The sequence below is a fragment of the Macaca nemestrina genome, chromosome X (assembly GCF_043159975.1).
Source record: "Macaca nemestrina isolate mMacNem1 chromosome X, mMacNem.hap1, whole genome shotgun sequence".
Taxonomy (NCBI): Eukaryota; Metazoa; Chordata; class Mammalia; order Primates; family Cercopithecidae; genus Macaca; species Macaca nemestrina.
The window spans coordinates 156,934,426-157,078,604 of NC_092145.1; the positions used below are offsets into that span (position 1 = coordinate 156,934,426).

The 144,179-nt window shown below is 43.0% G+C and overlaps 1 pseudogene; it reads right to left on the reverse strand.

Annotated features, from left to right (window-relative positions):
• Positions 1-51,663: 51,663 nt before the first annotated feature.
• Positions 51,664-105,535, reverse strand: LOC105478076 (large ribosomal subunit protein eL24-like; annotated as a pseudogene).
• Positions 105,536-144,179: the final 38,644 nt, after the last annotated feature.

Here is a 144,179-nt window from a genome sequence, read left to right on the forward strand (position 1 = left end):
GCTGTGGAAACATAAAGAATGGAATGAACTCAAGAGAGATCAAGACTAACCCAACAGAAATTGGAGGCTAAATCAGATGTTTTGAGAGGTGAGAGGGAAAGAGAAATGTCAATTATGGCTCCTGTTTCTGGTTTGAGGTAAATGGTGGACATTTACTGAGTGTGCCCAGATAGAAATTACAGGGATATGCCTGTGCTTTTCCCCAGACAGCAGCATTAAAGGCAGTGGATGTGTACATACAAATCCATTATTAGGGGTTCAAACCCAGAGACAGGAGTAAGGAGCAAGAAGAGTAGGACAAAAAATGTGGTAGAGTCTATGAACTGATGGCCCTGGGTGCTGCTAGTTGGCCACCTACAGGAAAATGCCACTAAGATGCATACAACATGCATTGGCATTGCACCTTTGGAATGGAAGAAAGCAGCAATAAATTATTCACTTGCTTCTTCTATTAGTTAAAGATTAGTTCCATAAGGCATTAACTTCTTGGACTTCCTGGTAGCACATATCTAGACAAGGGCAGTACACCAGGCCCTCTGTGCAGTCACTTGGCACAGTGTCCTTCAACATCAGAACTGCAATAAACTTCCAAGAGCAGATGACTCCTATTGACCAAAAAAGACAACAAACAACAATTACAATGCATGTCAATACAAGCTTATCATTCACTGGACCATGAAGTTATCTCACCAATGGCCCGGTGATTAGTTGCACTAATTGATGAGCTGTTTTTTCAGTGCTGGGTACTCTGCTGATTATAAATGTTCAATTAATCAACATCGATGCTGTGTGTGGGAATCTGCTCCACAATCATTTTCTCTGGTCCATAGACCAGGCCCTGAAACTTTTTAAGGATAGTTAAAGCTCCCAGTGGATCCTCCAAGGTAGGACAGGTGTAGAAGGAGAAAAAGTAGGTGAATCTTTCACAGGTTTTGTTGTGTCATTGTGAACAGCAGGAGAAGCAAGTCATAACTTAGGGATCCTTTCTTAAACTTTGGAGAACACTTGAGAGAGACATTTATATTCAGGGTTAAATGGCACCCTTAAATGCAAATGACATTGAAGTGTAAATTACCTGCATCCATTATGGCCACTGTAGCAATCAGTCAAAACCAACTCCAGCTAATTTAAACTGAAAGGCATGGATGAAATAATAAGGAACAGGGTTCCTGAACGTCAACCCGATTGACATTTGGTCTACACAATTCTTTATTGTAAGAAGCTGTTCTATGCATTATAGGATATTTATCCAGAAGAGGACAGTAGAACACTTTTTCTTCCTACTCGACCAGTTGTGACGAACAAAAAAATGTCTTCAGATATTGTCAAATGTCCCCTCAGGAGAAAAATCATCCCAGTTGAGAAGTACTGATAGCTCAAAAAATTGTCATGAAAAGGGAGAGGAATTAAGATCAATAAATAGCTGAGCCACAGCCAAAATCAGTGCTAGAGTCATCTGGTTGGTAGAGTAGAACAGATACCAATATTTATTGCCAAATACCATGGACTACATCATTGCTAATACCCCCACAGTCTTATTATTGCCCTACTCTCACACTATCTCTGCATCTGTAGCTATCTCTGGTCACCTCCACCATGGTCTGTCAAGATTCTCCATCATCCCTTCATATTAAAGTCATCCTGTGAGGGAACAAAATGTTGGTGAATAGATGGTAGCAGAATGCTTAAGGAGTAGAGAGTTGGGGCATTTAATTTAATGTCTATAGGGTGTGTGAGTGTGTGTGTGTGTGTGTGTGTGTGTGTAGTGTTTGACATATGAAGATGCGTGAAGAAGCAAGAATGACCAGGGTGAAGATAACACTAAGGGAAGAAAGTCTGGAAACCTACTCGGATAACTTTGTATCTTAGAGCCATAAAATCGGACAATTTTAAGTTCAAAAGGCTCCAGCATGACTTCAGATGCAGGAATAACATTTTCTGGTAGATACTCATTGGTGGACATTCATGCATGATGCAAAGATCTGTACATTTTGTGGTATTCCTACATGTTTATACATATCTGTACTCCAGATACCCAGGTCTCTCTTAAGTATAAGTAAAGTCCCAATGCATCCTTTAATCTCTTTTCTTCCATGCTTCTCATGAGTCAGCCAGGTTATTCTCAGCTACCCCTGAGTCCATATATATTCCAACCTCAGGACTTCTCTCTACACTAGGTAGATGATCAGGTGATCTGCCTGAAGGCTCGCCAACTGGGAGAATCTTTTTTTCTCCTCTGCTGTTTTTTAAGGCCACTCTTGGGTAAGGATGTAGTGCAGCTATTGTACATTCTTACTTCCCACCAAAACCATCCATGCAAAAAAAATGAGTTTGAGCTTCTTCCTCTTTTTCAGTTGGTCATAGAGTGCTCCTACCCCAAACAGCCATTTGCTGTGAGTAGAGGGATGAGCATTTATGCCTTATTCGGGGAAAGTCACATGAAGATCTGGGCCACCTCCTCATGCAACTTACGTATGACATCTGGCCCTGATCATATCCAAGCTCAGGGGCACCACTTCCAGCTTCAAATGGATTGTTGCTGAATCAACATGACCTTGGGCATCAGCGTGTCTGACAGACCCCAGCTCTTGCTGAGTGGTCTGAACTCATGGCCACTTGACACTCGCCAGTGAAATGCCTGGTATCTACCAGAGTGCATTGCCACATCGGGAGATGAACCCTAAATTGTGTGCTGGACTGAATTGTGTCACACACCAAATTTATATGCTGAAGTTCCCTAATACCCAGGACTTCAGAATGTGACTGTGTTTGGAGATGGGGTCTTTACAGAGGTGGTGAAGGTAAAATTAGGTCATATGGGTGGACCCTAATCCAATGTGAGTAGTGTTTCCTTATAAGACAAGGTGATTAGGACACAGACACACACACATGACCATGGGAGGACACAGGAAGACGACGGCTGCCTTACAATAAAGGACAGAAGCCTTAGGAGGAGTAAACCCTGCTGACACCTTGGTCTTGGACTTCTGGTTTCCAGGACTGTGAGAAAATAAGTGTGTGTTCTTTGAGCCACTCATTCTGCTGTCCTCCATTAAGGAAGCTTGAACAAACTAATTCAAATAATGTGTATCTCTCCTGCGAATGGTGAGGCCTTGCTCAACAACCCTAGACACTTGTATTGTGACTCTCCCAACATGGATTGCCATAGACTCTACATAGCATCCTTTCCCTCCACTGACACCTCCAACACCATAGGGTTTGCCAGATTATTTTACCTAAGTGACAGGGTTATTTTCATCAAAGACTGGACAATTTCAGAGCTCTTATCTGCTGTGAGTCTCCATAAACTGGCCACCTACTTTGTCACCCAGTACACGGGTCAAGGCATAAGATTACAACCTCTGTTTCTGTGTTATTTCCAAAACCCAAAAAGGGCTACCAGGTGTTGTGCTGCCTTTTACATGGTGAGATATACAAGAAGCAACAGTTTGTTTTCTACCTCAGATAGGATGCCTGAAAGCCTAAAATTTTTTTCCTGGTATAGCAGACCCTTGAATCCTTACATACTCCACAAAACATATTTTACCAAGGTTCCCAGTATGCTGACCACCTCTTGCACATCCTGCCTGATCAATCTGCTGTTATCAATATAATAATTTGATGTGATCTTCCAATGGTCCAATTTCTTTTGTCTTTTTAATGGTAAGGTGTCTTCCCAGGGACCCCAGTATCTCTTCAACTATTAGGTTCCAGTCCTGAAAACAAGCTCAGACTTGGAAACAAAGAAAGGCCTGTGATTATCGTTGAAAAGAGTGCTTGTTCTCAGCCTCTTTGTTTTCTATCATGATTCCTTTTACTGGCACAGGCTGAAAAATTCTTGTTAGATGTCCACACAATTTGCTCCACACACATGTCCATGCCTGTCTGATCTTCATGCATGTGGCCCTCTGATCTGCATGATGTGTGCCCTGAAGATCAAAAGGAGAGGCAGAGACATAGCCTTAGGGGGCACCTGTTGCCTTGTGTGGAAGCAACCTCTACCTTGTCTTCTATCACAGAGGGACATCCAGCTCTTACTGGTGAAATTGGCTCCTTGTGCAGGTTCAGAAATTTCAGGCAAGTCTGGGCAGGCAATTCACCCAAATGTCTCTATCTCATGTGCCAGAGTCCCAAGTCTTCACAACCATTACCCTGACCTTGGTCTTAGAGATGGGCTTTGATTGGGGCATTTAACTTTCTTTGATGTTCAGCCAGTTGCACTGTTGGATCTTTGAGGTGGTCTTGGCTTTTCTGACTCCTCCTAGCAAAAAGGAGAACTTCTTTGTTTGCCACCAAAGAGCAGCTCTTTTTTTGTAGGTGGCTTCCAATTGACCATTAGTCTCTCAGCTGTTCCTTATTTTTCTGTAGCACATCATGGTATTTAATATTATTCATGCAACGTCATTATGGCCATAGCTACCATTTTCTCCATCCCTCTCAAACGTCAGTTGAATCATGGCCTGCTCATGCAGTCTCTTCCAACATTACACCATCAAAAGTTGCTACCAGTGGGTGTTTTGTCAAAACTGAACCATAACTTTGCACCAGGGACTACCTCTGCACCACCTACCATAGCAGTGGAGTTCTCCTTCCCACCAGGTGGTAAAGAATCCACCTTCTGAGCACCATCCTGTTGCTTTATTTCAGACATCTGCAGGTATCAACTCTCACAGGTGGGCTTCTCCAAAAGTCAATGCTGAGATAGATTTGGATGTGCAAGATAAGTACTAAGGATCATTCGTGTGAAAGGAAGCATGATTGGGCAGAGAAAGAAGTCAAATAGCATTGAATAGCATTGCAGATCCACCAAAATTTCTTCTAGCCTGTCATTAAACTCTGAAGTGTGTGACTATCAGAGTACCTTGGGTTGAACCAAACTGGCCAGTTCCCTGTAGCCTGGATCCTGTCACTTAATGCAGCTGTCCTGGGAAAAGCAGGACCTCAGAAAATGTAGCTCTCTGCAGCTGAAGTCAACCCTGAGTAGCAAGTCCTTCTGCAAAGTTAAATCCAGGTGATGGGTGATGCATCTCCATTCTGCTATGGCAGATATTGTGTTTTATTCAGTAGTAAAATCAATATACAGCCAAGTCCGCATTCGTGACCATTTCTTAAATGAATGAGTTAACATAGGAGCAAACAAAGTTATAAAAATTGTACAGGAGTGTTATTTTCACAGTGATAGTATTGTGTGAGCAATTGTTCTCCTTTGTTTCTGTAAGATTTTACAGGCAGTTAACCTAAGTATTGTTATGTGGTTTAATTTGTTCCACTATCTAGTCTCATTGTGATTTATTAAACATGGTGCATGGAGTACAACCACACATACCAAAGTATGTTAAAGTTTAACTTGGGGAAATGTCAGTTTAAAAAAACAATACTGCATTGTTAAGGCATTTTGCTTAACAAATACTCCTATCACCGAGGAATCACCCTTGTCATTTATCTTCTGTCTCACTGAGACAAAAATAACATCATAAAGTGCTAATCCTTTTCGATGTCACATGCCCTTGAGTATCTGTTGTTCATTAACTTCCTTTAGTTGTTTGAATAATCCACTCACTCCTGAAATCTTTATTAATCACATGAGCAATGAAAGTCATCATGCAAACAAATAAAATCTGTGCTTATCTTTCAAGTTTATTTTTCTTCCAGGGAGCCTCATTAGAGTGGCCTCTAAAATACTTGAAATTTGGTTTCTTAATTTACGAAGGGTGTGATTGTCAACAATTTATATCCACTCTGAGTTTAGCCAGGAGCCTTGCAATAAGAAATCAGCAGGACAGCCATTTGGTAAACAAAATCCTGCTCTCAGGAAATTGCCCTCATCCCAGGACATGAACAGACATTTCTCAAAAGAAGACAAGCAAGCGGCCAACAAATATATGAAAAATACTCAATATCACTAATCATCAAAGAAATGCAAATTAAAACCACAATGAGATACCATCGCACACCAGTCAGTATGGTTATTATTAAAAATTCAAAAAACAACCAATGTTAGAAAAGTGAACATTTATGCACTGCTGGTGGGAATATAAATTCATACTATCTCTGTGGAAAACAGTATGGAGATTTCTCAAAGAGCTAAAATAGTAATCCCACTACTGGGTATTTCTCTAAAGGAAGGGAAATCAGTATATCAAACAGATACCTGCACCCCATGTTCATCGCAGCACTATTCACAATGGCAAAGATATGGAATCAACCTAAGGGTCCATCAGCAGTGGATGGGGTATAGAAAATGTAGTACATCTACCACATGGAATACTATGCAGCCATAATAAAGAACAAAATCATGTCTTTTGCAACAACGTGAATGCAGCTGGAGGCTGTTATCCTAAGTGAACTAATTCAGAAACAGAAAGTCAAATATTGCATATTCTCACTCATGAGTAAGAGCTAAACATTGGGTACTCATGGACATAAAGACGATAGACACTGGGGACTCCAAAAGGGGGTAGGGTTAGAGGGGGGCAAGAGTTGAAAAATTACCTGTTAGGTACAATGTTCACTATTTGGGTAATGGGTACGCTAGAAGCCCAAATCCCCCATCATAAGGCAATATACCCATGTAACAAACCTACACATGTAGCCCCTGAATCTAAAATAAAATTACATTTTAAAAAAGAGATAGTCCTAATCCCTTCCTAAGGGTATGCTATAGGTCTATGTTCTGGAGGCTGCCTGATTTTATATAGATATCTATTTAAGGCTGATTTTATATAGATATCCATATAAATAATACAGACATTAAATATATATTATATATTAAAATATATATTAAATATACATACCACGTATTTTCATATGTAATATATATTTAAAATATATTATATATTAAATATACAAACTATGTTTTTAAATATATAATACATATTTAAAGTATATAAAGTATATATAAAACACATAATATAACAAAAATAATGTATATTATATAAAATATATATTAAAATATGTATAATGCATATTGTATATAAAATTTTATTTCATATGTAATATACATTATACATTATATATTATACGTTATACATGTATAATATATGGTAGGTTTTTTTTTTTTGAGACAGAGTCTCACTTTGTCACCCAGGCTGGAGTGCAATGGCGCGATCTTGGCTCACTGCAGCCTCCGCCTCCTGGGTTCAAGTAATTCTCCTGCCTCAGCCTCCTAAGTAGCTGGGACTACAGGTGCGTGCCATCACGCCTGGCTAATCTTTGTATTTTTCGTAAAGATGAGATTTCACCATGTTGGCCAGGCTGGTCTCGATCTCCTGACCTCGTGATCCTCCTACCTCAGCCTCCCAAAGTGTTGGGATTACAGGCATGAGCCACCATGCCCAGACAATATTTGTATACTTTATATACTTATTTTTATATATCAATATATAATAGAATACAATATGTGTTATGTAACATTCTAATAGAATATATTACATAATATTCTATATCCTACATAATATATAATATTCTAATATATTCTATCTAATAATATATTGTATTATACATAATATAACATATGCTAATATATTGTATTATACATAATATAATATATGCTAATATATTCTATTATATATATTTTCATATATATTCTATTCTAATAGAATTCTAATAGAGAATATATATACTATTCTCTATGTATTATAATATAGTCTATTCTATAGATTATCATATATTCTATTCTATATATTCTATATGTATTTCATACATTATATAATTATGTAAATATGTAATCATAATTAGTAAAATAATTATTGATTAATTAATAATATAATAAACAATATAAATATTATTTATCTTTATATAATAATAAATAATATAGATATTGCAAATATTTTCCCCACTGCATTGGTAGGAAATATGTAGCATGGTACAGAAAGCAAGAAAGGTCATCCTACCTAGGCACATACCTAATTTCTTCCCTCCACTGTGGCCTAGCAGATTACAACTGCTGTTTGAGATGTTTCCTTCACCACCTGGGGTAGGTGAGAGATCATTTTTATCCCATCCGAAGGTCTGCTTCCAAATACCATGTAGCTCTGTGCTGTTTATGGGCACGTTCAGTAGAGCATCATATTTTCAAGTATTGTGGAACATTACTGCTGGAATAGGTGTCTAAGCTCTTTTGCCTTTTTTTAATCTAGCGGAAACTTTCCGTTTGTTTTCTATTCATGATACAATCTGTTACTTCAACTCTTTTTAGTTCTGATTAAATGATTTGAGTGTGCAATGCTGGCATATAACTCTCTAAGTGACACGTTGTCTACATATTTCAAGTTATTGGAAAGGCAGAAACCAGAAAGGAAGTATCCTACAGAGGAGAACTCTGTCTTGGCCGGGTCTCTGATGTGATGTGGCACAACCAAATCCAGGCAAAGGACCAAACAAAGCAGTAGTGGTCCAAGCAATCTATCACAAGCCTATGACTTTTACCTTAGAGGAAATGGGGCTGTTAACCTCATACCTTTATCAGACAATAACACATAAAATCAGAACAAAGATGAACTATGGCGGGGAGGCTTGACAGTCGTGAAATTTAATGACTAAGAAAAGAATGAGGAGAAAGAGGGAACACAGTCATTCAAAAAATTATTAAAACAACAAGGTCTGAAAGCATTCATGTTTGCTGAAACAGCCCTTAGGTGCCACAAAGACTGTTGCTGTAATGACACCTACTTCAGTCTTCTCACTTTGTAATCACAGCCACAAAGAGAAACAGGTTAAGCAATGTTGTATTATTTTTATGAATGTAGAGAAGGTATTTTTTTTTTTTGCTTTTATTTTAAGTTCAGGGGTACCTGCACAGGTTTGTTATTACAGATAGACTCGTGTCGTGGGGATTTGTTACATGGATTATTTTATCACCCAAGTATTAAGCCTAGTACACATTAATTATTTTTCCTGACCCTCTCCCTCCTCCCAACCTTCACTCTCAAGTAGGCCCCAGTGTATATTGTTCTCCTCTATGTGTTGATGCGTTCTCATCTTTTAGCTCCCACTTATAAGTGACAACATGTGGTGTTTGGTTTTCTGTTCCTGTGTTAATTTGCTGAAGATAATGGCCTCCAGCTCCACCCATGACCCTACAAAGGACATGATATCATTTTTTGTGGCTGCATAATATTCCATGATGTATATGTACCACATTTTCATTATCCACTCCACCATTAATGGGAATTTGGCTTGACTCCATGTCTTTGCCATTGTGAATAGTGCTGCAATGAACACTCACGTGCATGTGTCTTTATGATAGAATGATTTAAATTATCACACGTATCCCCAAAATACATACATCAATTGTGTATCATTTTTAAATTATGTAAATTCAACCAGGTATAAATAACACTTATATTTATCTCATTTTTTTAAAAAGAATGTAGAGAAGGAAAATACATACATCAATTGTGTATCATTTTTTAATTGTGTAAATTCAACCAGGTATAAATAACACTTACATTTATCTCAGTTTTTTAAAAAGAATGTAGAGAAGGAAAGACACATTGGGAGCTTGGAAGCTGGGAAAACTGGAACAAGAAAATAAATAAATACTATTAGAAAATAAATACTAGCCGGGCGCGGTGGCTCACGCCTGTAATCCCAGCACTTTGGGAGGCCGAGGCGGGCGGATCACAAGGTCAGGAGATCGAGACCACGGTGAAACCCCGTCTCTACTAAAAATACAAAAAATTAGCCGGGCGCGGTGGCGGGCGCCTGTAGTCCCAGCTACTCAGGAGGCTGAGGCAGGAGAATGGCGTGAACCCGGGAGGCGGAGCTTGCAGTGAGCCGAGATCGAGCCACTGCACTCCAGCCTGGGCGACAGAGCGAGACTCCGTCTCAAAAAAAAAAAAAAAAAAAAATAAATAAATACTAATAGTTAGAAATTATACTCATTAAAAAGTGGTTATTCCTCAGTCCATGGTGATGCAAATAATTAATTGAATGTATAAATGAATAAGGAAGAACGTAAACCTCTCCATGAAAGTAGAGTTCCAGTGGATAAATACAGAAGGAATGGTGGAACCAGAAAATCATAATCTTTATTTCAGGCAAGAGTTGCCCACAGAGGCTAAACGAAACAGTTGGCTGTGTGAGGAGAAACAAAACACTTGCATAGTCTCAAAGTAACCACAGGGTACCTACTAGTTGCAAATGAGAAAATAGTAGCTTCAATGAAGCAGCCGAGCAGGTACCACATTTAACCAAATAAAGTTATCACCAATAATGAGACATATCAACATCATTGGTATGATGCTCTGAGAAGACCTCAACATCACCTCTGTGGTATTCCAGCCAAATAAGTGTAACCTCAACCTAATCTGATGGGTAAACATCAGACAAAGACAAATCGGAGGCTATTATGCAAAATAACTGGTCTGTATCCTTCCAAAAGTTCAAGGTCATCAGAGACAAAAACTAAGGACAAGGCCCGGATGGAAATCCACTGTGGATGCATGACAGTGAATGCAAGGTGGGTCATGGAAGGACATTAAAACAGAAAAACCACATTAGCGGGACAATCAGAGAAATCTGAACGCCTGTGGATTAGTTGTCAGTGTGACAACAGTGTTAATTTCCTAGTTTCAATAATTTTCCTGTAGTTATTTGAAACAGCAATGTTAGGGGAAGCTGTGCAAAGGGAATACTAGAATTCTCTGTACCATCTTTGTAACTTTTTTTGTAAATCTAAAGTGATTTAAAAACGAAAAAATTAAAAATAATTAAACAGAACACAAATGCATATGACAAAATAATAATAAGTAAAGAGAAGAAGTTAATGCATTTTAGAAATACTCATGGCATTTCCAATCAACAGTAAATATTCAAGAAACATTGCTGATATTTAAGAAGGGAAAAAATGTGAACTAAAGATGTTCTACTAATGATACTATATATATATGCCATTTTCTAAAACATAGGTATAATTTAACAGATCCTAACTTCATGTATTTCTTGCTTTGCCAAAAATGTATCTAATTTTTTATCAGTCAAAATTCTAGCCATCATTCTACAGAATGGGAGAACATATTCACAAACTATGCCTCCAACAAAGACCTAATATCCAAAATCTATAGGGAATTTAAATTAACAAGCACAAAACAAATAACTCCATTTAAAAATGTGCAAAGGACATGAACAGACACTTCTCCAAAGAAGACATACAAGTGGACAACAAACACACGAAAAAAATGCTTGGCATCACTAATCATTAGAGAAATGCAAATCAAAAACCACAATGAGATGCCATCTCACACCAGTCAGGATGGCTATTATCAAAAAGTCAAAAAACAACAGATGCTGGTGAGGCTATGGTGAAAAGGGAATGCTTATACAATGTTAGTGTGAATGTAGATTAGTTCAGCCACTGTGGAAAGCAGTTTGGAGATTTCTCAAAGATGTTAAAACAGAGCTACCATTCAACTAGGCAATTCCATTACTGGGTATCTACCCCAAAGAAAATAAATCATTCTACCAAAAACACACGTGCATTTGTATGTTCATTGCTGCAATATTCACAATAACAAAGACATGGAACCAACCCAGGTACCCATTGATGGTAGACTGGATTAAAAAATGTGGTACATATATGCCATGGAATACTACACAGCCATAAAAAAGAATGAAATCATGTCCTTTGCAGCAACATGGATACAGCTGGAAGCTATTTTCCTAAGCGAATTAATGCAGGAACACAAAACCCAATACTGCACGTTCTTTCTTATAAGTGGGAAGTAAGCATTGAGCACACATTGATATAACTATGGGAAAAATAAATATTGTGGAATACTAGAGTGTGACTGGGGGGCAGAAATGGAAAAACGACTTATCAGGTACCATGCTCACTACCAGGGTATCGGGATCCATACTCCAAACCTCAGCATCACTCAATATTCCCATGTAACAAATTTGCATATGTACTCCCTGCATCTAAAATAAAAGTTGAAATTTAAAACAAAAACAAAAAAGAATAGAATTTCTTAGAGAAGAGAAAGTGTTATTAACAAAAAAATAAAATCCTGGTGATACTTCTACACCCATTTCAAGCTTTGTGTACTTTGTAAAATCTTTCCAACTTTCCCCAACTAATAGGGCATTTGTGTCTTTCATCATGCTGTGTTGCACTCTGGGGACAAAACTATCTTATTCCATTTCAGTACCTTGGGATAGAAGGAAGATGTGAAGTCTTCCAAATGCCAGTCCACCTGTGGGCTTACAGGTGGAATCCCTCATGCCTTCTCTCCTATCCTAGGAATGTTTTGGAGCCCCGGGTGGGGTTTTTACAGTGGATGGAGAGTAGGACCTTGGACAGCTCCATGGTCTCAACCCTGGTTGATACCTATGCTACTCATGAACTATCAACAAATCCCTTACTCAATGAGCCATCATCTTTCTGAAGGGCACATCAACAGCAATGCCTTCAGTTGCTACCACCATCTCTCTCACGAATACAGAACAGGACTTTGGCTTACAACTTTCTTTCAGCAGAAACAGTAGCCAAGGTGACAGGCTATGACAAAAGGAGTGAACGAGGTATTCTAGGTGCTTCATGAGTCTATTTTAGGAAATGTTTTCTTCGGCGGGTGCAGTGGCTCATGCCTATAATCTCAGCACCTTGAGGCCGAGTCTGAGGATCACTTGAGGCCAGGAGTTCGAGATCAATCTGCCCCCCATCCACAGTCCCCCCACCCCCCACCCTGCCATCTCTACAGGAAAAAAAAAAATAGCCAGGCATAACGGTGCACACCTGTAATCCCAGCTACTCAAGAGGCTGAGATAGGAGGATCTCTTCAGCCTAGGAGATTGGGGCTGCAGTAAGCCATGATTGCACCACTGCACTCCGGCCTGGGTGACAAAGTAAGACCCTGACTCCAAAAACAAAAAAAAAAGGAAATGTTTTTCCCTTCGTGTTTATTTTCTACACACTGATGATATACTCAAGAGAACCCACAGAAAGAAAACTCCCTTTAGCCAACCGGCAAGTGATAAGGGGTGTTTTTCTTTCAAAGGGCTAGAGGACAGAGAACACTAGGCCCTACAAAGACAACCATCAATCCTCAAGCAGCAGTTCATCTTTATATTCCTTTATATTCTTACTTCTTCCACTGATGTTTTTATTGTTTCCACTTGGCCTGGGTTCATTGACATGATTGGGAATTGAAATAAGTAAGGGAAAAGAGAAGAACTGCTTCCTCAGCTAGATGATGAAAAGTAAGGGGGTGAGAGTGCAGGAGAAAACAACCACATTTGCCAAACGGTAATGCATCCTTCTGCAGGAAGGTAGCATCCAGATTTTCATGTCAGATGTACACCATGTTCAAGGGATTACACTCGATACCCCAAAATGCATCCAGCAAGGTCTCTGATGCTTTCACATTGTTGACACTGCTTCCATACAGGGGCAGGATGTGAATGGGTTTTACGGCATCCCACACGATTCCTCACTCCTTCCCCAGTGATCAGTCTAATTGTGATAAACACCCTCACACTCTGTGCAGAACGTGTGAATCAAGCACTGTATGTTTTATAGCACTGTGATTCCGTGTTGCTGTATGAAGACATAAACACTTCCATTCTGGGAGCAGGGGTAGCCAAAATTTGCTGTACTGCATTTTTCTACTTTAATCCTATTCCAAAAGCAGTACCATATCCCCTGGCAATGCTCTCCTCTAAGTTGGCAGCCTACCTGCTTGCCATTCGGAATTAAGATCTAAATGGTGCTGGAGGTTTTTACACTGTTGGTGGGAGCGTAAATTAGTTGAACCACTGTGGAAGAGAGTGTGGCAATTCCTTAAGGATCTAGAACCAGAAATACCATTTGACCTAGCAATTCCATTACTGGGTATATACTCAAAGGATTATAAATCACTTTGCTATAAATTTATTGCACCACTATCTACAATAGCAAAGACTTGGAACCAACCCAAATGCCCATCAATGATAGACTGGATAAAGAAAATGTGGCACATACACACCATGGAATACTATGCAGCCATAAAAAAGAATGAGTTTATGTCTTTTGCAGGGACATGGATGAATCTGGAAGCCATCATTCTCAGCAAACAAACACAGGAACAGAAAACCAAACACCGCATGTTCTCACTCATAAGTGGGAGTTGAACAATGAGAACGCATGGACGCAGGGAGGGGAACATCACACACCGAGGCCTGTCAGGGGGTGGGGGGGAAGGGGAGGGATAGCATTAGGACAAATAGCTAATGTATGTGGGGCTTAAAACCTAGATGATGGGTTGATAGGTGCAGCAAACCACCATGGCACGTGTATACCTGTGCAACAAATCTGCATGTTCTGCACATGTATCCCAGAACTTAAAGTAAAACATATCTATATTTTTCCCTAAAAAAGATTAAATTACAAATTGACACAGAGGTGATTTGTAAACATTTTAAAGATTTCTATGGATATTCATTTGTACTATTCTTATACTAGTGAGGCTGGTTTCCATTGTAGTGGATCAGAGGAAAAGCAGAGCAGAATTTATTGTCCATTTATTGCCTTTCCATCTTATTCCTTCGGACTTCTGTTGTTCATTGCCTCAAGTTCAACCATACCTGATGTATAGTCAGACCTTTGTATTCCAGGGTTCCATATCTGTGAATTCGACCAACCTGGGATCAAAAATATTCAGAAAAAAAAAAGGGGTCTGTACTGAACATGTATAGACTTTTCTTTTTCTTGTCACTAATCCCTAAACAATACAGTAGCTTTTACATTGTGTTTGGTATTTTAAGGAATCTAGAGATGACTTAAAGTATACAAGAGGATGTGCATAGGTTGTATGCAAATATCATGTCATTTTATAGAAGAAACTTGAGCATCTTCAAATTTTGATACGCATGAGGAGTCCTAGAACCAATTTTCCATGGAGACTGAGAAATGACGGTGTAAAAGAAATAGGACATAAATAAGTAAATTATGTTTCAACTGCATGACAAGATTGGAACATAGCCCGTAGATATGTGATATGGATAATGCTTTTTATTGCCATTGATAGTCATGATTGGCCCATAATACCAAAATATTTAGTTTCATACAAGCGAGTTTTATTTTCTCAGATATTTTTTAAGTTCTTTGATTTCTTAAATCTGTCTTCCACAATTCCCTGTAAAGTGTTGGTACACAAAAATACTGAATAGTCTGGGCACAATGGCTCACACCTGTAGTCCCAGCACTTTGGGTGCAAAGGTGGGAGAATTGCTTGAGGTTAGGAGTTCATGACCAGCCTGGTCAATATAGCAATACCTCATCTCTACTGAAAATTTAAAAATTAGCCGGCCGCGGTGCTGCATGCCTGTGGTCTCAGCTTCTTGGGAGGCTGAAGCAGGAGGATCGCTTGAGCCCAGGAATTTGAAGATGCAGTGAGCTATGATCACATCATTGCACTCCAGCCTGGGTGACAGAGCAAGACTTTGTCTCAAAAAAAAAAAAAAAAAAAAAAAAAAAAACACTGAACAAATACTTCCTGGATTCTACTGAACGTAGACTACTTAACAATATATGAGGTAGACCAAGTAAAACTGGGAAATAAGTTACTTGGATTCAAATTAAAAAGGAGTTAATTCTGCTATTTGTTTTGCCTATAAAACCACAATGTTGGGGTGTGTGGCTATTTTGAAAAGTAAATGACAGAATGTAATTAAAAACAAAGGAAGGTGTTGGGGGTTGGTTATCAAAAGGCAATATGAGAGACCCTCATAATGCAACTGCCCTGTTTCTTGATTGTAGTGGTAATTATATGAGTCTCTAAGTAGTAAAACTGTAAAGACATAAAGACACACAAACACATAAAAATTATTACCAGTGAAACTGATGGAATATGAATAAGGTCAATGGATTGTATCAGTGTCACTTTTCTGGTTGCGACACTGTACAACAGTTATGCAAAATGCCACCATTTGGGAATTAGGATGGAAGGTACAGGCAACCTCTATGTATCGTTTCCTACCACTGAATGTGAATGTACCATTCCCTCAAAATTAAAAAAAAAATTCATTTTTTATAAAAAGCAATGATTAAAACAAAGTAAAATGAAACAAATGAACCTAATTTTGCATGCAGGTCTTAACCACACAGAGGATAAATAATCCATGTGTCTTTAACACATCATCATTTGACTCTACAACCCTAATGAGATAGACCTAATGACCAAAACAACTTGAACAGTCAAAACAAGGAAGTAAAGCAGTCCTCAGGGGTAGAACTTAATGTCATTATCTCCATTGTGCCCAATTGATACTGTAGTTGTGATCTATAAGTTATTTTATAATATTACCTATTTATGTGGATGTTTTCAGAGGCAGGGTCTCACTCTGTCACCCAGGCTAGAGTGCAGTGCTGCAGTCATAGCTCACTGCACCCTTGTACTCCTGGGTTCAAGTGATCCTCCCACCTCAGCCTCCCAAATAGCTGGGACTAAAGACACATGCCACCACACCATGTGGCAGCTAAGGTTTTTAATTTTTTGTAGAGAGGTCTGGTTATGTTGCCCAGTCTGGTCTTGAACTGCTGGTCTCAAGCAATCCTCCTGCCTCGACCTCCCAAAGTATTGGGATTACAGGTGTAAGCCAAAACACTTGGCCCTCAGGTGGGCGTTATGCCTTTACACAGGAGGCATTGTTCATTCTCCCTGATGCAATTTAATTATCCCCAAAATCTAAAGCTTAGAATGCCTCAAACATCACTGTGTACCCTAGACACTCTGTCTGCTCTTTCCAAAGCACCCTAGGAGTGCTCACCCTAGGAGTGCTCACAGAGTCCTTCACTCTAGTCATTCCCACCACTTGGGAGGACCTACCTCCTAACATCCCATAAACAAATATCTTCTCTGCTAACAAGTAAGGGATTTCTATACGAAGTGATGAAAATGTTCTAAAATTAGATAGGGGTGATGAATGCACAACTGTGAATACACTAAAAACCATTCAACAGTATACTTTAACAGATGATTTTTATGGTATGATGATTAAATTTCAATAAAGCTATTATTTAACAGGAAGAAAGGAGGGAAGGAAGGAAGGAAGGAAGGAAGGAAGGAAGGAAGGAAGGAAGGAAGGAAGGAAGGAAGGAGAAGATGGAAAGAAAGAAGAGCAAGAAAGGAAGGAAGGGCAGAGAGAGCAGAAAGAGGGGAAGGAAGAAATAAAGAAGGAAAGAAAGGAGAAAAGAAACAAGAAAGAAAAAAGAGGGGTAGAAAAGAATAAAGAACAAAAGGAGGGAGAGAGGGAGGGAGGGAAGAAGCATGGAAGAAAAAAGAAAGAAATGAAGGAAAGAAATAGAGAGGAAGGGAGGAAAAAGGAAAGAAAAAAGGAAGAAAGAAAAAAGAAGACTGGAAAAGAAAGAAGGAAAGAAAGGAAGGAAGGAGGGAGGGAAGGTGGGAGAAAGAGAGGGAAGGAAGGAAGATGGAAGGAAAAGAAAGAAGAAAGAAAGAGAGAGAGAAAGAAAGAAAGAAAGAAAGAAAGAAAGAAAGAAAGAAAGAAAGAAAGAAAGAAAGAAAGAAAGAAAGAGAGAGAAAGAAAGAAAGGGAAAGTAAGGGAAAGAAAGAAGGAGGGAAATAGAGCAGAAGGAAAAAGGAGGAGGGAGGGAGAGAAGGACAGAAGGGAGAGAGGAAAGAGAAAGAGACAGAGTAGGTTGAAGAAGGCCAGCTGCAAAGCCATTTTGTTGAGAGTAACATTAAAATAGTGTAAACATAAGGAGAGTGCTTTTTAGTGCCCCTAAAACTGTTCCAAATTTCTTACCTTTGTCTTAACACTTGGTTAGACAAGGAATCCAAAGACCTGACTTCAGTTCTCGTTGTGTTCATCTGTATGTTCCTGGGCATCTAACACAACCTTCCATAACTCAGATGCCTCGTCTGTAAATGGGATCCAGGCACAGCCACCACACACATGTGTGGTCAGGATGAACCAGGAAGTGGGTGCCAGTGTCTGGTAATAGTTAAAGCATTCCACAGATACTGGCTATGACCATCAATCCCTCCCCAAGTGCAGCTAGACATTTCTTGTGCCGGTGTCATCCTTGTCCAATCACTGCATCCTATTAAGGGGTTGGGATGATGCCTATAGCCTTTGTATTCATTGCTCTGACCATACGTATGAGGTGTTATGCTGGAGTTGTCTGTGACCAACCCCTTCCAGGAAACCGCAACAATATTCCTCTTCAGAGGTCATTTCTCTTATGTGAATTACTTCAGCCTTAGAAAACTAGAGAAGACACGGAGGAGAGGGAAATTCTTCTACTCCAATCACAAAGTAATCTTTACCGCTCAAGAGTTAAGGAATATATGAAGACTTGAAAATATATTTTATTTCAAATACATTGTCTTTTGTTTCTCTGTTCATTGTTTGATGGGAAGACACCATAAACATACAGCTTAGTATCTTGAATTTCCTTCTAGGAGAACTTCATATTTTGAGCTGAACCTGTTTTTTACTGAGCAGTTTGCAAAGAAAACTATTCTTTGTGGCTCATGCCTGTAATCTCAGTGCTTTGGGAGGCTAAGGTGGGAGGATTGCTTGAAGCCAAGAGTTTGAGATCAGCCTGGGCAAGATCACAAGACCCTGTCTCTATAAAAACTGGGAAAATAAAATAACTTTTTAAACAAACAGCTATTTCTTTATCGCCAAAGAATTCCCCACTTCACGTTTCCAGGTGTAGGATACCTATGCCCCTCTCTTGTCTAATTAATAGCTGTTTCCTCAGAGGATGAAAACAATTATTACTTATAAAGTAAAATTAATTAAATTAAAGGGAAAATATTCCATGAGGAACAAATCATTAATTGAAGTATTAATAAAGATAAAATCAAAATAACGTTTAATTAACCATGCTGTAACATCTGCAGCTCCATTTCTCTTCATTAACATAAAGAATAGTTGTCTATATTTGAATATGTATTTTCATGTTGCAATTTTACCTACAGAGCCTGGGTGCCATGGCTCACACCTGTAATCCTAGCACTTTGAGAGGCTGAGACAGGCAGATGCTTGAGCCCAGGAGTTCAAAACCAACCTGGGCAACATATCGAGACCCCATCTCTACAAAAAATTAGCTGGACGTTGAAGTGTGCACCTATAATCCCAGCTACTCAGGAGGCTGAGTGGGGAGGATCGCTTGAGCCCAGGAGTTCAAGGCTGCAATGAGTTGTGATCACACCACTGCACTCCAGCCTGGATGACAGTAAGACCCTGCCAAGAAAGTAGGAAAGAAAGAAAGAAAGAAAGAAAGAAAGAAAGAAAGAAAGAAAGAAAGAAAGAAAGAAAGAAAGAAAGAAAGAAAGAAAGAAAGAAAGAAAGAAAGAAAGAGAGAGAGAGAGAGAGAGAGAGAGAAAGAAAGAAAGAAAGAAAGAAAGAAAGAAAGAGAAAGAGAGAAAGAAAGAAAGAAAGAAAGAGAGAAAGAGAGAGAAAGAGAGAGAGAAAGAGAGAGAGAAAGAGAGAGAGGGAGAGAGAGAGGGAGGGAAGGAAGGAAGGAAGGAAGGAAGGAAGGAAGGAAGGAAGGAAGGAAGGAAGGAAGGGGAAGGGAAGGGAAGGAGGAAGGAAGGAAGGAAGGAAGGAAGGGAAAGGAAAGGAAAGGAAAGGAAAGGAGGGAGGGAGGAAGAAAGGAAGGAAGGAAGAAAAAGAAGGAAAGGAAAGAAGGAAGAAAGGAAGGAAGGAAGAAAAAGAAGGAAAGGAAAGAAGGAAGAAAGGAAGGAAGGAAGGAAAAAAGGAAGGAAAGAGGGAAGGGGGGAGGAAGGAAGGAAGGAAGGAAGGAAGGAAGGAAGGAAGGAAGGAAGGAAGGAAGGAAAGAAGGAAGGAAGGAAGGGAAGGAAGGGAAAATTTACTCAAGGAAATTAGTGCCTTAACTTTTAAAATAATACTTTCAAATCATGTGAATGTATTAAATCTTCTAGACTATTAAATTAGCTGTTGCCATAAATTCATATAGAATTACCTGCATCTCTCTGTTCTATATTTAAATAGCCATCTCCTGCTGTGAATTTTTCCATCAAGCTATTTATTCAGAAAAATATTTAAAATAGAAATAAGAGGAGAAAAGAAAGAGTTGGTTTATTGGCTGCATTGGTGAAACAATTGGATGCAGTTTTGACAAATGAATTAAAGAAGAAATGGTGCCCCTACACTCTGTGACAAAGCGACCTCACAGAATACCAGCGTGACACTACCTGTGGCCACAATCCTTCTCCAGCGCCTTCAGGGTGGCAGATGCCATAAAAACTCAGATCTACCTTGTTTGTTCTTTTGAAGTTCAATTCCCCAGTGATCCTTTTCTGTATATATTTTTGACAAATAACAGAGATGGAGAAATATTTTGAGAGAGGAAACTAAACAATAAGCGTGCACCTGTAAAGGGAAACCCGCTCAGTTGTAGTAACATTTGATGCTGCTCAGCTCTGTTTGTTTTGAGACAGACCCAATTACAGAAGCAAGACCACGGGGCAACGCACTGTGCATTTTCAGCTTTGAGAAATGAAGCCAATGCAACTCATTGTCTTAAACCACAAAGTGTCTTTCTATTAAAAATTTAAAATGTAGAGAAATAGAATGCATTGGCTCTGCAGGATCTTGCACGGATTCTAAGTGGATTACAAGACCTCTCTAGCCTATGAGAGTATTGTCAGTAAGTGCACCTTCATGCAAGGCAAAGGGGAAGCCCATGGCCAATTAGGAAGGATTGCCTGTCTGCAATTCATCTCTCCACATGTATTCTTGTTATCCCCTTCGAATCCAACTCTGGTCACACATAATGGTCATCATTCATTATTAAAACAGAAGTCTAGGGCCAGGCACGGTGGCTCACGCCTGTAATCCCAGCACTTTGGGAGGCCAAGGTGGGTGAATCACCTGAGGTGAGGAGTTCGAGACCAGCCTGGCCAATGCAGTGAAACCCCGTCTCTACTAAAACTACAAAAAGTTAACCGGGCATGGTGGTGGCCACCTGGCCATCTGTAGTCCCAGCTACTCAAGAGGCTGAGGCAGGAGAATCACTCGAACCCGGGAGACGGAGGTTGCAGTGAACCAAGATTGTGCCACTGCACTCCAGCCTGAGCAACAGAGTAAGAAAGATTCCATCTCAATTAAAAAAAAAAAAAAAAAAAAAAAAAAAAAAACAGAAGTCTCCAAGTCACATGAAGGAGCATCACATACATGATTTTCCTGGTAAAAGTGGAAATTCCATTTCCAAGGGGCAACAGGAGTCCAAAGAGCAATGTGATTCAAAGGTTGCTTGGCATAATGGACGATTTTATTATTCATGTGTGCATTACTAGTTACACATTGAGGAAGCAAGGGAGGTCTTGACATTTATAAGTTTTACATACTGCAAATGAAAGTCAGTCCTAACTGGCCAATGCAAAGCTGCAATGCCAGTGATTTCATTAGGAGATAGCTCTTATGATAAAGGAAAAAAGTCATCAGTTCTGTGTGCAGAATTAGAGAGTGAGTGGGTAGAGTCAGCCACAAAAAGTCCAGCTTACCAAACATCCTATAAGACCATCATTCCCATCCTGAGTTGTGCAAAATAATAATAAAACAAGCAGAGTTTTTAAATTTTGATGAATAAAACTTATTCCAAAAACTTTTCCTCAAAATTAAGGGTCAGTAAACGATATCTATCTATTGTCTATCAATCTATCAATCTATTATCTATCAATTTATTAATCTATCTATTCCATCTATCTATCTGCCTGTCTGTCTATTCCACCTATCATCTATTGATGTATCTATCTATCTATCATCTATCCAGATATTCCATCTATCGTCTATCTAGTCCATCCATCTATCTATTTATCAACTATCTAGCTATTTTATATATCTATCTGTCATCTATCTATGTATCTATCTTTCAATCTATTCCATCTATCTATTGATCTATCATCTATATAGCTATTCTATCTGCCTATCATCTATCTATCTATTTCATTTATCTATCTATCTACCTACGTATGTATCCATCTGTACAGCCAAATATAGTCCCTGGTTTATTTTAAATTTAAAAATATTTAAATTTATTTTATGTACAACTATTGAAGGTCAACAAAAAAAAAGAAAATTACCAAATTACCCACAAGCTAAGAAAAGACTTACATTTCAAATGTTTTTTTTTAAACAGGGTCTTGCTCTGTTGCCCAGGCTGGAGTGCAGTGGCATGTTCATAACTTACTGCAACCTCTGCTTCCCTGGCTCAAGCTATCCTCCTGCCTCAGCCTCCTGAGCAGCTAGGACTACAGGTGCACTACCATGCCCAGCTAATTTTTTGTATTTTTCTTTTAGTAGAGATGGGGTTTCACCATGTTCCCAGCCTGGTCTCGAATTCCTGGGCTGAAGTGATCTTGCTGACTGGATCTCCCAAAGTACTGGAATTACAGGTGTAAGCCACCATGCCTGGCCTCAAATGGTTTTAAAAAAACAAAAGAAGAATAATGGTTCATGCACGTAAAAACTGTGTGAAATTCAACTTCCAGTGTCCCTACATAACATTTTATTAGCACACACCGATGCACATTTGTTTGTGTATAGTCTATGGCTACTTTCATGCTACAACATCAAAGTTAAGTAGTTGTGACAAAAACAGTGTGTCCCACAAAGCCCAAAAAGTTTACTACCTGACACTTTACAAAAAAAGACTGTTAGCCACTGAGCTGAAGTGTCTACCCTACGGTAAATTTATTTCAGCGCTTTAAAACATTTTCAAAACTATTTAAAATGTTTTCAAAAATTTGTTGAAGGCAGTTGTGGTGGCTCACGCCTCTAATCCCAGCACTTTGGGAGACCAAGGCAGGTGGATTGCTTGAGCCCAGGAGTTCAAAACCAGCCTGGGCAACATGGTGAGACCTCTATTTCAATTATATATATTTTTAATGTTAATTAAAATAATAAAAAGTAAAAAAAAACTTTTTTGAACTTTTAAATTTTGAAGTAAGTTCAAAAATTTAAAAGTTGCAAAGAATTGCGATACACTTTTTACCTAGATTAACCAATTTTTAACATTTTGCAGGAGTTGCTTTATCACTCTCTGATTGTATACACAAATATGTGCACGTAGACCTTTATTACGTTAATAATTCAATGTCTATTTCCTAAGAACAAGGATATTCTCCTAAACACAGGAAAATTATAGTTAGAAAAAATACAGTTAGAAGGAATAAGTTCTAGTGTTCAATAGTACAGTAGGGAAATTATGATTAATGATAATTTATTGTATTTTTCAAAATAGCTAGAAGAGAAAATTTGCAATGTTTCCAACACAAAAAGTGGTAAATACTTGAGATGATGAATACTCCAGTTATTCTGACTTGATCATTACACACTGTACACAGAAACCAAACCATCACATGTACCCTAAAAGATATGTATAACTATTGAAGGTCAACAAAAAAAAAGAAAATTACCAAATTCAAGAAATTGAATGTTCGTACAATATTTTATCTCTGTACAACCCATATCCTGATTTCATTCGTTGCCCAAATAACGTGTTCTGTAGCTTTTTTGTGTTTTTGTTTGTTTCTGGCCACAGGATCCAATCCAGAGCCAAAGACTGCATTTAGTGATCACAGGTCTTTATTCTTCCTTCATCTGGGACAGCACCTCAGCCTCACCTTGACATTCAGAATGTTCACCTTCTTTTGAAATTCTATCCACAGGCCTTTATCTTAGAGAATGTTGGGATTGCAACTTGCTTCCTTGTGATGAGATCCGGTTATGAAATCTGGGCTGGAAGACACACAAGGTAGGCTGAGTTCTTGCCCAGGTATCATTCATATACGGAGGCACCTGTTGTCCATCTTCTCTACATCAGTTACGCTAACTTTAGTCACTCGGTCAAAGCGTTGTCCCATTTCTCCCTGCATACTTACAAATTTCATTACGTAATTAATAACTTGCGCAAAATACTTTGAGCTTATGCAACTGTCCTGTTCCTCATCAAACTCCACTCATCTCCAGATTTTAGCATCCATTGATGAACCTTGCCAGAATCAACTTTGACCATGATAAATACAAAATAGTGATTTTCAATTCTGTCATTTTTCTACATTTTTTTCTACGGAGTCTTCACATTTACTTATGTGTTTGTGTAGGGATTGATCAATGTATGATCAGTATGGACTTGTGGGCTCTTATTGTATTCAATAGGCATAACTGTCCTTAGTAATTCTATTCCTCAACTTGTCCCATATTCGTGTGTTGAAAGCCCTTTCAAGGTGGCCCATGTATCTTTTCAATGTCTTGATCAGACATTTGAGCAGTTTCTTAATTTTTGGATTAAAAAGATATCTGCGACTATCTTGGGCCTTCCCTGACTCAGTCCTGTCTACATAGTTCTTTATCTTATAAAGGCATTAACTATAATATTAGGCATTTCTCTAAGAAGCCATGGTTCCTTTCAGCGGGAAATAATAATTAGAAACCAAGACATGACAGCAGGTGAACTCTTCAGTGCTGAGGTGTCATTGCTTCTAGTCTCTAAGAGACGAAACAGAAAAAAACTATCAATCCCTTCAGAGTCGCAAAAATGATACCATGCAATTCTAAATAAATTCACTTTCAGTTCTTTTTTGAATTGTAGTCGTAAACTGAACTACATTTAACTGATCAACACACTTTTATTAAAGTCAAACTCCAGGTTAGACACTGTGTTTAGTGCTGTGGTATGGAACAAATACAAATTACTCTTTTCTGAAAAGAGAACCAGCAAGAAAAAATACGTGTTGTACCAGAGGTGGAGAGGATGTGGTGAGTTGGAGAGTGACCACACAAAAATTCATGTCTTCCTGCAACCTGGGAATGTGATCTTGTTCGGAAATAGGGTTTTTGCAGATGTAATTAGTTAAGGATCTTGAGATGAGATCGTCTTGAATTTAGGGTGACTGCTGTCCTTATAAAAAGAGGATAGGACACAGAGGGGAGGAGGCCCTGTTGGAGATGGAGGCAGAGACTAGAGTGATGCAGCCACAAGCCCAGGGACGCCTGCAGTCCCCAGGAGCTGGGAGAAGCAGGAAGGACCCTCCTCTAGAGCCTCCGGAGGAAACTGGTTACAATTGAAGTGGATTGAACTATAGTCCCCTCAAAAGCTATATCTGCATCCTAGCCCCCAGAACCTGGGAATTGGACCTTATTTGGAAATGAGGTCTTTGCAGATGCCATTAAGGGAAAAATCTTGAGATGAGGTAGAGAGGCAGAGACTGGAGTGATGCGGCCACAAGCCCAGGGATGTCTGGAGCCCCCAGGAGCTAGGAGAGGCAGTAAGGAGCCTTCCCTAGAGCCTCCAGAAGGAACTGGGTACAACTGCAATGGGTTGAATGGTGACTCCAAAACATGTTCATGTCCTACAGTTCCGAACCTGTAAATGGTACCTTATACTTTTGAAACACAGTCTTCGCAGGTATAATTAGGAGAAGGCTCTTGAGATGAGATCATCCTAGATGAGGATGGGCCCTAAATGCCATGACAGGGATCCTTCTAAGAGACAGAAGAAGAGACCTAGACACAGAAGAGAAGACCATGTGGAGACGGAGGCAGAGACTGCATTCTCAGCTGTGACCAGAAATAGCAGAATAAAATGAAGGACCATGCTGGAAGTGCTGTAAATGCACCACTCAAAAGATGAACATTATGAATTTTATATATATATGTACATTATATATTATATTATAATTAATTATATTATATTAACCCTAGTGTGTTAATTAATTAGATATATTAATTAATTATATCATATAATTAATTATATTATAATTACTAATTATACCTTAGGCTGGGCAAAGTGACACACACCTGTAATCCCGACGCTTTGGTAGGACAAGGCAGGAGGACAATTTGAGGCCAGGAGTTCCAGACCAGTTTGGGGAATACAGTGAGTCTCCATCTCTAAAAATAATAATAAATAAGTAAACAAATAAATAAATCAATGAGGAAATGAATAAATAAGTGTATTGTTATGTTATAATTATATTATGTGTATATCAAAAATATATATGTTATTATAAACTATTATGTAAATAAAATATATAATAGTTTCATATGATATATTAAAGTATTACATAAATAAAACATATTTATATAATATATGAATTATTATATAAAATATAATATAGTATATAAATAAAATATATATTATATAAATAAAATATAATGTATTATATATTATATAAAATTATATAAATTATATAAAATGTAATGTACAAAATATGTATCCTATATTGTGAGATATAATTATAACATATATTATATATATCTTAATTAATAAGATAATATATAATTATATAATAGAATAACTTATATAAATAAAATATAATAAATTATATAATATATAATATATTATGTTATAATTAATATAATTAATATATCTCATAATATGTAAGTTATAAATACTATATTATTACATTGCAATTGTACTGTTATATTATATTGTGATTATACCATACATCATATAAAGATTACTATGTTATTACATGTTATATAATACATGATACAATATATTTTATTATAATGTTGCATATTATGTTATGTTATATAACTATTGCATTATTATAATTATATTACTATGATTTATCATATATAATATATAGTATATATTTTGGATATGATGCCAAAATACACATATAGTAGATATGTTATTAATATAAAAGTATATTGAATATATTTATAATATACTTAATACATAATGGAGTGACGTAAATCTATGAAATGTATATGTTGAAATATTTGAACCTATATTATGTATAGGGATACATATTTGCGAGCAATGAAACCCTCTCCCCATGTCTCAGTGCCTCTTCTTTTGCACCCATTCAACCTCATCGTGCCATCAAGACCTCCTTCCCTATGAAAGGGGAGGCTTCCTAGGGGCGAGAGCCCTTGGGAAGGAGATCTTTGGAAATAGTAGTCCAACAAGAAGAACTTCTCTGACCTTACATAATTACGAGAGTCACAGCTAAGCTTTATCCACTAGAATGCAAAGTCAGTTGGAATAAAGGCATGAAGAAAAGAGTCTGGGCTAGGGAAGCATCCCATGGAGACATGGCCCTGTGGCTATAGAATGCTCCTGCCCTGCTCCCCATGCCCTGCACATCCTCAACTCCACAGAAGCCCACAGCATTTTCACAGGAGAGGTCCCACGTTGCTTTTCGTCTTTCTAATACCCTCCTTTTCAATGTCATGGTCATCAAACCAATGAAAATATGGTGCACACACTTAAATCTTCTCCTGTTTGAAATCTCAGTATTTTGAAACTAGAAATGCTGCCTTTGAGAAATATTTCCCCGAGGAATGCTTATTGTAAATTCAGCTGCCAGCGCTCCTTTTCAAATAAAATCAATAATATCATGACTCATTTTGCACCAAAAGATGAATGTGCGGTCATATAAATCAACCAAAAGAGTGAGTCAACCAATTAACTCACAGGTGATTAATACTGGTTTGTAAACTGGCCTGATCACCAAATGTCATTGATTTGTGGTCATTTCACTTAAAACCCTCACTCCTCACAGACGTCTCTTTATCAGACAGTTTTTGATTCTTTGCAATTCCATAGAGCAGAAACGTTACCTCATTGTTTGACTTGCAATCCTGTGATACGTTGTGAATTTGAACATTTAATATTAAGAACATAATCACTGTTTTGGAATCTGTGATCCCACTCATGTGTGGCTTCTTTGAAGCTTTTGAAGTCCTTTGAAGCCAACAGAAAGATCTTCTTGTGGTAAGGGGAGCAAGGCACAGCTGAGTAAAAACTACAGATACCCTAAGCATCTTTCCTATTTGACTTCTGGAGAAGATTCATATTTCTCCTTAGGCACTGATGAGTTCAATAGTAAAGTTGTTTTCATGACCCTTCCATCAAGTCCTCCTGACAGCAGGTGGCAGCAGCCCTAATGCCTCATCCAGAACAGGCAGGAACCTGCACTCCATGTCAGCTTCGAAGTGAATAATCATCACATCATTGATGAACTTCTGACAACTACTCATTGATTATGGAATCATAAAACATCAGAAAGTAAAGGCTGCAGGAGACTTCCAATACATCTTTTTCAACTCTTTATTTTCCTTTATTTTATTTTATTTTATTTTAAGATGGAGTCTCGCTCTGTCATCAGGCAGGAGTGCAATGGTGCAATCTCGGCTCACTGCAACCTCTGCCTCCCGGGTTCAAGCGATTCTCCTGCCTCAGCCTCCTGAGTAGCTGGGAATACAGGTGCACACCACCACGCCCAGCTAATTTTTATATTTTTAGTAGAGACGGAGTTTCACCATGTTGGCCAGGATGGTCTTTATCTCTTGACCTCGTGATCCACCCGCCTGGGCCTCCCAAAATGCTGGGATTACAGGTGTGAGCCACCATGCCCAGCCCTATTTTCCTTTATTTTAAGAACTTTTTAAGTTTTCTATATTTAGGGGTACAAGTGCAGGTTACTTACATGCACATATTTTGTAGTAGTGAAGTCTGGGCTTTTAGTGAACCCATCAACCAAATAGTGAGCACTGTGCCCAGTAGGTAATTTCTCAGCCCCTACCCACTTCCACACTTCTGAGTCCCTAGTGTCCATTATTCCACTCTCTGTGTCCATACCTACACTTTGTTTAGCTCCCACTTATAAGTGAGAACGTGGAGTATTTGTCTTTCTGTTTCTGAGTTATTTCAATTAGGATAATGGCCTCCAGCTCCATCCGTGTTACTACAAGACAATATTTTACTCTTATTTTACTCTTTTTTATGACTGGATAGTATTCCATGGTGTAGCTATACCACATTTTCTTTATCCAGTCCTCTGTTGATGGACACTTAGGTTGATTCTATATTTTTGCTATTGTGAATAGTGCTGTGATAAACATACGAATGCAAGTGTCTTCTTTAAATTATTTTTCTTTTCCTTTGGGTAAATACCCAGAAGTGGGAACTTCTTGCAGATCAAGACATTTCCCCAAACTTCAAGTCAGAAATTTGTAGTACATATCCCACCATTCTGGATACTCAAAGACACATTCTACACACCCTCATCAACATGTAAGTTCTACCTTGGTGCTGACCAGCTGAAATTCCTTATCATGGTTTTGAAAAGGGAGGAAGAAAGAAGGAAGGATGAGAAGAGATGCCTTATAACCACAATCAACAATGTGCTATCAACAATGTTGGATAGGTAGATCACCCTTTTAGAGTGATAAAAATTTGCAAAATAATTTTTGCAAATTATACATGCCTACAGTCATAATTCTTCAACACAAGAAGAGGGAATTTGATACTCTCTGCCCAACTCATATTCATACACACCAAAATATCCTGCCAAAGAAATCTATCTCTATAACACGACTACCTACATGTGCTGCTCCATCTCCATTTATGCATCTGAGTAGATAAATTTGGCACAAACTGTTCAATTCCCTGGCCAGAATTATCCAGAGAAACAGAACCATTAAGAAAAATAGAGGTTGGGCGTGGTGGCTCACACCTGTAATCCCAGCACTTTGGGAGGCTGAGGCAGGGGGATCACTAGAGACTAGGAGTTTGAGACCAGCCTGGCCAACATAGTGAAACCCCATCTCTATTAAAAATACAAAAATTAGCTGGGCATGATGGTGTGCGCCTGCAATCCCAGCTCCTCGGGAGGCTGAGACAGGAGGATTACTTGAACCCAGGAGGTGAAGGCTGTAGTGAGCCAATATTGCACCACTGCATTCCAGCCTGGGAGACAGAGGGAGACGCTGTCTCAAAAAAAAAAAAGAAAAGAAAGAAAAGAAAAGAAAAATAATAGATAGATGATTGATAGATAGAAGATTGATAGATGTGACAGGTGATAGATATGATAGATGATGATTATGAATATAGATAGATAGATGATAGATACATGAGTGAGATAGATAGGTAGATAATGGACAGATGATGGATAGATAGTAGACAGATGATAAATAATAGAGATAGATAATAAACACATAGAGAGATAATAGACAGGATGGATAGATGGATGTGGTAGATGAAAGGATAGAGAGAGAGAGAGAGAGAGAGAGAGAGAGATTTATTATGGGAATTGACTGAAGTTATTACAGAGGTTGAGAGGTCCCAAGCCTTGCCATATGCAAGTCAGAGAAAGAGAGAAGCTGGTGTTGTAATTCCAGCTGTTTCTGAAGGCTGAGAACCAGGGAGCCCACAGTGTAACTCTCAGTCCAAGGTCAAGGGCCTTGGGAGGTTACACTATAATAATAATCTGGAGGTTATCCCCAGATTATTGGGAGGTTACTAGTGTCAGTTCCAGATGTGAAGGCTCTCTCTCCTGATAATCTGAAGTTCTGATGTCTGAGGGCAGGAGAAGATGGATGTCCCAGCTCCAGAGAGAGAGTAAATTCACCTTTCCTCTGTTGTTTTGTTCTACCTCGGGCCCTGTACTGACTGAATCATGCCCACCCACATTGCTGAGAGTGGGTCTGCCTTCCTCAGTCCACATATTCAAAGGCCAGTCTCTTCCAGAAACCCTCTCCCAGGTGCACAACTGGTAACAATGTCCTTCCCACCAGCCATCTGAGCATCCCTCAGAAAGCTAAAGTTGATGCCTAAAATTAATAATCACAACAGCATAGTCAAAAATCAAATGGACTGGGTCCAGCACAGTGTGTGTGTGCAGCACAAAGATCATCGACACCAAACCACATAGAGATGATGGCCAGGCATCAGCTTCAAGGAAGGGCCTGATAGAACAAAAATACCCTGATCCACCAAAGCAGGAGTTCTTCAGGCATAGACTCTCCTGCAGCCTACATGGCTGTCTACTAGTTTGAACATTATAACATCATGTATGTCCTATATCAAACTTCATAAAGGATTTGAGATGGCTGATAGTCTATCATCACAGATTAAAAATAAGTCTAGGCCAGGCGCAGTGGCTCACGTTTGTAATCCCAGCACTTTGGGAGGCTGAGGCAGATGGATGGCTTGAGGTCAGGAATTCTAGACCAGCCTGGGCAACATGGCGAGGCCCCCATCTTTAGAAAAAAAACTCAAACATCAGCCAGATGTGGTGGTGTGCACCTGTAGTCCCAGCTACTTGGAAGGCTGAGTTAGGAGGATCACCTGAACCCAAACCTGGTCAAGGCTGCAGTGAGCTGTGATGGCGCCACTGCACTCCAGCCTGGGTGACAGAGTGACACATTGTCTCAAATAATAATAATAATAAGTCAAGCAACATTTTGGTTCAAATTTTAAGTACTTCAAAAATACCAAGGCAAGGTTAAGAAGTAGCCAATGTAATACATGGAAGCTCTTCCTATTTATTTATTTATTTATTTATTTATTTTACTTTAAGTTCTGCACATGTGCAGAACGTGCAGTTTTGTTACATAGGTATACACATGTCATGGTGGTTTGCTGCACCCATCAACCCATCATCTGCCTTAGGTATTTCTCTTATTGCTCCTCCCCTAGCCCTCCACCTCCCGACAGGCCCCGGTGTGTGATGTTCCCCTCCTGTGTCCATGTGTTCTCATTGTTCAACTCCCACTCATGAATGAGAACATGCAGTGTTTGGTTTTCTGTTCTTGTGATAGTTTGCTAAGAATGATGGTTTCCAGCTTCATCCATGTCCCTGCAAAAGACATGAACTCATCTTTTTGTATGGCAGTATAGTATTCCACGGTGTACATGTGCCACATTTTCTTTAATCAGTCTATCATTGATGCACATTTGGGTTGGTTCCAAGTCTTTGCTACTGGGAATAGTGCCACAATAAACATACGTGTGCATGTGTCTTTACAGTAGAATGATTTATAATCCTTTGGGTATATACTCAGTAATGGGATTACTGGGTCAAATGTTATTTCTAATTCTAGATCCTTGAGAAATCGCCACGCTGTCTTCCACAATGGTTGGACTAATTTACACTCCCACCAACAATGTAAACACGTCCATATTTCTCTGCATCTTCTCCAGCATCTGGTGATTCCTGACTTTAGACATCCCTTAGACAGCAAAACCAATCCCTCCTCTTCCTTCTCCTCCTCAGCCTCCTCAACGTGAAGGCGACAAGATGAAGACATTTACGATGATTCACTTCTACTTGACGAATGGTAAATATATTTCCTCTTCTTTATTATTTTCTTAATAATATTTCCTTTTCTCTAGCTTACTTTATTGTGACAACACAGTATATAATACATATAACATATAAAATATGTGTTAGTTGACTGTTAATGTCATTGTAAGGCTTCTGGTCTTCAGCAGTTTATTAGCAGTTAAGTTTTGGGGGAGTTAAAAGTAATACATGGGTTTTTGACTGAGTGGGCGGGTCAGTGCCCCTAATCCCCACATTGTTCAAGGGTCATCCACATATTGAAAATATAGGGCCAGGCACAGTGGCTCATGCCTGTAATCCCAGCATTCTGGGAGGCCGAGGCTGGCAGATCACGAGGTCAGGAGATCGAGACTATCCTGGCTAACGCGGTGAAACCCCATCTCTACTAAAAATACAAAAAATTAGCTGGGCGTGGTGGCATGCGCCTGTAGTCCCAGCTACTCGGGAGGCTGAGACAGGAGAATCACTTGAACCCGGGAGTTGGAAGTTGCAGTGAGCCGAGATAGTGCCACTGCACTCCAGCCTAGGTGACAGAGTGAGACTCTGTCTCAAAAAAAAGAAAAAGAAAAAGAAAATATAAACTAGTCTTCTTGCCGATTAAAATCACTTTCAGGTACTAATGCAAGATGAATGTGTATTAACTATGTTTTACTCCTTAAACCAAAACATATATAGACTTGGAAATTGTCAGTATATGGTATTGCAACACCTAACCCAAAATATATTGGCTCTTACAAAAAATTTCTCCTGCCTGGCATGGTGGGCTGATGCCTGCAACTCCAACACTTTAGGAGACCCAGGTGGGAGTATCCTTTGAAGCCAGGAGTTTGAGACCAGCCTGGGCAACATACAGAGACCCCATCTCTACAAAAAGATTTAAAAATTAGCTAGGCTTGGTGGTGCACTCCTGTAGTCCCAGCTACTTGGGAGGCTGAAATGGGAGGATCTTGAGCCCAGGAGTTCAAGGCTGCAGTGAGCTATGATCACACCACTGCTCTCCAGCTTGGATGACAGTGTAAGACAAAAGAAAGAAGAAAAAGAAAGAAAGAAAAAGAAAGAGAGAAAGAAAGAAAGAAAAAGAAAGAAAGAGAGAGAAAGAAAGAAAGAAAGAAAAGAAAGAAAGAGAAGAGAGAGAGGGAGAGAAAGAGAAAACAGAGAAAGAGAGAAAAAGAAGAAAGAAAGAGAGAAAGAAAGAAAGAGAGAGAGAAAGAAAGAGAGAAAGAAAGAAAGAAGAAGAAAGAAAGAAAGAAAGAAAGAAAGAAAGAAAGAAAGAAAGAAAGAAAGAAAGAAAGAAAGAAAGAAAGAAAGAAAGAAAGAAAGAAAGAAAGAGAAAGAAAGAAAGAGGCCGGGCGTGGTGGCTCAAGCCTGTAATCCTAGCACTTTGGGAGGCCGAGACGGGCGGATCACGAGGTCAGGAGATCGAGACCATCCTGGCTAACATGGTGAAACCCCGTCTCTACTAAAAAATACAAAAAACTAGCCGGGCGAGGTGGCGGGCACCTGTAGTCCCAGCTACTCGGGAGGCTGAGACAGGAGAATGGCGTGAACCCGGGAGGCGGAGCTTGCAGTGAGCTGAGATCCGGCCACTGCACTCCAGCCTGGGCTACAGAGTGAGACTCCGTTTCAAAAAAAAAAGAAAGAAAGAAAAGAAAGAAAGAAAGAAAGAAAGAAAGAAAGAAAGAAAGAAAGAAAGAAAGAAAGAAAGAAAGAAAGAAAGAAAGAAAGAGAAAGAGAGAAAGGAAATTCTCTCCTGAATCATTATTTTTACTGTAGCCCAAATAGTGAAACCAACTATAAAGAGAAGACAGAAAATGGTGTCAAGACTTTTTCTCCCCTTTAGAGATAAAATACCCGTGTTGGTACAGCCTGTTCTTTGTTTAAGTGTGTTGTCATTTCGTATTAGAAAGAGAAATTTAATGTGTGGAGTTTCTCCTGGAAATTTCCTTTGACCTGGCCTCGCTTGGGTTCATTTGATAAATCCACATCTGTTTATTTTTTTATGCCTCTAAATATAGACACACAAATACCAATTTAAACCGTGGGTTCTATCTCCATGGCTGTCTGAGGCACCTCAAATCCTTATTTTTCACATGGATAGCTTTTGCTCTAGCCAATTTCCTACCTTTCCACAGTAAACAGCCGAGACACATGATCGGTCTTTGAAAGTTTTATCGTGTTTCTTTAATACTAAATGACACACTTTAACACCACCCAGGCCAGCAGCTCTCAAAAAATTGAATGTGATTTTGTTTGAAATGCAAGGATCCACCATTGCCTTCAGCAGCCTTCTATGTGTCCGAGGTCAGGAAGTCATCTTCAAGAAGATAAATCCCACCTAAGGGAAAAAAATAAAATAAACTTTTTTGAGTTTTAGATGTACACATCTGGGCTATCAAAGGGAAACATGAAGGATAAAAAGAAAAAAATCTACCAGCTTCTACGCACCAGATGATGAAAATCTGAGAAATTCTGAATATTCAGCTACTACAGGACAAAAATGAAGCTAAAATACAATGAAATGTGCTCCTTTTCATTTGAAAGACATAAAACCACTCTCATAAAATGTTAAGGCTTTACAACTATCTATTAATGTTCAAAGCTTTTAAATAGCATCTTGAGTTGTTGAAAAGCATGTCAAGGGATTTTTGCTTTCTACCACGATTTTTCCTTGCAAGGCCAAAAGCATGATCAGTCACTTCTTCCGAGTTGCTCAAGAGTGCATAAAACCATATTGTTAACTCTAGGCACTGTGACATACAGCAGATCTCTAGAACTTACTCATCTCAAGTAACTGAACTGTCGATCAGTATCTCCCTTTTCCCTCTCTTTGCCTTTCCTAGCAACGACCATTCTGTTTTCTGCTTCTCTAAGTTTGTTTTAGATACCTCATATGAATGGTAGATAGGCAAAAACTCACCTCAAACTGTGTCTTCCCTCTACTCTCACACCACAAAAAATCACCAACACAGAAGACTTCTGTGACCAAATGTGTGGGGGTTTTTCCCCCAAACACCAAGCAGTGGACACCAGCCAGGTGTCCTCCAGTTCTGTTCCAAAACCATCTACCCAGAGATAGAGAGCATCAGATCTCACAGGGTGAGGGCTCTGTTCCCAAGACTGCCCCCCTACACACATTAGTCACAAGTCTGGGCTTCTAGAACTTCTGGCTGACCACCTTAGAGTTGGGGTTCCTGCAAACCCCTCTTTGGGTTCAATTAATTTGCTGGAGCAGCTGACAGAACTCAAGGAAATGCTTAATTACACTTACTGGTTTATTATAAACGCTGTTGCAAATGATACAGAAGAGGACGTGTAGGGCAAGATTTGGGGGTGGGAACCAAAAATAAAATTCTGAGGCCCCCCAACCATCTGAATGGACTTTCTCCTGGGTCAGGGGACTCTGAAATGTAACCCAAAAGACTATTTGAAACCATGATGGGAAGTTGGGGTTGGACATGCCTAATTCTACCCCTCCAGCATGAACATCCACACAGACAGACCTTACATCTGATAAGAAACATTTACAATCTATTCTCTGAAGCCTGCTACCTGGAGGCTTCATCTGCGCAATAAAACCTTGGTCTCCACAGCCCCTTATTTTAACCCAGACATTCCTTTCTATTGATAATAACTCTTTCAACCAATTGCCAATCAGAAAAAATTTAAATCTACCTATGACCTGGAAGGTCCTCTCCCACTTTGAGCTGCCCTGCCCTTCCAGATGAAACCAATGTGTTTCTTAAACGTATTTGATTGAAGTCTCATGCCTCCCTAAAATGTATAAAATCAAGCTGTATCTCGATCACCTTGGGCACATGTTCTCTTGATATCCTGGGGCTGTGTCATAGGCCATGGTCACTCATATTTGGCTCAGAATAAATCTTTTCAAATATTTTACATATTTGGACTTTTCTTGATGGCAGGGGAACAGGCACAGAGCTTCCATGCCCTCCCTGTGGCACCACCCTCCAGGAACCTACACATGTTCAGCTCTCTGGAAGCTCCCTGAACCTTGTCATCTTGGGGTTTTATTGAAGCTTCATGACATCAGCATTTTCTCCCTCAAGGAATAGAGTGGGACTCTCTCATGAGAGTGAAATGGAGAGTTTCCTGACCCCCTTCACAGGACATGCGACAGGGATGTGGTTCATCTGTTTAATCGCTGCTGCTACTCAAACCCCTGACAAGAGAGGGAGCACACAGATGGACAGGTGCAGGGGCCCAAGTGGGCGTGTGTTACAGTGTGCTCTTTTAGCCTTGCCATCTGCGGATGGCTTAGGTTAACCTGTTAACCAGCTCAGTGGACCCTCTGCCTTTTTGCAAGGATGGAAGGCCAGTGTGACAGCTTTCTGTATCCCTGTAGCAGGACAAGCCGCAGACAAAACCCCTCAGGCACTGAGTTAAAGAAGGGCTTTATTCGACCGGGTGCTTTGGCAAGACTCACGTCTCCAACAACTGAGCTCCTTGAGTGAGTAATTCCTGTCCCTTTTAAGGGCTCACAACTCTAAGGGGGCCCGCATGAGAGAGATGAGAGGGTCGTCACTGACTGAGCAAGCAGGGGGTACGTGACTGGGGGCTGCATGCACCAGTAATTAGAATGGAACAGAACAGGACAGGGATTTTCACGGTGCTTTTCTATACAATGTCTGTAATCTATAGATAACATAACCAATTAGGTCAGGGGTAGATCTTTAACTACCAGGCCCACGGTGTGGCGCCGGGCTGTCTGCTTGTGGATTTCATTTCTGCCTTATAGTTTTTACTTCTTCTTTCTTTGGAGGCAGAAATTGGGCATAAGACAACATGAGGGATGTTATTATTCCCCCCCTTTGAGACTCTCACTCAATAGTGGGAGTTCTCACTTTCATTCTCACTACCCATGTCTTCTTGCAAGACAGATTGATAGTGATTCATATAGTACACTTGCACTGAAGCATTTTGGTAAACTAAGGTAGCGATGAAGCTTTTTATCATTTGAGGAAGTACAGATAGCAAACAAGGCAGCAGTAAGCAGGTTCTATTACTATCATAACTCCTATTATAAGAGTTTTAAATCCTCCTAGCACTGGGGACCATTTTCCAAACATGGCCCCAGGATCAAATCCATGCCACACATGCATGGGCACATGTGCCAGTTTTGTCATATCTCTATGTCTTCAACTACTTGCCCTTGATCATCTATGTGTAGACAGCAATTAGTAAGGTTAAATTTCCCACAGATCCCTCCTTCAGCTGCTAGCAAGTAGTTGAGAGCCAATCTATTTTGATAGACAGAATTTCTCATCTGAGTTTCTTGCCAGGCCAGAATAGTCAAGGCTCTGCCAGTTTTATTAGTGATGATTTCTAACACAGCTTATAACCGTATGATTTGGTTGATCATGCAAATGGGGGTCCAGTATCTCCATGAGCCACCTTGTGCCCAAGTAGCAGACCTGTAATATTGTATGATTCTCTCAGGGGGCCATTCATCATCTTTCCAATTTTCTATAGCTATGCTTCTCTTTTCATGGGAAGCATAGACAGGGAAGCCCAAGAGTTCGCCTGTCTTTATAGGCAGTGGGAAAAAAGATGGTTTAATAGTGTCAATAACACAACTACCTGCCCACTGGTCAGGTAATTTGGCGTAAGCTCTATGCCCACATATCCAGTATAATCCAGTGAGGGCTGTCCAGTCCCAGTGGGACTCCGGGTGGGTCCACACGGTTTGCAACTTTGGGAACTTACTAAATGGATTCCTCTCTGTGTGATTTGAACTCCACCAAGTGACTGTTTTTGTGGTACCATTATACAGTTTCTGTCCCAGACAACTAAGTCATCCTATGGGGTGAGTGAACTCTTTTCCTTCTCTAGCTATGCAATATTGTCCAATAATTGAGGCTTTTAGGACACAGAAATTATCAGGATGATTCTTTTGAGCCAGGAATTCATCAGGAACTGGGTCTGTAGGTACTAATTCTCGGGCTTCCTATGGCCATTGATCTCCTATTACAGTTCTGCCACATACATAACATGAAGTGACATTGAGAGACTGTGCTACTTGCTTGGCTAATTGCAAAAACAAATTTCTTGTTTTTCCTGGAATTTCTGGTACTGGTACATTTAGTTCATCATAGAAAATTTGAAACACTGGTTCAGGAGAGTGTTTGTGAACTTCTCCTCGAACCAAGATATTTACTCGAGGATCCAGTCCGGCCCCATCAATTCCTGATGTCACACGCTCCCTTTTTTTCCAGCGAGGATCAAGGGGATTGGTTATTACTAGCTCTAAGGGGTTACATTGTCCCTTAGTGCAGGAAGGGCCATTTTTTCCTTTCTGAAGGTGGACTGGACTCTTCTCACTTTTTATCCAAGTGACCCAAATGGCACAAGACCAGTATCCACATTCATTTCCACACAGTCTTAATTCATGACAAATGTACTTATTTTCAGTCATATAGCCTTTTCCCAACTGAAAGAGCCACATTCCCTTCCTAACTTATTGCTATTAATGACAGTACAAGCATCAGATTTCAAGATTATGTGTTTGGGCACCCCTTTTTCTTCTGTTCTGGCTAATACTTTACTTGTATCATGTATGAGTCCCTACCAGTCTTCAGTCCTAAATCTTATTTCAAAAACCATGGACATGGGAGGCTCAGAGAGGTCATAACACTCATCTGGTAGATCGTTTCCTGGGCTACATACCTTGTACTAAGTGTCATTATATAAACATGTTCCTTTTAAAATTCCTAGGCATTCATAGTAACTATAGAACAGAAAGATTGTTTTAACTTTTTGCCCTACTTCGGTAACCTGATGTATACACTGAGAGCAGTCCTCCATGCAGGGAAAATCAGTGGAAGTGTTTACAAGTCCAAATTATAAGGAAAATGAGTCCCACGACGATCCTCCTCACGCTTCGGCCATGCGTAGACCAGTCAGCTTCTGGGTGTGACTGGAGCAGGGCTTGTCGTCCTCCTCAGAGTCACTTTGCAGGGGTTGTCTGGGCTCCGTTTTGCCTCCCAGGTTTCCTCGGCTGCAGGTTTCACACGGCTGTGGTGGATCCAGGCTGGGATTCCTTCTACCTTTACAGCCGTGGGAGTGGTCAGGATGACGGTCTGAGGTCGTTTCCACCGTGGCCGCAAAGGTGCTACCTTCCAGTCCTTGATCCACACGCAATCACCTGGAGAGAAGGGGTGAACTGGGGAGAATAAGCTGATGGGACACCTCTCATTTACCTAAGTTGAGAATGTTTGTGTAATTTTTCCTAAAGCCTGTAGTTGTCGCTGTAATTCAATTTCACCTAACACTAAGGGAGTGCCTGGAAGCCCCCGCAGTATAGGAGGAGGCCTATGATACAGTATTTCATAAGGGGAGTATCCTGTTTCTTAGAAGGAGTGCATCTAATTTTAAACAATACTATAGGAAGGGCCTGTATCCACTTTAATCCTGTTTCCTGACATACTTTCCCTAAACGATTTGTGATAGTCCAATTCATTCGCTCCACCTTTCCGGAACTCTGAGGTCGGTAGGCGGCATGTAGCTTCCAAGTGATTCCTAATGCCTTTGCTGTCTTCTGTACCAAGTCAGCCACAAACGCCGGCCCGTTATCCGAGCTGATTCATAAGGGCAGTCCAAACCTAGGAATAAGATCTTGGAGAAGCATACTGGTTACCTCGTAGGCCTTTTCAGTTCATGTTGGATAAGCCTCCACCCACCCAGAGTAAGTACACACAAGAACCAGCAAATACTTGCTACCTCCACATTTTGGCATTTCTTTTTTTGTTGTTGTTGTTGTTTTTGAGACGGAGTCTCGCTCTGTTGCCCAGGCTGGAGTGCAGTGGCCGGATCTCAGCTCACTGCAAGCTCCGCCTCCCGGGTTTACGCCATTCTCCTGCCTCAGCCTCCGGAGTAGCTGGGACTACAGGCGCCCACCACCTCGCCCGGCTAGTTTTTTTGTATTTTTTTAGTAGAGACAGGGTTTCACCGCGTTAGCCAGGATGGTCTCGATCTCCTGACCTCGTGATCCGCCCATCTCGGCCTCCCAAAGTGCTGGGATTACAGGCTTGAGCCACCGCACCCGGCCTACATTTTGGCATTTCTGTGAAATCCACCTGAAGATCCTCAAAAGGAGCTGCTCCATAAGCTTGTATGCTGGGCAGAAAAGTGGGGCCTTGCCTCTCATTGTGCTGTCGGCAAGTAACGCACCATTGTGCTACTGCTTTGGTAAGGGCCGGCAAGTGTGAGATGTGGAAGTACCGGCCTAATTTTTCAAGTGATTCTTGCCCTTGATGAGTGATTTCATGCATGACCAATACAACTGTGGCTCCCAGCAACTGCGGCACAGCTACCCTCCCATCTGGCAGTCTGATCTATCCTTTTATTACTTGCCCCCCTTCTGCATGGAAGAAGTCTTTTTCTTCCTTAGAATAGGTAGGTACCAGGTCAGGTGTTTGAGAGAGTAAGGGGGCTGCTATCGATGCTGGGTAAGGGGTAGACGCTGCTTTTCCAGCTTCTGAATCAGCTCGAGAGTTTCCTAAGGCCACTGAGATGGAGGCTCACTGGTGTCCTCTGCAGTGCGTGACTGCCACCTTCTGAGGTTTCCACACTTCCTCTAGTAATTGTAGAATTTCTTGTTGATATTTTATGTCCTTTCCCCCAGAGTATAACAGACCCTTTTCCTTATATAATGCTCCATGCACTAGGAGGGTTAGAAAGGCATATCGAGAGTCAGTGTAGATGTTTACAGTCTTACCTTTACTGAGTTCTAGAGCATGAGTTAAAGCAATGAGCTCAGCCTTCTGGGCTCAAGTGCCCTGTGGCAACGGTTTGGCTTCAACGACAGCATCCAAAGTTACCACCGCATATCCTGCACATCCTTCTCCTTGTGGGCTAATGAAGTTGCTCCCGTCCACGTATAACTCCCAGTCTACTGATGCCCATGGCTGGTCCCGAAGGTCAGGTCTGCTAGAATAAACTGAGTCCAACACCTCTACACAGTTATGCTCGACCGGGCTCTCTGATACTGGGAGCAGGGTGGTGGGATTCAGGGTGTTACAGACTTCAATAGTTACGCAGGGATTTTCACATAGCAAGCTTTGGTAGTTGGTTAATCTAGCATTTGTTAGCCAATGATGTTCTTTGGTTACCACAGCACGGGGGGCCTTCGTATTAAGGTTTTGCCCAAGGGTTAGTTTATCTGCTTCTTGTGCTAACAGGGCTGTTGCTGCCAGGGCCTTCGACATGAGACTTCGTCTCAAAAAAAAAAAAACTCCTGTTGCTCCAATTATATCAATGGTTTTCTTGGATAAGGGGGTGACTGGGGTGGTCACTACTGAATGTTCAGCACCAGTATCGACCAAAAACTTCATATCCTTGCCCCCAATTGTAATCCTAACTGTGGGCTCCTTGGGGGTGCTTAAGCCCAGTACCCTTCAGTCCAATAGCCCTTCAGCCAGATTGAACAAAGCTCCCTCGTCTTTATCTGAGGTATTTTGTTCCGAACCACCTTGCTTTTCCTTCTATTGGGGACACTTATCTTTCCAATGTCCTATTTTCTTACAATAGGCGCATTGGTTACATTGCAAGCATGGGCAATTAGACTGGGTATTCTTCCCGGAACCCCCCTTTCCCTCTCCTTTCAGGGGAATTCCCCTAAGGGCCATGGCCAGTAAGTCAGCGTTTCGCCTGGCCTGGTGTTCGCCTTCCTTATGGCTTTCTCTGTGGCTTGTTGCATCTCTATTTACAAACACTTGATTGGCTATTTCCAGTAACTGTGAGGTATTCATACCCGCAAATCCAACCTGTTTCTGCAATTTTCTCCTGATATCTTCCATGCTTTGACTAACTAAGGCCATGTTAATCATGCGCTGATTTTCAGGGCTATCTGGATCAAAAGGAGTGTACATACAGTAAGCCTCACACAGACTTTCACAGAATTGTACTGGACTCTCCTCTTTTCCTTGGATGACCTCAGAAACTGTATTTATATTTGTAGCCTTTTGAGCCCCTTCCTTTAGACCTTCTATTAATGCCTCACAGTACCGTCTTAGCCTCTCCATGTCTGGTCCCTCATTTGCATCCCATTGGGGGTCTGTTCCTGGCAGCTGAATTCTTATATATTCTTGGGGGTTTTGGTAATCGGCTGGGACATGTTCCTCCAGCCACTCAGTTGCCGCCCAGAGCACCCTTCACCTTTCATCTGTATTAAAGAGGTACATGAGCAGCTGGTGGCAATCAGCCCAAGTAGGATTATGAGTCTGTATAATAGTTTGGAGCAAGTCAATTAAAGCTTGAGGCTTTTCGGTGTAAGATGGAGTGTTATTTTTCCAATTGAGGAGGTCAGCAGAGGTGAAAGGTTGATATACAAAGGCACGCCTTTCCACCACGTGTCCATCCTCATCTACCCCAGTATATTGCTGCTGTCTCAGGGGCATTTGGATTCCAGTCTTGGGCCGTAAGCAAGCTGCCAAGGGAGGAGTGTCTCCCGCAGCTTCACTTCCTCTTTTGTCTACTGTGGGTAGTCTAGGAGTGTGGCTATCTGGTGGAGGTGGAGGTGGAGGTGCTGTGGGCTCAGGAGTTGGGAGCCCTTCCTCTTGATAAGGAGACGGTATTGCTGGTACCAGTTCCTGCCATGATTCTTCTGATGTTGGGTCAGACAGGACTTTTGGTGCTGACTTCCCTCAGCAGGTGGAGCGAGGACCTTCCTTAACTAACTGTCCCTTTGCTACTAGTACTGCTGCTGCCTGTCCTCTTAACCACTGTGGGGGGTCCAAAACTAGCTGTAACCAAGGATCTATATATGGGAACTGATCTGGGTACCCTGACTCACAGGTTACCCTGTGCCATACCTTCGAGACAAGGGACCTGTCCAGGCTTCCTTCTGGTGGCCAACCCACCTCTAATGCTAGCCAGTCTATCTCACACAAAGTTCTAAGTTTTCCTGGTGTCATAGTAACTCCATAGTCTCCCTTAAATCCCTTTTTGAAATTCTTCAACATACTTCCTAGTGGAGTGGGCTTACTTTGTGCCTAACCCATGTTTCCTTGAGACAAAACACCATGCTCACACCACACACACCCCACAAAACAAAGAACAGGTAAAAAGGGCACACACACACTTTTTCAGTTTACACCAAACCAGAATCAGAACCAAAATCAGAGCATCAGGAAATCCAAGCCAGGTCAAAACCAAAACCAAAGTATCAAGCAATCCAAGTCATGTCAAAAACAAAAACCAAAGTGCCAGTATGGGCATGCTGTGAGTGATCAGGCTATGCTTCCACTCAAATGGAGTGGGCAAGTTCCAAAGACCAGTCTTACCAAGTTTCAGATGTCCAGACTGCAAGTGCCAGTTGCTTCCTGATGCTCAGCCCCTGCATTGATCCTCCATGGGAGGCTGCCACACACTGCTCTGGCAAGGAGTTCCACTGGGGCCATTGCCTACCTGGGAGTGCTCTCAGGATCTGTGTCACTCAAGCTGGCCGGAGTCCCCCACAGGGTTGCTCCACAGGGCAGGCCTAAGCCACCCAAGGGGCTGCCTTGACCATTCGTTAATTACCTCGCTTCCTGGTCAGGGAACCAAGAAATGTAGCAGGACAAGCCGCAGACAAAACCCCTCAGACACTGAGTTGAAGAAGGAAGTGCTTTATTCCACCAGGAGCTTCTGCAAGACTCATGTCTTCAACAACGGAGCTCCCCGATTGAGCAATTCCTGTCCCTTTTAAGGGCTCATAACTCTAAGGGTGGTCCATGTGAGATGGTCATGATCGATTGAGCAAGCAGAGGGTAAGTGACTAGGGGCTGTGTGCACCTGTAATTAGAACGCAACAGAACCAGACAGGGATCTTCACAGTGCTTTTCTTATTAAAATAACCGATTAGGTCAGGGGTCAATCTTTAACTACCAGGCCCAGGGTGTGGCACCGGGTTGTCTCTTGTGGATTTCATTTCTGCCTTTTAGTTTTTACATCTCCTTTCTTTGGAGGCAGAAATTAGGCATAAGACAATATGAGGGGTGGTCTCCTCCCTTATCCTGAGCTCTTGTTCAGCATCCCAGAACAATCAGGTCACACAAGGACTTAAAAGATGAGTGTGGGGGTTGTACTGAGTGGTGGAGGTGGTTCTCAGCAAGATGGATGGGGAGCTGGAAGGGGAGATGGAGTGGGAAGATGGTCTTCCCTGGAGTTTGGCTGCCCAGTGGCCTATCTCCTCTCCGACCATCCCCAGCTGAACTCCTCTCAGCTTTCAGATGCTTCTTTTCTTCTCTCTGCCGTACCGTTCTGCCACTCTTCTGCTCTTCTGTTTGTCTCTCATCTCCTTCTGGAACCAGGGGTTTGGGGTTTATATGGGTACAGGATAGATGGGTGTGGTGGGCCAAAAGACAACTTTTGGGTGCAAAAACGGGAATGCTTGTTCCCAGTTAGGGCCGCAGGTATCCAGGTTTGAGGGTGACGCCTTTGCCAGGGAGCAGCCCTCTTCTACCCAATATTTCCCTGTTTCCTGTCTGTATCAGGAGGGTCTTGAAACCCACACTCAGAAAGGCAGGGGAACATTAGAATGAAAGGAATGCAGGAGAAGGTGAAAGCCCTGCCCTTGAGGCCTGATACACCCAATATTATGACAAAAGGCTGTAACCAGGGTTATGGGAGTTATGGGCCAGGAACAATGAACAAAAGCCAACATATATTATAACACAACAAATGGAATCATGCAGTATTTTGTACACTTAAAAACTTGTTAAGAGGGGAGTAGATCTCATGTTGTGTGTTCTTCTCACACACATTGTCAGCAAAAAGAGTCAAACTCTGTAAAGTATTTGAAGGGATTTATTCTGAACCAAATATGAGTGACCATGGCCCATGACACAGCCCTCAGGAGGTCCTGAGAGCATGTGCCCAAGCTGGTTGGGGCACAGTTTGGTTTTATATATTTTAGGGAGGCATGAGACATCTATCAGATACATTTGAGAAATACATTGGTTTGGTCCAGAAAGGCAGGACAATTCAAAGTAGGGGGCTTCCAGGCTATAGGTAAATTTAAACATTTTCTGGTTGACAATTGGTTAAGTTTGTCTAAAGACCTGGGATCAATAGAAAGGAAATGTTCAGGTTAAGATAAAAGATTGTGAAGACCAAGGTTCTTTTGAAGTGTCATAGTGGCAGCCCTTAGAGATAATAGATGACAAACATTTCCTATTCAGACCCTTTAAAAGGTGCTAGACTCTCAGTTAATCTCTTCAGGATTAGGAGGGCCTGGAAGAAAAAGATCTAGCTATGTGAATAGAGATTCTTTACAGATGCACATTTTCCCCTACAAAGGATGGCTTTGCAAGGTCATTTCAAAATATGGCAAAGAAACATGTTTTGGGATAAAATATTTTTATTTTCTTCTTTGCCATGTTACATTATGCTAGAGTCAGATTGGAAGGTAAGTCACAATATATAGGGTTAAATAAAACTCATCTCATGAGAATTTATGGCTTTTAGGGCATGACTCCCAGACTCTTGAGATAGGAATTTGGGCAAGATAAGAAATCAGAGCTTAGTCCTCACATATATACACACACACTCAAGAAAAATCCAAAAAAGAAAAAGGGACAGAAAAAGCTTTTGGAGGTAATGGATATGTTTCTTATCTTGATAGTGATGATAGTATTAAAGAAAGTGACAGTGTCCTTGGGACACAGCAACTCTGGTGACTGTACAGTCAACACAATAAACCTCAGCATTTGCATTGTCATTGAGCTCATTCAAGCTAAGCTATCTTCAGTAGGGACTTTCCCTTCTAAAGACCGCGTGCATTTTTATTTTACCTGTACTCAAACTGACCCTTTTCTCATTTTAATAGTAAAAAGCACACCTGCGGGTAGAGATATAAGATGCTAATGAGACCTGCAGTCCATGAACAAGCATGTACGGCTACTGCGCATGTGCACCCAGAGGACCACCCAGAACATGCTTACTAGCAACACTTCTTTCCACCTCCTTATGAATCATCATGTAAGACTCCCATAAAGGGAGTTTCTCTATGAATAATCATTACTCTCTCACCCTTATGAGAATCCCACCCTGAAATTTCTCTCTCTCAGGGTGTACTGTCTATTCTGCACCAAACTTTCAAAATATTCTTTTTCCTTTGCAATAAATTATTCTATGCTGCATCTCCTTTGCTGTGTGTCTGTTATTTAAATTCTTTGAAACTAAGAAGACAAGAACCGAGGTTTCACAACAGCAGTCCCAACAGTAACACGGGTGCACACATATGTCCAAACTCATCAAATTGTATACAGTAAATATGTGCCTCTTTTGCAGATCAATTATACCTCAATAAAACTGGTTTGTGTTTTTTTTTTAAAAAAAAAAAAAAGCTACTCAAGAAAATTTCCCACCAGATGTAAGGATAAAAACACAAAGAACAAACAAAAACAGTGCATTTATATTCACTTGCTAGAGTTTTGAATACTTGGCTAGAACTAATCTTTTGTATCAAGCGTCTGACGGCAACGATGCCCTTTTCCCCAAAGTGCGGGGAAGACCATGCCTTCATTTTGACACACAGGTGCACACATTCTAGAATCTGATCAGCAAACGAATGTTGGTGCAGCGTGCAGAAAATTTGAATAGATAAGATGTATTGATTGGAAGGTGGTGAAACAGGTCTGCCAGGTTTGTTTTGCCTTTGATAATGGATGTCCAAGTTCTTTTCCTTCCTCATCTCTCTGACACATGCAGACCCATGCACTTACCCCTGTTTGCTCGGCCCTCATTTTGCCTCAGCGTGAACACACGCGTCCAGCTTCACCCTTGCAGCTAATGATTAAACCCAAAAGTCCCCACTGAGCCTGCGAGATTAATTAGGCTGCTGACTTGGGCAGCTCAGCCCTGCACTGCTTGCTCCCTGAACACTTACGGCTCCAGGAAAGCAAACCCACAGAGCCTTTGCCAACCTCAGCAGGGCAGGCTGTGATCATCCAGTTACTGAGAATAATAGTAGCTCTTATTTTCTAACTGTCGGGGGTTTTTTTCATTCTTATTTATTTATTTTTGTCCAAGTGGGAAAGAACCATGCAGGACTGCTTTGGTATCTGTCTTCCATAGGGCAAGAGCTCCCTCTATCGCTCCCAATTTTTTTTTCTTTTTATCGAAGGCAAACACTAATCAACCCTGTGAAATATTCGTTTGTTTTTCGGCTGTTTGTGAATGCACATGTATTAAAACAATCTGGAGATGCCACAGAGAGGGGTGGAGAGTTTCTAATTCACAGTTTTGCAGAATTGTTCTCTGTATCAAAGATTTTAACGCTCCATCTCAAGAGACTTTTTAAAACTGTATCTCCCTATTGAATTATCTCAACTATGAAGTTGCTGATACTTGAAGAACATCTCACATAGCTCACAATTTTCCCTCACCTTGATATCATTAATATGCCTATTAATCTCAACATCATAATGAGATCATTAATATACATATTAGAATTTTTTAGACTGCATTAGAATAATATAATATCCTAAGCATTTCAGCCATTGTGAATTACTTGAGAATTTAGTTTTCATGGCTCTTTCTTACATATTTGTTCCATCTCTTAAGTTTGTTATTTTTAGGGGCCCTTAATTTTTGCAGTCTCACCCTGCAAAATTGTCCAGTCGATGAACAAGTATTTGTGAGTTGTACACAATTTTACTGAGCTACATTTTAGTTTCTGTGATCTGCCAAAGAAACACAAGGAATGCTTCTACCCTCAAAGCAGCGAGGGAGAAAATCATACATGACTCAATTTATTGTGAAAAATAAAATTTTTAAAAATTGAAGCCAATGTAAGTTGGGGACTCAAGAACAACTTAGAGATAGAGGGTGACATCCTTTCAAGAAGAGTAAGAGGAGACTCCTGGGAGGATTGAAGGATGTGAATGCATTTTGTGTTTGGAAAGGATGTGTACCATTAGTGGTCAGAGGTGGGCAGTGGTCGGAAGAATTTTTAAGATGCTCCCCACGATTTCTACCTCCTGCTATGGATGCTAAGGATATAATGGGCTAGTCAATCCTTTGATTAAGGTATATTATATGGCAAAGGTAAAGAGATTTTATTGGGTTTTTTTGGTGGGGGATGCCACATGGTAAGAGCATGTTTGCTATTTTTTTAAACTTTTACTTTAGGTTCGGGGCATACGTGAGGGTTTGTTACGTAGGTAAACTTGTGTCATGGGGTTTGTTATACAGATTATTTCATCGCCCAGTTTCTAAGCCTACTACCCATTAGTTATTTGTCCTGATCCCGTTCTTCCTCCCACCCTCCAGCCTCAAGTAGGCCCCAGTGTGTGTGTTGTTCCTCACTATGCATCCACATGTTCTCATCATTTAGTTCCTACATATAAGTGAGAACATGCAGTATTTGTCTTTCTGTTCCTACATTAATTTGCTAAGGATAATGGCCTCCAGTTCCATTCATGTTCCTGCAAAAGCCATTAGCTCAGTCTTTTTTATGGCTGCATAGTATTCCATGGTGTATACATACCACATTTTCTTTCATCAGCCTACCATTGATGGGCAAATAAAGAGATTTTGAACGTGTAATTAAGGTCTCTAATCAACTAACTTTGAGTCATGACTTTAGGATGATTTTGAGTGCGCCACACCTAATCAGGTGAGTCTTTAAAAATAAACAGTTTCAAGCCTTCCCTGAGGGAGAGATTCAAATTAATTAAGATTCTCTTTCTGGCCTTTCTCTTGCTGACTTTGAAAGAGCAAACAGCCATGCTTAAAACTCCCTGTGAAGGGGTCCACAGGCCAAGGACCCGGGGTCAGCCTCTAGGAAGGAACTGAGTGTGGTCCCTGGCCAACAGTCAGCAAGAAAACAGAGACCTCAGTCTTGTGCTTTCTTGCTGACTGTCGGTGGGGGACTACACTAAGCTCCTAGAGTGGACTTTTCCCAGTAAATGGACTTTTCCGACTACCTAAGGGAGCTTGAATGCAATCCTTTCTTTAGTTGGGTTTCCAGAAAAGACATAGCCTGGCGGGGCATGGTGGCCCACACTTGTAATCCCAATACTTTGGGAGGCTGAAGTGGATGAATTGCTTGAGTCCAGGAGTTCGAGACCAGCCTGGGCAACTTGGCAAAACCCCATTTTTACAAGAAATACAAAAATTAGCCAGGCATGGTGCCACATGCCTGTAGTCCCAGCTACTTGGGAGGCTGGGGCAGGAAGATCACGTGAGTTCGGGAGGTCAAGGCTGCAGTGAGCTGTGATCTTGCCACTGCACTCCAGCCTAATTGACAGAGCAAGACCCTGTCTCAAAAAAAATAAGTTTGTACATTTCCAGATATTTGATACACAGTAACAGAAGAGTAGTACAATGTAAAGACATGACAGTAGAAGATAGAGGATGTATATTCCGAAGATGGTATTAGGGTGAGCAGTAAGAAGGGTGGGATGGCTCAGTAGGATTTCAGTTTACTGAAGGTTTTGAAAGACCAGAACGAAACTTTAATTTACATCTTCTGACTTTTCTAACCATTTAAACTAGCTCAAACCATCAGTGGTACTTGGTCTTCTCTGTTTATACAATAGCACCATTGTCTTTGAATGGAGAAAGTAACAGTACACATTTGTTTTTAGCTCTGTCTTGGCTACTATCACACATAAAAGGCTTCACATAAATGCCTCCCACTCCACAATAGGCATTTCTTTCCAAAAACATCTCATGTTCTATTTTATATTTTGGCAAATATCAAGATCTCATAGCACTATGTTAGCACCATGATTGCATTTGAATGGGAATAAGCCTAAATGCCTATCAACATGGACTAGATAAAGCAAATGTGGTACATAGACACCGTAGAATACTTTGCAGCCATAAACAAGAACAAGATCATGTCCTTTGCAGGAACATGGATGGGGCTGGAGGCCATTATCCTCAGCCAACTAATGCAGGAACAGCAAAACCAAAGATCACATGTTCCCACTGATAAGTGGGAGATCAATTATGAGAACACATGGACACATAGAAGGGAGCAACACACACTGGGGCCTTTCAGAGGGTGGAGGGAGGAGGGAGAGGATCAGGAAAAATAACTAATGGGTACTAAGCTTAGTACCTAGGTGATGAAATAATCTGGGCAGCAAACCCACATGACACAAGTTTACCTATGTCGCATTCACATGCACCCGTGAACTTCAAAGTTTTAAATAAAATAATTTTTTTTATTGCCACAGCAAATTATTTGATGTTCACCATTGCTGAGTTTATTGAATGTTGTGCTTTCTGTACTAGCTCTGAATTAAGTGGCCTTTTGAGGTTTCTTTTAGCCAAGCTTGGTTTGACATAGAAAATGAAACCCAATAACCCTTGTGTTCTGTAACATAAGGCTATTCTATTTACTAAAAAAAAAAAATTATTTGATATAAGCTCCTTGTCCATTCAGATTTGGGAATTTTTTTTTTTTTTGACAGGGTTTTGCTCTGTCTCTCAGGCTGGAGTGCAGTGGCGTGATCTCGGCTCAGTGCAACTTAGACCTCCTGAACTCTAGCTATCCTCCCACCTCAGCCTCCCGAGTAACTGGGACTACAAGTGTGTACCACCACACTTGGCTAATTTTTGTATTTTTCTTTAGAGACAAGGTCTCATTATGTTGCCAAGACTTTTCTCAAACTCCTGGGCTCAAACGATCCTCCTGCCTGGGCCTCCCGAAGTGCTGGGATTAAAGGTGTGTGCCATCGTGTTTGGCCTGGAGGTGAGATTTTTGAAGGCAGTGGATTGGTTCCATTTTAAAGAAGCTAGATTGAGATTTCCAATGTATTCTGTTGGAGCCCGGATACTAGCAGGACTGACATTGGCCACCTACCATATCTTGTAACAAGACTGAGAGAACGACTGCTGAACTTGATTTATTTATGGATGTGCATGTCGTGTGGGCCCAACCATCACCCCTGCTTGGTAATGTCTTCAGTGCCTTCCATTTGTGACTTCTGGACCATAGCTTTTATTCAATATTTCATCTGGTACCTACCAACCCACCCACTGATAACAAGCCTGCAGTCCAGTTTGCTCATGAAGTTAACCGCTCCAGTTTTTAGCTTTATTCAGTTGCTATTGTTGCTGTTGAACTGCTGAATTTTATAGTAAAGATGGAAAAATTAACATCATCTTCCAATTTTTGGTTAGCGAGTACCAAAGTTCTTATATATTTCATAACACCCAAGATCTACGTTTTGGAGATTTCAGGGGATGATAAGTCAAGGGGTCACATACGCACACACATACACACACACATATACACACATACACACACAAATACACCCACACACATACACTCACACACACACACACCAAAAAAAAAACCTAGACAGATCTAGACACATGAAGAAATGATTAATATCTCCTCACACCAAGAATGGGAAAACTTCTAGTGGAAATAATGCTAATCTATGTGTCAGGAGATTCAAGTTAATCCTGACTTAGACATTTTCTAGATATATGACCTTGAGCAAGTCAGTCACCCTTAATTATGTTAAGATTTTACATTTGTGGAAAAAAAAATTATAATATTAATATGACCAGGCATGGTGGCTCACACCTTTGATCCCAGCACCTTGGGAGGCCCAGGCAGGAGGATCTCTTGAGCCCAGAAGGTGGAGACCAGCCTGGGTAACATGGTGAAATACTGTCTCCACAAAAAACAAAAAAATAAAATGATGATGCACCTGTAGTTCCAGCCACTTGGAAGACTCTGGCAGGAGGATTACTTGAGCCCGAGAGGTAGAGGCTGAAGACAGCTATGAGTGCACCACTGCACTCCAGCCTGAGCAACAGAGCAAGACCCTGCCTCAAAAAATATATAGATAGTTAGATATGATGATGAAGAAGGAGCAAGTGGTCATGTGGACAAATTACATATCAATTAAATGGGTAAACAGATTCAACATGTCAACACATTTTGTACAATGCTAAGCCATATAAAAAACGTAAGATTGTGGCATCATTATTAAATAATGGCATTTTATTACCCACATTAAAGCACACAAAATGTTGCCAATCTGGAGAAAAGATGTACTACAATGTACTTCTCAGTTAAAATTTTAAGAGATTGAACGAAGGGATGTCTCAGTCATTCTCACAACAGAGTTTAGCCTTGTAATCTTTCCAAAGTAGAACATAATTTTCTGGTCTCATAAATTTCCCATGAAACTATTTTACTACTTACACTGAAAAACAACATATCCTCTAAATGTATTAGCAGGATCTGTTTTGAGTCATTTATTATGCTTCAAGCTAGAAATGATGTGTAGGTTGATCATTCAAATTTCTGGCAGTCTGTTCACCAATTAAGATGCTTAAATATAATTCCTTTCTACTTTGAGTAATGAAATATTTCAATTGCACAGAGTTTAGTCAATGTAATAAGAAATTTGTTTGAATGTCATCCTTAAAACAGTACATACTCTTTCAATTTTTTTTAATCTACTGAAATTTGCCTTTTTCCCCCTGCTATTCTAAGATGTTCAGTTTGTCTTTATCTGTTAGTTTTAACTCCCTGTTTGTATTTAATATTGTTCACTGGTCTCAGCGTTCTTATATTCTTGCTTAATCTTGCCAGACTTTTCTATTTCATTAGTAATTTTTTAAAACTGGCTTTTGGTTTAATTATCCACTCTATTTTTTCAAGTTTTAATTTCCTGTTACTTTTGTCTGTATATCTTTTTTTAAACTTTTATTTTAGGTTCGGGGATACAGATGCAGATTTGTTACATGGGTAAATGGCATGTCACTAAGGTCTGGAGTACAAATGATCCCATCACCCAGGAAGTGAGCATTGTACCCAATAGGTAGTTTTTCAACACCCCCTAGCCTCTTCCCCCCTAGTAGCCCTCAGTGTCTATAGTCCCCATCTTTGGGTCCCTGAGTACCCAATGTTTAGCTCCCACTTACAGGTGAGCCCATGTGGTATTTGGTTTTCTGTTCCTGTGTTATTAATTTTCTGTTTGTTGTGTTGTATTTTGTTCATTTCTGTTTTTATTAATTTGCTTTGTTGTGATATCTTTTGTGGATTTTCTTGTTCACTGCTTTAAAAATTCTTGAGTTGAATATTTAATTCATTAACTTTCAGTAGTTCTTATTTTCTAGAATATGCATTTAAAGTTATACATTCCCTCTCACTATCAAATTATCTATTTGGGTACAAGCTACTTTCACGTGATGCTATGATAAAAAGTTTGTCATTTTGTTTGTAGTTTTAAGTATTTAATGAGTGAATTATTTAGAATTTTGATTTTACTTTCCAAATGTGTGGGTGGAAAAGGCTACTTCTTATAAATTATTTCTGTTTTTGCATTTTAATTAAAGAATGCTATCTCAATCACATTTAATATTCATAAAAGAAAAACCCTATTTAACATAGTGTGGCAGTGACTTTAAGCAAATGTGCCATATATACTTGGAAAGATATATTCTCAATGCTGGGTAGCTTTAATTGTTCAAATCCTATACCATTTGTCTCTGTGCTTGGAAAGAACCTGATTATCTATGTATTGATATCAGTGTTATTCTTTTTTAAAAAATCTGTTTGACAGATTTCAAGAGAGCATTAAATTTTTTACACAGTCGTGACTTTTAATTTCTCTCTATAATTATGACAATTTGCTTTGTACTTTTAGGGCAATTTTATTAGATTCATATAGGTTAAAGATTATTATATTTTCCCAGTAAATTGTTCCTTTGTTTGAGCAATGAGTCCTGTAATCCCCAGTAATGATTTCTGCCTGGAAGTGGTTTTTCTCATACATTACTATCCCAGCTTTATTTGCGTCATTTTCTCTGTTTTTAATATTTATTTTCAAACTTTTATGTTTTTTATGCTTCACTTGTGTCTCTTTAAATTTTTATTTTTTTGTTCACTCTTAGAAAAAAATCTGTCTCTTAAGAGGTGAGTTTAATCCATTCACATTTATTTGTTTATATATATATTTATTTTTAAGGGGACATTTTAGTATCCAAAAGTTATCAAGTTGGGTATGATTTTATTTTCCCAGTAATTTCCTAAATATAACCTAATATTGTCTATACCAAAAAAGGGAGCTTTATCCCCAAGCAAAATCTTAACATTTTGCTTTTATGAGCAAAAGTCTGTATTACCTTACATTTTTTTTTTCTTTTTTTGACAGGGGGAGTGGGGGCATGGAGTCTCCCTTTGTTGCCCAGGCTGGAGTGCAGTGGCATGATCTCAGCTCACTGCAACCTTGACCTCCCGGGTTCAAGTGATTCTTCTGCCTCAGCCTCCCGAGTAGCTGGGATTAAGGCACGTGCCACCACATTCAGCTAATTTTTGTATTTTTAGTAGAGAAGAGGTTTCACCATGTTGGCCAGGCTGGGCTTAAACTTCTGACCTCAACTGATCCGCCTGCCTCAGCCTCCCAAAGTACTGGGATTACAGGCATGAGCCACTGCACCCAGCTTTACATATGTCTTATATTGATTTTACATATGGTTTCCATTTTCAGGTTCCCAAAGGGACTTACTCATTTTATCTGCAACACTTAACTGTCTGAATGTAACACGCACTAGAATGAAAAATTAATTCTATCACCTTGGAAAGAATGGGGATGGCGGAAAATGTTGACATTGACGATACCCTCACCTAGTGTTCTGATGTTTCCTAAAAGAGCACTGTGATTTGTCCACTGCTGTATCCTTGCAGCTTGGCACAGGCTGGCAGGTTAAAAACGATCTACTTTCTGTAGAAGGACAAGCCTATTCTTTACAGGTAAGTTTTGATTACTACTATTTTATCACATCTTCAATATACATATCTCTTGAATATCAGCAGTTTATTCAGATATTTTTGCAATGTAGCATGGCTCTGGCAAACCCCCAGCTCAACAAACTACTCTAGGAGTCTAGCTAAGGCTACTCTTTACTCAAGCAGGCGTGCTTTTCATTTAGGCATATTTTTGGTAAGCAAGAGCAGATTAATACAGCTGATAGTTTTAAGCACCTTTGACTCACCTATTAGCAAATGATAGGCAAGATATCAATAACTACAAGGCAAACTCAATATAAACTAAATTTGTCTATCATGGGAAAAGGTAATTTAACTAGAAAATAGTCTAAAAAGTACATCTTTTTTTTTTTTTTTTTTTTCATTTTTGAGACAGGGTCTCACTGTCACCCAGGCTGTAGTGCAGTGGTGCAATCTTGACTCACTGTAGCCTCTACCTCCTGGGCTCATGTGATCCTCCCACCTCTGCCTTCTAAATAGCTGAAACTACACGTGCATGCCACCATGCACCTGCAGTTCATTTTCATATTTTTTGTATTTTTTGTAGAAACAGGGCTTGTACTTTTTGTAGAGACAGGGTGTTGCCATGTTGCCCAGGCTGGTCTTGAACTCCTGAGGTCAGGCGATCTGCCTGCCTAGGTCTCCCAAATGTTGGGACTGCAGGCATTTGTCACCGAGCCAGGCAAATCCATGTAACATCCTAGTACTTACAGCCTTGTAAACAAAAAGTTAAGACAAAGAAGTTTTCAAAATGTGCTTGACACACCCCAGCTAAGCAAATAGACTTTTTAATAAAATACGTACCTCTTATATTCTTAACTTTATTAGTTCGCCTATGATCATGTGAGGCCCAACATGCCTATAATGAGAATAAAATCTCCAGCACAACCTAGAGTTATAGTCCAATCTTTACTTTAAAATCTGATCTGCTGGCTTAGCGTTTTCCACCAACTTGGGGAGCTGAAACTTCCACAGGCTTTGCAATCGTCTGCCCAGGTGCTGCCTTTGGCAAAAACGCAATTACTTTTGCACCAACCTAATAGGTGTCTTAGCAGCAGCCATTGCAGTCTTTTTAGCTGCTTGCTTAGTCTTTTTTGCTTCTTTATGAGCCCCGATAGCTTGTTCTCATTGAGCCTTTCTAACGTCAATTTTCTCATTCCTCTTGGCCATTATGTCAGCGAGAGATTGTAACAGTAAGGGCCCTCTGAAATTTGTTTGGCCAGCTCTTTTCTGTTGAATTTCTTCCAATTGTCCTTTTTTGTGCTTCCTTCTGTAGAGGAGAGTCCAGTTTACCTGCCAAGGATTCCTCTTGGAAAGGAACGCCAACTCGCATTTTGCTTTAAGACACTGGAAAACCTTCCCATCGTTGGTCCTGGCATAGCGCCTCCCGTGTCTGGGGTAGATCTTGTACCCTCTGAAACTGCAAACCTCCACATTCATGGCAGCATCTCCAAGGGAGGAGAAAAGATGGCAAAGAGAACTCCATTTATTCTTATATCTGATATATTGGATCTTATTTTCTCCTGCTTATTTTGTGTCTTCCATTTACCAAATGCTCTTCATTTTCTTCTTTGCTACCTACTCTTGAATTGATTGAGTTAAAATCTATTTCTATATTCCCCCTCTCCTTATATGAAAGCTACATGCTCTATTTTATTTCACTCTTTTCCCTTAAAAACATGAGTGTGCATTATTAAAGGGCTAGAGTTAAGTGATACTTTAGTGACACATCCGTATGGCTCTCAAAGTGCTTCTATTTGACAATCCCTACTATCTGTTCCTGGATTTAAATACTTTATATAATGAATAATGGAAGTGCACCATTAAAATAGCTGTACTGTGCTTTGTTAATTTCCAAGTTAATCCAATAGTTTTTTTAGTATCATCATAATCAATATGAAAACCTAAAAATCTAGCTATATGGTCTTTTCTAGAGAGATTTCAACACTTCTCTTAGATTGCTTTTTTTTTTTGAGATGAAATATAATATACTTTTAGAGAACTCAACAATAGTATATTTTACTATTTGTGGTTCATTGCAAACTGGCCACCTGCCATAGCCCCTCCCTATGTAAGATGACTTTGTTACTCCTCCCATTAACAAGTGAAGTGCATTAGCCCTCCCCGTGAATCTGCATTGTCTTTCTTTAGTCAACAACATGCAGCAGAAGGGATAGCATGCCAGTTTTAAACCTGGGCTTCACAAGATCTTGCATGTTTCAGCTCTTGGACCTCTGCCCGGGTCCTATGTGTACAAATCTGAACCAAACTACTGGAATTTGTTCAAACCACTAGAAGCTGAAATGAGTTGTCGCCTTGCCTGAGTCTGTCCTAGACCCTCCAGCCCCCAGCCAACCTGTGAACTGACCACAGATCATGAGGGAGTCCAGGCAAGACAAGAAAAGCCACCCAGCTGAGCCCAGTACAAATTACAAAACCAGACACTCTCGTGCTAACAACGAGTAGTTGTTTTTTTTAGCCACTAAGTTTCGGGGCAGTGTGTCACAGAGAAATAACTAGTGATTCCATGTTGGTGTATATTTGTAGACACAATTTTACCAAGGAATATGTAATGCTAATTTGATTTCCAAACATTTTAATTTCTCTGTTTCTGTGATTCCTATTTTGTCTTGGACAGGGAAACTGATTTCTGTGTTGGACATGCAGAGGTGCATTCACAAAACTTTATTTTTCTCTGTTGGGCAGATTTTATCAGCATTATAAAATTACAGTGACTTAGGAAACAAAGAATATAAACCACCTCTGTTATCAACAGCTTTCAAATCGATCTCCCATAGGACATTTGAGGTTTATGTATGTTTGGAAGTCAAATATAGACATGACTTCAACAAAACTAAAATAATTCTTTCTGATAACTCATTGCTTTAAGATCTGTTCAGAATGTCAGCTTTTATTTAACATGTAAACATATAAAACTAACTAAAACAGAGTATGCTTAAATCGATGATTAACACTAATCATTATAGATGCAAATTAAAACCACAATGAGACACCATTTTACACCAGTTAGAGCAGCTATGATTAAAAAGTCAAAAAATAGTAGAAGCTGGCGAGGATGCAGAGAAAAGGGAAGGCTTATACTCTGCTGGTGAGAATGTAAATTAGTTCAACCTCTATGGAAAACAGAACAGAGATTTCTAAAATAGAACTACCATTCCATCCAGCAATCCCACTACTGAGTATCCAATCCACTCAAAGGAAAAGAAATCATTACATCAAAGATACCTGCACTGCCATATTTATTGAAGCATTATTCACAATAGCAAAGATATGGAATCAACTTAGGTGTCCATTGGACTGGATAAAGAAAATGTTTTGTATATATTTACACGCACACAATGAAATACTACTCAGTCATAAAAAAGAATGAAATCATATCTTTTGCAGCAACATAGATGGAATTGGAGCCTATTAAGTGAAATTATTCAAAATCAGAAAGTCAAATACTGCATGTTCTCACGTAGAACTGGGAGCTAAATAATGTGTACACATGGGCATAAACAGTGGAGTAATGGACATTGGAAACTAGAAAAGGTGGGGGTGGGAGTGTATCTTGTACAGTATTCAGGTACATTAATCCTAGCTCCTCACTTAGTTCCAGAAATTACTTACTGCATACAATGTGCACTATTCTGCTGATGTCTACACTAAAAGCCCAGACTTCACCATGACACAATATATCCATGTAAAAAATCTGGCCAGGCATGGTGGCTCACGCCTGTAATACCAGCACTTTAGGTGGCCAAGGCGGGTGAATCACCTGAGGTTAGGACTTCAAGACCAGCCTGGCCAACATGGAGAAACCCCATCTCTACTAAAAATACAAAAATTAGCTGGGCGTGGCGGTGCATGCGTGTAATCCCAGTTACCCAGGAGGCTGAGGCAGGAGAATCACTTGAACCCAGGAGGCAGAGGTTGCAGTGAGCTGAGATCCCACCACTGCACTCCAGCCTGAGTGACAGAGCAAGACTCTGTCTCAAAAAAAAAAAAAAAAGAAAAAAAAGAATCTGCATTTGCACACATTAAATCCACAAAGAAATATTTTAAATTCATAACTAATGTGTAACTTCATTCTGCTGTTTAAGTTAATATTACAATTAATATTTTAAATATTGAATACTTAATATTTAACATGTAACATTACTTCATACTTAATAAATATTTAACACTTAATTTAAAAATTAATACCTGATAAAATCTTAACAACAAGAGTTAGGATGTTTATTAACTCCAATTCTTTTGTTTTGTCAAGGTGTGACTGTTGTAATAATAATTTGGAATTATAGTGAAATGTATTACACTGTACTTTGGGAAGAACTTAATCCCATCGTAAGCCGAGTTCAATCAAGTTTATTCCACATCCTGAGGGTAGGTCAAGAGAAAAATAAGTTGACATCAGATGCCTCAAATGTATTTTAATGAGCAGTATAAGAATATATTTGCTGTATTCCTGCAGAATGTTCAAAGTAGCTTACTTTTTTCTTATAAACTTTTAAACAGTTTTATTAGCATTGTTTGAAGTACTCAACTGCTTGTTTTTCCCACCATCTTTTTTTTTTTTTTTTTGAGACAGAGTCTCGCTCTGCCACCAAGGCTGGAGTGCAGTGGCAGGATGATGGCTCACTGCAGCCTCAACCTCCTGGGCTCAAGCAATCCTCCCACCTCAGCCTCCCAAGCAGCTGGGACTTCAGGCTTGCATCATACCACACCCAGCTAATTTTTTATATTTGTTGTAGAGACAGGGGCTCACTATGTTGCCCAGGCTGATCTCAAACTCCTGGGTTCAAGCGACCCCCACAACAGCTATCCAAAGTGTTGGGATTACAGGTGTGAGCCACCACACGGGGCCTCTCACCATCTTTAACCAATTTTTTTCTTCCAGTAACACTATTTTCATTCACAAAGCATTTACATGTAGTCATGAGGTCACCAGCTTTTGAACAAAAATTTCACGGTCAGAAGACGTATTAACAGCCATGAATTCTAGCGCCTCACCTAGTTCCAGAATCTCTCTCCTCACCCTGGAGGATGGGCCATGTAGCCTGAAAGCTCCCATGACAGCAGACAGACTATTCCACTCGGAAAGAGCACTTATTATTTGGAAGTTTTCTTCACATTATGTCCAAGTTAATGCTCACTGCCGCCCACCAAAACCAAAAAACATACCACAGCAGATACAAAAACCAACAGAGAAGGAAGTTGGGTCTAGTGCCATCTCCTTAAACTATTCTTCAAAGAAAATGTTTGTAGCCCAGCTGTGTTGCCCAAATCCACACAGAGAAAGCCAAATAATGGTTCGAGCTTCCCTAAGTCATCACACTGTGAAACCAAGCACACTGCGTTTTCTGTTGTCCATGATGCAGTCTCTGCACTCTTCGACACTCCATCAAAAAGCAGGGCGTATATGGAGGAATCTAAGATGTAAAGAGATGAAATGACCTTCACAAAGTTAATTGTCAGTCAGGGTGAGAAGGAAAGCCCTATTTTGACTGCCTGTCCAATGTACTTTCCAGCAGAGCCTGGCTGCACGAACGTTAGTTCACATAAGGATCACCCGAAGGACCTGACAACACATGGATTCTTGAACCCCACCCCAGAGGTTCTGATTTAGTAGGCAAATGGGAAAATCCAAGAATTTGCATCTTTTGGGCTCTCCAGTCCTGCTGGAGGTGCTACTTCATGGAACAGGCTTTGAGTACTGTTGGGCTAACCTGCACCAGAAAATGAGACCTTACCTCAGGGGTCTGACATACTTGTTTTGTTTCGTTTTGAGATGGGGTCTCATTCTGTCACCCAGGTTAGAGTGCAGTGGTGCAATCTCAGCTCACTGCAGCCTTGACCTCCTGGGTTCAAGCAATCATCCCACTTCAGCCTCCCGAGTAGCTGGGACTACAGGTACGCACCACCACACCCAGCTAATTTTTATATTTTGGGTAGAGACAGAGTTTCACCATGTTGCCCAGACTGGTCTTAATCTGTGGATCCTGAGCTCAGGGGATCCACTTGCCTTGACCTCTCAAAGTGCTGGGATTACAGGCATGAGCCACTGCGCCCAGCCATACATGTTAAAGACACACCACTGCTAAAGCTATAGTAAGTGGATTTTAAGGAGAGATGACCAGGTGGAGGGCAATAGTTCTAACACAATGAGAATTCTAGTAGTTAAGTCTCCTCTCCCAGCTCTAGGAGGAAGCAAAAATAAACATTAAGAAATCTATAATCCCAGTACTTTGGGAGGCCAAGGTGGGAAGACTGCTTGAGCTCAGGAGTTTGAGACCCACCTAAGCAACAAAGTGAGACCCTCATCTCTAAAAAAAAAAAAAAAAAAATTAAAATTAGCTGAGTGTGGTGGTGTGTGCCTATAGTCCTAGCTACTCAAGAGGCTGAGGTGGGAGGATTGCTTGAGTCCAGAAGGTTGAGGCTACAGTGAGCCATGATCACGCCATTGCGTTCCAGCCTGGGCAGCAGAGCGATACCCTGTCTCAAATAATTTTAAAAAATAAAGAAAGAGAGACAGACTCTTCTAGAATTAGAGCTTAGCCATTCAGTGGAGGCTGATTCAGCTAACTGAACAAAACTCATTCTTCAAATATTTGCTAAGAAACTTCTCTAATAATAATAATTCCCTCTCTCTCTCTCTCTCTCTCTCTCTCTCTCTTTCTCTGGTCTCTCTCTCTCTCTGTGTGTGTGTGTGTGTGTGTGTGTGTGTGTGTGTGTGTGTGTTTCACTTCCATTGTACTATTGAAGAAATGGCTCCCAGAAGATACTTCTTAGTTTACACAGCCCAAAATCATAGAGTTAGACTGTGAGCCCAGAATTTCCAAAACCCAGGCCTAGATTCTTTCCAGCACTCAGCACTGCCTCTCTGCAGAAGCAGAAGCTAAGAGCAGTTATAACTTTGCTGGGAGAATTTGTTTCCTGTAAGCTATTAGTCTGTGTTCTCTTTTACCTCAAGGCAGAACAACATGTTTGCACAAAATAGTCAACACAGCGTAGACCATGATGCACAGAAAATAAAGGTATTTTCTTCCTTAGGAAATCGCAGTTCTCCATGCTCACAGCGTAAGAAGAAGTTGTGTTTTGTGGCAGCCTGATTTAAAATTTCTCCTTTCAACTTATCCCTCTACTGTCTTTCTCTCTGTCCTTTGATTTGTTTCTAATTTTCTCCATCCTCTTAGCCACATCTTATCTTTCCTCTTTCATATTTTCATTTCTATTGCATCTCTGCTACCACTCAGGGCAGCACACAGGTGACTATGAGAGATACTGAACCCCACGTTTGACTCAAATTTGTTTTGGTCTAGCTCCTGGAAAGTTACAAGTCCTAATTATGAAATCGTCCTCATGTTCACTTGCTTTCATCATTGTGGCCTGAATTTTAAAAATTCATAAATGTGAAATAATCCCCATATCTCTTCCATTTAAATAACAAAAGATACACATGTAGAAAATCACACTTCTCTGTATTAGAAATTTCAATGAATTTCTCCATAATGAAGTATTATCCTAGAAAGTTGACAAAGCCCTCATCTATCTCATCTCAATTACAAATGTGTCCCCTTTCCTTCAAATAAATTGTTTTGGACCATAAAAATGGAAACTCCATTCTGCAAATGTATTTTGAATCATACTATGTTCATAGCCAGTTTTTGAGAGTCTACGCTGAAAAATGTTGTGACATTGCAAATTAATATCAAAAAAGGTCCATAAATAACAAATCTATGACTCTGAATTATGAAAGATGATCTGATTATTACTATAAGTTGAAAAACAGATGGAAAAGAAATGTAAAAGGCCCCAAAGTGATACATCATTGGTTTCATAGGAAAAAACAACAACAACATATTCTCAGTGTTTTGGCGTTTAACTTTTTTTGGTTGGGTTTGGGGTATTTTTGTTTTGTTTTTTTGTTTAGATAGAGTCTTGTTCTGTTGCCCAGGCTGGAGTGCAGTGGTGTGATCTCAGTTCACTGCAGTCTCTGCCTCCTGAGTTCAAATGATTCTCCTGCGTCAGCCTCCTGAGTAGCTAGGATTACAGGTGTCTGCCACCACCTCCAGCTAATTTTTGTGTTTTTAGTAGAGATGGGGTTTTACCATGTTGGCCAGGTTGGTCTTGAACTTCCGACCTCAAATGATCCTTCAGCCTCGGCCTCCCAAAGTGCTGGGATTACAGGTATGAGCCACCGCACCCGACTGTTTGACTTTGTATGGATTTCAAATTTCCAGAAATTTACAGTGTAGAACATTTGTCATCCATGTAACCACCTCTGATTTTTTTTCCCTGCTTACAGCATTTTTTTTAAACAAAATGTATGTTATATCATTAATTTCAATGTATTTCAAGAGCTTAATGAAATGGCATGTGAACACCACATTTCAAATCTGAACTTGGGCTGACAGGGTCTGGACTCACTCGAATTCACAATTTCAGCTTCCTAAGAAATTGTCCTGTCCCCACTCTTTGTATAAGTACTTGCACACACAATTACAGCAGCCACATCAAAATATTACAACATCATGCTTCCTTTAGAAAAGAGAATTGGCTTTAGTTTTGATGTCTTTTAAAGCACCATCTCTTTGGCTGTTCTGTAAGTATATTTATCATTTAAGCAATGAAATTTCCATCTCAGGAAAAGAAAGTGTCCATTTTCTTCTTTCTCTCTCTGACTGATAGTTCCTCATGCTGAACTCTTTATGAACCAGAAAAGGGGACGCATGTCCAGTATCTTTCCGTGAAACATTCTCTGCCAATAGATGTTATTGCCAAGGCAGCTGTCAGAAGGCTAGGACTCACTGTCAATGCCAAGCGTGCAGTCATCCATCATTTGGAACCAATTCTACCTTGCTAGTGCACCCACTTCTCTTCAGAGAAGTTCTATTGTTGGTAGAATGAGAAAACCCTCTTTGTTCTCCTGAAAAACTGGGATGTTTTTCAGAAAGGCCCAGGCAGGCTAGGCATGATGGCTCATGCCTGGTATCCCAGCACTTTGGGAGGCTGAGGCAGGAGGATCACTTGAGCCCAGAAGTTCAAGAGCAGCCTGGGCAACATAGCAAGACTCTATCTCTACAAAATATATATATATATTTAAATTAGCCGGGTGTGGTGGTGCATACTTGAGAGGCTGAGGCAGAAGGATCAATTCAGCCCAGGAGGTTGAGGCTGCAGTGAGCCATGCTAATGCCACTGCATTCAAGTCTGGGTGACAAAGAGAGACCCTGTCTCAAAACAAACAAACAAAAAATGCTCAAGTGCATTGATGTTTAATAATGGAAGAAAAAGATTAACTCTTAAAAGATTAAGCATATGTGGACTTTAAGTTTGCTGTGAGAAATAATTTAAAACATTAGACTTTCTCCCTTTAACAATAAATCATGTGTTAACTGCTTAAATTATGGCTTTTGGCTTCTTTTCATGCCAAGATTAAACACCAATGAATAAATACATTTGCTTCTCATAGCAAATAGTTGGAGTCTAATTATTGCCATATATCGTTAAATGCCTGGTAAAATATTCTAAGGGACAAACAGAAGAATCAGGTAATCAAAAGGCAAAATGATATGTTAATTTTTTTAATACATGGCTCTGGAATAAGGGAAAACAGAACTTTAAAATGAAGAAGGATTCCTCCCTGAAGGAACTTTGGATCTAACTTCTTCCAGGCAGGGTAAGGTGGCTCACGCCTGTAATCCCAGCACTGGGAGGCTGAGGTTAGAGGAGCACTTCAGCCTAGGAGTTTGAGACCAGTCTGGACAACATAGCAAGACCCCACCTCTACAAAAAGTAAAATAAAATAAAATAAATTAGCCGGGCATGGCAGCACAGTCTGTAGACCCAGCTACTCAGGAGGCTAAGGCAGGAGGATCATTTGAGCCCAGGAGGTGGAGGCTGCAGTGAGCTGTGATTGTGCTGCTGCACTCCAGCCTGAGCAACAGAGCAAGACCCTTTTGAAAACAAAAAACAAAAAACTTCTCCCTCATAAGGGCATCTTTAAAGGTCAATACAGTGCAAGTGTTTAACAAGTTGTTCTCAAGAAGTAGGAAAATGAGAAAATATTAAGGCCTTCTATTCATGCACTCTATCTAAATTTCTTTGAATGTCTTTTAAATGCAAAGAGAAAAATTATTGATCTATGACTATACGCCATGAAAGTGCTCATTCTACTTGGCAAAACAGTCAAAATATTGTTGGAGATAATATTGTATTGCCTAGTTATGCTTCTCACCCAGTTATTTATGTACTACAGATATACAGTTGCTCAAATTTGTGGAACGAGAAAGAAAGCCAGGTGTACAGGCTAAAAAATGAAAATTTTTAAAACATTGATTAAACATTCATAATTGGCTTTTTTCACTTAGTGACTTTTGATACTTTATAGATACAGCTCAATTTTGTCTTGTGTTGACTTCTCGTGCTATTTTCTCTGTAGAAAGTTTATGTGATCCTTGAACCTGAGTTATTATTTATTTATAAGTATATAACTTTATCTTCCCCAGGAGATCACCAGTTCCAAAGGGCGTTCATGTTATTTTCATAATCAAGAAAAAATAAAAATATTCTTAAAACTTTTGAATTTTTAGGAGGCCAGAAAAAATTATACTACCTAGCTTAGACCTATGCTCAACATATTTGTACATAAAAAAGCAAGTCATTAATTCAGAATAATTCAAGCAAATTCCATACATCAAATACTCTTGGGCAATGAGCATAGAGGGGCCAGAATGTTTTATTTATCCCCAATCAAAACTGACGAACACAAAGGCATCTGATTCTCCAGCGTGCTTTTATTGAAGGATTGAGTAAAGAAAATGAAGCATCTGCATTTGCCATTTGGTGGTATGAGATGAATAAAAAGAATGCAGAAATGTATTCGTTTAAACTTCCTTTTTTTGAGACAGGGCCTTGCTCTATCGCTTTGGCTGGGGGGCAGTGGTACGATCATGGCTCACTTCAGCCTCAACCTCCTGGACGCAAGCAGTCCTCCCATCTCAGCCTCCACATAGCTGTAGCTGAGACTACAGGTGTGCATCACCACATGCAGCTAATTTTTAAAAAATTTTTTTTGTAGAGACAGGATCTCCCTATATTGCCCAGGCTGGTCTCAAACTCCCGGACTCAAGTCATCCTCCTGCTTCAGCCTCCCAAAGTGCTGGGATTATGGGCGTGAGCCACTTGCACCCAGCCCCAAAACTTCCATTTTAAGACCTGTGTTTTCTGCACATAGAGCTGCAGAAACTACTAGTACTGGGGAGTACCAAGCATGACATTTAAGGGCAACACTGACGATTCTAAAATACACGTGTTTTATTTAAATCTGTGAAAGTACACAGATAAAGAATCTTGACTCTTTCAAGGTAATCTCCTTAGAGCTATCCGTATACTCATAGGTGCTGTTCTTGATCGAACACAGTTGTGACTTCCAGAAACGCTTTCAGAACCTAGAGTGTGTTCTTTCATGCCTGCATTCCTTTCCACGAGACTGTTGCTTCACTAAATGCATTATTGAGAACATCTCCACAGACACAAATCTTCACCCTTTCCAAACTGATCTGGGTTTTGGCAACATTTTGAGTGAGTTTTGTTGTTTGTTTTGTTTTGTGTTTTAGGTACAGGATCTCACTCTGTCACCCAGGCTGGAGTGCAGCAGTGCAATCACAGCTCACTGCAGCCCTGAACTCCTGGGCTCAAGGAATCCTCCCCCATCAGCCTCCTGAGTAGTTGGGACTAAAGGCACACAGCACCACATATGGCTAACTTTTTAAAAATTTTTGTAGAGATAGGATCTCACTATGTGGCCCAGGCTGCTCTTGAGCTCCTGAACTCAAGCCATCCTCCTGCCTCAGCCTCCCAAAGTGCTGGGATTACAGGCATCAGTCACCACGCCTGGACTTGAGCGGCTGTTATACAAGATATAGTAAGTAAGTAAGCTTTACAATTCTGGTAGGGAATTGAAAAACAATTTTCAAAAGATAATTTTTAGCCAATGGATCAGAAAGAATAAGAAAGTGAAGCGTTGACATTGTCCTTTTATATTCTTCCTCATAGCAACAAAAACTTCAGTAGATCATTTTCAAACTCCATCTGCATACTCTAAAAAGATACTCTCAAAAGGCAATTGAAAGAGTCAGCTGAATGACTTATATTTACACTTCACTAATCAATTGTCTGAGAAGACACTTGGCTAGGGCCAGGCCAGGAAAGAAGAAAAAGAGAAGACACTTAATCAGTTAACCCAATTGACAGGTGGCTTTGGGATGGTATACGGACAGCCTTCTGTGTTTTACAAAAGTTGAGTCGTTCCAAGAACAGAATAATAGCTGATCTCTCAAATGATAGATTGGCTAATAGCAGAGGAGTGATTTGCCTATTAAATTGCTGAGGGCTATTGTTTGATTTAATACTGGCCAGGCAGAAATAGGAAGTCTTCCTTGGAGTGGAGCCCCGTCTAAGGGTTGAAATCATTGGCTGTTTTTGCTGGTCGAAAAGCATAGGCCAGGCCGGGCAGTGGCTCACGCCTGTAATCCCAATACTTTGGGAGGCTGAGGCAGGTGGATCATCTGAGGTCAGGAATTTGAGACCAGCTTGGTCAACATGGTGAAACCCCCTCTCTGCTAAAAGTACAAAATTAGCCAGGCATGGTGACTCACGCCTGTAGTCTCAGCTATTCTGGAGACTGAGGCAGGAAGATCGCTTGAACCCAGGAGGCAGAGGTTGCAGTGAGCCGAGATCATGCCACTGCACTCCAGCCTGGGCAACAGAATGAGCCTTCATATCCAACAAAAATAATAATAATAAAATAAAATAAATAAAATCTATGAAAATAAAAAAATTGAAAAAGAAAATGCGGTATATCTACACAGTGGAATACTATCCAGCCCTAAAAGTAAATGAAATCATGTCTTTTGCAACAACATGGATGGAACTGAAGGCCATTATCTTAAGTAAAATAACTTGGAAAGTTAAATGCCAGATGTTCTCATTTGTAGTGGGAGCTAAAGAATGTGCACTCATGGACATAGAGAGTGGAAAAATAGACATTGGAGACTCCAAAGGGTGGGAGAGTGGGAGGGGGTGAGGGATGAGAAATTCTGTCATGAATACAATGTGCATTATTCAGGTGATGGATACACTGAAAGCCCAGAAGGCAGTAGGTAATATATCTATAACAAAATTGTACCCGTACCTCTTAAACTTATACAAATTAATAAAAAGCATAATGATACATCTCTTGACCACTTAAGGAAGCAGAAATGTTAAAAACTATCTGTACAAACTATAAATTGTTTTGTCACAACATCCAGAAACTTGAAAAACACACCCGCTTATTGAGAGACTGAATAAACATTGGCCAGACTATCTATAAAACAATGCTTAACCTCAATAATAATGAGAGAAATGCAAATTTTAAAAAAATTGCTTGCCAAGAGATGGCAAAAATTAATAGTCTGGCTGCACCAAGTATTGGTATGAATAGAAAGCAGTCAAGCTCTCATATACATTTTTTTTGGTGAGAATAAAATAGTCCCACAACCACCTTGGAATCAGTGAGAATTTTCTAGTAAACTTGAACACGCTCTTTCTCTAGGGTCCTGCAATTAAAAAAAAAAGGCCAAAGCCCATGAGCAAATATTCATACCCACATTGCCCATGACCAGAGAATACTGAAAACAACCTATGCACTCATCAACATTGGGCTCGATGAATAAAATAGGGTAGATTCACACAATAAAACTGCAATGAATATGAATAAACTCCGTGTACATGTATCGACATGAATGCATTTCAAAATCATGATAGTGAAAGAACCAAGTCAGACAAAACTATATGCCCTATGATACCATTTATGTGAAGTTCAAAAACAGGCAAAACTAAACAATGTATTGTTGAGGGATATTTACATAGACAATAAAATAATACAAAAGATAGAATGACTAAACATTTCATTATTGGTTTGGCATTTTTTGTTTTGTTTTTCAACCTGGGTAATGGAAGTTAATTTTATAAATTATTCTTTAAACTCAATCCATTATATGTTTTATGCATACTTCCCTATATGTATGTACAAAGATAGACAAGGGGTAGGGGAGAGAGAGAGAGAGGCATGGAGGGAGCAAGGAGGGGAGGGAGGGAGGAAGGAATGAAAAGGAGAGAGTGCAATAAGCAAAAACAGGAAGGAGAGAGTATTGGAAATACTGAAGAAATAAATAACATGTAAAAAACAAAGAAAATGCGTGACTCCATTTCACAGGTCCTTTTATTTTGATGGGCTTCCTGGGTATTGCATGCAAATCTGCATGGTCTGCAAGCAATCACACATCACATGTGTGTGTTACACACATCACCATTCATCCACTGCTGACTTTTCATTTGTCTGTCTGCCTGCTGTGTTCTTTAGTTTCGAAATCTCATGATGGAAGACTCTATTCAATTTTGCATCCTCGGCACCTCGCATGGTGCCTGGCAAACAGAAGAGCAAATATAATTAAATTTAAAAATGCATTAAAACCTTTAAAATGGACCAAAATAATGGGAGGAAATGTTGCCTTATTTTTAAACTCTAAATTAGTCCATGGGGAGTGTCCATGGGGAGCGTCCCACCCCACACCACCCACCGCACTCGCCACACACACTTACAATAGCCTCTCTTCAAGACGCAATCTGGATTTGTACATAACCAAACTGAAAGAAAACACAATTTTGAAAACTTGAAAAAACTGTGCCCCCTCTTCTAGGTCTTATTATGTTCTTTTCAATATCCAAACACAAATTGATTTGGCAACCCACGTTTTCTTAAAATTCCTAGGGGCGTTTATTTAACCGAAACACAATAGCATGCCACTTGCATATATTTGTATATTTGTATTCAGATAATGTTTTCCATTTACTTTTAAATGATCCCATATAATGTGCTATTATTCAACTGTACCCTCACTGAATATAAATAATTTAATATTCACATTTCTAATGCTTGCCAGCAGAAGCAATTTTTTCCCTCAAAATGTGTAAGACAGAGTAGGCTCTCATGCTTAATAAAAAGCAAAAATGGCCTGAAACTATTTATTTTTCATTTTAGAAATATTATTGCAATATAGACAGAACATAAACTCAGTACTTAACAGAAAATTAATATAATTTTAATGTCCTATTATGATGATTTCTATTCTCCATCGCTTTTGCATTTATGAATAGTTTGGAATAGACTTTCCATAAAATGTAAGTTCTCAATCTGAATCTAAAAACTATTCAAAGAACCGACCAGCAGTATATAATAGCACAGATGAGACAGTACAATTTTTTAAAGTTACAAAAAGAGACCAGAAATCACTGAAAAGAGGCAAAAATAATACTATTTTAGTTTTAAATCGCTGATTTTTCTTTTTTTTTTTTTTTGATTTAGACAAAGGTTCCCATTCCATAAATAGTTGATTTTTACTACAATTCAGGAAGAAAACTAGTTCTAAAATTCCTGATGGTTAAAATAGCTACATGTTATGCTTAAACATTAACATATATTACTAAAAGTTACAAAGAGCTGGTTAGCATATGAAATTCACAAATACAACCTTTCTGATTTTCTTCTTCTTCATCAAGAAACCCTCTTATGTCACCAAGTCAGCCCCATTACTAAATGGAAACAGTGTAAATCTTTTTACATCTTCACCCACTATTCCTAGCTGACTCAAGACCATGTTACTACAACGCTTATTTAAGAGAAATATTTCTGGTTAGAAATGGTGTAATAAAGTCCATCTTGAACTCTCCTCTACTTGGAAATCATTTCAAAAAACACAATAGAGGTGAAAAACAGAAACACTAACTTCCTTTTTATGAGAATAAGAGATAGAAGATATTCAGAATCACAAGCAGTGGAAGCCACACAGGGCTGTGAAAAAAGACAGAGAAAATAACCCTGGCTGCAAATTCTAATATCCAGGAAAAATCAGTTCTCTGTGGAAGGAGGAACCAGAAGTCCAAGACAAATATTTCTTGTTGGCAATAATGAGGAAAGTGTTCTATGGACTCATGGTAAGAGCTCCTCTGCAACCAGTCTAAATTCAACATTAAGAGAAAATGGTGTTGAATGAGAAATCACAGAGACAGCCATATTTGTAGGAAGCATTCATCACTGAGGCAGACCAAGGATGAAACACGAATGCAGGGTGCAGCTGCCTAGCTTTTTGGGTAAAACAAAAAGGTTAAAGATATTACTGGGAATCCTATTCAGTGGAAGGAAGGAAGGAAGGAAGGAAGGAAGGAAGGAAGGAAGGAAGGAAGGAAGGAAGGAAGGAAGGAAGGAAGGGCGGGCATGTATTGGAATGAAGTAAAATATTTGTATTCATAATGACATGATCTTGCAAGTAGAAAATTGTCTAGTATCTGCAGAAAAGCTACCAGAATAATAAGTGGATTTAGAAGGTCACAGAATACATTGCTCATTTTAAAAATTAAATTAGGCCAGGCATGGTGGCTCACGCCTGTAATCCCAGTGCTTTGGGAGGCCGAGGCAGGCAGATCACGAGGTCAGGAGATGGAGACCATTCTGGCTAACATGGTGAAAAAACTCCGTCTCTACTAAAACTACAAAAAATTAGCCGGGCATGGTGGCGGGCGCCTGTAATCCCAGCTACTTGGGAGTCTGAGGCAGGAGAATGGCGTGAACCTGGGAGGCGGAGCTTGCAGTGAGCCGAGATCGCACCACTGCACTCCAGCCTGGGCAACATGTTGAGCAAGACTCCATCTCAAAAAAAAAAAAAAGTTAAATTATACTAGTAACAAAAAGTTGGAAAACAAATTATGTTAAATGTCATTTACAATAGCAAGTAGTACTGAGAGACAGATTTAGCAAATCTATGCAACACCTGAACACTGAAATTTTTTAAATATATATGTTGATGAGAGAAATTTATGAAGACCAATACATAGACAGATATATCATCTTTATTATTTGAAAGTATTGGCATTGTTAAGGTGATAATTTCCTCTTACTTGATCTACTGATTCAACAAAATGCCAATCAGTGTTTCATTAGGATTTTTTTTATATTGACAAGCTAACTCCAAAATTTACCTGCAAATGCCAAGGACCGAGAATAGCAAAGTAATTTAGATAAAGAACAACAAAATTAGAGTACATATGCTTCTTAAGTTCAAGACTTACTAGAAGGCAACAGTATCAATATCATGTGTCACAGGCAGTAGGACAGACAGGGAAAACAATGATATAAAATAGAACCACACATCCATGGTCAATTGACTCAATGTGGAAAGAATAAGCTTTTCAAGAAATGGTGTAAGGATAACTGAGTATTCTTTTAGGAGTTAAAAAAAATACCTTTTTTCACACTATTTAGAAGGTTGTATCAAAATGTATCATAGGCCTAAATGAAAAAGCCGAACTATTAAGCATCTAGCTGAAAACACATGAACAACTCTTCTTGAATTTGGTATAGAAAAGATTGTTTAAGGCTCAGTGGTGGCTCATGCCTGTAATCCCAGCAATCTGGGAGGCTGAGGCGGGCAGATTACTTGAGGTCAGGAGTTTGAGAATAGCCTGGCAAACAATGATGAAACCCCGTCTCTACAAAAATAATGCAAAAAAAAAAAAAAAAAAAAAAATTAGCCTAATCCCAGCTCCTTGGGAGGCTGAGGCAGGAGAATTGCTTGAACCCGGGAGGTGGAGGTTGCCAAAAAAAAAAAAGAAAAGAAAAGATTGTTTAGATAGGACACAAAAAGCATGAACCATAATATTTTTAAAAATTGATGAAGTGGACTTTATCAAAATTCAAAATTCTCTTCAAACAACATCATTAATAAAAGAAAAGATAAGCCATACACTGGGAGAAAATATTACATAAAATATATTTATTATATATTCAGAATATATAAACAACTCGATTACAAAAGACAAGCAACCCAATAGACTACTGACAAAATATACAAAGTATATGAATACTTCACAGAACAATAATACACACACACACACACACACACACACACACACACACACACACACACACACGAAGCCAATAGGTATATAAACAAAGATCCCCACTATTATCAGTGATCAGAGCAATGCAAATTAAAGACGCATGACCACGAGCACAAATAACATTTTCAAGCTTGACAATAACAAGCAATGAATATAAAGCAGCTACAACCCTCCTACATTCTCAGGTGCAAAGTGAAACAACTTTTGAAAAACAGTGCAGCATATGAACCTAAACATGTAACCAGAAAAAAAAATAGAAATAGCCTGTAGACAAAGATGTGTTCACTGATACCATGCATTTTTATTCATAATAGCTCAGACAGGGATACCTCCATTGTAAAAAAATATTAAGCTATTCCACTATGATTATGAATTTTTTTTTAATTTGCACAGTCTCATTATCCCTGTGTATTTGATTTTCTTCTCTGGGAGCCTGCAGCATTTACCTTGGAAGTGCCCCAAGCAGGTGACTGAGCCAGTTTCACTCACCTTTGGTTGACCTCACCTGGAAATGATGGGGAAATTGTATTTTTCTCACATTCTAAGAACACCTGGTTGACCTATGATGCAATAATTACATAGATGAGTTCTCTGCACCAGATAGCTCCTTCCATTGCAAAAACATTGCCATTCATGCATTTTCACCCCCCAGCTAAACCTCACATGAAGGTCTAAGAAAGAACACTAGAATGTGTCAAAAATCACTGATTTCTGAGTTAAGTTTTTTTTTTAATGCTAGTGTTTGGTGCCATCTAGTGGGTTCAATTTACTATTTAAGCCACAAAAAAAAATCACCATAACAGGGAAGAGAAAGGATCCTTTTAAAATAAATGAAATAAAGAATTGCTTTTCAAAAATAAGAGTGGGCCGGGTGTGGTAGCTCATGCCTGTAATCTTAGCACTTTGGGAGGCTGAGGCGGGTGGATCACCTCAGATCAGGAGTTCAAGAACAGCCTAGTTAACATGATAAAACCCCATATCCACTGAAAATACAAAAATTAGCCGGGATGGTGGTGGGCGCCTGTAGTCCCAGCTACTCAGGAGGCTGAGGCACACGAATCGCTTGAACCCGGGAGGTGGAGGTTGGAGTGAGCCAAGATGGCGCCACTGCACCCCAGCCTGGATGAGAGAGCGACACTCTGTCTCAAAAAATAAAAAACAAAAAACAAACAAAACAAAAAGTGTGGACTAGGGCTCAAAATTCTGATGCCTGTCTTTTTTTTTAGTAATTAACTTTTGCTTGATGAATATGGGGGTGATATTCTTTTTTGAGGGTGATAAAAACGTTCAGGGACTAGATGGACATGATGGTTGTACAATATTATGCATGCTGTGTACTAAATGCCACCGAATTCTGTGCTTGGAAATAGTTAAATGTATGTTAGAATAATAACATTCTAAGAAAATATGAATTTAAAATGGGAGGCATGGTAGATAACATGACTGCCCACACAGAATAATCTTTAAATCTGCCCAGTATAGTCCAACATTGTTTCTTCAGATGGCTATGCTTTATTTTACCTTGTATTTTACCTGCTATGTCACTTTTCCCCCCACTTTCTCACCTCAGCTATTCAAACAGCCCCCTGCCCAGACTTCTAGCACCCAATCCTGCCTCCCGGGATAAACGGCATCCTTCCTAAGCCATCCAAGACATGGTGTCGCTGCACTTCTGAATGTTCCTGGGTTTTCCCCAACGTTTCCCAGTGGAAAGCCCTGTAAGGGTCTCGATGGAAGTTTAGTAGGGTTAGGGGCTGGCACCAGCTGTCCCCACTGTTGTAAGCCCTTTCATCTCTCCAGGCGACAATTGGTCTGTGGACCAGCTGTGGGGAGCTACCCCTGGAGTGCAGGACCCACGGATGCAGAGAAGAGGTACATCCTTCTTGTACGGAACGGGTGTGCAGGAATGCCTGAAATGGGGAGAAGGCAGAGTGCTGGGAAGGAAAGCCAGCGCTTTTATGGGGTACACTGTGGGGGTGGCAGGGAAGGAGGTGGGAAAGATTATTTCAGCAGGGAACAGGAGTTAGAGGGGGAGGGTGGCGCCCGTCCACGCTTTTGAGAGTGCACTCACACAGGCACATGCACTCACTCCCATGCACACACTCCCACTCATTCATGTACACACACACTTGCATTCTCATGCCCTTTACACTTGCCCTTGCACACTAGCACACTCAGGTCCACACACAATACACATACACAGTCATACACTGAAAAACACACCCACACTCACACTCATGCATCACAACCCTACACTTACACCATCACATGCACACGCATACACTTACACACATTCACACCCTCATACGGTTACACTCACACACTCAGCCTCACACATGCACACTCTCACTTATACACTCACACATACTCAACACTCACACATACACATGCATACTTCCACATGCTGTCATTCATAAACACTGACACACAGCCACACAATGTCACACTACACACACTGTCACACTACCCACACACTTTTCCACACTCTCACACTCACACCCATTGGCACACAGTCATGAACACGCCCACAAGCAGTCACACTAACTCACACGCTCACCCTCCCACACACATGCACTGCACACTCACACGCTCACCCTCCCACACACATGCACTGCACACTCACACGCTCACCCTCCCACACACATGCACTGCACACTCACACGCTCACCCTCCCACACACATGCACTGCACACTCACACGCTGACACATTACATGACTTCATAGTTTACACACACACTTCCATGCACATTCACTCCATACCTTTCTGCACACCCATACACTCATTCACACTCCCATCATCACAACACTGACACACTTCTGCCTGTCCTTACACACCTACACACTTGCCACACACACACTGACAGTGTTCCATGCACACTCACATATCCTGCGCATTTGGTCACTAACCCTCATGACCACACACACACACACGGGCTTTCAAATGCACTCATTCACAAACACATATTCTCATTTGCATACACACTTACACACACCCTCGCACGCTTGTTCACACTCCCTCACATGCAGTCACACTAGCCGTCACTCACGTGCTCACACGCATACATACACCCCTTGGCGCGCACGCGCACACACACCCCCGCTCACCCCAAGCCCACCTGACAGGTGACACACTTTACCTGTGCGGCTGGGATGGCTGGTCCTCTGCCTGCGCTTTGAGGTTCCTTGGGGCAGCGGCTCATGCTGGTTTTCCCACTGCGGTGTCTTCTGTGGCTTCAGCTTCGCCTAGTGCAGGCTGCCATTCAACAAACACATTGTCAACAGTCGATCAAAAGAAACCCATTGGCCACCGTACCCTGAGGACTAACCCTGAGGCAGCTGCCCTTCCAGATGCCCTCAATAGTCTAACTGATTCCATCCCCCAGCCTCGGGGGAGAAGAACTGCTGCCGATGCACTCCACTCACAGGTGAGACTGGGAGAGCTTTAGGGAGTGGCCAAGTCCCCTGCCTACACAGCTGCCTCCCAATCTATCTTCTCACCCTCCCCTTTCTCAGGCGAAAATCATACTCAGTGTTTCTGTGGGATCCTTTGATCTGGACATTGTCAAAGAAAACATTGCACCAGACAAGTTAACCCTTCAAGGACGGCCTCAGTCAGGACTACTGCAATACGGAAGAGAGAAGGAGCTTAACTTCGTTGAAACAAAAGGCTGGAGTTTTTAAGTGCTGGGGTGAGATGCTGAGAAGGAACTGGAGACATAAGGAAGAGGTTAGGAAATGCAGTAAAGCTATGTGTTGGCTTATTGGAATTTTTCAAAACTAGGAACCTGCCCTTCTGCAAAGACTGAGAGACAGATGTATCATCTTCAATAATTACATTTTAAAGGGATGGCTCTGAGGTCTTGAGAAAGACATTCCTGGGTTGCAAAACTAGCAAGAGGCTAGAAGAAAATTTGGGAGAAGATTTGCATCTCAAAGAGGTAGAGAAAGAACTCACAATTGCAAGTTTCCTAAAATAAATCCTCCGTGACAAAGGAGGCCTGATGGATGGAGCTGGAGGTCATTATGTTAAGTGAAATAAGCCAGGCACAGAAGAAAAATACTGCGTGTTCTCACAGGTGGGAGCTTAAAACCTGGATCTCATGGAGACAGAGAGTAGATTGGTGGCTACCAGAGGCTGGGAAGAGGGCAGAGAAGGGAGATAAAAATTGTTTGATTAATGGGTACAAATACCAGGTTTTTTGTTTTATTTTTTGGAGACAGGATTCTCTCTGGAGTACAGTGGTGTGATCATCGCTCACAGTAACCTGGAACTTCTGGACTCGAGTAATCCTCCTACCTCAGCCTCCCCAGTAGCTAGGACTACAGGTGTGTGCCACCATACCAGGCTGGCTTTTCTTTTTTTTGTAGAGACAGGGTCTCACTAGGTTGCCCAGGCTGGTCTCGAGCTCCTGGGCTCAAAAAATCCTCCCACTTTGCAAATATACACTTCGATAAAAGAAAAAAGACATAGTGTTCAATAGATCAGCAAGTGACTGTAGTTTACAATAATCTATTGTACATTTCTTTTTTTCTTTTCTTTCTTTCTTTCTTTTTTTTTTTTTTTTTTTTTTTTTTTTTTTTTGAGACAGAGTCTCGCTCAGTCAACCAGGCTGGAGTGCAATGGCACGATCTCCACTTACTGCAGCCTTGACTTCCCCGGCTCCAGAGATCACCCACCTTAGTCTCTTGAGTGTGGGACCACAGGCACGCACCACCACACCTGGCTAATTTTTGTATTTTTTGTAGAGACAGTGTTTCGCCATGTTGGCCAGGCTAGTCTCAAACTCCTGGACTCAAGTGATCCACCCATCTCGGCCTCCCAAAGTGCTGGGATTACAGGTGTGAGCCACCGCACCCAGCTATCTTGGTGTTCTTAACCTTAATAACGACCAAGTGCATCCTTGATATGGTCTCATCCTCCTTGCTGTAAGCACATTAAAATGCTGTTATGACATGCATTCAAGTGATAAAACAGTGCTAACATCAATGCCTTTGCCTGCAGAATTAATTCAGGGGTTTATTTGAAACTCAATATAAAGGCCTAATGTAACATTCAGCAGACAAGAAGCCATATGCAGATACATTCTTTTAAAATAACAGGTCATTATTTGGTTCTTTCTCATGTGAGAGTCGGATGACTCAGAGTCAACATAAATTCCAAGTGGTATGCAGAAAACCAATGCATAGCTGGAGAGGGAAATGAAGGTTAGTATCTGCAGTAAGGCTGAGGTGATGCAAACGGCCACACAGTCATGGATTCACAATGATCTGAGTCTCCATCATGCTGCAACCCAACACCTTGCACAGCCTTCAAACACCAGCTGGGAAATCAAAAGTGTCCTGTGCAGTAGCAGGAGATCTGTTCACCCTCTATTTCCTCTCATCCCCATGCAGCAATCTGTGAACAGAGAGAAGCCTTTAAGCTCTGGGATCTTGGCCGGGCGTGGTGGCTCAAGCCTGTAATCCCAGCACTTTGGGAGGCTGAGACAGGCGGATCACAAGGTCAGGAGATCGAGACCATCCTGGCTAACACGGTGAAACCCCGTCTCTACTAAAAAATACAAAAAACTAGCCGGGCACGGTGGCGGGCGCCTGTAGTCCCAGCTACTTGGGAGGCTGAGGCAGGAGAATGGCATAAACCTGGGAGGCGGAGCTTGCAGTGAGCTGAGATCCGGCCACTGCACTCCAGCCTGGGTGACAGAGCGAGACTCCGTCTCAAAAAAAAAAAAAAAAAAAAAAAAGCTCTGGGATCTGCTGCTCTACAGAGACAATTTGCATTTCTCTCACCACTGAAAGGACACAAAGATAGATGTGTACCCGCCCCCCACCCGCTACACCCTTGTTCTGCTCTCTAATCTTTGCACATACCAGAGATTTTGTAAGTTCTGTGAGTACCTGGTTTTCTGCACGTACCAGAGATTTTGTTTTGCACATACCAGAGATTTTGTAAGTTCTGAGGCAAGGTCACAAGACGTGTTTAAGTAAGATAAACTCTTGCTGCCATAAACCTGCTCTCCCGCCTCAAAGTTTGAACCAAAATATCAGAAATGGCAGGAACCAATCATAGTTAGCCAAATCGCCTTGTTCAAACACTAGCCAATCATATATCTGATTTGTATAATAACTCTATGCCCACTTTTCTTAGACTATATAACATTGTTCGGAGCTGAGTGGGGGAGCTCTCCTGCCCGTCTCGTTTCACGAGCGAGGGAGAGTTCCAGTTTCGAACCTGTAATAAAGATCCTTGCTGCTTAGCTTTGACTCTGGACTCTGGTGGTCTTCTTCGGGGAATAAACGGTCTGGGCATAACACCACCCCCGAAATTCTCACTGGGAAACCCAGGGTACCCGGGAGCTCAGGCCATCCTTTGTCCTTTGGGATGTTAGGAGGAAGCAGAACAGCCAGCTCCCAAATGGAACACTGCAGAATGCTCACTTCTCAAGGGTCTGTTTTGGGTTTGTTTTTCTGTTTTGTTTTTGTTTTTGTTTTTTGTTTGTTTTGTTTTGTTTTGTTGAGACAGGGTCTCTGTCACACAGGCTGGAGTGCAGTGGCGCGATCTCGGCTCACTGTAACCTCCACCTCCCAGGTTCAAGGGATTCTCCCACTTCAACCTCCTGAGTAGCTGGGACTACAGGCACGCACCATCACACTCAGTTAATTTTTGTATTTTGTTTTTTGGGGCTTTTTTTGGTAGAGACAGAGTTTTATCATGTTAGCCAGGCTGGTCTCAAACTCCTGACCTCAAGTGATCTGCCCACCTCAGCCTCCCAAAGTGCTGGGATTACAGGCATAAGCCACCACGCCAGGCCTCCTTCAAGCGTCTGAATCCAGCCAGTGAGCTTGTCCTGCGTGATGCCTGCTTCATCCTATGCAATGGAGAGAGGCTGAGATTTTATTTTAGTAGGAAAATATATTGAATTGCATTACATCAAACTAAAAGGGAGAGACGCAAACATAAAAAGTAAAATAAAAATCCAGAAATTGCAATAGCAAGCAACCCTCCAAAATGTGGCAAAGCTTTGTGTATATTAAAAATGTACTGAGGTCAGGCGCGGTGGCTCACACCTATAATCTCAGCACTTTGGGAGGCCGAGGCAGGTGGATTGCCTGAGCTCAGGGGTTCAAGACTAGCCTGGGCAACACGGTGAAACCCCATCTTTAACTGAAGTACAAAAAATTAGCTGGGCGTGGCAGCGTGCACCTGTAATCTCAGCTACTCAGGAGGCTGAGACAGGAGAATCGCTTGAACCCAGGAGGCGGAGGTTGCAGTGAGCTGAGATGGCGCCATTGTACTCCAACCTGGGCAACAGAGCGAGAGTCTGTCTCAAAAACAAACAAACAAAAGTACTGAAACATGCAACATCCACCTTTTCGTAGTAGTTCCCACAGCCTACACAAATGAGTATAAAATGCTTAATATTTTGCTTGCCCTACATTCTCTTTTGCTGGAAGGATGGTTCTGAATAAAAATTTTTTATTTTCCCATTCTTTGTTTTTTCATTAATGCTATTTTCTTTGCCGCAAAGTTATAGAGTGGAAAAACTCTCAATCTCTTTTTCTTCTCTCGTGTATTTTCAGGTAGATGCATTCTATTACTATATTCTATCTATCCGTTCATTCCATCTATAATCTATCATCTATTCCATACATCTATCCATCATCTATCTATTCCACCTATCATCTATCTGCCTACCTATTATTGTCTATCTATCTTTCTATCATCTATTCATTATCTATCTATTCTATCTACCTATCATTACTCTGTCATCTATTCCATCTAACATCTATCTACCTATTATCTATCTTTCTATCATCTATCATCTATCTACATTTACCTATATTGTTCTGTCAATCGTCTATCTATGTATATATGTATTTATGAATGTATGTGTGTAATTTTCTATCTTCTAGTTATCCATCTGTCTATCTATCCATCTGTCCATCTATTTCTCTTATGTTTATAGATACATATATAATCTATATATTTTACATCTGTAACATATTTATTTTTACTTTTATACAACAGTGACATTAATTAAATCCCACCTAATAAAAACTGTATTCTAAAACCTGGTGTAGTAGAAGGCTGAATAACCTGACCCCAGATCAAGGTACACATTGTGTGGCTGAAAATCACTTGGCTTTGTTAGACTTCATCTTTCTCCTACATAGGACCAGGTCGCCAGCCTAGAAAATCTCAAAGGTGCCTTACAACCTTTGAATGCATTGGTTCCATGGAAGCAGGAGGCTTAAGCTCTAGACCCATGGCTGCTGTAATTACACATAACTCGGGCATTGCCATAAGGGAGCCTTAGGATGGCAGTACGACACTGGTTCCTCAGAACATCCTACATGCAAATTTGCTCTCCCAAGAGCCGTATTTTACAAAGTGATAATCTTGGGAACATGGTCCACCCAAATGCCTCTGCCTGCAGTGGATTTCTGCAGACTTCAGAGAATCTGGGCACCATCAAAGCCAAGCAGTCCCTGGTGTAGTGTCTAATAGGGACTGTGTAATTAGGGCATGTTTTATGTGAGATTCTGTTCAACAGATGTAAGTACAAGAAAAAGACAGCTTTTCACGGCAGAGATAAGATAATTGAGCTGTCTGGCATAGTGACTCAAAGCCATTGAAGGTTCTAGTCAACTGATTCCTCTGTTTTTGACTTTTTAAATGGCTCTTTCACTGTTATTGCCTCTGGCAACTGCCATTATAATGGAGGAAATTTTGTTCCACTAAAAGGCTACTCCATTTATGGACTCAAGCCATACCAAAATAACAAAGCTCTCTTATAATCCCAGTATGTTTGCTGACCATTCCCATTTCCCTCTCTGGCTGTCCAGAAATAGCCTCTCTTCCAAGGTATCACTTTTATTTATTGCCAATATGAAGGTCTTGTAGAAAAACATTGACTTCCAAAAACAACAGATGAATGTTATAGCAAGAGTGCAGAGAGAAGGGAACGCTTATACACTGTTGCTAAGAAGTAAATTGTACAACCTCTGTAGGAAACAGTATGTAGATTTCCCAAAGAACTAAAAATAGATCTACTCCTTTGACCCAGCAACTCCACTAATGATTATCTATGCAAAGGAAAATAAGTTATCAAAAAAGATGCCTATACTTACATGTTTATTGCACCTCAATTCACAATAGCAAAATCATGGAATGAATCTAAGTGTTCATTGGATGAAGAAAATGTGGTATACACACACCAAGGAGTACTATGCATCTATGAAAAAGAATGAAACTATATCTTTTGCAGCAACATAAATGGAGCTGCAGGTCAATATCCGAAGTGAGATAACTTAGAAACAGAAAATCAAATACCACATGTTCTCACTTATAAGTGGGAGCTAAAAGAAATGGGTACACATGGACCTATAGAATGGAATAACAGACACTGGACACCTTTAAAAGGGGGAAGGTGGGAGTGGACGAGGGTTGAGAAATTACCTATCTGGTATTATGTTCACTGTTTTCGGGAGAGAAGGCCAATCCCCACCACTGGGCAATATATCCGTGTAACAAACCTGCACCCTTATGCCCTGAATCTATTTGTTTTTTCAACATTGACTTCCACGGTCACTATTTGTCTGTGAAATCACTCCTTATCAACCAGGACTTGCATGTCTTTTTGTTTCTCAGGTGAACTGTCACCCCTACAAGTCAGCTTGCAACCGGCCCTGGCCACCACCAGTTTCCCCACACTGAGCTGAATATTGGACATGCCCATCTTAGACATTCCAGCCCATTCTGAAATTCCACATGGATTTACCCGACAAAGTCTGAAGTTCCAGGGCAATTTATCTGGAAAAGCTCACCTGGAATCACGTGTCATTTCAACCAACAACTATGGAAGAGGACGTGGCATCAAAACCAAGGGTATCAATTATTTATAAGGGTTGTGTGGTGGTTGGTCCAGGTATCTCTCCTTCACGCCATCACTCCTTTCAAGAGCTGCCACTATTTTCTAATTTAGCACAGGAATTTAGATGCCCCTAAATAAGTAGGCATCCAATATCTGCCCACACCACTTTTTGTGAGAGTCCGTATGGAGACACTACCACCACTGCTGCTCTCCTACTGCATACCCCACCATGCCAAAGAATGGTGACTCACACCTGTAATCCCAGTGCTTTGGGAGGCCAAAGAGAAGGAACACTTGAGGCCAGAAGTATGAGACCAGCCTGGGCAACATAGCGAGACCTCATTTCTACAAATAAGTAAAAAAAAAAAAAAAAAAAAAAAAGGGCATAATGGCACACGTGTGTGGTCCCATTTACTTAGCAGGTTGAGGCCGGAAGATCACTTGAGCCCAGGAGTTTGAGGTTGCAGTGAGCTAGGATTATGCCACTGCACTCTAGCCTGGGCAACAGAGAGAGACTCCATCTCTAAAAAGAGGGAGAAGAAGGAAGGAGGAGGAAGAAGAGGAAGAGGAAGACGAGGGGAAATACTGCTCTTTCTCAGACCCAAGGTAAAAAGGTTTTTGGTCTCATGTTGACCAGAAAGACACTGATATTTAATTAAGCAATATAAAAAGGCTCATTGTTAGGATTAAGGAGTAAGTAAAATCAATATTGAGATAGGAGGATGGAGGACATCAACTGAGTTCCAATCCCAATGAAGAGGAGAAAAAGCTACAGCTATCTAGGTGAAATATCTACTTATCCTAGAAGAAGCCTTTTGACAGCAACATAAAATTCATACCTATAGGTTTTAATTCTTATGGATGCTGTAGCAAATAACAACAATTTGGATGGCTTAAAGTAACAGATGTTTATTTTTTTCCAGTATTGGAGACCAGGAATCTGAGATCAAGGTGTGGGCAGGGGTTTGCTCCCCCTGGAGGCTCTAAGAGAGGATCCTTCCTGCCCCTTTCAGCTCCTGGTGGCTCCAGGTGTCCCTGGGCTTGTGGCCACATCACTACAGTCTCTGCCTCTGTCTCCACGTGACCTTTTCCTCTGTGTCTGTGTCTCCTCTTCTGTCTCTTAGAAGGACACTCACTGGTCATTGGATTTAAAGGCCACCTGGGTAATTTAGAGTGATCTAATCTCAATAATCTTACCTTAATTACATGCAAATCCTCTTTATCCAAATTAGTGTGCATTCACAAATTCTGGAGCTTAGTACTTGGGCATATATTTTCGGGGGTTGGTGGTTGGAGGGGCTTTTATTCAACTCAGTACATCTTAATAAGGAACGAATGCTCCCCAACTTGCCTTACAAGTCATATATTAAAAACAGTGTTGGTGGCTGGGTGCGGTGGCTCAAGCCTGTAATCCCAGCACTTTGGGAGGCCGAGACGGGTGGATCACGAGGTCAGGAGATCGAGACCATCCTGGCTAACACGGTGAAACCCTGTCTCTACTAAAAAATACAAAAAAACTAGCCGGGCGAGGTGGTGGGCGTCTGTGGTCCCAGCTACTCGGGAGGCTGAGGCAGGAGAATGGCATAAACCCGGGAGGCAGAGCTTGCAGTGGAGCTGAGATCTGGCCACTGCACTACTCCAGCCTGGGTGACAGAGCGAGACTCCGTCTCAAAAAAAAAACAAAAACAAACCAACAAAAAAACCCACAGTGTTGGCCTAACACAGTGGCTCATGCCTGTAATCTCAACATTTTGGGAAGCCAAGGCAGGAGGATCACTTGAGCCCAGGAGTTGGAGACCAGCCTGGGTAACATAGGGAGACCCAGTTTCTACAGAATATTTAAAAATTAGCCAGGCATGATGGTGCATGCCTGTGGTCCTAGCTATTCAGGAAACTGAGGTGAGAGGATCACTTGAGCCTGGGGGTTCAAGATGGCAGTGAGCTATGCTCACACCACTACACTCCATCCTGGGCAACAGAGCTGGACTCTGTCTCAAAAAAAAAACAAGACTAAAACATCAAAATAAAAAAGCAATAAAAAAAACTAATTACTCTTTCTTGAAAATATTACACTTTTTTTCTTCTATATCTCTACTCATAGCTCTCAACACCTTTCTTAAGCCCACATCATAACCTGTCTTGCATAACTTTGTGAGTGCCCGACTTTTCACTGGACTAGATTGTAGAGCTACATCCTTCTTAAGAATAAATCCGGCAGGGCGCGGTGGTTCACGCCTGTAATTCCAGCACTCTGGGAGGCTGAGGCGGGCGGATCATGAGGTCAGGAGATCGAGACCATCCTGGCTGACACGCTGAAACCCCGTCTCTACTAAAAATACAAAAAATTAGCCAGGTGTATTGGCGGGCGCCTGTAGTCCCAGCTACTGGGGAGGCTGAGGCAGGAGAATGGCATGAACCTGGGAGGCGGAGTTTGCAGTGAGCCGAGATCTCGCCACTGCACTCCAGCCTGGGCCTCAAAGCGAGACTCCATCTCAAAAAAATAAAATAAAATAAAACAAAAAAAAGGAATAAATCTACACTTTAGGTACCAGTAAATCCATGCAATGCCTCAGACATTATAACCACATAATGCCTGGAAAATCGACATGAATTTATGTGAAGCATAAGCCTTTAATTTTTTTAAAGAAAAGTAGATTGTTGTTTTTCCACATCATTTCAGAGTTGTTCTCTAGTTATGCATGCCCTTTATTGCAGAACCATACAGATTTTGCTCTCCATTTCATACATCATTTGTTGAAATGCCCTTTAAAATGTAATGGAATATAGAGCTTTATGGGAAAAAAATGCTGTAGAAAATAAATTATCTTCCCTCTTTGCATTGGGAACCAAAAGGTCTCACCTTATTAATGACCACAGAGACTCTCCTAAAGCAATTCTGGAAGTCAAAGACAGCCGGAGTCTAGTTTAATGGGAACCCTCATTTATTAGACAAGAGCACCAAGGCTATGACCACAGCAGCTGGTAGCAGCAGCCCTGCAGTGAAGTTGACTCTCAGAGGACACAAGGAAAGAGTGTGTTGATAAGAAATGTACAGCAAAGGTGTAGCACATCATCATTTGATCTTGATGCACTTGACTGTGGGCAAAGTACCTGTTATGTAAAACACGCTTTGTTAGTTAGGGCCATGCTAAGCTGCTTAAACTGATGAATGAACACCAAATCTCAGTTTTTGTTTTGTTTTGTTTTGTTTTGTTTAACAAATAGCTGGTGTTAAGCCCAAAGTGTGTGCTCCTGGTTGGCTGGTGATGCTCTTTCAAGTCCTGAATCAGGGACCCAGTAACTTTCAACATTGTGGCTCAGCTCTCTTCAACAGCTGCCTCCCAGTTCTCTTGAGATATTGGTATTTATCAGAGGAGAGGGGATGGAGAAGGTATATGCATTTGCTAGAGTTGCCATAACAAAGAACCATAGACTGAGGGGCTTAAACAACAGAAATTTATTTCCTTACAATCCTGGAGGTTGGAAGTCTGAGATCAAGGTGTGGGCAGGGCTAGTTCCTCCTGAGGCCACTCTCCTTGGCTTGTAGACTCGGTGTTCTCCCTTTGTCCTTACACAGTCGTCTCTCTGTGTGTGTCTGTGTCCTCATCTCTTCTTATGAGGTGTCTTAGTCCATTTCAAGCTGCTATAACAGAATACCATAGGCCAGGGGGCTTAAACAACAGACATTTATTCTCCCACTGTCCTGGAGGCTATCTATCTACCTATGTATCATCTATCTACCCATCTATCTATCATCTATGTATAATCTACCTATCATCCATCTATCTACTTGTCATCTACCTATCATCTTTCTATTTATCTATCATCTATCTACCATCTATGTATCTATCTACCTACCTATCATCTAGCCATCTATCATCTATCATCTATCTATCTACCTATCATCTATCACCTATCTATCATCTATCTGTCTCACCTATCATTTATCTATGTATTTTTGTATCGTCATCACCTATCTATGACCTATCTATCATCTATGATGTATCTATCATCTGTGTATCTACCTATCTGTCTGTTATCTTGGTCAAATATACATAATATAAAACTCACCATTTTAACCATTTTTTTTTTTTTTTTTTGAGACGGAGTTTCGCTCTGCCGCCCAGGCTGGAGTGCAGTGGCCGGATCTCAGCTCACTGCAAGCTCCGCCTCCCGGGTTCCCGCCATTCTCCTGCCTCAGCCTCCCGAGTAGCTGGGACTACAGGCGCCGCCACCACGCCCGGCTAGTTTTTTGTATTTTTTAAAGTAGAGACGGGGTTTCACCGTGTCAGCCAGGATGGTCTCGATCTCCTGACCTCGTGATCCGCCCGTCTCGGCCTCCCAAAGTGCTGGGATTACAGGCTTGAGCCACCGCGCCCGGCCCATTTTAACCATTTTTAAGTGCACGGTTCAATGGCATTAAGTGGATTCACACTGTTATGCAACCATCACCACCACCTATCTCCGGAACTTTTTAAATATCTTCAGTGAAATTCTGTCTCCATTAAACACTAACTCCTCATGTTCCTTTCCCCCAGTGCCCAGTACCCACCATTCTGCTTTCTGTCTCTATGTATTGGATGACTCTAGGGACCTCATATGAATGGACTCATAGAGTATTAGCCTTTCTGAGCCTGGCTTATTTTGCTTAGCATAATGTCCTCAAGGTTGATCTATGTTGTAGCATGTGTCAGAATTTCCTCCTTTTTTAAGGCTGAACAGTGTCTCACTGTGTGGATGGACCACACTTCGTTTATCCGTTCCTCTGCTGACAGACACTTGGGTTGCTCCCACCTCCTGGCTACAGTGAATAATGCTGTTACGGACATAGGTTTACAAGTATCTCTTTGAGACCCTGCTTTCAATTCTTTTGAGTATATACCCAGAAGTAGAATTGCTGGATCCTATGCTAACTCTGTGTTTAATTACTGGAGAAACCACCACACTGTTTTGCACAGGGGCTGCACCCTTGGGCATTTTCACCAACAGTGCACAGAGATTCCCATTTCTCTACATCCTGGCTGACACCTGCTATTTTCTGGATTTTGTGAATCGTAGCCATCCTAGTGGGTATGAAGTGGTAGAGCTTTTATTTAACACTGAAGGACACAGCGCAGCAAGAGAGAGAAAAAGTGTGCGTGCAGGCCAGCATTGGGGTACAGAGACACCCTTGTGCAAGCTCCCAGGGTTCGTATTGATGCATGAATTGAACCACCTAGATCTGTATGCAGAATCTTGGCTTCTTCAGGAGGGCTCAAAAGCAGACCTTTCCAGATTGTTGGACAAATAGTGAAACTATACTGACTTCACAAGTGGTTAGGCCAGTTGCAAGCCATAAGTAAAGAAATTGACCCTCAAAGGATTTCTTTTTTTTTTTTTTTTTTTTTTTTGAGATGGAGTTTCCCAGGCTGTAGTGCTGTGGCATGATCTCGGCTCACTGTAACCTCTGCCTCCTGGGTTCAAGCAATTCTCCTGCCTCAGCCTCCTACTGAGTAGCTGGGACAACAGGTGCATGCAACAACGTCCGACTAATTTTTTGTATTTTTAGTAGAGATGGAGTTTCACCATGTTGGCCAGGCTGGTCTTGATATCCTGACCTCAGGTGATCTGCTAGCCTTGGCCTCCCAAAGTGCTGGTATTACAGACCTGAGCCACCCAGCCTGACCAAGGGATTTCTTAATTGTACATTTTAAAAGAACTTAAAGAATGTCACTGAATTGTTTGTAGCTCAAAGGATAAATGCTTCAGGGGATGGATACCCCATTCCCCATGATGTGCTTCTTTCACATTGCATGCCTGTATCGAAACATCTCATGTAAGGCTGCGCACGGTGACCCATGCATGTAATTCCAGCACTTTGGGAGGCCAAAGCCAGCGGATCACTTGAGGCCAGGAGTTCGAGACCAGCCTGGCCAACATGGCGAAACCTCATTTCTACTAAAAATACAAGAATTAGCCTGGCATGATGGTGCACACCTGTAGTCCCGGCTACTCAGGAGGCGGTAGGAGAATCGCTGGAACCCAGGAGTCAGTGGTTGTAGTGAGCTAAGGCCACATTATTGCACTCCAGCCTGGGTGATGGAGCCAGACTCTGTTTCAAAAAAAAACCAAAAAAACAAAACAAAAACAACTCATGTACCCCATAAATATATACACCTACTATGTATCTGCAAAGATTAAAAATTAAAATTAAAAATTTAGAGAAAGAAATCTTATCCCACCATGCAAAGCATGGAACCACTCTATTCTACAATTACCAAGCCCAGTATGAGACTTTAAGCAACATCTCATAAAACCCACTGACCAGGGGTCAAAGACCATACCTCTAGCATTTCCAAGAGATAGATAGAGCTTGTCCAGTTCAGCTATAAATCAACTTTATTTCCACAGAGGGTCACATAGCCCTTTCAAAAACAGCCATATTGGATCAAACACAAAATCCGTAAAAAATATTCTTCCTGTTCCCCCAACCTCAAAATACATGTTGGAGGTCATATGGCCAGGGGCAATGCAGATTCAAAGCCACTATTGTGAGCCGCATTGACTATACCACCATGTGATTCATGTGTTGAAAATCAGACGCTCATGATAAATGATCATTGATTAGGGCCCCTAGTCGTGAGTGTACCTATGTTTTTTCATTTTATAAAAGCAAATATTAAATCAACATGAAGAGTAAATAATTACCCTTTATATTGACAGGCAGAAATTGGTTTATATTCCATTTAAAGTTCAATTGACCATTATTTTCATCCTTGACACTTGGGCTTATCCATTCTCCAAACCACCACTTTGGAAGAGCAAGTTAATATACAATTACTGCTAAAGAAGGTACATACCTCCAATTTTGTGTTGTGTTGAAAATTCACTTGTTTGTTCTGTCCTTCTGATTGGGAGTATTATTTTCCTAGGTCTGTTTTAACAAAGTACCATAAATCGAGATGCTGAATGGGTCTCAATAAATGTGTGTTCTCACATTTCTAGAGACCAGAAGTCTGAAATCAATGTGCGGGCTGAGACACACTCCCTCTGAAGGCTCAGCCTGGCCAACATAGTGAAACCCCATCTCTACTAAACATACAAAATTTATCTGGGCATGGTGGTGCACACCTGTGGTCCAAGCTACTTGGGAGGCTGAGACAGGAGGATCGCTTGAACCCGGGAGGCAGAGGTTGCAGTGAACAGAGATTGTGCCACTGCATTCCAGCCTGGATGACTGAGCAAGACTCTGTCTCAAAAAACAAAAAACAAAAAACAAAAAACAAAACAAACAAAAAAACCAGACACTGACACTCACAGATTATGTATTTCAGACCGCCAAGTTAATTCAGCATTGGCAGTGACATCATGTTCTTCCAAACAGCATCCCCTTTCTCCTTCTGGGTAGCGAATTTTTGTAAATGGCAAATGAATTCCTTCATTAAGCCACAAACAGTGACATGACAGCTGCGAATTCAGCAATCTATAAGGTTTCCAGATAAAAGACACAATACCAATTAAATGTGAATTTCAGATAAATACTGAATAATTTTTTAGTATCCATATGCCCCCAGTATGACATGGGGCATACTGATACTTAAAAATGTGTTACTTGGCCAAGTGCAGTGGCTCACACCTGGAATCCTAGGACTTTGGGAGGCTGAGGTTGGGGGATTGTTGATCCCAGGAGTACAAGACCAGCCTAGGCAACATGGTGAAACCCTGTCTTTACAAAAATACAAAAATTAGCTGAGTGAAATGGTGCACACCTGTAGTCCAACTACTCAGGAGGCTGAGGTGTGGGGATCGTCTGAACCCGAAGAGGTAGAGGCTGCAGTGAGCTGTGATCACACCCACCGTACTCCAGCCTGGGCAACAGAGTGAGACCCTGTCTCAAAAAATAAAAATGAAAAAGTAGAATAAATAGAATAAAAATTCAAAACTTTTAAAAATGTGTTATTTATCTGAAATTTAAATTGATTACAATTTTTATTTGCTCAATGTGGCCACTCCAAGTGCATGGAGTATTTATTTTACCAGGCAGTTTTTAACACTTGCATCTCTGCATCTGCTTCTGTTCCAGGACAGAGAAAAATTGACACCCTTCTGCTGTATCTAAGAATAGGTAGATACACCTGTGTTTTGATTCTTTCTGAGTTTAGTACTAGACATTCCTCATTATCATTCTCAGGGAAAAGATGAATGTAGAATCTCCACTGAGCTAATATTTCCTGACACCCTGTTTATGCACCTTGTGAATTATGGGCATTGCCTTGTGGGTTATTTCATTTTATCTTCACAATCACCCTCCAAAAGCAAAAAACAAAAACTGCCTCACTCAAATGTCCACTGCCATCAGTGCCCCATGAGTATACATATGGTGCCAAGCTCTGCCATGAGCTCTCCAGAGAAGAGGAGTAAAACCAAAGAAGGGAAGATGTGTCTGCCTGGAAGGGAACATCTGTGACACCTTCTTTTCCAAATGTTCTTAAAGTTTCAGCAGATTATTGTAAAGGAAATATGAAGAAGTTAGTACTTAAAAAAAACCTCCTTGTATCAAAATGTCCCATTCCCAGCCTCTATTCAATTTCAATCCTTTAAATGTTTGTTTTCATATTTCCAGTCATGGTCCTATGTAATATTCTTATACTACAGTTTCAAGATTTGTCAATTTTATGTCTTATGGTTATTGAGGATTTGGTCTTGACACTGAGATTGCAGAATTATAAGAAATGTGAGAAATCTTGGCCAGGCGCGGTGGCTCACGCCTGTGATCCTAGCACTTTGGGAGGCTGAGGCGGGCAGATCACTTGAGGTCAGAGTTCAAAACCAGCTGGCCAACATGGTGCAACCCTGTCTCTATTAAAAAAAAAAGAAAAAAATAATTAGCCGGGCATGGTGGCAGGTGCCTGTAATCCCAGCTACTCGGGAGGCTGAGGCAGGAGTATCACTTAAACCCAGGAGGCGGAGGTTGCAATGAGCTGAGATCACGCCATTGCACTCCAGTCTGGGCAACAATAGCAAAACTCCATCTAAAAAAAAAAAAAAGAAATGTGAGAAATCTAACGTGACTGACTCTATTTTCCTTCAAACCTCACATGCTACATTGTTTTGTTTTGTTTTTGCTTATTCTAGTGTGGCAGCCAAGATAACTGTGTAAGGAAGTTAGTTTATAGTTAAACTTTGAAGCCAGGTGTGGTGCCACCCAGCACCTTGGGAGACCGAGGTAGGAGAGGATTGCTTGAGCCCAGGAGTTGGAGACCAGCCTCAGGAACATAGTGAAACCCCTTCTCAACAAAAAATTTACAAAAATTAGCCAGGCATGGTGGTGTGTACCTGTAGTCCCAGCTACTCAGGAGGCTGAGGTGAGAGGATCACTTGAGCCCAGGAAGTTGAGGCTGCAGTGAACCGAGATCACACCACTGCACTCCAACCCGGACAACAGAGCAAGATCATGTCTCAAAAAATAATAATAAATAAATAAATAAATGTGTATATATTTATATACACACACACAGAGAGAGAGAGAGAGAGAGAGAGAGAGAGACAGAGAGAGTTAAACTTTGAGGCAAGGAAACCGACCCCACTCCTTGACTGCAGATTAAAGCCACATTCAGAAAACAAGGTTAGAATTACTGTAGGGTCTTGAACTTTGCTAAAGAATAGGCATAATCAATGACCTGCCATCACTTAGTGTGTTTTCCTGTAAGTTTTCCACCGCACCAGAGTCATGTAACCAGTGATCACAAGATGTATAACTTCCCAAACTACTCCTGTAGATAACATTACTATTGTAAAGCCTAAACAATGGTCTTTGAAATAGTTTTCAGATTTAGCATTTTGGCAGACCAAGAGATGCCACCTGGTCCTGAGATACCCTCTCCTGGGAGCTAACTCACCTGCACAAAGACAGTTTTAGACACCCCTGACATTTCATCCCTAGCCAATCAATTGTTGCAGTTCCCCAGCCTTCTGCCCACAAAAGTACCTTGAAAAACCATAGTTTCCAACTTTTCAGGGAGACGGATTTGAGAAAGCTCTCCTATTCTCCTCAATTAGCTGTCCCTGCAATTACTAACCTCCCTCTTTGCTGCAACATCTGCTGTTCTCAGTGCATTGGGTTTTTGGGGGGCTGCAGGAAAGTAGAACCCCTCAGACTGTGACACTCTCCTGCCTGCCTTTCCATCCAATCACAAATGTCCTTTCCCTCCTACCACATTCCTTAAACATTTAGGTCACAATATTTGGTTTAAGAAATCATCAGTGTTTCCATTATAATGACCATTGCTGTCAGGCCTCTGAGCCCAAGCCAAGCCATCGCTTCCCCTGTGACTTGCACTTATACGCCCAGATGGCCTGAAGTAACTGAAGAATCACAAAAGAAGTGCAAATGCCCTGCCTGCCTTAACTGATGACATTCCACCACAAAAGAAGTGAAAATGGCCGGTCCTTGCCTTAAGCGATGATATTATCTTGTGAAATTCCTCTTCCTGGCTCATCCTGGCTCAAAAAGCCCCCCTACTGAGCACCTTGTAACCCCCACTCCTGCCGCCAGAGAACAACCCCCCTTTGACTGTAGTTTTCCTTTACCTACCCAAATCCTATAAAACGGCCCCACCCTTATTTCCCTTCGTTGACTCTTTTCCGACTCAGCCCGCCTGCGCCCAGGTGAAATAAGCAGCCATGTTGCTCACACGAAGCCTGTTTGGTGGTCTCTTCAACGGACGCGCATGACAATTGCAATGATATTCAAAGATGAACCAGTGACTATAATGATTATGTCTTCTTTCTTTCCTTTTTCCTGGAGTTAGTGGGTTTTTTTTTTGTTTTTTTTTTTTGTTTGTTTTGTTTTTTGATACAGGGTCTGTCACCCAAGTTAGAAGGCTGGAATGCAGTGGTGCAATTATAGCTCACTGCAGCCTCAAACTGCTGAGCTCAAGTGATCCTCCCAACTCAGCCTCTGGAGTTGCTGAGATTACAGGCATTAGCCACTGCACTGGGCTGCCTTCTTTTTATATACAAATTACTTAGTGCCTGAAATTATTTTATCCCAGTGCTCCAAAAGGCCTGCCATGTGCCCCTCAATTCATCAGTTTTTCTAACTCGCACACTTTTTGTCCATTCATTCCTGCTCTTTCTTCCTGGATGGCTCCCCCTAGCATCTTTTGAACCCCATCTCCAACATGAACTGTTTGCCTACAGAACCTGGTGAATGGCTGTCACCCTGGCCACCAACTGCACTTCTCTCCTCCACTGGATCTCCTAATTTTCTGCATCCACGTCTTACTTGTTCTCAGTTTGCGCCATCCTTTTTCTGAAGAACATATTGTAGTAGCTGTCTAAGAAAAGGTGTGAACAAAAAGAGTCAAACTCTGTAAAATATTTGAAGAAATTTATTCTGAGCCAAATACGAGTGACCATGGCCCATGACACAGCCCTCAGCAGGTCCTGAGAACATGTGTCCAAGGTGGTTGGGGTGCAGCTTGGTTTTATACATTTTAGGGAGGCATGAGACAGCAATCAAATACATTTGAGAAATACATTGGTTTGGTCCAGAAAAGAGACAAGTAGAAGTGGTGCGCCGGGCCGGGGGCAGGGGGGAGGGATGTGGGTGAAGGGGGGGTTCCAGGCTGTGGGTGAATTTAAACATTTTCTGGTTGACAATTGGTTGAGTTTATCTAAAGATCTGGGATAACAGAAAGGAATGTCTGGGTTGTGATAAGAGGTGGTGGAGACCAAAGTTTTACCATGCAGATGAAGCTTTTAGCTAGCAGGCTTCAAAGACAAGAGAGAATAGGTTGTAAAATGTTTTCTCCCTCCTGAGTAGCCGGGTGTGGACCTGTGCGCCTCTGCGCCTAAGAGGGTCGGGGCGCTCGGTCGCGGTCAGAGGTCGTCCTGGGTACCACCCGAGGGGCGCCTCGGGCGCGGAAGGGGCGTGAGCACCTCCCCAGCGCCGCGCCTGCCCACGATGGCGGGGCACGCCCAGGTCTCCGGCTCCTGGGCTGGGTCGCGGCAGGGGCGGAGCGGGTGCGAAGGCGACGCCCCCAGCCCCTAGGCCTCTCCCAGGCGGCTTCCGCTCGCCTCTTCAACGCGCCCGCGGCTACCGAGCTGGAGGAGGCAGCGGGCGCGAGACTGGGAATGCGCAGGGCCCCTGCCTCGCTCTACAAGCCCGGGCCGCGGCCTCCGCCTTCCCCGCCGCCAGCTGGCGCTCGGTGCCCGCCCCCCGAGGCGTGCGGCTGCTCCCACGTGGGGCCGTTGCTGCTCGTGCCCTGAGCGCCGCACCGCCATTGTCCCCGCCGCGCCGTCAGCCGCGCCGGGCCGCGGGCGTAACGGAAGGCGCTTCGGCGTCTTGGGGGCTCCGGGCCGCGTGGGCCGAGTCCTGGCCTCCACAAGCCGCATGGCGCGCATAGGGAGCCTCAGTTGATGCCGCCGCGCCGCCCTCCTAGGCTGCGTCCCCAGAAGCCCGGCTCCCCGAGCCCTCCGGCCCGGCTCGGTGCCATGAACCTGAGTGCGTCCCCATGGAGGCGCCCGGGCTGGCCCAGGCGGCGGTGGCGGAGGAGACCCCCGACTAGGCGCCCGCGCTCTGCCCCAGCCCCGAGGCGCGGTCGCCGGAGCCGCCTGCCTACCGCCTGCAGGACTTTACACGCTGTTCACCGTGGGTGAGTGAGTGTGCGCGGGGACTCGGCCCATACGGGTGCGCGGCGCGGCCGGGACGCTGTCGTAGGACAAAGGGCCCCGGGTGCCGGCCTCCTGGGGAGGGCCCTGCCCCGCCGCTCCGGCTGGGGATCCCAGCGCGGGGCTGCCCCTGTGCCCTGGGTCTCCCTGGGGGGCGCTCGGGGAAGTGGAGCGCACCCCCCAGCCCCGGCGAGTACCCCTGACCGACCGGGTGCCTTCCCTGGAACGCCGACGGCTCCTCTCGCAGACCACCCTCCACCCCCAGCACACACAGCACTCTGGGACCTGGGCCGTCCGACGTCACCAGATTTCCTGTGGGTCACCTCGCCTGGGCTACCTCGTGCGCCCTCCCAGGCAGCGGCCCCAGGGACACGGGCGCGGGATCCGAAGATCCCTGCGGGCCTCCCCCAGGCCAGCCTCCCCGAGTGCCCAGCGGCAGGGTCCTCGGCGGGAAATGTACAGATTCCTCCAGGGGCTGCAGGAGCAGCTGGGCTCCGGGGCATAGGTGTTCCGTGGCTTTGTGGGGATGAAGACGGCGGAGTTGGGGACGCATCCTAACATGTCCTGACACCGCCTGTGCTCTTCGTCTTGTGCGTCTGAAATGGGTAATTCTTGTATTGGACGCTTTATCCGTGTCCTTTGTCCTCTGCCTTTGAACTTAATCCCGAATGGGCAGCTTGACAGGTTTCGAGTTCTCGGTGCGCTGGGATCCGGACACGCGCTGGCTTATGGGGCAGCCCTGAGTGGGTCAGAATATCCCAACCGGACATGGGCGCTGGATTTAAACAGTTGTCAGTGGTCAGCCTGTGCCTTCTTAGGGCAGGGGCGGTGTTGCTGGAACAGGACTTCTCAGACCCTCTAACTCCTGTTTGTCCTCTCGTTCTGGACAAGAGGAAGCTGGGCTGGGAAGCCCAGTGGCTCAGGGTCATAGCTTCTGGCTTAGGAAGACCAGCGGGCATAGCCCAGGAACCTTCAGGCCTGCTGAGGAAGAGGAGACTCTGCTTCCTTCAGTGACCTCTTTGGCACCTAGGCCTTGAGGAAGGGGTCGCGAGGAAACCCTGATTTTGGAAGGATAGTGGGAAGAGTGCCCTCTCTTTTTCTCCTCTCCCTCCCTTCCTCCTTCTATCTCATTCTCTCTGTCTCCCTCTCTGTGTTTCTCTTTTTGTCTTTCCCTCTTTCTGTGTCTCTGTGCATTACTCTCTGTATTAGTCATTTTTATGCTGCTGACAAAGACATACCCTAGACTTGGAAGAAAAGGAGGTTGAATTTCTTTTTTTTTTTTTTTTTGAGACGGAATCTTGCTCCTGTCACCCAGGCTGAAGTGCAGTGGCATGATCTAGGCTCACTGCAACCTTCACCTCCCGGGTTCAAGCAATTCTCCTGCCTCAGCCTCCTGAGTAGCTGGGATTACAGGTGCGTGCCCCAACGCCTGGCTAATTTTTGTACTGTTGGTAGAGACGGGGTTTCACCATGTTGGCCAGGCTGGTCTGGAACTCCTGACCTCAGGTGATCCACCCGCCTCATCCTCCCAAAGTGTTGAGATTACAGGCATAAGCCACCATGCTGGGCCAGGAGGTTTAATTTGACTTACAGTTCCACATGGCTGGGTAAGTCCCATAATCATGGCGGAGGGTGAAGGGTACTTCTTACATGGCAGCAGCAAGAGAGAATGAGGAGAAAGTAACAGCGGAAACCCCTGAAAACCCATCAGATCTCGTGAGACTTACTCACTATCATGAGAATAACACGGGAAAGACTGGCCCCTATGATTCAATTACCTCCCCCTGAGTCCCTCCCGCAACACGTGGGTATTCTGGGAGATACAACTCAAGTTGACATTTCGGTGGGGACACAGCCAAACCATATAATTCCACCCCGGCCCCTCCAAATCTCATGTCCTCACATTTCAAAACCAATTGTGCCTTCCCAACAGTCCCGCCAAAGACTTAACTCATTTCAGCATTAACCCAAAAGTCCACAGTCAGACAAGGCAAGTCCCTTCCACCTATGAGCCTGTAAAATCAAAAGCAAGCCAGTTACTTCTTAGATACGATAGGGATACAGGTATTGGGTCAATACAGCCGTTCCAAATGGGAGAAATAGGCCAAAACAAAGGGGTTACAGGGCCCATGCAAGTCCAAAGTCCAGCAGGGCAGTCAGATCTTAAAGCTCCAACATGATCTCCTTTGACTCCAGGTCTCAAATCAGGTGCAAGAGGTGGATTCCTATGGTCTTGGGCAGCTCCGCCCCTGTGGTTTTGCAGGTTACAACCTCCCTCCCAGCTGCTTTCATGGGCTGACATTGAGTGTCTGTTGTGTTTCCAGGCCTAAGGTGCAAGCTGTTGGTGGATCTACTTTTCTGGGATTTGGAAGACAGTGGTCCTCTTCTCACAGCTCTATTAGGCAGTGCCCCAGTAGGGACTCTGTGTGGGGCCTCCGACCCCACATTTCCCTTCTGCACTGCGCTAGCAGAGGTTCTCCATGAGGGCCTCGCCCCGCCACAGACTTTTGCCTGGACATCCAGGCATTTCCATACATCTTCTGAAATCTAGGCAGAGGTTCTCAAACCTCAGTTCTTGACTTCTGTGCATCTGCAGGCTCAACACCACATGGAAGCTGCCCAGACTTGGGGCTTCCACCCTCTGAAGCCACAGCCCGAGCTCTACATTGGCTCCTTTCAGTCACAGATGGAGCAGCTGGGACACAGGGCACCAAGTTCCTAGGCTGCACACAGCGTAGAGACCCTGGGCCTAGCCCACAAAACCACTTTTTCCTCCTGGACCTCTGGGCCTGTGATGGGAGGGGCTGCTGTGAAGGTCTGTGACAGGGCCTGGAGATATTTACCCCATGGTCTTGGGGAGTGACATTAGGCTCTTTGCTACTTATGCAAATTTCTGCAGCTGGCTTGAATTTCTCCCCAGAAAATGGATTTTTCTTTTCTACTGCATCATCAGGCTGCACATTTTCTGAACTTTTATGCTTGTATCCCTTTTAAAACAGAATACTTTCAACAGCACCCAAGGCACATTTTGAATACTTTGCTGCTTAGAAATTTCTTCCGCTAGATATCCTAAGTCATCTCTCTCAAGTTCAAAGTTCCACAAATCTCTAGGGCAGAGGCAAAATGCCGCCAGTCTCTTCGCTAAAACATAACAAGAGTCACCTTTGCTCTAGTTCCCAAGAAGTTGCTCATCTCTATCTGAGACCACCTCAGCCTGGACCTTATTGTCATATCGCTATCAGCGTTTTGGCCAAAGCCGTTCAGTAAGTCTCTAGGAAGTTCCAAACATTTCCACATTTTCCTGCCTTATTCTAAGCCCTCCAAACTGTTCCAACCTCTGCCTATTACCCGTTTCCAAAGTTGCTGCCACATTGTTGGGTATCTTTTCAGCGATGCCCCACTCCCGGTACCAATTAACTGTATTAGTCTGTTTTTACGCTGCTGATACAAAAAAGACTGGGAAGAAAAGGAGGTTTAATTTGACTTACAGTTCCACATGGCTGAGGAAGTCTCGTAATCATGGCAGCGGGTGAAAGGCGCTTCTTACATGGTGACAGCATGAGAGAATGAGGAGAAAGCAAAAGCGGAAACCCCTGATAAACCCATCAGATCTCGTAAGACTTACTATCACCAGAATAGCACATGAAAGACTGGCCACCATGATTCAATTACCTATCCTGGACCCCTCTCACAGCACGAGGGATTCTGGGAGATACAATTCAAGTTGAGATTTCAGTGGGGACATGGCCAAACCATATCATTTTCTGTTTCTCTATTTCTGTCTTTCCTTGTCTCTATTTTTTTTTCTTTTCTTTCTTTACTTTTTTTTTTTGATACGGAGTCTTGCTCTTGTTGCCCAGGCTGGAGTGCAATGCGCGATCTCGGCTCACTGCAACCTCTGCCTCCCGAGTTCAAGCAGTTCTTCCACCTCAGCCTCCTGAGTTGCTGGGATTACAGGCGCCTGCCAGCATGCCCATTTAATTTTTGGACTTTCAGTAGGCTTTCGCCATGTTGTCCAGGCTGGTCTTCAACTCCTGACCTCAGATGATCCGCCTGCCTAGGCCTCCCAAAGTGCTGGGATTACAGGTGTTAGACACCGTGTCCAGCCTCCCCGGTCTCTATTTCTTCCTGTTTTGTTTTTGAAACGGTGTCTGGCTCTGTTGCCCAGGCTGGAGTGCAGTGGCGTGATCTTGACTCACTGCATCCTCTGCCTCCCATATTCAAGCAATTCTCATGCAATTCTCCTGCCTCAGCCTCCCAAGTAGCTGGGAATACAGGCGCCTGCCACCAGGCAGCTAATTTTTTTTGTATTTTTACTAGAGACGGGGTTTCACCATATTGGCCAAGCTGGTCTCAAACTTTTGACCTTGTGATCTGTCGACCTCGGCCTCCAAAACTGCTGGGATTTCAGGCGTGAGCCACCGCGCTGGTCCTAAGGTGGTTGCTAATGTGGTGTGGTGGACTCGGTTCCCGCATCAGCCACACACATAGCCTTTTTTTTTTTTTTTTTTTTAATTCCATGAGCTCTTTATGCAACTATTTGTGAAAATGCGCCCGCAGCCCAGGCTAAGAACATGGTTAAGCACAATATACTAGTTCACTGCAGGACTTACCACCCTGAGTGGTGATGACTGATTTGTAACCACAATGGCCAGCACAGTGCCTGAATACACACTGAATGTTTGGGATATGTGAAAGCACCCTGTGTACACACAATACATCCTTTCTCAGTAGGTTTACTTCCTGGGCCACACAGCTTTCAGCTGCTGGGGGACTTGGAACTACAGCATGGTCTCCCAAGTCCAGAGGGTGTAGCATAGCACCTGAAGCCACAGGTCCTACATGGCATCTGTAAAATTCCGTGTCATTTCAGTGCTGGGGTTGTAAATAAAATTAGTCTCATCCCAAAACTGCCAAAAGAAGAGAGCTTTTTCCACTAGAAGCGATGCATTAGAGAAGAGAATCGGCCATCTTCACTCCTGAGGTTTTTTGACTTCACTCGTGCTTTTAGCTGCCTGGGGTGGTTGTATCCAGTTGATCATCAAGAGTGGAGAGTTGTCTTACTAAGGTTTAGGAAGACGCGTATGATTCTGCCCAGATGCCACACTCTCTAGAGGTGTGACCTTGGGTAACTCGACCTTCTTGGACTTTGGTCTGGGTCAGAAGGCTGCAAGTTGCCATCCCGGGACAGCCATCTGCAGAGCCTCTGCTCTGTGCCGGGCACCGTGCTGCCTTGCTTAGCTCGCAGCAGTGTTTCCGTGCCAGCATTTTGCAGGTGGGAAACAAGCTCAGGGAGGTTGAGTGGCTTTGCCCAAGGTCCCTCAGGTGTGGCTGCTCTCCAGAGCCCTTGTTCTCCCCAGCACACCCTGCTGAATGTGACCACAGCTTTTTGGGTTTGGAATGGAGTCAAAAAATGACATATTTTTCATAAAGTAAGAGCAAACTTAGTCAGGGTTAGGCAGCACGATGGGACTTATTCTGTAGCTCATCTGATGGAGATGATATCAGTTCTACCTCCAATAATGTACCTTTGTAGCACATTCTGCTAATACTTTTTCAGCCCCAGCTGTGTCATGGAGGCCACGAAGGCAAACTGGATGTGTACTTTGCCCCTCAGTAGCTTATGAACGAACAGGAGATAAAACACGACCCAGATACCTTCTAATCAAGGCCAGAAAGCTAAAGATAGTGATGAAGAAGTAAATGTAGTTAGCGGAAGGGAGATTGTTTCTGGCTGAGGCGATCAGCAGCAGCTTTGCTGAAGAAGCGGTATTGGAACTAGATTGGAAAGGGTGAGTCTGAGTTGAAAATGCAGAAGAGGAGAGACAGGCTCTGGGGCAGGTGGTGGGGTGCATTCCAACCGCCACAGCAGAAGGCCCAGTGGCCTGCTGTGGATCAGAAGCACGGACCAGTGTACACACTTGGGTCAGATGGAGGCCCGTGTCTCTCCCCATCCTCCCTCTTCCCACCCCCTAAAAATGTCCAGTTCCATCCAACATGCCTGCCCCTTTTCATGCATCCATGCATTTACATGTTTTTCTTTATACTCAGAATGCCCTACCTGGCAACAATTCCCAGCCTTCAAAATGCCTCTCAGAGATCACTGCTTCTGGGCAGCGCACCACCTCTGGGCCACTCTGCCTCTTTATTGCACCTGTTGTACCATGATGACATTTTTCCTGGCTGCCTCACCTGTCTGCATTCCATAGGGAACCTTGTCTGCCTTCAGAATCAGTGGAGCTTTTGAAAGGCAGATGGGGTCTCCGCCCCGGGAGATCTGATTCAGCAGGACTAAGGCATGGCAGGGAAACTTCCCACCGTCTCAAGGGTGAGGCTAGGTCTTGGCTGGTGTATACGTATTTATCCAGAAATATGTAGTAAACGTTCGCTGAATGAAATAAACACACAAGCAAGCACGAAGCATAATACCCACAGGGTAAGCCAGTCAGGATAGAGGATGAATATTAGGCCAGCTTTGCTGCTGTGGTTATCCTAAAACAATAGGGTTTAGGTTGTCTGTGTGTATATGTATTTTGTTGTTTTGTAGTTTTGTTGAGACAAAGTCTTGCCTTCTCACCCAGGCTGGACTGATCATACCTCACTACGGCACAGCCTCAAACTCCCAGACTGAAACGATCCTTCCCCCTCAGCCTCCGGAGCAGCTGGGGCTACAGGCATGTACCATGAAGACTAATTTTAAAATGTTTTGTAGGTGGGGCACGGTGGCTGACGCCTGTAATCCCAGCTGTAATCCCAGCACTTTGGGAGGCTGAGGCGCGTGCATCACCTGAGATCAGGAATTTGAGGCCAGTCTGGCCAACATGGTGAAACCCTGTCTCTACTTAAAAATACAAAAATTAGCCAGTCGTGGTGGCGCATGTCTGCAAGCCTAGCTACCAGCAAGGCCAAGTCAGGAAAATCACTGGAACTCGGGAGGTGGAGGTTTCAGTGAGCCAAGAATTTCGTGCCACTGCAGTCCAGCCGAGGCAACAGAGCGAGAGTTTGTTTTTTGCGGGTTGTTTTTTTTTTTTTGGGTTTTGGTTTTTAATGTTTTGTAGGGACAGGGTCTTGCTCTGTTGCCCAGGCTGGCCCTGAACTCCTGGCCTCAAGCAATCCTCCCGCCTCAGCATCCCAAAGCACTGCTATTACAGGTGTGATATGTGTTTGGCCCAGAGAGAGAGATTCTATGTGACTTAGTAAAATCAAACAGACATTATGTACAATCTAGTTGTCATTTGATTCACAAGTAGCCCAGAAATGGGGACTCCCAGGGCTGTGGTGCCAGCTCGGTACACTTGACCTCTGTTATTTGTACTAGTGTATAACAAGAGACAGACGAGAGACACACTCCAGCCTGATCTCAGCGAGGGTCTTTATTCTGTCCTGTTTGACATTTTTATTGACTTTCTACTGTTTTAGGGTCACACCAGAAGGCTGAGTCCAAAGAGAGCCAGTTGGTGGTCCCAAATAAGTGGTTCTCAACCGAGGGCAGTTTTGCCCCACAAAGGATACTTGGCAATATCTTGTCAGGACTTGGGATCACTACTGGCATCTAGTGGGGTAGAGGCAGAGATGCTGCTGGGCATCCTCCAGCCACTCATGTCAAAGGATTATGTTCTGAAATGTTGGTTGGGAAATCGTGCTCTGGATGATGAGGTTTGCCTCTTTTTCTCTGTGGAGGAAAATGCTCATTATTTCTGCTCTGTGAGGGCAGGAGCCTTGTTCCTTTTGCTTCCCGACCTTCTCCCCTGAGCTGTATGAGAGCTGTTTCCCTGACACCTGTAGCAGTGTCTCATGCACATGGTCAGTACTCAATAAATATTTGTGGGATGTTGTTGAAGGTAGCTCTCCCCTTTGGTAGGTGTTTTGCTATTACAGACAGTGCTGCCTGGATCCTCGTAGAACATAACATCTTTATGGCTGAGTTTTTTTTAAATTTTGGAATCCAGGAAGTGGAATTACTGGGTCAAAAAGCACATGTATTTGAAATTTTGTTAGATATATTTGTAAAAAGTTGTTGAAGATATTCAGCCCGGCCAGGCACGGTGGCTCATGCCTGTAATTCCAACACTTCGGGAGGCTGAGTGGGGCAAATCAGTTGAGGTCAGGAGTTTGAGACCAGCCTGGACAACATAGTGAAACCCCATCTCTACTAAAAATACAAAAATTAGCCAGGCGTAGTAGCATGTGTCTGTAATCCCAGCTACCCAGGAGGCTGCGGAAGGAGAATCACTTGTACCTGGGAGGCGGAGGTTGCAGTGAGCTGAGATCATGCCATTGCACTCCAGCCTGGACAACAGAGGAAGACCCTCTCTCAAAACAAGAAAAGATATTCAGCCCTACTCCTAGATACGTGCCCCTGGAGAAACTGACACATGTCCACACATACATCCATGGAGATTCAGAGCAGACTTTAGAGCAGAAAAAGTCTGTTGGAAAGTACCTGTCCATCAATAGGAGATTGGTGTACTCATACTGCAGAGAAAATCAACCCAAGAGCTACACATGTCAATGAGGATAAAATTCACAAAGCAAAATGGAGTAAAGAAACCTGAAAAAGCCCTATCAAGTTGCAGGAGATGATATCATTTCTATAAAGTTTTAAAGCATTTCAGAACTGAACTATATATTTTTAGAAATATCTGCATATGCCATGTAAATATTTAAAAAGCGTAAGAATGCTGAACAGCACGTTCAGGACAGGGTGAAGAATCGGGCATGCACGTTGGGCAGGAGGATCCTGGGTAACATTGTTCTTTATGGCTTTCTTGTGGCTTCTAGAATTTCATTAGAAACTTTTTTAAAAACATGGGGCCACATTATGAATTACATCTGATTTTAGAGTACTGAAAACTCCAAGCAAAAACATATGGGTAAAACTGTTAAGAAGGCTTTTATTATCTCTTAATTCATCATGAAACCAACTTAGTGGATTATGACTAACATTTTTTTAAAAGTGATGTAGATTAGGGCCAAGTGCAGTGGCTCACACCTGTAATCCCAGCACTTTGGGAGGCCGAGGCGGGTGGATCACTTGAGGTCAGAAGTTTGACACCAGCCCGTCCAACATGATGAAACCCCTATCTCTACTAAGAATATAAAAATTAGCCAGGCACAGTGGCGTGTACCTGTAATCCCAGCTACTCAGGAGGCAGAGGCAGGAGAATCACTTGAACCTGGGAGGCGGAGGTTGCCATGAGCTGAGATCACGCCACTGCACTCCAGTCTGGGCGACAGAGTATGAGACCCTATCTCAAAAAAAAAAAAAAAAGAAAAAAAAGTGATGTAGAATAGATACAATCAGCAGGCATTTACATAGGAATGCTAAGTAGTTCCATCAACTTCTCACTTCGTTTATGTATGCAAATATTTATATTCATGTGTACTAGGTCGTAATGTAAAATGTGTCACTGTGGTCTGTTTTTGGTTTTTTGTTTTTGAGACTGAGCTTAGCTCTATCGCCCAGGCTGGAGTGCAGTGGCACGATCTCAGCTCACTGCAGCCTCTCCGCCTCCCAGGCTCAAGCAATTATCCTGCCTCAGCCTCCCAAGTAGCTGGGAGTACAGGAATATGCCACCACACCTGGCTAACTTTTGTATTTTTAGTAGAAATGGGGTTTCATCTTGTTGGCCAGGCTGGTCTCGAACTCCTGGCCTCAAGTGATCCACCCTCCTAGGCCTCCCAAAGTGTTGGGATAACGGGCGTGAGCCACCATGCCTGGACTTTTTATTTGTTTTCTGAGATGGAGTCTTGCTCTGTCACCCAGGCTGGAGAGCAATGGTGCGCTCTTGGCTCACTGCAACCTCCGCCTCGAGGTTCAAGCGATTCTCATGCCTCAGCCTCCAAATTAGCTGGGATTACAGGCGTGCACCACCACACTTGGCTAATTTTTGTATCCTTAATAGAGAAAGGGTTTCACCACGTTGGCCTCAAACTCCTGACCTCAAGTGATCTGCCCACCTTGGCCTCCCGAAGTGCTGGGATTACAGGCATGAGCCACTGCACCCAGCCTGTATCACTGTGGTTTCTGGTCAGAAAGGTCTGAAAAACACTTAATACAAAATTACATTACATAAATTGTATATGTTAAGATGTAATTTAGAAAAAAATGTCAATAATGGATTTACTATGAGAGCAAAATTGCAGACATGTTGATAAGCACAATGCTTCTTTTCCCTTACTTGTCTTTCTGTAGGAAAGCAACTAGACGCCATTTGTGTCAAGGTAACGTCTGGAGAAACAAAAGGTCAGGAACAGCCAACGTCCCTACTGGCCACAATCCAGCCCCAATCTGCAAGACAGCCAGCCGCCCTGGGGGAATTCCCACCTGGTGGGGCTCCACATCACCAGCCTTCAGCTGCTCAGGGTACGGCCCCCCGTGAGAACCGAGCTACAGTCATGTTTCCTAAGTGACCTACATCAGCCTCCTGCTCAGGGGTTTGTATAGAGACCACTGCCAGCCTTCCAGGTGGTCCCTGCAAAGAGAGTCCCAGCCCTCAAGGCTCCAAATGGACAGGGCTCCATGTTGACCCCTTTGTCGGCCTCCAATCGGCCGGCTGTAACATGTTTAATCCAGTTCAGCACATTTATTTATTTCCAACTTGCATATAAAACATACTGAGAAACTAAAACCATCGTTAAAAGTGAAGACACATTGAGACGGGTATCTCGACCTGCCAAGTATAAAGCTAAGTTCATAAAAAGGGATGATTTGGCGGACGGTCATCTGTCAGATTCTGATGATGATTCAGAACTCAGCGTGGAAGAAGATCAGAGGGAGAGGCAGGTGCTCTTTGACTTATCAAGCTGCTCCCTGAGGTCCCAAAGCTTTAAGTGTCAGACTTGTAAAAAGTCATATGTAGGGAGGTGGGGACTGGCGCGGCATTTTAAACTTAATCCAGGCCGTGGCCAGCTGGACCCTGAGATGGTGCTGTCTGAGAAAGCCAATGAGAGCACCGTCCAGGGGTGCACGGCGGAAAGGACGCTCGGCCTGAGCTCCCCGGGGCTGTCCATGCCAGCGGCTCCGCATGAGGGAGGGGCCGGCTCCTGCTTGGTGACAGCATGCGGTGGCCTGCAGGTAATGTTTGCGTCTGAGTGGTGTTTCCGGCCATTCTCACACTGTTATAAAGAAATACCTGAGACCGGGTATTTTATAAAGAAAAGAGGTTTAGTTGGCTCACAGTTGCACAGGCTGTACAGGAAGCATGGTGCTGGCATCTGCTCAGCTTCTGGGGATGCTTCACAAACAGTCACGGTGAAGGCAGAGTGGGAGCAGGCACATCACATGGCCACAGCAGGGACAAGGGGTTGGGGTAGGTACCACACACTTTTAAACCACCAGCTCTCATGAGAACAGCACCAAGGGGATGGTGCTAAACCAATGTGAGATTGGGTGGGGATGGATTCAAACCGTATCAGTCCTTATTCCTGCCTCTGCCTGCCCATCATCCTTAAGTTGACCTTTACAATGTGTGATGGGGACTCAGGCGAAGGCTCAAGCAGGACCAGAATCATTCTAGTGGAGGATCTGAGACCCCCCATGTTTGCACTGCTGCCGAACAGGCTGGAAGCTGCGTGTCTGTGTGTCGGCATGATTTAGTGAGCACATCTGATGGGAACGCAGCTGTTTCTTGAGGTTTGGTCAGGAAAACCAATGGCAGTGCGCTCTTGGCTGGCACTGCCATTCCAGAGGGTGATGTTGAGAAAGGCAGTCCCTGGGGGTGCTTCTGGAGTGTCAGTAGCCCCTGGCTGCTTAGCTTGTCCTCTCCCTCCTGCCCCTTCTGAAACTCCCAATAAAGCAGGTATGAGTCGCTGTAAGTTTGCATTATCACATCAAAATGTTTTTTCCAAAATATTGTAATAAAATACACATAACATTTACCATCTTAGCCATATTGAAGTGTGTGGTTCAGGGGTATTAAATACATTCACAATGTTGTACAGCCATCACCCCCACACATTTCCAGAACTCTTTTCATCTACAGCTAAAACTCTGAGCTTCAAGGTGGGGTAAGGGGGGAAAAAACAAAAGAAAACTAAAACTGTCCCCATAAACACCAACTCTCCATTCCCTTTTTCCGCAACCCCGGCAGCCACTATTCTACTTTCTGTCTCTATGATTTTCACTATGCTACTTTCCTCACAGAAGTGGAATCACAGAATATTTGTCTTTCTGTGACTGGCTTATTTCACTTAGCACAATATCCTCAAGGTTCATGTTGCAGGAAGTGTCTGCATGTCCTTCCTCTGCAAGGCTGAGTAAAATCTCGCTGTTGTGCGTATACCACATTTTGCGTATTCATTCATCTATCAATGGACACTTAGGTTCTTCCACCTTTTGGCTATTCGGAATAATGCTGCTATGAACATGGGTGTTCAACTACCTCCCTGAAACCCTCCTTTCAGTTTTTGGGAGTATATATCCAGAAGTGGAATTGCTAGATTTTAAGTGGAATTTTCATTTTCTTTAGTTCCTTTTCAGACTATTCATTGTTAGTATTTAGAGATGCAGCTGATTTTTGTGTATTGATTTTTTTTTTTTTCCAGTCTCACTCTGTCGCCCAGTCTGAGTTCACTGCAACCTCCGCCTCCCAGGTTCAAGTGATTCTCCTGCCTCAGCCTCCCGAGTAGCTAAGACTACAGTCACACACCATCAGTAACTTTTTATATTTTTAGTAGAAACAGAATTTCACCATGTTGGCCAGGCTGGTCTTGAACTCCTGACCTCAAGTGATCCGTTCACCTCGGCCTCCCAAAGTACTGGGATTACAGGTGTGAGCCACCACACCTGACCTGTGTATTTACTTTGTATGCTACTACATTGCTGATTTCATTTATTAGGTTTTTTTTTAATTACTATTATTTTTTCTTTTTTAAAAGAGACAGAGTCTCACTCTCTTGCTGTGTCACCCAGGCTGGAGGGCAGTGGCACAATCTTGGCTCACTGCAACCTCTGCCTCCAGGGTTCAAGTGATTCTTGTGCCTCAGCCTCCCAAGTAGCTGGGACCACAGGCTCCCACCACCATGCCTGGCTAATTTTTGTATTTTTTATAGAGATGGAGTTTTGCCATGTTGACCAGGCTGGTCTCGAACTCCTGACCTCAAGTGATCCGCCCACCTCTGCCTCCCAAAGTGCTAGGATTATAGGCATGAGCCACCGTGCCTGGCCTCGTTTATTAGTTCCTGAGTGTGAGTGTCAGTGTGTGTGTGTGCGTGCACGCACTCTTCAGGCATTTCTACTTATAAAATCCTATCTGCAAATAGAGATAATTTTACTTCTTTCTTTTCAATTTTGATGCCTTTTATTTCTTTTTCTTGACTAAGTGTGCCGGCTAGAACTTCCAGCATTGTGTTGAATAGAAGTAATGAGTGCAGGCATCCTTGTCTTGTTCCTGATTTTAGAGGAAAAGCTTTCAGTTTTTCACCATTGAGTGTGATGTGGGTTTTTCATATATACTTTTATTATGTTGAGGTAGTTTTCTCTATTCTTTGTTGAGTGTTTTTAATCATGAAAGGGTGTTGAATTTTGTCAGTGCTTTTTCTCCGTTAACTGAAATAATCATACTTTTTTGGAAATGGAAATGGCAGCCACAAATAATGGCCAGCCTGAGCTCTCCTGGTGCCCACTCGCCCCAGCTGGCCTCTTCCACCCCAGGTTCTGCTCCGCTCTGAGGCTGCAGTCCAGGCTGCCTGTGCCTCACACTTCCCATGGATGCAGGCTCAGTGCGCCCCTCGGGAGCTGACAGCCCAGCCCGTGCCCAGGGCCTTTCTGCCTTCCCTTCCCGCCCTGTCCTGAGAGCTCACTGTGCCCTCTGTGGCCCTGACCCAAGGCTTGTTTCTTGGCCTGCTCCTCCCTGCCCTGCGCCATACAGAGCACACAGTAGGTGCTCACTGGGGACTGAAGGAAACGCCCACCAAGTGGCTGCTCAGGGGCTGAGAACTGAAACTTTGTTTAGGTTTTCTTTATTTTCCTTATCAGTGCCTCGGGTTTAAACTTTTTTCTTAATCTTTATCTTCACAAAGGCTGAAAAAGATCATCTAGCAAAGCCTTTTTTCCCAGCCACATATAAGGAATTTGAAAGTCGCATAAAATGGTTAAGAAAATGTGCCAAGATTACCTCAGTAATTCTGGTCTGTGTTCTCAGGAGACCCTGGAAATAAACAATGGTAAGGTACAATCTCCCATGGCAGAAAGAGTTTCACTCATAGAGTTAGCCAAAACAAGGGCCAGGTGCAGGGGCTTACACTTGTAATCCCAGCACTCTGGGAGGCTGAGGCTGGTGGATCACTCGAGGTCAGGAGTCCGAGACCAGCCTGGCCAACATGACAAAACCCTAATACAAAAATTAGCCGGGCGTGGTGGTGCATGCCTCTAATCCCAGTTATACAGGAGGCTGAGGCACAAGAATTCATTTGAACCTGGGAGGCGAAGGTTGCAGTGAGCTGAGATTGTACCACTGTACTCCAGCGTATGCAACAGAACGAGACTCTGTCTCAAAAAAAAAAAAAAAAAAAAAAAACAAACCATGAAAGAAGAAGAATGTTTTTAGTAATGATACTTTTCTAGGCAACCTCATTTTAGCTTTTTTCCATCAAGTGAAATTTTTTTTTCTTAAAGCAATAAATGTGGCCGGGCACAGTCGTTCATGCCTATAATCCCAGCACTTTGGGAGGCCAAGGCATGTGGATCACGAGGTCAGGAGATCAAGACCATCCTGGCTAACACAGTATGAAACTCTGTCTCTACTAAAAATGATACAAAAAATTAGCCAGGCGAAGTGGCATGCGCCTGTAGTCCCAACTACTCAGGAGGCTGAGGCAGGAAAACTGGTTGAACCCGGGAGGTGGAGGCTGCAGTGAGCCGAGATCACGCCACTGCACTCCAGCCTGGGCAACACAGTGAGACTCCATCTCAAAAAAAAAGCAATAAATGCTCTTCCAGAAAACTCAAAATGAAGATAAGCTAAAAGAAAATGGAAAACACCAGAATACCAGAATCTTTGCACTCAGTGATGATCAGAGTTAGTAACTCAGGTATCCTTTTCTTCTTTTTGTTTTTGAGACAAGGTTTCACTCTGACTCCCAGGCTGAAGTACAGTGGGGCAAATACAGCTCACTGTACCTTGATTTCCCAGGCTCAAGCAATCCTTCCTTCTGGGCCTCTCAAAGTGCGGGAATTACAGGCATGAACCACCACGCCCAGCCCTGTCTTCTTCTCTACCGTGGGTTTTGGGGGATGGGTTATAGAGGAGCCATTTCATTATTGTTTTTGGTTTTTCTGACACAATTCTCATGTCGATGCCATTGTTATTATCAAATTGCCTTTAGCTACATTGGATTTTTTGGAGTTTTTTTGCATAGAGTCTCGCTCTGTTGCCCAGGCTGGAGTGCAGTGGTGCAATCTCGGCTCACTGCAACCTCCGCCTCCTGAGCTCAAGTGATTATCCAGCCTCAGCCTCCCCATTAGCTGGGATTTACAGACACCCACTACCATGCCCAGCTAGTTTTTGTATTTTTAGTAGAGATGGGGTTTCACCATGTTGTCCAGCCTGGTCTTGAACTCCTGATCTCAAGTGATCCACTTGCCTCGGCCTCCCTAAGTGCTGGGATTACAGGTGTGAGCCACTGCGCCCAGCCCCCTGCTGCGCTTTAAACAGAGAAAAACACTGCAGTATTAAGACGTATTAATATTTAAGACGTATTAAATACAGTACATAATCTTAAAACATTGTTGAAACACAGAAAACACATCCTCTTTTGACCACAGGAGTTAGTAGGGGAGGCTTGCACCCATCCATGCTTTTGAGCGTGCACTCACACATGCATGCACATGACCACTCATTCACATACCCTCACACACTTGCACTCATGCCCTTTATACTTGCCCTTGCACACTTGTACACACATGCCCTTTACACTGTGCACACTCAGATCCACACCACGTGCACTCATACACTGGCACTCACACCCACACATGCATCACACCCCTACACTTCCACTGTCACATGCACATACACTTACACACATTCACACACTCACACGCACAGCCTCACATATGCACACTCATACATTCATTCAACACTCATTTACATGCTCTCACATTTATACACACACATCCACACACACCATCATATGGCACACTCTTACATGCTTTCACATATACCCACTGGCACACACATGGACACACCCACAAGTGCTCATTCCCACACACGCACACACACTGACACATTACATGCCTTCATAGGTAACACACATTCCTATACACTCATTGACTCCACACCCTTGTGCACACATTCACACTCCCATCACAACACTGACACACTTCTGCCTGTCCTCACATGCCTACACACTTGCCACACACACACTGACAGTGTTCCATGCACACACACATATCCTGCGCATTTGGTCACTAACCCTCATGACCACACACACACACGGGCTTTCAAATGCACTTATCCACACATATTCTCATATGCATACACACTTGCACACACGTTTGCATGCTTGTTCACACTCCCTCACATGCAGTCACACTAGCCGTCACTCACGTGCTCACACGCATACATACACCCCTTGGCGCGCACGCGCACACACACACCCACTCACCCCAAGCCCACCTGACAGGTGACACACTTTACCTGTGCGGCTGGGATGGCTGGTCCTCTGCCTGCGCTTTGAGGTTCCTTGGGGCAGCGGCTCATGCTGGTTTTCCCACTGCGGTGTCTTCTGTGGCTTCAGCTTCGCCTAGTGCAGGCTGCCATTCAACAAACACATTGTCAACAGTCGATCAAAAGAAACCCATTGGCCACCGTACCCTGAGGACTAACCCTGAGGCAGCTGCCCTTCCAGATGCCCTCAATAGTCTAACTGATTCCATCCCCCAGCCTCGGGGGAGAAGAACTGCTGCCGATGCACTCCACTCACAGGTGAGACTGGGAGAGCTTTAGGGAGTGGCCAAGTCCCCTGCCTACACAGCTGCCTCCCAATCTATCTTCTCACCCTCCCCTTTCTCAGGCGAAAATCATACTCAGTGTTTCTGTGGGATCCTTTGATCTGGACATTGTCAAAGAAAACATTGCACCAGACAAGTTAACCCTTCAAGGAAGGCCTCAGTCAGGACTACTGCAATACGGAAGAGAGAAGGAGCTTAACTTCGTTGAAACAAAAGGCTGGAGTTTTTAAGTGCTGGGGTGAGATGCTGAGAAGGAACTGGAGACATAAGGAAGAGGTTAGGAAATGCAGTAAAGCTATGTGTTGGCTTATTGGAATTTTTCAAAACTAGGAACCTGCCCTTCTGCAAAGACTGAGAGACAGATGTATCATCTTCAATAATTACATTTTAAAGGGATGGCTCTGAGGTCTTGAGAAAGACATTCCTGGGTTGCAAAACTAGCAAGAGGCTAGAAGAAAATTTGGGAGAAGATTTGCATCTCAAAGAGGTAGAGAAAGAACTCACAATTGCAAGTTTCCTAAAATAAATCCTCCGTGACAAAGGAGGCCTGATGGATGGAGCTGGAGGTCATTATGTTAAGTGAAATAAGCCAGGCACAGAAGAAAAATACTGCCTGTTCTCACAGGTGGGAGCTTAAAACCTGGATCTCACGGAGACAGAGTAGATTGGTGGCTACCAGAGGCTGGGAAGGGGGCAGAGAAGAGAGATAAAAAATAGTTTGATTAATGGGTACAAATAAGTAGGAGTTGTTTTGTTTTTTTGGAGACAGGATTCTGTTCTGTTGCCCAGACTGTAGTACAGTGATACGTATGATCGTAGCTCACAGTAACCTGGAACTCCTGAGCTCAAGTGATCCTCCTACCTCAGCCTCCCCAGTAGCTGGGACTTCAGGTGCGTGCCACCATGCCAGGCCAATTTTTGTATTTTTTGTAGAGACAGGGTCTCACTAGGTTGCCCAGGCTGATTCTCGAACTCCTGGGCTCAAGCAATCTTCCTGCCTTGCAAATAGAATTTTTGATAAAAGAAATAAGACCCACCGTTCAATAAATCAGCAGGGTAAGTGACTGTGGTTTACAGTAATCTATTGTACATTTCAGAATAGCTAAAGATAAGAATTTAAATGTTTCTAGCTAAACAAAAAGGCAAATATGCAGTGATGAATATCTTGATCACAATGATGTAATCTTTACAAATTATGAGTGTATTTAGTAATCACATGTACCCCCAACATATGTGCATCTATTATATATCAAAAAAATTAAAACTGAAAAATAGACAAGGAGGTCGGGAGGAAAACTGTAACACTCAAGCCGAGGGAAACATGAAGGCTGTCTTAGTCAACAGATTAGCCCTTTTCCCTTTAATCTGCTAATTATCAATTGATATGGTTTGGCTCTGTCTCAACCGAGATCTCACCTTGAATTGTAATAATCCTCACATGTGGTGGAAGGGAACTGGTGGGAGCTAATTGAATTATGGGTGTGGGTTTTTCCCATGCTGTTCTCGTGATAGTGAATGAGTCTCAGAAGATCTAATGATTTTATAAAGGGCAGTTCCCCTGCACACCGTCTCCTGCCTACCACCATGTAAGATGTGACTTTGCTCCTCCTTTGCCTTCCGCCATGATTGTGAGGCCTCCGCAGCCATGTGGAACTGTGGATCCATTAAACCTCTTTCCTTTATAAATTACCCAGTATTAGGTATGTCTTTATTAGCAGCATTGAGAACAGACTAATATATCAACAACTCCCTTTGATGACATTTTAATTGTTTGGAAATGTCTGATCTTTTTTTTTTTTTTTTGAGACAAGGTATTGGTCTGTCACCCAGGCTGGAGTGCAGTGGCAAGATCTTGAAACTCAATATAAATGCCTAAAGTGCAACACTTGGCAGATAAGAAGCCATATGCAGACACATTCTTTTAAAATAATATGTCATTATTTGGTTCTTTATCATGTGAGAATCGGATGACTCAGAGCCAACATAAATTCCAAGTGGTAGGCAGAAAACCAATGCATAGCTGGAGAGGGGAATGAAGGTTAGTATCTGCAGTAAGGCTGAGTTGATGCAAACGGCCACACAGTCATGGATTCACAATGATATGGATCTCCATCATCCTGCAACCCAACACCTTGCACAGCCTTCAAACACCAGCTGGGAAATCAAAAGTGTCCTGTGCAGTAGCAGGAGATCTGTTCACCCTCTATTTCCTCTCATCCCCATGCAGCAATCTGGTGCGATCATAGCTCACAGTAACCTCGAAATCCTGGACTCAAGTGATCCTACCACCTCATCCTCCCTAGTAGCTGGGACTACAGGTGTGTGCCACTATGCCAGGCTGATTTGTGTAGTTTCTGTAGGGACAGAATCTCACTAGGTTGCCCAGGCTAGTCTCCTGGGCTCAACTCCCGCCTTGCAAATACACAATTTGATAAAAGAAGAGAAGTCTTTAAACTCCAGGGTCTGCTGCCCTGCAGAGACAATTTGCGTTTTTCTCACCACCCACAGAATGCTAACTAGGCAGCCCAGAGTACCCGGGAGCTCAGGCCATCCAGTGTCTTGAGATGTTAGGAGGAAGCAGAACAGCCAGCTCCCAAATGAAACACAGCAAAATGCTCACGCTTCAAGGGTCTGATTTTGTTTTGTTTTTGTTTTTTGAGACAGGGTCTCACTCTGTTGCCCAGGCTGGAGTGCAGTGGTGCGATTTCGGCTCACTGCAACCACCACCTATTGGGTTCAAGCAATTCTCCCACCTCAGCCTTCCAAGTAGCTGGGACTACAGGCACGCACCACCATTCGGTTAATTTTTGTTTTTTGGGTTTTTTTTTGGGTATACGGGGTTTCACCATGTTGGCCAGGCTGGTTTCACCTGACCTCAAGTGATCTGCCCACCTCAGCCTCCTAAAGTGCTGAGATTACAGGCATGAGTCACCGTGCCCAACCTCCTTCAAGGGTCTGAATCCAGCCAGCGTCCTACATCATACCTGCTTCAGCCTATGCAATGGAGAGAGCCTGAGATTTTATTTCAATAAGAAAATAAGAGTTGCATTATATCAAACTAAAAGGGAGAAACACAAACATAAAAAAAAAATTTTAAACCCAGAAATTCCAATACTAGGCAACCCTCCAAAATTGGCAAAGCTCTGTGTATATTAAAAATGTATTGAGTCCAGGCATGGTGGCTCATGCCTGTAATCCCTGCAGTTTGGGAGGCCAAGGCAGGTGATCACTTGAGGTCAGGAGTTCAAGACCAGCCTGGACAACATGGTGAAACCCCATCTCTACTAAAAATAATTTAAAAAAAAAAAGCCGGGCATGGTGGCAGGAGCCTGTAATCCCAGTTATTCAGGAGGCTGAGACTGGAGAATCCCTTGAACCCAGAAAGCGGAGGTTGCCATGAGCCAAGATCATGCCACCGCACTCCAGCCTGGGCAACAGAGCGAGAGCCTGTCTCAAAAAAAAGAAAAAAGAAAAAGCACTGAAACATGCGACATCCACCTTTTTGTAATAGTTCCCACGACCTACACAAATGCATACAAAATGCTTAATATTTTGCTTGCGCTATTCTTTTCTGCTGGAAGGGTGGTTCTGAATAAAAAATTTTATTTTCCCATTCTTTGTTTTTTCATTAATGCTACTTTCTTTGCCCCAGGGTTACAGAGTGGAAAGTCCCACAATCTTTTTCTTCTCTATTTTCAGGTAGATGCATTTTATTACTATATTCTATCTGTCTGTTTATTCTATCCCATTTATCATCTACCTACCTATTATTATCTGTCATCTGTATTCCATCTACCTATCATTGATCTATCTGTCAATCTACATTTTGTCTTGTAGAAAAACACTGACCTCTTGGTGAGAATGCACAGAAGGGAATGCTTATACACTGTTGGTGAGAATGTAAAATTGTACAACTTCTATGGAAAACAGTAGTAGATTTCTCAGAGAACTAAAAATAGATCTACCCTTTGACCCAGCAACTCCAGTAATGGTTATCTACCCAAAGGAAAGAAATTATCAGAAAAGACACCTACACTTACATTTTTACTGCAGCACAATTCACAATAGCAAAATCATGGAATGAACCTAAGTGTTCATTGGATGAAGAAAATATGGTATACACACACCAAGGAGTACTATGCATCTATGAAAAAGAATGAAACTATATCTTTTGCAGCAACATAAATGGAGCTGAGGGTCAATATCCTAAGTGAAATAACTCAGAAACAAAATCAAATACCACATGTTCTCACTTATAAGTGGGAGCTAAAAGAAATGGGTACACATGGACCTATAGAATGGAATAACAGACACTGGACACCTTTAAAAGGGGGAAGGTGGGAGTGGACGAGGGTTGAGAAATTACCTATCTGGTATTATGTTCACTGTTTGGGGGAGAGAAGGCCAATCCCCACCACTGGGCAATATATCCGTGTAACAAACCTGCACCCTTATGCCCTGAATCTATTTGTTTTTTCAACATTGACTTCCACGGTCACTATTTGTGAAATCACTCCTCATCAACCAGGACTTGCATGTTTTTTTGTTTCTCAGGTGAATTGTCACCCCTGCAACTCAGCCTGCAACCGGCCCTGGCCACCACCAGTTTCCCCACACTGAGCTGAATATTGGACATGCCCATCTTAGACATTCCAGCCCATTCTGAAATTCCACATCGATTCACCTGACAAAGTCTGAAGTTCCAGGGCAATTTATCTGGAAAAGCTCACCTGGAATCACGTGTCATTTCAACCAACAACTATGGAAGAGGACGTGGCATCAAAACCAAGGGTATCAATTATTTATTAAGGGTTGTGTGATGGTTGGTCCAGGTATCTCTCCTTCACGCCATCACTCCTTTCAAGAGCTGCCAGTTTTCTAATTTAGCACAGGAATTTAGATGCCCCTAAATAAGTAGGCATCCAATATCCGCCCACACCACTTTTTGTGAGAGTCCGTATGGAGACACTACCACCACCGCTGCTCTCCTACTGCATACCCCACCATGCCAAAGAATGGTGGCTCATACCTGTAATCCTGGTGCTTTGGGAGGCCAAAGAGGAGGAACACTTGAGATCAGAGGTCTGAGACCAGCCTGGGCAACATAGTGAGACCTCATTTCTACAAATAAGTTAAAATATATATATATAGCATAGTGGCGCACACCTGTGTTCTCAGCTTTTCAGCAAGCTGAGGCCGGAAGATGACTTGAGCCCAGGAGTTTGGGGCTGCAGTGAGCTAGGATTATGCCACTGCACTCTAGCCTGGGCAGCAGAGAGACGCCATCTCTAAAAAGAGGAGGGAAAATACTGCTCCTTCTCAGACCCAAGGTAAAAAGGTTTTTGGTCTCACACTGACCAAAAAACATTGATATTTACTTAAGCAATATAAAAAGGGTCACTGTTTTAGAACAGAGGATTAAAGAGAAAGTAAAATCAGCACTGAGATAGGAGGACGGAGGACATTAACTGAGTTCCGATCCCAATGAAAAGAAGAAAAATCTCCATCTACGTGAAATATCTACTTATCCTAGAAAAAGCCTTTTGACAGCAACATAAAATTCATACCTCTTAGTTTTTAAATTCTTATGGATGCTGTAGCAAATAACCACAATTTGGGTGACTGAAAGCAATGGAAGTTTATTCTTTTCCAGTGCTGGAGACCAGGAATCTGAGATCAAGTTGTGGGCAGGGCTGGACTCCCCCTGGAGGCTCTAGGGGAGGATCCTTCCTGCCTCTTCCAGCTCTTGGTGGTTCCAGGCATCGACGCTGTCATAGGACAAAGGGCCCTGGGTGCCGACTTCCTGGGGAGGGCCGTGCCCCGCTGCGGTTCGGGGTCCCCCGCGAGGCTACCCCTGCGCCCTGGGTCTCCCCGCGGGGGCGGTCGGAGAGGTGGAGCTTCCCCCGCAGCCCCGGCGAGTCTCCCCGACCTGCCGGATGCCTTCCCTGGAAAGCCGACGGCTCCTCTAGGAGACCGCCCTCCATCCCCGGGTCCGACGTCACAAAACCTCCTGCGGGTCACCTCGCCTGGGGGAACTCGTGCGCCCTCCCTGGCAGCGACCGCAGGGACACTGGCCTCCGTTTGCCCAGCGGCAGGTCCTAGGCGTGGAAAGTACACATTTCTCCCAGTTCGCCCGCCCCCTGCGGCTCGGAGCCCGAGAACCGCCTGCTCTCATTTCCAATCGGATAATAGGAACGCTGAGAATAACAACTAGGACCAGCACCGCGAAGGCGCTCCTCTCGTGGGTCAGAGGTCGGCGCCCCTGCTCCGCAGCACCCAGCACCCACCCAGGGACCCCCGGTGGCCTCAGGCCTCCAGTCCCGCCCCGGGCTCCCGAAGCCCTCCGGCCCCCCAGGCTCGTCCCGAGACCTGCGGCGCAGCTCCGCCGGCGGGGAGGGCCTGCAAGCCGCAAAGCTGCGCGAATGCCCCGCGCCCTCCGTCCACCGTCCTCAGACCAGCGGCGCCTCTCACCGGGCTTCGAGGGCTGCGCGGCTCCGCGACTGCGGTTCTCGGCCCGAGCGGGAAGGCGACGGCGGCGCGGACTCCGAGCCCAGCCGAGCTGCGAGGGCCGACGGAAGGCGAGCCTGCCCCTCGGGTGCGCCCACGGCTTAGGCGGGCGCCACTGAGGGGACGTCTAACTGCGGGCTCCGCAGCGGCGCCTCTTCGGCAAGAGCCCTTGATACACTGCGTTCAGGACGGCTCCGGCCCCTAGGACCCAGGAGCGACTGCGGCGGACGCCAGCCGCACACCACGTTCCCGCCCATTGGCCCGCTGTGCACGTCATGGCGTCGGAAGGAAATACGCCAATGGGGTGAAGGGGTCAAGCTGAATTTACACGCTCTGCGATGGCCCTGAGGCGGGACTAGGAGGGCGTTCCCGGTAACGATTGGACAGGACCTTTCGTAAGGGCGCCCCCGACAATAGAAGTAAGGAGGAACTGGAGTGGCTGCCTCCGTCGCAAAGTGGGCAGGTCTTGCATTGTCGGGCCTGACGATTGGTCTTTCCAATTGCCGGAAGCGACCGGCATATGGTCTGGAAACAACCTGTGGTATCGAATCCCTGAGAGCTAAAACGTCCGTTCGCGGGCCGGAGAGTCCCGTAACCGCCACTTACCCGTGGTCTGTTGCCTGCCGTCCCTGCCGTGGAGCATCTCGGTCCTCGTTCGACCTGGCCCCCGGAAAGCCCGGCTCGTGGCAGCGCTACCCTGGTGCGGCGGCGAGAGGAGGGGACCGGGGCCTCGGGGCGGGTGGCGGCCGCAGCGCGAGAGCCCTGGACCTCGCGCCCTCAGAGCCTGAGCCGCGTGAGGGAGGGCGAGCCGCAGACCCTGCCTTGCTAGTTCTCCAACACGCGAAAAAGGTGGATGAGAACTGGTGTGGGGATAGAAGATTTGGGTAGGGTTCACTTGACACCACCCAATTTCTAAATTAGCCATATTTTCTGAGTAGTTCTACCAACAAAGGTCAAGCTGGAGCCAAGTGCTGTAATCCCAGCACTTTGGGAGGCCCAGGTGAGGGTATATTGAAGCCAAGAGTTCGAGACCAGCCTGGGCAACATAGCAAGACTGTCTCTACAAAAAGTTTTTGGTTTTTGGATTTTTTGAGACAGAGTGTCCCTCTGTCGCCGAGGCTGGAGTGCGGTGGCACAATCTCAGCTCACTGCAACCTCCGCCTCCCGGGTTCAAGCAGTCCTGCCTCAGCTTCCCGAGTAGCTGGGATTACAGGCGCCCTCCACCACGCCTGGTTAATTTTTGCGTATTTACCAGAGACGGGGTTTCACCATGTTGGCCAGGCTGGTCTTGAACTCCTGACCTCATGTGATCCGCCTGCCCCGGCCTCCAGAAGTGCTGGGATTACAGGCGTGAGCCACCGCGCCCAGCCACAAAGTTTTAAAATGGCCCTGGCAAGGCGGTGTGTGCTGGTAGACCCAACTACTGGGGAGACTGAGACGGGAGGGTTGCTTGAGGCCAGGAATTTGAGACCTGCCTGGGCGTCATAAGGAGACTCCATATCTAGAAAAAAAAAAAAAATATATATATATATATATATATATTAGCTGGGTGTAGTGGTGTCCGCCTGTGATCCCAGCCGCTCAGGAGGCTGAGGTGGAAGAATCGCTTGAGCCCAGGAGGTCAAGGCTGCAGTGAGCTATGATTGTACCACTGCACCCTTTCCTGGGCCAGAGACCCCTGTCTCCAAAAAAATAAAAGGACACAGACACGCACAGAGGGATGACCATGTGAGGACACAGGGAGGATCGCTTGAGTCTGAGAAATGGAGGCCGCACTGAGCTGTGATCATGCCACTGCACTTCCCAGGCGGAAGCGATTCTCCCGAGTAGGCAGGACCACAGGTGCGTGCCACCATTCCCGGCTAATTATTTGTAGAAATGAAGTCTTGCTATGTATCTCAGGCTGGTTTTAAACTCCTGAGCTCCAGTGATCCTCCCACCGTGGCCTCCCAAAGTGCTGGTATTACAGGCATGAGCCACTATGCCTGGACCAATTCTTAATTGGTGACTTGACTTTATTCATCTGTCTCACTCAGCTTCCTTCAAATGCTGAGCCTCCGTCTTTTAAGAAGGTAGTGTACCATGTCAACCTGTTCTAAATATTTGATGAGAGAAAGTTCTAGAATTCACATCCCCACCAACTTTCTTTTTTTCTTTAAAAGAATTTTTTAAGAGACACGGTCTTACTCTGTTGCCTGGGCTGGAGTGCGGTGGTGCAATCATAGCTCACTGCAGCCTTGACCTCCTGGTCTCAGGTGATCCTCCTACCTCAACTTCCCAAGTAGCTGGGACCATGAGTGTGCATAACCACACCCAGCCAATTTTTTTGTTTGTTTACTTTTTGTATCGGTGAGGTCTCGATTTCCTGGCTTCACATGATCCTCCCGCCTCAGCCTCCCAAAGCACTGGTATTACAGCCATGAGCCACCGTGCGTGGCTGCCACTGACTTTCTGAACCCCAGGTGTGTTAGCCACCATAACAGACATCTTTTGTCTGATATACTCTGTGGATCATATTGTTTGGGTGGTACAGGTGCAGGTTTGTTTCATGGGTATATCGTGTGACACTGAGGTTTGGAATACAGATGATCCCATCACCCAGGTACTGAGCATAGCACCCAACAGGTAGTGTTTCGGCCTGGCGCCTCCATCTCTCCATCCTGTAGTATTACCCAGTATCTACTGTTCCCAACCTTATGTCCATATATAGATTATGTTTCTTAGAGTTCTCTAAATAACGGGGCAGGGAAGGTAGTGTGAATGATGTAAAGGTGTGACAAATGGATTCTGCAAAATTAACTGTTTTTGAATAAAATATTCAATTTTCTGAAGCGAACAGGCTGCTTTCTCAAGCAAAATTTCATTTGAACCCACCCCCAGCCTGCAGAGAGGGAGGGAGGGAGACCTATTAAGAGTTTTATTTGTTCTCTTGAGTCTTGTGACTTACTTCTTAATGAAAACCCTTATTGTTTTCGAAGAGAAAAAAAAGAATGAATGCAGTGTTCAAAATGGGATTATGTAGAATTTTTAGGAGCATAAAGAGAAATTGAAGAATTACGAAAACAAAGGCCAGAAAAGCAAAGTGTTCTTCCTCTATGTAGCAGCCAGATGGCGTTTTAGGCAAATACACCGCAAACTGCACAGCCGGGAATCCCCATCTCAAAGGGCTTTCCACGGAGCAAAAGCAGTTTCGATTGTATTGTCATCACCACCATCAACTTTTTTTTTTCACTCACATGATGTATACCAATATCATTATTCTCGTTGTTTGTATATCCATCATCATCATCATCATTAATGTCTGTTAATTTTTGCATGTTATTTTTAACATAGCATGTAAACAGCATCTCCCCACAAAAAAAACTAGCTCAGGATAAACATCTCTAAGAGTATTTCATAGCAGCTGATAGTTTGACCAAAAAAAAATGTTTTCTTTTCCCAAAATAAAGTTCTGTGACTTGTCTCAGGGAAAGTTGTTTGTTTATTTGTTGGATTTTTGGTTTGGTTTGGTTTTGTCTTTTGTTTGTGGGTTTGGTGGTTGGTGGTTGAGTTTGTTTATGGCTTAAAGGGTACCCTTGATGAATAAATGTTTATGTTTTCAGATAGGTAGGCTTTAGTGAACTATCTCATTCTGAGAAATCTAAAGTTTCAGTTGTTCTGTCTGTGAACACCACTGAAAGAATCCACCTTCCTTCTCAAGCCACATTCTCAGGGACAGACTTGGGGATGCTAGAACTCCCCTCCCATCTCCCCTCTCCCCTCTCCCCTCTCCCTTCCCGAGACAGTCTGGCTCTGTCACCCAACCTCCACCTCCCGGGTTCAAGCCATTCTCCCTGCCTCAGCCTCCCCAGTAGCTGGGATTACAGGCGTCCACCACAATGCCCAGCTAATTTTTGCATTTTTAGTAGAGACGCAGTTTTGCCATGTTGGCCAGGCTGGTCTCGAACTCTTGACCTTAGACAATTAGAATTATGTTAGAAAAAGAGCCAAGGAAACCTGATCCATGTTTAACACAGGGGAGACACTTTCTTTTTCTTTTTTTTGAGACGGAGTCTCACTCTGTCATCCAGGCTGGAGTGCAGTGGTGTGATCTTGGCTCACTGTAACCTCCACCTCCCAGGTCCAAGCGATTCTCCTGCCCAAGCCTCCCGAGTAGCTGGGATTACAGGCGCGTGCCATCACGCCCAGCTAATTTTTGTATTTTTAGTAGAGATGGGGTTTCACCATGTTGACTGATCTCGAACCCCTGACCTCAGGTGATCCGCCTGCCTAGGCCTCCCAAAGTGTTGGGTTTATAGGCATGAGCCACCACACCCAGCCAACACTTTTATTTCAAAAACAAATAAAATTTGAGTTAGGAGGAATAAGTTCAAGGGATCCATTGTATAATATGGGGACTCTAGTTCACAACAATGTATTGCATACTTGAAAATCACTGAAAGCAGATTTTTTTTTTTTTTTTTTTTTTTTTTTTTTTTTTTTTGAGACGGAGTCTCGCTCTGTAGCCCGGGCTGGAGTGCAGTGGCCGGATCTCAGCTCACTGCAAGCTCCGCCTCCCAGGTTTACGCCATTCTCCTGCCTCAGCCTCCCGAGTAGCTGGGACTACAGGCGCCCGCCACCTCGCCCGGCTAGTTTTTTGTATTTTTAGTAGAGACGGGGTTTCACCGTGTTAGCCAGGATGGTCTCGATCTCCTGACCTCGTGATCCACCCGTCTCGGCCTCCCAAAGTGCTGGGATTACAGGCTTGAGCCACCGCGCCCGGCCGAGAGCAGATTTTAAATATTCTCATCACACACATAAAAGATAAATATATAAGGTGATACATATGTTAATGAGTTCAATTTAGCCACTCTGCAATGTGCACGTATTTCAAAACATCATATTGTACACCATAAATATATGCAATTTTTATTTGTCAATTTTTTAAAATAAAAAAAGAGGCTGGGCATGGTGGCTCATGCCTGTAATCCCAGCACTTTGGGAGGCCGAGGTGGATGGATCATCTGAGGTCAGGGGTTTGAGACCAGTCTGGCCAACATGGTGAAACCCCATCTGTACTAAAAATACAAAAATCAGCCAGGTGTGGTGGCCTGTGCCTGTAATCCCAGCTACTCGGGAGCTGAGGCAGGAGAATTGCTTGAACCTGGGAGGTGGAGGTTGCAGTGAGCCGAGATGGTGCCACTGCACTCCAGCCTTGGCAACAGAAACTCCATCTCAATAAATAAATAAATAAAAATCCATCCTGCCAAATCCTTTTTAAAGAATTTTGTTGTTTCCATTGATATATAATAACTGTCCACATTCCCCACATTCCTGGGATACACAGTGATATTTCAATGTATATATATAATGTATAGTGGTCACAGCAGGGTAATTGGCATATTCATCATCTCACACATGTACCATTTCTTTGTGTTGGCAACATTTAATATCCTCTCGGCTACTTGAAACTGCATATTATTGTTGCCTAGAGTCATCCTACAGTGCTATAGAACACTAGAACTTATTCCCACTCTCTAACTGTAACTTAGTATCCTTTAACAATTCTTACTTTTAAGTAGGCAGTTGGGTTCACAGTTTCACGCAAAACTCATGCCTGCAAATGATGTACAACAGTCTCCCATGTGAAAAGGCAACTAAAAATGATAAAGTTCAGGCTTTGCTTCTGGTACTTAGTGATTTGTATTTTGTAGCTTGCCCACTTCCCAAAAACTCATGATCCACAACTACACCAGTAGTTACCATTTTAGGGAGACCAAAAAGAAAAAAAATTAAAAAACCTTTTTTGAGAAGAAGAAAATGACCTTCGTTGTACAACATTGGGGCAAAGTGATTTTGATGAAATACGTAGTCAAACAATGACTTGCATTGATAGAGCTTGCTAAAGACAAGATTTATGTTACCCCCAAATCAAAATTGAACCCCCAAGGTGATGGTGTTAGGAGGTGAGGCCTTTGGAATGTGATGAAGTCAGGAGCCTCATGAATGGCACTAGTGCCCTTATAAAAGGGACCTCAGAGAGCTCCTTCGCCTTTTCCACCATGTGAGGACACGGCGAGAAGGTGCCAAGTCTGTGAACCAGGAAGCCCTCATCAGACACTGAGTGTGCCACACCTTGATCCTGGACTCCAGAGCTGTGAGCAATACATGTCTTTTGTTTAACCCCTTTCCCGTTTGCCCCGAGAATACTCTTGTCTCTAAACCCAATGTAACAGAAATGTATATGATATTACATTAGGATGAGACACAAGTTCTGTTTAGAAATAACTCCAAGAACAAGTTTTGTATTTTATTTTCACGTTGAAAATCAATTAGATTTCCTTCAGCCTCAAGGAGCGAGCGTGTTTATGTGAAATTAAATGAGTGCAGGCAGCAAGCTGTACCTTTTTTTTTCTAAACAGGAAATGGGTTAAAAGTCATTCATTGTATAGTATTTTGTCATAGCAGTCCAAATAAACTAAGTCAGAGCTCCAATGGGGTACCCCAGACGATAGGAAACACTGGTGGCATCTTGCTACTGTTTTGATGTTCTTTTTGTAAAGGAAGAAGGAAGGAAACACCCCATGAATTCTATCTGGGCCAGACCTTTTATCTTTTTTATTTTTTATTTTTTTAAGGTGGAGTTTTGCTCTCGTCGCCCAGGCTGGAGTGCAGTGGTACAATCTTGGCTCATTGCAACCTCCACCTCCAGGGCTCAAGAGATTCTCATGCCTCAGTCTCCCAAGTAGCTCGGATTACAGGTGTGCACTACCACACCCAGCTAATTTTTGTATTATTAGTAGAGATGGTGGGGGTGGGGGGGGTTCGCCATATTGGCCAGGCTGGTCTCGAACTCCTGGCCTCAAGTGATCCATCCACCTCGGCCTCCCAAAGTGCTGGGATTACAGGTGTGAGACACTGCGCCCAGCCCCAGATAATTTTTATTATTTATTTATTCATTTATTTATTTATTTGAGACAGAGTCTCTTTCTGTCGCCCAGGCTGGAATGTGGAGTGCAGTGGCGTGATCTCGGCTCACTGCAAACTTCACCTCCTGGGTTGAAGCGATTCTCCCACCTCAGTGTTCCAAGTAGCTGGGATTACAGGCGTGTACCACCACACCCGGCTAATTTTAGTATTTTTAGTAGAGACGGGGTTTCACCATGTTGTCCAGGCTGGTCTTGAACTCCTGACCTCAGGTGATCCGCCCACTTCGGTCTCCCAAAGTGCTGGGATTACAGGTGTATGCCACTGTGCCCAGCCCCAGCTAATTGTTTTATTTTTTGTAGAGACGGGATCTCGCTGTCTTGCCCAGGATGGTCTCAAACTCCTGGGCTAAAGAAATCCTCCCACTTCAACTTCCCAAAGTGCTGGAATTATAGGTGTGAGCCACTGCGCCCAGCAAGAAGCACTTCTTAGGTGTCAAATGTGTTTACCCCAAGTGACTTTCCCGAGGCTGCCGTAATACAGTATCACAACCTGAGCAGCTTAAAACAACCAGAGTTTATCGTCTCCTGGTCCTGGAGGCCAGGAGTCTGAAATCAAGGAATGTCGGGGCTGCGCTCCCTCCGGAGGCTCCAGGGGAGGCTCCTTCCTGCCTTTCCCAGCCTCTGGGGGCTCCAGGCATCCCTGGGCTTCTGGCCGCATCGCTCCAGTCTCTGCCTCCATCTCCACTCAGCCTTCTCCTCTATGTCTGTGTCTCCTCTTTTGTCTCTTAGAAGGATACCTGTCATTGGATGCAGGACCCTCCCTAACCCAGGATGAGCTCATTTTGGAATCCTTAACTAATAACTGCAAAGACTCTATTTCCAAATGAGATCCCATTCACAGGTTCTGTAAATTTATAGGGGTTAGGAATTGAACGTATTTTGGGGGGATCACTATTCAATCAATTGCAATTGTGTTTGGTTCCTTTGAGAGGCTCAAGTGGAGGATCCTTCCTGCCTCTCCAGCTCCTGGGGGCTCCCGGTGTCCCTGGGCTTGTGGCCACATCACTCCAGTCCCTGCCTTCCCATGCAGCCTCCTTCTCTGTGCCTGTCTCCTCTTCTGTCTCTTAAAAGGATACTTGTCAGGGGACTCAGGGCCCATCCTAATCCAGGATGAGCTCATCTTCAGATCCTTAACCTGCATCTGCATCACCTACATCACACACATCCTTCAGTACATCTGTGAAGACCCAATTTCCAAATAAGGCCCCATTTACAGGTACTGGGGCTTCAGGTTTCAACATATCTTAGTTGAGCATACAATTCAACCCTCAACAAAGGAATGTGAATCCATGGTAAACTCTTCTGTGCTTTCAAGCATTTCTCTATCCCCTTCATTATACGGGCTTTCCCTTTCTGCAAATTTATTTTTACAAATAATAGCCATAGCTGTGACTGTTGAAGCACTCATGATGTGCCATCCACTTCTTAACTTCTTTGCAAACGACAATCATATAATTGTCACCCAAATCCTACCAGGAAAGTACTACTGCATTTTATAAATATGGACACAAAAGTTTGGAGACATTAAGACAAGTCTGATATTTTACAGCTAAAACATGGTGGGTTTCCACTCCGAAGTATATTTCCAAGAGAAATGAAAACGTGTTCACGTAAACTCTGAAACACACATTCACAGCAGCATTGTTCATAGTAGCCTAAAGGTGGTAACAACCTCAAATGGCCTGTCAGCAAATGAATGTGTAAACTTAATGTGGTCCATCCATATCATGGAATATTCTTCAGCCCTAAAAAGGACTGAAACTCTGACACAGGCTGCCACATGAGTGAACCTTGAAGGCATTTTGCTAAGTGACGGAAGCCAGTCATAAAACGCTGTGTTCTGTGTGATCCCATGTATAGGATAATTCAAAACAAGGAAGTCTATAAAGATGGAAAGTAGATTCGTGGTTGCTTAGGGATGGGGGCAGGGGGTGTTAAGGTGGTTATAGCTAAAGGGTACAAAGTGTCTTACCGAAGAAATCAAGTGCTCTGCGGGGCGCAGTGGCTCACGCCTGTAATCCCAGTACTTCGGGAGGCCTAGGCAGGCGATCACCTGAGGTCAGGAGTTCGAGACCAGTATGGGCTACATGGTGAAATCCCGTCTCTACTAAAAATACAAAAATTAGCTGGGCGTGGTGATGCATGCCTTAATCTCAGCTACCCAGGAGGCTGAGGCAGGAGAATTGCTGGAACCCGGGAGGTGGAGACTGCAGTGAGCTGATATCGTGCGACTGCAGTCCAGCCTGGTGACGGAGCAAGACTCTATCTCCAAAAAAAAAAAAAGAAATCAAATGCTCTAAAACTGATAGTGGTGATGGTTGCACAACTCTGAATATACTGCAAAACACTGAATTGCATGCATTAAATGGGTAAATGATATCGTATGTAAGCTATATCTCAATAAAGTTGTTAAAAACGAACAATAGTTTCTACCCAAAGGAAAATAAATCATTCTACCAAAAACACACATGGACATATATGTTCATCACAGCACTATTCACAATAGCAAAGACATGGAATCAATCCAGGTGCCCATCCGTGGCAGACTGGATAAAGAAAATATGGTACATCTACACCAAGGAATACTACACAGCCATAAAAAGAACAAAATCATGTCCTTTGCAGTAACATGGATGGAGTTGGAGGCCATCATCCTAAGGAAATTAAGGCAGGAACAGAAAGTCAAATAACGCATCTTCTCATTTACAAGTGGGAGCTAAACATTGGGTACCCATGGACATAAAGATGGGAACAATAGACTCTGGGGACTGCTATAGGGGAGAGGAAGGGAAGGTGACAAGGGCTGGAAGGTACTTATCAGGTACTAGGCTCACTACCTGGGTGACAGGTCCATTAGGAGCCCAAACCTCAGCATCATGCGATATACCCAGATCAGAAACCTGCGCATGTACCCCTGAGTCTAAAATAAACATTTAAAAAATTAAAAATTAAATCATTTTAATTTAACTTACATTTTTAAAAAATTGGTCAGGCACAGTGGCTCATGCCTGTATTCCCAGCACTTTGGGAGGCCGAGGTGGGCAGATCACTTGAAGCCAGGAGTTCGAGACCAACCTGGCTAACATGGTAAAACCCTGTCTCTATGAAAAATACAAAAATTAGCCGAACTTGGTGGTAGATGCTTGTAATCCCAGCTACTCAGGTAGCTGAAGGAGGAGAATTTCTTGACCCCGAGAAGTGGAGGTTGGAGTGAGCCAAGATTGCAGCACTGCACTCCAGCCTGGGCAACAGAGTGAGACTCTTATCTCAAAAAATAAAAATAAAAATAAAAAATTAGCTGGACATGGTGGTGTGTGCTTTTCATCCCAGCTACTTGAGACCACGCCACTGCACTCCAGCCTGGGTGACACAGAGAGACCCTGTCTCAAATAAATAAATAAACAAACAAACAAAGTTAGAAATACCCATAAGAGCATTAACTCCACCAGAAACCAAAAATACTTCAAATGAAAAATAGCATGTAATTTTACCTAATGTGGAAAAGACAATGATTTGAAATGCATTGAAGTTTTGTTTTAATAAAATAATGATGAAGTAGTGGGTTGAAGATTTAACGCCAGACTCACACCTGGGTACCTTCTCATCCTCTGAACACAATTAGGACACATTCTCTCCATTGTATAGCGCCTTTTATAATCCATTGCACACCAGAAACTTTATCATTATTTCCCTGTTGCAGTTTCAATTTCTTCCCAGGTACTTTTCACAGCCCGTCTGTATCTTCTCTTCTTTAAACTTCTTCTTCCTATCTATTGATATGCTTCACACAGTACTAGCACATATGATCCAAATGGCACACTGCTATTTATTTAAATGTAAGATCGCAGATCTGGAAGCAATCATGAATAACCTAGTCCAGGTGTCCCGAGTCATAGGTTAAAAAACATCTCAAGTGGAATCAACCCAAATGACCATGAGTAGATGAAGACAAACACAACATGGTCCATCCACACAAGGGAACATGATGCAGCCCTAGGGAGGAATGTGGCTCGCACACAGGTTCCAGTGTGGGTGCACCTGAGTAACACCACACTCAGCGAAACAAGCCACACACAAAAGATCATGTGCTAAATCATGCCATTTCTATAAAGTGTCCAAAATAGGCAAATCCACAGAGACAGAAAATACATGGACATTAGAGGCTGGGGAGGCGGAATGGGAAGTGACTGCTAGTGCGTACAGGGTCTCGTTTTGGAACAATGAAGATGTTCTGGAACTAGATAGAGATGTGGTTGTGAACATACTAAATCTCACTGAGTTGTACATTTTGAAATGGTGAATTTCGCTGGGCGCTGTGGCTCACACCTGTAATCCCAGCACTTTGGGAGTCCAAGGTGGGTGGATCACCTGAGGTCAGGAGTTCGAGACCAGCCTGACCAACATCGTGAAACCCCGTATCTACTAAAAATACAAAAACTAGCCGGGCATGGTGGTGGGCGCCTGTAATTCCAGGTACTCAGGAGGCTGAGGCAGGAGAATTGCTTGAACCCAGGAGGCAGAGGTTGCAGTGAGCCAAGATTGCACCACTGCACTCCAGCTTGGGCGATGGAGTGAGACTCTGTCTCAAAAATAAATACATAAATAATAAAAATAACAAAATGGTGAGTTTCAAGTTCTATAAATTTTCTCTCCATAGAGAAAAAGTTAGTCTTCTCCTAACTCTCAAAGCCTACGGTAGGCATCACTTCAGGTACCCCAAAAGTTAAGAGCCAGGGCCAGGCACAGTAGCTCATGCATGTAATCCCAGCATTTTGGGAGGCCAAGGGAAAAGGATCACTAGAGCCCAGGAGTTCAAGACCACTGGGGCAACACAGCACCACCCCATCCTTACAAAAATTAAAAAACTGGGCATGGTGGAGCACACCTGTGGTCCCAGGAACTCAGGAGGCTAAGCTGGGAGGATTGCTTCAGCCCAGGAAGTCAAGGCTACCTCATCTCCAAAAAAAGTTTAATTTATAAAGAAAGTTAAGAGCAGAGACAATCCTATCCTCCCCATCCCTGCATCGTCCAATACTCAACAGACAAACAGATACCAGTCTTCCTTTATATATTTTTTTCTTTTTTGAGACAGAGTCTCACTCTCTTTCCCAGGCTGGAGTACAGTGGTGCAATCTCAGCTCACTGCATCCTCTGCCTCCTGAGTTCAAGCAATTCTGCTTCAACCTCCCGAGTAGATGGGATTACAGGCATGTGCCACCACACCTGGCTAATTTTTGTATTTTTAGTAGAGATGGGGTTTCACCATGTTGGCTAGGCTGGTCTCAAGCTCCTGATCTCAAGTGATGCGCCCACTTTGGCCTCTCAAAGTTCTGGGATTACAGGTGTGAGCCACTGCACCCAGCCCTTCTTTTATATTTTCACATGGCTTCATCTTAAAAGATTTATCTGTGCACCTCTTTGGGGAAATTTTGCAAACAAATGTTTCTGTCTGGCCATTGGGAATTTGAAAGATGTTTAAATCTTATTGACTTTACAATCTTTCCTGTGTTTCCTAGAAGATGATGCAGGAACCCGATGGACGTAGAAGGGAAGGGTAATATAGAATTAGCAGAAAGTTTATCAATTAAGATCCATACTTATTTATTAGATAATAACATTGGCCTCATCATGAAAAAAGTGCAGGTAAGTGACACACCAATTATATCCCAGCTAGAAGTAGCAAACAATCAATGGGGTGAAAAGATAGCTCTACTTATCATGTGGTCAGAAACACCTGAAAGTACCTCAAGCATATAGAGCTTCCAGTGCTGGGTGACCAGGGGAGAAAACCATGAGTTTTCAAACCTGTCCCAGCATGTCCCTGAAGTTTACACTTACTTTTTTTTTTTTTTTTTTTTTTTAAGATGGAGTCTCGCTCTGTCACCCACGCTGGAGTGCAGTGGCGTGATCTCGGCTCACTGCAAGCTCCGCCTCCAGGGTTCATGCCATTCTCCTGCCTCAGCCTCCCAAGTAGCTGGGACTACAGGCACCCGCCACCACGCCCGGCTAATTAGTAGAGATGGGGTTTCACCATGTTAGCCAGAATGGTCTCCATCTCCTGACCTCGTGATCCACCCGTTTCGGCCTCCCAAAGTGCTGGGATTACAGGCGTGAGCCACGCACCCGGCCAGTTTTCACTTACTTTTTTGGGGGGGGGGGATTGGGGGACAGGGTCTCTGTCTGTTGCTCAGGCTGCAGTGTAGTGGCACGATCATAACTCACTGTAACCTCAAACACCCAGTCTCAAGTAATCCTCCCACCTCCCAGCTTCCCAAGTAGCTGGGACCACAGGCATGCACCACTGTACCTGGCTAGTTTCAAATTTTTGGTAAAGACAGGGTCTCACTATGTTGTCCAAACTGGTCTTAAACTCCTAGGCTCAAGGAATCCTCTGTCCTCAGCCTCCCAGAGAGCTAAGGTTATGGGCATGAGCCACTGTGCCCCGACTTTCACTTACTTACTTTGGAAACAAGCTGCATCCCACTAGAGAAGTCCCAGCGTCTGCAGGTGCTGTACAGGATGACGATGAAGTTCTTCCTACTCCATCAAGACCATCAGCCAAAGGAAAGAGAGCACATTGTTCCAGGCTGGAGCAGGTGTTATGGACTGAACCATGTTCTTTCAAAATTCACATGGGGAAACCCTAACCCTAATGTGGCTGTATTTGGAGATAGAGTCTATTGGCGTATAATAAAGACCCAATGAGCTTGTAAGAGTGGTGCCCTCATCCTATAGGACTGGTGTCCTCATAAGAAGATGAAGACAGATCTCTTTCTTTCTCTCTCTCTCTCTCTCTCATTGTGATAAGAGCCCTTAATATGAGATTTACTCTCTTAAATACTTAAGTACACAATACGGTATTGTTAACTATAGGCATGATTCTGTACAGTAGATCAGAGCTTATATGTCTTGCATAACTGAAACTCTACACCCGCTAAACAATTCCCCATTCCTTCTCCTGCCAACCCTGGACCACCACAGTTCCTTCATTCTCTCTCTTTCTCTCCTTCTCTCTCTTTCTGTCTCCACCGCTGCCTTTCTGCTTTAGGACAAAGGAAAGGCCATGTGAGGATACAGCAAGAAGGTGGTCGTCTGCCAGCCAGGAAAAGAGTCCTCACCAGACCCCAATCTTAACAGCATCCTGTTCTTGGACTTCCAGCCTGCAGAACTGTGAGGAAATAAATTTCTGAGCACTGTGGGACCTAGCAGACTAATATGGTCAGGGTTTGTCCCCAGACAGGAATGCCTGAAGTTGGGACTCTCTGACTCGATAGAGCTGTATGTGTCCATTCTCACACTGCTATGAAGACATACCTGAGACGGAGTAATTTCTGGAGAAAAGAGGTTTAATTGGCTCACAGTTTCACAGGCTGTACGGGAGGCATGGGTGGGGAGGCCTCAGACAACTCACAATCATGGTGGAAGGCGAAGAGGAAGCAGGCACAATCTTCACATGCCCAGCAGGAGAGAGCGAGAGTGCACAAAGCAGGAAGTGTCACGCATTTTTAAACAACCAGATCTTGTGAGAACTCACTCACTACGAGAACACCAAGGAAGAAATCCACCCCCATGATCCAATTACCTCCCACCATTGTGAATTACAATTCAACATGAGATTTGGGTGGGAACACAGAGTGAAACCATATCAAGAGCTAGGTCAGGATCAAGCCTCTGTTTCCTCCTTTTATAAGGACACCAAAAGCATTAGCTGCAAGTCACTGAATTCACATGGTTTAACTGTACAGACTGTACCCAAATCTTATTTCAAAGACAACACAGATAAGCTTTTTGAGACCAAGTTGTTTCCAAAGGTAAGGGAAGATTCAACTATACAGTGTGCAAAGCAGTTAACTTATGTATGATACACTATGCACAACTACCAGAAAAGAACATACAGGAAGGTGCTGGAAATTAACTCAAGGCTCCTCCCCTCTTCCAGATGTGGTTTTAAAAAATGCCCATTTCCTGTTCCTCAAAAAATTAAAAATAAATCTACCATGTGACCCAGCAACCCTACTTGTATTGGTCCAAATGAAATAAAATCAAGATCTCAAACAGGCATCTGCACCTCCATGTTCACTGCAGCATTATTCACTATAGCCTGGGCATGGAGACCAAGTGTCCGTGGGTGGAAGAATGGGTAAAGAAAATGTCATGTATATATACAGTGGAATACTATTCAGCTTTAAGAAAGAAAGGGAACCAATCATTGGCAACAACACAGATGAACCTGGAGCACATTATGCTAAGCAGAATCAGTCAGGCACAGAAAGACAAATACTGTCATGTCTCACTTATACGCAGAGTCTAAACTCATCAAACTCATAGAAGCAGAGGATGAATGGTGGTTGCCAGGTGCTCCAAGGAGGGGTAGTAGGGAGTTGTTCTGTGGATATAAAGCTTCAGTTACACATGACGAATAAGCTCTGATCTGCTGTCTACAACACTGTGCCTGTAGTTAATAATACTGTATTCTGTACTACTCACCCATAAAAAGGAATGAAATAATGGCAATTGCAGCAACCTGGATGGAATTGGAGACTATTATTCGAAGTGAAATCATTCAGGAATGGAAAACCAAACATCGTATGCTCTCACTTATAAACAGAAGCTAAGCTATGAGGATGCAAAGGCACAGGAATGGCATAATGGACTCTGGGGACTCAGGGGTAAGGGTGGGAGGGGGGTGAGGGATCAAAGAGGACACATTGGGTACAGTGTACACTGCTCAGATGACAGGTGCACCAAAACCTCAGAAATCTCCATTAAACAACTTATCCATGTAACCAAATACCACCTGCTCACCAAAAACTATTTGAATGTTTTAAAGAGTTAACAAGTAATAATAATACTGTATTCCTTACTTAAAAACTTGAGAGGATAAATCTCATGTTAGGTATTCTTACTGCAATTTTTTAAAATGTGTCTGTTTCCTGGTTCTATCCAAATCTTCTGATCTGCCACTATCTGACTCTCTGCCACCTAAGAATTTCCTTCAGTGGTCCCCACTAAGACATCCCGCATCCTACTCAGCTATGGGACACCTGTAGCTTTATTTCAGGTCACACAGGTTAATATCAGGGAATCCACTACTCTCTGTCAAACCACAGGTACACAGCATTTCTTAACGCCAAAACGTCTCTATAATTCCACCGGATTCTCTTGTCATAGTCCAATTCCATGCCATACTGAAGTTTGAGGAGATTCATTCTTTCGTTTTCCAATTCACTTTAGAGAAAAAAATTAAATAAATAAAGCACACACTCTAGAATCTCATCCTTTCTCTCCCCAAGAGGTAAAATCTCTGAGCAGGTGCCCTGGGAACATGCTGGGAAGGTTCTAGTCTTGGATGCGGGTTGGAGCATGTGTTCCTAGTGGAAACTTTTAGAATAAAATTGGACCACAGCCACCAAGTATGGGTATAGGAATGCATCCAGGTGAGGGGACTGGACCTAGCAGACCAAGATGGGAAGCAGAATTTGTAAATTCCCTCAGCTGTAGGAGTCCTGAGACAGACCCTTTTCACGGGGTGCACCTGGAAACATTCAAGACTTAGTTCAGAGTCCTCCTGACCTGACAGCCGGGCCCCCTGCCCGAACTTGGGAACGCCTCCATAGACAGCCATCAAAGACTAAACAACGGGTAAACAATGACCCGGAACAGTCTCCCCATGGTGCAGGTGCAGTGGTAACTTCCAGGTCATGTCAGACATCTCTTGGGCTGCAAGACCTCCCCACTCTCCTTCCCACTCTCTTCCTCCTTTTAAAAAAACCATCTAACACCTTCACATGCTGCTGAGAAGACACAAACCCACACCAACCTGTGAAACTTAAATGTGTCCAGGAGTGCCCTCTATTTTGTTGAATTTTTTTTTTTTTGCTACATTATATTAGAGCCTTGAATTAATCATATAACTGCACAGAAATCTGTGTGGATAATGTAAAAGAGTTCTCAGGGTGTGAATACCCTTCCTTCCTCCTCCTCCAGCTCCTTCTTCCTCCCTCCTCTTTCTCCTCCTCCCTCCAAGTTTTCTTTCTTTTTCTCCTCCTCTTTCTATTCCTCCTCCTCCTTCTCCTCCTATTGTTCCTTCTCTTTCTCCTCCTTCTCCCTCCATTTTTTTCTTTTCCTCCTCCTCCTTCGTCTCCTTCTCCCTCCTCATCTTCCTCTTCCTCTTCTCCTCCTTCTCCTTCCCCTCTTCCTTTCTCTTGCTTCCTTTTACCTTTCCTCCCTCCCATCTTCCGTTCATTCCTTCCTTCTTTCTTCTCACTTTGAGCACTCCACACAACCAACCCCACACAGTCAAGCATTCCCAGATATGTGTCAAGAAAATGTGACGAAAGACATATAAAAAAGAGTACCAATCAGCCAAAAGAACAAAAGTGGGTCTGATAAGGTCAGATATAATTATGAAACCACCAGGACCTCTATTCCGGGATGGGATGGAGGTTGAAAGCTGATGCACAGCCAACATAAAACAGTCTCAACCGCATGACCAGCAATTCCACTCCTGGGTAAATACAGAAAATAATTGGAGGCCAGGCACAGTGGCTCACATCTGTAATCCCAGCATTTTGGCAGGCCGAGACACGTGGATCACCTGAGGTCAAGAGTTCAAGACCAGCCTGGCCAAATGGTGAAACCCTGTCTCTACTAAAACTAAACGTGTAATCCCAGCTACTCAGGAGACTGAGGCATGAGAATCACTTGAATCTGGGAGGCAGAGGTTGCAGTGAGCTGAGACCGTGCCACTGCACTCTAGCCTGGGCAACAGAGTGAGACTCTATCTCAAAAAAAAAAAAAAAAAAAAAAAAAAAGGGGCTGGGCATAATGGCTCACACCTGTAATCTTAACACTTTGGGAGGCCAAGATGGGAGGGTCACTTGAGACCAGGAGTTTGAGACCAGCCTGCCTGGTCAACACACTAAGACCCCCATCACTAAAAATAAAAACAATTTTAAAAAGAATTGAGACTCCAACAGATATGTACACATCATATTTATAGCAGCACCATGGGTCGGGCAGTGTGGCTCATGCCTGTAATCCCAGCACTTTGGGAGGCCAAGGTGAGGAGATCACTTGAGCCTAGGAATTTGAGACTAGCCTGAGCAACATGGTGAAACTCAGTCTGTACAAAAAATACAAAAATTAGCCAAGGGCGGTGCACACCTGTAGTCACAGCTACTCAGGAGGCTGAGATGAAAGAACTGCTTGAGCCAGGGAGGCAGAGGTTGCAGTGAGCTGAGATCATGCCACTGCACTCCAGCCTGTGTGACAGAGCAAGACCCCATCTCAAAACAAATGAACAAATAAATAAATGAAGAGCAGCTTCATGCACAAGAGCCAAAAAGTAGAAACAACTTAAACATTCACTGGAGCATGAATGCATTTACATAAATGTAGCTCACACATACGACAGACTATGATTGCACAATAAAAAAGACTGGAGCTCTCATACATGCTGCAACTGAATGAACTTGGAAACATGATGCTAAGTTTAAAAAGACAGACACAAAGGTCTCATATTGTATGATTCGATTTATATGAAAGGCCCAGAATAGGCAGAGAGACAGATAGCAGAGCGGTATTTGCTGGAAGCTTCAGGTGGGGAGAGGATTGCAGGGTGAGGGGCTGATAACTATTGGGTGTAATTTCTTTGCAGGTAATAAAAGTGTTTCATTAGGCATGGTGACTCGTGCCTGTCATCCCAGCACTTTGGGAGGCCAAGGCGGGTGGATCACTTGAGGCCAGGAGTTCAAGACCAGCCTGGTCAACATGGTGAAATCCCGTCTCTACTAAAAATACAAAAATTAGCCGAACTTGGTGACGGGCGCCTGTAATCCCAGCTATTGGGAGGCTGAGGCACAAGAATCACTTGAACCTGGGAGGCGGAGGTTGCAGTGAAACGAGATGGTGCCACTGCACTCCAGCCTGGGTGATAGAGTGAGACTCTGTCTCAAAAAAAACAAACAAGTGTTTGATCATTGATTGGCATGATCATTGCACAACACCATTGTGCACTAAACACGAATTCAATGTTGCGAATGCACTAAATGCCATCAAATTGTACAAAGTGGCTAAAATGGTAAACTGTATGTTATGTGCATCTTGCAACAATTGAAACAGAAAACTAAAACCACACAGTCTCAGAGATACCACACCCATCCCTCCATGGCCGGTGGCCGGCATCCTGCTGGGACCTGGAGCCAGGAAGAAGGCCCAGGACGGGCAGTGGTTTCCGAGTGTCTTCACTGGCAGTTTTCTATAGACACCCTTTATTCATCATGCCATTTTTTGGAGGGCTTTGTGGTATCCAGGTCAAACCCTGAAGGACATGGGATACCGTCTGCTGCTCCTGTCTGGGACTGCGTTTCTCCCAGTTCCCAGCAGTGGCTGCATCTCATCTATCCTCTGAGCTCCTCTGAGGCTGAGACTCAGGCAGCCGGTGGGCGCCAGGAGCCCGCCTGTGCACACCTGCCCAGCAGGGACCCTTCCTCCTCTGGGAACTGCTTGCTTTCCTGGGTGCCCCATTTCCCAGCCATCTGGAGAGTTGTGGAGAGCAGGCACCTGGGAAGCACTGGAGTAGTGGTGTTACCGGCGGTGAAGCCACACCGGGCTGCAGCAACCTCAATTCCTGCCTCCTCAGGAGAAACAATTTGACGGAGGGGCATAAGGCAGAAGGAGAGACTGAGGCAAGTTTGAGAGCAGGAGTGAAAGTTTGTTAGAAAGCTTTAGAACGATCGAAAGAAAGGAAAGTATACTTGGAAGACGGTCAAGTGGGCAAGTTCAGAGTCAAGTGCATGGTTTGACCTTTAGACGTGGGGTTTTATGCACTGACCTTTAGACTGGAGTCTTGTGTCCCTTCTCCCCTGAGTCTTCCCTTGGTGTGGGCTTTCCGCATGCACAGAGGCCTGCCGGCGCTCGGGAGGGGAGCATGCGCAGTGTGTTTACTGGAGTTGTACGCGTGCTCACTTGAGGCGTTCTTCCCTTACCAGTGGCGTGTTCCTAGAGGGTTATAGACCAGTTAAACTCCGCCGTTTTGCCTCTTAGTGCGCATGCTTGAGCCCACTCACTCACCTGCTGAGATCGTATTGGGAAGCTGCTGACCACCAGTTTCAGGTGTTTTCTATTTACTGGGAGACGGCCTTTCCCTGGTGCTGACTGTGACCAATTATTACTTTAGAGAGACGGTTTATCAACCGCCTGACCATCACCTGATGGCCTTCTGACATTTCTGGTGTGTGTGGGGCGGGGAGCAGGGGGAGCCCGTCTCCTACCCTGTTCATACCTGCACGCTACCTACCCTAACAGTAGTGTCAGAGGCGTGTGAACCAGAACAACTCCATCTTAAATAGGAGCTGGGTAAAATGAGGCTAAAACCTACTGGGCTGCATTTCCAGATGACTGGGGGATTCTAAGTCACAGGATGAGATAGCAGGTCAGCAAAAAATGCAGGTCATAAAGACCTTGCTGATAAAACAGGTTGCAGTAAAGAAGCCGGCCAAAACCCACCAAAACCAAGATGGCCATAAGAGGGACCTCTGGTCGTCCTCACTGCTACACTCCTACCAGTGCCATGACAGTTTACAAATGTCATGCAACGTCAGGAAGTTACCCTATACGGTCTCGGTCTCGGGATCCCTGTCCTTAACAGTAGGAGGCACAAGATTCCAAGTTTGTTTAAATCCCCTTAGGGGACCTCCCAAGCCTTGCAGTGACCTGCCTTGCTGAGGGTGGGAGACCCGGCCCCATATCCTATCACTCGAAGGATCTCATTGTTGGTAACCTCAGGTAGGACCCACCTGTCTGCAAAAAGCAAACAAAACAAAAATTTAACCAGGCTCTCCTTCTGCTTGGGGTGAGGCTTCTGTAGACAGATCCAGGGCAGGTCTTCAAAGGGACAGTTTGAAAGAGGAGTCGTGAGGTCTGCCTTTTCCCAAAGCCTCCTCCCCTGGGGACCTGCAAGGGAAAGGACGGGGAGATTGGATTCCATTGACATTGCATCTGCTTTGTTCTGAAAACTCCCCAGGTAGCTCTGCGGAGCCGGTCGCCTCCCTAAAGCCCCACGCCCAATCTTTTCTCTTCTTTCTCTCTCTCTCTCTCTTTTTTTTCCTTTTCCCTTTCTATTTTCTTTCTTTCTTTCTTTCTTTCTTTTTTGAGAGGTCTCCAAGCTAGATGCATTCAAGTCTTTCTGTATCCAACAAGATAACCTCTAAAAAAAACCTGTCTGCCAGGTTTTAAGTATTCCAGTAGAGACACATGCAGAGAAAAACATTTGCAGTGAAATGAGAGCTGTGACTGATGTTTCTGTTCCTTAGATCCTGGGGAAGCAGGAAGATACTCCAAGGAAACATCAGAAACCCAGGAGGCAGACAGAAGAGGATCCTGGCTTCCCCAACAGCCAAACCATAGCACTCACTGCTGTAAACTGCCTTTCTGAGAGCTGATTATTTTCCACATTTGAAAAGTGGCCAAGCTGAGTCAGAAAATCCTCCCGTGAAACAGCTAGCTCACCCAGGGGTAATTCTAAGCGCTGTAGATTCCTCCAAACACCCGTCTTTGCAAACCAAGCAACTTTTCCAGTGTACAATAAGACAATTAAGAGGAACAAAAGCATTCTGGCTCTCTCTTCACTCACCTTTTTCTTTGTCTATGTGATTTCAACATCAAGTTAATTGGCAATTGCGGTTACCATAAAGTGCTTCCTTGCCAGTTTTAGAGTGTCTTTCAAATTGCCCACGTATTTAAAATTGTCTTCTTCTTGGAATATTAAGCCCTGCCTGAAAGCTTTTGTTTCAAATTGTTATTGATTGAATCATTCAGCCTTCAAAGGGAAGGAAATTCTAACACGGGCTACAATGCAGATGAAACTTGAGGCTGTGATGCTAAATGAAATAAGCCAGGCACAAAAGGACAACTAGAGTGTGGTTCTGCTTATTTGAGGTGGTCAACCTAAAAGGAAGAAGCTGAGGCAAAATTAATATAAATAGAGAGTTTATTTGAGCCAAGCTTGAGGCTTGCAACCTGGAAGAATAGATTCAAGTTGCCCTGAATATACACCTAGACGTTCTGATTAGCAGCTGTTGCAAGTGGATGTGTTTGTTTAAGACAGGGTCTCACTTTGTCGCCCAGGCTGGAGTGCAGTGGCGTGAACACGGCTCACTCCAGCCTTGACCTCCTAGGCTCATGCGATCCTCTTGCCTCAGCTCCCCAAGTAGCTGGGACTACAGGTGCACACTACCACGCCCAGCTAATTTTTACACTTTTTATAGAGAAGCAGTTTCACGGGGAGTGGATTGATACAAAATTGTTTGTCAGAAATTCTTGCTGTTTACAGAAATAATACTGATTCGTGATTGGCTGTCTCTCGTTAAGCCATAGGGTGTGGGTTGTGGTGTCCATTGTGGCATTATTAGGTTAACTTATAGTTATGTGTGACAATGGCAAGCAATTTCAACAGATGTATACATAGCTCAAAGCGGGGACTAGGACACGGTTGCCATCTTGTTTTAATGCATTTCTGGGCCTAATAATTTGAAAGTGCTCAAATTCCTCAGATAAAAGTACTTCTCTTTCATGAAAATACTTGGAATAGTCAAACTCATCAAAACAGAAAATAGAACAATGATGCCAGGGCTTGGGGGAGGAGGAAACGAAAAGATGAGGACACTATGCAACTGCTATGTGTATTTTAACACAATCAAAATGATAGAAAGCTGGGTCCAGCGGCACTGGATTACAGTGCCTGTAATCCTAGCACTTTGGGAGGCCGAGGCGGGCAGATTGCTTGAGCCCAGGAGTTGAAGACTAGCCTGAGCAACATGGCAAAATCCCTTCTCTACCAAAAATACTAAAAATATGTCGGGTATAGTGGCATGTGCCTGTAGTCCCAGCCATTCCAGAGACTGAGGTGGGAGGATAGTTTGAGTCTAGGAGGCGAAGGTTACAGTGAGCAGACATGGCACCACTGCACTCTAACCTGGGTGACAGACAGACCCTGTCTCAAAAAAAAAAAAAAAAGAAAAGAAAAAAAAAGTGAAAATGTGCCATCCCCTCATTATAAAACCATGATGGTTTTATAAAGGGCTGTTCCCCTGTACACACTCTCTTGCCTGCCACCATGTAAGACATGCCTTTGCTCCTCCTTCATCTTCTGCCATGACTGTGAGGCCTTCCCAGCCATGCAGAACTGTGAGTTCATTAGACCTCTTTTTCTTTATAAACTACCCAGTCTCAGGTATTTTCTTCTTAGCGGTATGAAAATGGACTAATACACACACCCAAAGGTATTATGTAATAAATTATAATGGATCTTTCTGGTCCTCCTTGCATGGAAAGATCCAGGAATGACCTCTCCTTTATGAAAACACTGTCAGAGGCATTTGAACCAGAGTGACTCCATCTTGAATAGGGGCTGCGTAAAATGAGGCTGAGACCTACTGGGCTGCATTTCTAGGAAGTTAAGCATTCTAAGTTATAGGATGAGATGAGAGGTCAACACAGGATACAGATCACAAGGACCCAGATGATAAAACAGGATCAAGTAAGAAGCTGGCCAAGACCTGGCAAAACCAAGATGGTGATGAAGGTGACCTCTGGTCTTCCTCACTGCTCATTATATGCTAATTATTATGCATTGGCATGCTATAAGACACTCCCACCGTGCTATGACAGTTTACAAATGCCATGGCAATGTCAGGAAGTTACCCTATGTGATCTAAAAAAAGGAGGAGCCCTTAGTTCTGTGAGTTGCCTACCCCTTTCCCAAAAAACTCATGAATAATCCACCCCTTGTTTAGTATATAATCAATGTATTAGACTATTCTCACATTGCTATGAAGAATTTCCCAAGACTGGGCAATTTATAAAGGAAATAGGTTTAATTGACTCAAAGTTCCGCGAGGCTGGGGAGGCCTCAGGAAACTTATAATCATGGCTTAAACGGAGGCAGGCATGTCTTACATGGTGGCAGGCAAGAGAGCAGGTGCAAGAGAAAGCAGGGAAAATTGCCTTATAAAAGCATCAGATCTCTTGAGAACTCACTCACTATCATGGCAACAGCATGGGTGAGACCGCCCCCATGATTCAATCACCTCCCACCAGGTCCCTCCCTCAACGCATAGGGATTATGGAAACTACAATTCAAGATGAGATTTGGGTGGAGACACAGAGCCAAACGATATCAATCCAGAAGTATCTATAAGTATAATCAGCTGAGCAGCCCACACTGCTGCTCTACCTATGGAGTAGCTATTCTTTTATTCATTTACTTTCTTAATAAACTTGCTTTCACTTTATGAACTTGCCCTGAATTCTTTCTTGCGTGAGGTTCAAGAATCCTCTCTTAGGGTGTGGATAAGGACCCTTTTCCGGTAACAGTACCAACTAATATCCAGGCCTCTGGGGCCCCTTGCTTCTAGAAAGGTAGTACTTTGGTCTTGCTCTGAGCCCTCTCTGGTTTTTGCTTTCCCTGTTCCTGGACCCAGGGGAAAGAAATAGTGTGTGGGTGGAAAAAGGATGCCTGACGCTGTAGCTGCATTGGAGTTTCCATAAATGTCCTGATAGCACAAAGAGTGGAGCAGCAGAGCACTACAAAGCTAGCAGGCGTGGCTGGAACACTACTTGGAAACCAGGAGCCCTACTGCACAGTAGGATGCAGAAATGTCCAAAACAGATGCTGTTTCTACCCATTGGAGCCTATAGTCAGTGTCCCCAGGGACCATGATGAGGTGGAACGAGGCTCTCCAGGAAGCTATGAGTGGTTTTTTTCTCTTTAAAGCAGCAGTAGGGAGAATCCAGAGACTAAAGCCCACAGCCAGCCACTTGTGCTGTCTGTTGAGACTGGAGTTTAGAGTCTTGATAGCTCAATGCAGATACTTTCATTACCAGCTCTGAAACAGTCCCTGTAATCTTCATGAAATTAATCATAGAGGAAGAGAGTGGAGAAATGAAAATAAAGCAAGCTTGCAGCCCATGCAGCATTCATCCTGAGTTCAGCCTACTCTCTGCCCTGCAACCTCATGGTTGTTTGGTGCCTCTTGTCCTAGAAGCACATAGATGTTAGGTTATAGTTCCCCTTAACTGCTCTGGAGACAACAACTTGTACATTAGGAAACATTACATTTTCCCTTTGAGATATTCTTTCACAAATTGGCTTTTCCTATTCCTATAACCATCACTGTAGCCAGGCATGTGCAGAGGTGCATGCTTGGCTATAGTGATAGTGATAGGAATCTATACAGGGGATAAAATTTCACAGCACTACACATGCACACACATTTCACATAAAACCCATGGAAGTAAAATAATGTAATTTAGTGAAGAGTATTTGGTATGGTTTTGCTGTGTCCCTACCCAAATCTCATCTTGAATTTTGAATTGTAGCTCCCATAATTCCCATGCATTGTGGGAGTGACCCAGTGA